Source organism: Callorhinus ursinus, unplaced genomic scaffold (genome assembly GCF_003265705.2).
Source record: "Callorhinus ursinus isolate GAN/ISIS: 27379988/994484 unplaced genomic scaffold, GSC_fseal_2.0 scaffold1, whole genome shotgun sequence".
NCBI lineage: Eukaryota > Metazoa > Chordata > Mammalia > Carnivora > Otariidae > Callorhinus > Callorhinus ursinus.
Genome location: NW_027397063.1, coordinates 7,643,055 through 7,787,233, shown reverse-complemented (window position 1 = coordinate 7,787,233; position 144,179 = coordinate 7,643,055). Strand labels below are relative to the sequence as shown.

Sequence of the window (144,179 nt, the reverse complement as noted above, 5' to 3'; positions counted from 1 at the left end):
AATGAAAGAATGCATGAGGGCCCTACTCCTGCTCCTTCAATGGCCCTTAAGGCACCGTGCTGGGCGTTTGGTGATGGAGCATCAGGAAGAGTGAGGTAGATGTGGGGGTGAGACAGAGCAATTGGACACTCTGCCTGGTCTCCGAGCGCCTGGTCACAGCTGTGACTCATGGTATGACACAAGACAAGTGAAATAATGCAATACTGTAGTACAAGACAGGAGGGCAGGAGGGCCAGATTTAGTCAATAAAAATACAGGGTGCCCAGTTAAATTTGAATTTCAGATAAACAACTAATAGTCCATATACATCCCATGGAATATTGGGGGCATACTAATGCTGATAGTTATGCCCTGTTTATTAAAATAACGGTTTGACTTGGCCTCCTATAATTTACCAACCTTAAAAGAGAGGAATATGGCCTATAAGAGATGATATTACCTCTGTCTTTTAGAGGCGATATAGAGATCTAAGAGAAAGATGATTCAGAAAAGATTTTCTAGGCAAAATGGGAACTGAGTTGAGTTGCAAAGGATGCAAGCCGAAACGTGGAAGAAGTGCAACTGAGGCAAGAGACATCTCAGGTGGAAAGTCAGCTTCAGAGACTGGCTGCCATCTGATTTGGCCAGTGTGAGAAGGTGTGAAATGGGTGGGGAGAAATCCATTTAGGTGGTTGGACCAGATCTGGTGACTCCGCATGTGTCAGAGCCTCAGCACCCCCAACACCTCTGCCCCTTCACCTTGGCTAGACTTCATGAACAGGCAGGGCAGGATCTTTCTGCCTGGGCCAACATTTCATCTTTACCCAGTTGAGCAGCACTGGACATTAGTCTTTCTAGTCAATAATGAAGAAGAAGCACCAGGGACATTTTGCAAGGGTCAAAAATTGCTCAATCATTTGTGTTTTTTTCAAACACTGGTGTCAAAACAGCATCTCCAGCCAAGTTGAGGAGAAAGTGAATATTAACAATGACTTACCAAAACAAGATGGGAAATACTAACAACTTTGAAGGCATTTATAATTTAGTCATTTCCACTTTTCTCTTGCAACATTTAATTTGCATTATATGGCAAATATCTAATGAAATTGATAAAATAGCTTACTTAACATCTAGATGAGAGGTGGAAATGTTTATATAACCTTTATTGAGCACCTACTATGCTCCAGGTGGCAAGATATACAATTTCCCGTAGTCTTTTTTTTTTTAAGATTTTATTTTTTTAAGTAATCTCTACACCCAGTGGGGGGCTCGAACTCACAACCTTGTGATCAAGAGTTGCATGTTCCATGGACCGAGCCAGCCAGGCGCCCTGACAATTTCCCCTAGTCTTAATCGCAACACTACTGTAGTGCTATATATTGTACATATATAAACATATGCAATAACATTATAACACTACTGTGTATATAAGCATATACAATAATACTATAATGGCCGTTATGTGCCTCTTGCTGAAGGTCATGTTTATTTGCTCATCTATGATCACTCAAGTAGCAATTTAGTTATTTTGGAATTCAAATCTGATTTCACTCTAACATCTATATTATTTCCATTATATTACACCTATAGATATAGACCCATGGATAAATAACAATTATTGAGCCTTATGGCATATACCCTGTGGGAGCAGAAACGAAAGAACATCTAATTCTGTCCTAGGGGCATCAAGAATGGCTTTGTAGGGGAGGTGATGCTTGAGTAGTGATTGACAAAATTTTCTCATCTTCTAATCAGATTAATAATAGACAATGTGTGGGGAATGCTCACAATAAAAGAAGTATTCTTAGTTTTAAAAACATATTGTATTAATTCTAAAAAGCTCTCATTAGGTTTTTGTAATCTTTTATTAAATGTTCCACATTGATGACACATACTTAAATTCTCATACTTGCTTCTTTTTTTATTATACACCCACTAATATAATTAGTCATATTCGTTAAATGGTCATTATTTATAATCTTCAGCTACTTATATGATTATAGTTTGATACCACTTTTGTTAGAAACACTACACATTCACATAGAAATATGTTTTAAATGTCTTTATAATTCTATAACCTACATGAATGGTTACATAGTTGGGTTGACTAAATTCCTCCCACATAATTATTTCAATTATATAAAACGTTACTTACATAAGTGGAATGGTATTAGAGTTGTAAAATATTCAATTCTGTAATTATGTAAGATTAAAGTAAGCAGAAAGCCCTGAAATTTTAGCAATGTACTTCCTAGAATCTAAATGGTTCTATTCCTATATTTTATTTTATTTTTAAAGTTTATTTATTTAAGTAATCTCTACACCCAGTATGGGACTTGAACTCATGACCCCAAGATCAAGGGTTGCATGCCCTTCCAACTGAGCCAGCCAGTGCCCCTCTATTCCTGTATTTTAAATAACTATAATGATAAAATAGGAAACAAAATGCTTTTCAATGCTTTGCTTTCTCATAAGACATTAACCAAATTTTAGTTTAAAACCTCAAAGAGTGTTAGCTTTGAATACATTCTTGTGAGCTGAATCCTCTTTGAGCCCAAATCTGGCTTCCAAATTTTCTTTCCAGGAAGCCCTCTAGAGGGATCTTACTTCCCTGGGGTTAATACTTACCTACTTTCCCTCAACAACTCATTGTACATTGCCTTAGAAATTTTGCAGGCTTTTCTTGTATAGAAAAAGCTATTTAAAAATGCCCAGGACACTATTCTTCACTTGTTAAGCTTCGATAGCCATCCTTGACCGACTGACTTTCTGACAGTGACTATCCAGCAGTGACAGGAAAAAGGGCTAATTCTGGCCTTGACTGGAACATTCGTGGGGAAGGTTCTGTGCTTGAATTTCAGATGTGTTCCTCAGGAAGTCATATATGCTTATGCTTATTGAAGGAGAGATTTTAAATGAAGATAAAATTATGACTTCCATACAATATAAAATAAACATGTATCAAAGATTTTAGTTAACTCAGGAATTAATGAGGGACCAACAGATGTTGTAGCTCCTTTAAAAGAGAACCACACATTTATAATATGACATGAATTCTCAAATACATGCAAAACTGGTAAAACTGGTCAATAGCCACAGGAATACAATTTACATTTTTATGGACAGGAATTGTTTGCATTACAATAAATTTTCCACAAGTTAATTTCTGTATCTAAAAGGTTGTGAAATGGCCTCATCGGAGGCAAACAAACGCATAGATGACCCAGATGGATGAGCTAGAGGATGCTTAGAAAATTTCAAACTCTGTCCCCTTTTTTCTCATGTAGTCTTTCTTTAAAGGGTACTTTTGGGGTGGCTCAGTCAGTTAAGTGGCTGCCTTAGGCTCAGGTCATGATTCTGGGGTCCTGGGTTTGAGTCCCATGTCAAGGTCCCTGCTCAGTGGGGAGTCTGCTTATTCTTCCCCCTCCCCAACCCTGTGTTTATGCTCTCTCTCTCAAATAAATAAATAAAATCTTTTTTTAAAAGGGTGCTTTTGGGGCATATGACATCTTTATAATGATAAACAACTCCAGATTTAGAAATTAACTAGTGAATAAATTAGTTGTTGGTGTCCAAGACTCACACACAGGAATTTGACGCTGAAATTCATTTTGAACAATAGCATAAAAATTAAGGATTCTTTCAAGAATCTGGCACTAACTAATTATATGTTGATGCAAAAACTGAAATATTATTCTATTTTCTGTACATGTCTGTGAAATACAATATAAGCACTCTGAATGATTTGGACCAGTTCTATAACTAGCAGCAACCTCCCTGTCACTCACAGATCGACCTCCATAATAATAGCCACGCTAATACCAGCAATAATAATAAAAACTATGGCAGCCAAGTCTTACTGATTCCTTCATATGTGCCAGACACTGTGTTATGTCTTTTACCTATAAATTTTTAGTTATTTTTCATACTACCACATACAGTGGGGTATAATTATACCTATCTTATGGAGTAACAGTTCATGCTTTCTTTTCTCTAAGTCTTTCTTTTTTAATAAGGAAAAGGAAATTTTAGCCAAACAAGTTTTATTGAATAATCTAAATTAGAGTATTTCAAAAGCAGCATGGTTCAGTGAACTAAATAGCAATCCTTTTTTGGCTCTGGTTTCCTCAACGATTTGGCTTCTTTCCCCCTCAGTTTTAAGTTATGAATAGCTTTACATAATTGCTGATGCTTAATCTCTGTGCAATGCTTCGAGAAATCTCTTAAGGTATAAAACCCTCAATTATTCCTCTTTTTATGAGTGAATTGGAAAGGACTTGAGTGCTTTGCTTTAACAGACAGATTTGGAGTCTGGAACTGTTGACTTCTAGCCATTCAGAGAGAAAACATCTGAAAGAGTAACGCAATGAAATTACAAAACAACAGCGTTTGGGGAACTGAGATACTATCTGGACTACACACGTTGGAAAATTATGTTCACACTTACCCCCCGCTTTGCACTCCTCCTCCTCTTCTTCTTCACCTCTGTTGTCTTTATTGACTTTATATGATTAAAGAGTCACTTAGTACCTGACTGTACAAACAAAGAAATATGCTGAGTTTGACTTTCTCGATAGCATACACTCAGGAATTCATTTTAATATATGTTGCATTTATTTTACGGATGACTCTCTCTTGTTGTCCTATAGTTACGGTTCTAAACTCTGTCTTGCTCTGCATTTTTATTTCCTCACTTTGCACTGTGGCAAAAGGAAAACAAAAAGCAATCACTACACCAAGGACACGCTTGCAGTAAAGATGGTTTCCCCCAGGACTGACTTGAGCTTTCTACACCCCACTCATAGAGAGGGTTAGAATAAGGAAGTAGCATGAGTCATTAGGATTGCCACACATTCAGGAAAACCCCTGCTCTGTCTTCCTCTCTACCCTGGGTGACAGGAGGTAAAATTTCAGAACATATGTTCAGGAGTTTTCTGTAGGAATGTAGCACTGATTTGATTAAAAACAACATTAGAAAGGACACACATAAAAAAAATCTTCGAAGAGCAGAAGAATGGGTCTGATCTAAATTTGTTTATAAGCTAGTTGTTTGGAAGTGGGAATGCAGTTGCTCCTAGATTAGCTCACCCAAGCATATCCCACCCCCACGTGGCTGACATACATATAGTATTGTTTCTGTGGGGAAGACACATTTGGCTTTCCAGTTTGATTACCAGGGACATGTTCAATGAAATGAAAAGACAGCTTGCAGAATGGGAGGTAATACTTGTAAACCATATAGTTAATTTTATATATGGTGTTAGGTAGGGGGTTCAATTTTATTCTTTTGCATAGGTTGTTCCAACACTATTTGTTGAAAAGATTATTGTTGTTATGTGTTTAAAGTTGGTTCTTCATTTTATTTTTTTTCTAACTAAAGAACAGTTTTTCTTTAGTCCTTAAGGACTTAGCTGCTTACATGGGCTTTGATGGAAGTTGTGGGGTAGCACCCTTGGGTCTAAATCAGAATGGGGGTGTTTGGTCCTTCCATGTTTCATGAAAGCAATTCCTGACTACTTTGTGTGAATGGCACAGTTCACACAGAGATGTAGTTTCACACACAGCTTGGGGAGCATATAGGCATCAAAGACACTTGCTATGGAAATGTCTCTGAAGGCAGTGGCCTCTACTGTGTTATAAATAATGAACTTCTTAATGGCCTTACCCTTGGGCACACAACAGGCAGAGTTGGTGCAGCAAACAGGCTGCACTTGGCCAGAGCCCTTTCTGGCATGACCATTATTCCTTCTTTTCTTGGTTATCTTGGAAGTGAGGACCCAAGAGAGTGAAAAGATTATTGTTTATCCATTGAATTATACCAGTACATAATTGTCTTTACTACTTTATCACTGTAGCTTTGTAATAAATAATTTTGAAACTGGGAAGTCTAAATCCTACAAGTTTGGGGATGCCTGGGTGGCTCAGTCAGTTAAGCATCTGACTCTTAATTTTGGCTCAGGCATGATCTCAAGGTTGTGAGATGGAGCCTTGTGTTGGGCTCTGCACTGGATCTGGAGTCTACTTAAGATTCTCTCTCTCCAGTTGTGGAGAAAGGGAAACCCTCTTACACTGTTGGTAGGAATGCAAGTTGGTACAGCCACATTGGAAAACAGTGTGGAGGTTCCTCAGAAAATTAAAAATAGAGCTACCCTATGACCCAGCAATTGCACTATTGGGCATTTGCCCCAAAGACAGAGATGCAGTGAAAAGAAGGGCCATATGCACCCCAATGTTCACAGCAGCAATGTCTGCAATAAGTAAACTGTGGAAAGAGCTGAGATGCCCTTCAACAGATGAATGGATAAAGAAGATGTGGTCCATCTATACAATGGAATATTACTCAGCCATCAGAAAGGATGAATACCCAACTTTTACATCAACACGGATGGGACTGGAGGAGATTATGCTAAGTGAAATAAGTCAAGCAGAGAAAGTCAATTATCATATGGTTTCACTTATTTGTGGAACATAAGGAATAGTATGGAGGACATTAGGAGAAGGAAGGGAAAAATGAAAGGGGGCAATCAGAGGGAGAGATGAACCATGAGAGACTATGGACCCTGAGAAACAAACTGAGGGTTTTAGAGGGGAGGGGGGTGGGGTGAGGGGTTAGCCCGGTGATGGGTATTAAGGAGGGCACGTACTGCCTGGAGCACTGGGTGTTATACACAAACAATGAATTGTGGATCACTACATCAAAAACTAATGATGTACTGTATGGTGACTAACATTAACATAATAATAATAATAAAAAAAGATTCTCTCTTTCCCTCGCCCTCTGTCCTTTCCCCCCACCTCCCCACCTCCTCTGGCCTGTGCATGCTTGCATTCTCTCGGGGGGGAAAATATCCTACAAGTTCCTTAATCTTTTTGAAGATTGCTTTGTGTTTCCATACAAATTTTAAGATCGACCTGTCAAATTCTGCAAAAAAAATAACAGCTGGCACTTTGAGAGGGATTGGGTTGAATGCATAGACCAATTTGTGGAATATTGCCATCTTAACAATAATAGTGCCTTCTGATCCATGAATATGGGATGTTTTTCCATTTATTTAGGTATTCTTTAATTTCTTTCACTGACATTTTGTAGATTTGCAGTATATAAATCTTGTGTTTTAAAAAATGTATTTCTAATTTTTTTCTTTTGTAAATGGAATTGTTTTCTTGATTGTGTTTTGAATTATTCTCATACTTTCCTTTAATTCTTTAAACATAGTTTCCTTTAGTTCATCAGGTTATTTAAAGTCTTTGTTTGGGAAGTCCAAAGTCTGGACTTTGTTAGGGAGAATTGACTGGTTGTTTTCTTTTGCCTGGGCTATACATTCCTGTTTCTTTGTGTGTCTCATATTTTTCTGCTCTAAACAATATATTGTGGCAACTCTGGAAAACAGATGCTTTCCCTAGGGTTTGTTGTTGTTGCTGTCTTCTGTTTTTGTTGTGTTGTTGCTGTTTGTTTATTCATTTGTTTAGTGACTTTCCAGCACTCTTTCTGTAAATCCTGTGTTATTTGTCGTATGTGACCATTGAAGTCTCTGGCTGATTAGCTTAGTGGTCAGCTAATGATTAGACAGCGATTTCCATAAATGCTTTGAACCAATAACTTTCCCAGCCTTTGTGTGTTGGCCTGTATCTTCAGTGATCTTGCTGGCCTTAGCTTGTGCAGATCCTCAAGTCAAGCTAGAGATGAGAGATTAGGACACTCTTAAGTCTTTTCTGTGTACAAATTCAAGAGGGTATTGAAAGAACACACATGAATACACAGGCACATAGCCCTGCACATGTTCTTCTAGATTTCCAAGAAAGCCTGTGAGTTTTTCAAAGTCCCTTACGGACCTTGCCTTCCCCTGTTCTTTTTAGGTGTTTTGATTAGCCCCATTTAGTAACATCATCTCAGGCAGCTGCAATGTTAAAACAATTGTCACTGGTTTTTTTTTTTTTCTTTCAAATTCCCTAGAATCAGGGATGTTGGTACAGAGTATGTTCTGAGTCAGGTCAAATAAAGACGTGTCTTGAGAATGGGGATTTTCAATAAACTTGCCATAAGCTGGTCAAATGTTGACAATTATGGGGATTTTGGGAAGTTCCAAACCCATCCTACCCTCTTCAGTTAGATTGCTGGTTGGCATGGCTATCACAGTTTTTGGTCCTTGAGACTACCATGAAGCTGGGGAGGGGAAGATGGTTCTTACCAAGATTCAGCCATTTTTCTTGATAAACATGATTTGGAATTTTGTAATTCTTTAGTTAATGTCCAGAATATGGAAAAATTGATTTTGACATTTGCCCGAGGTTTATTGCAGATTTTTGTAAGTCCTTATTCTGCCATTCAAAAAGCACTCTTTCCTTTTCTTTTTTTTAGGAGGTTAAAAGATAATTTTTTTTAAAAGGTAAAATCATGATACTCAAATCAATACAAATGTTAAATAAGCACATGCCAAAGATTTTATTTAACTGATTTATTTAACTCATAACTCATTTATTTAACTCATTTATTTAACTCAAATTCAAGAGGGTATTGAAAGAACACACATGCATACACAGGCAATTGAGAATTCTGTCTAGGCTTACGTATGATGTATATTTGGTTAGTACTGACAGCCCAACAACCAATTGTATTTCACAAATCCCAATTCACTTGCATTTCTTCAGAAAACAATCATTTGCATTATGATCAGTTTTCTACCACTTTCAGAGTTGTAAAATAGCTGAAAGACAGTGAAAGCAAAGATGCATTAGAAGGGTAGATGGACATACACTTTGGCTTGGAAAAAAAAAAGAAGGGTAGATGGACAGGACACGTGGTCATCTTTTTTGACCCCCATCAAAGTCTTTCACAGTTTTTCCTGATACAGGAGTGGAGAGCACAGGAATGGCACACAGACATGTGGTGAAGGGGGCTGTTTATGACCCCACCTTCGGGGATAATTTCTTTTATGTGCCCCAGACTCTTCATCTGTGAGGGAAAGGGAATGGCCCAAGTGATCACTAAGACTCCTTCCATTCCAGCAGTGTTCTTTAAAGTGTGAATCTTGGGCCGCCAGTGGCGGCATCACTTGAAAACTTGTTAGAAATGCAAATCCTCAGGCTCCATCCCAGCCCAACTGAATCAGAAACTCCAGGGTGGGTCCCAAGAATCTGTGTTTTAACAAGCTCTCCAGGTGATTCAGATATAATTACATTTTGAGAACCATTACATCCCAGGTTCATGAGAAGGGTCTTTGATATCAGGGTGATTCAGTTACCATAAGAGTATATTTGTTACTTCCTCCTGAAGTTGGGAAGCCTCCAATTCTACATTTGTGTAAAAGAGAAAGTCAGTTTGGCTGAAGCTTCTTTGCTCTAGGCAAAACTTCAGTCTACTATTTATTTCAACATAACCAGTTTAAAGAGAGGTCAGAGAAGTATTTCTTGAAGCCTTGGGTTTCACATATTTTATACAGTTAGATCTCTCCCAGTTGTTATGGCGGACAGGAGATGAGTCTTCACAGATCTTATGCTGGAAAACATTTCCTCTTGCTCCTTGCATGCAAAGGCAGTGATCACAAGGCACTGTATGGCATGATTGGAAGACTTTTCTTTAAACTGTGTTTCTGGGTGGGGCACTTCTGCTCTTACTTATGATGAGCCATTCTGTTTCTGTTCAGTACACAGAGGACTAGTCTGTCCTATTTGCCACTATCATTTCTCTAGAGGGTACAGCTATGCTGTGCCATACGAAAGGGTGGTTTTCAAACATGCTAATTCTATAACATGCCTTCTGTACATTCTCAGCATCGTGCTCTTTCCATTGTTTTCTACACTAGTATTCTCTGTTTAGCTCCATCTGATTGACTCGTATAGAGGTCACTATAATTTCTGACCTGTTGCCTTGACCATCTTTAAAAACTCTTTCTCTTAAGTATAGGTCACCAGTTACACTGACCAAAGTAGTATCTATGAACTTAAGAACCACTGAGACTTCAGAACTTGTCAATACATCATTATTCACCTTGTAGGCAAGTTTCTCCAGGAGGTATTAATAGTTTAGGAAGAAAGCATTATGTGTGGTCAATTGTCTCTCTTGAAGATTCATAATGTACAATGTGTTAAAGGCTCTGAGAGTCTTACAGTAGGGAAACTTATCTGTGTTTGACTCGATATTTTCCAAACTTCTTTGAGCCTGGAACATTTGTACTACTGGCATATCTAATGCTCTCCAGCTTGGGAGAGACAGGTGTAGAAGATTGAGTCGATGTACAAGACCAGATATTTCACCGAGTTCGATTTCATTCATTTATGATCAAATGAGGGAAACTATTTGAGGGCCAATCTTAGATAACAAAGCACCAGTGTAAATGTGAGTTACGTACTGATGTTAGTAGTTGAGTCTACCGTGGCTTTATTACTCAAAACCTGGGAGCCTTTTAGAAATGCAGAGTCTCAGGCCCTAATCTATATTTATTTCATCAAAAGCTTCATTTGGGTGAGATGTGATTCCCATGCATTTTAAAGTCTGAAAAGCACTGATTATAGCATATTTCCCTGTTATTTCCTTTTCTCACTGTCTACTCCATCTAGAATTCCTTGGGATGCTTCCCTTTCCGGAAATTCAAAATCTTTGCCATTATTTTTATGCAAACTTTTGTTTCTCTTTCCCTTCTCTGAATTCCAATATCCTATGTGGTTTGTTTTATACCAACATTATGGCTAGGTCTGAGAAAATTCTATGAGGATCATAGTAAGCTTTTTCTTTTTAAATTTTTTATTGTTATGTTAATCACCATACATCACATCATTGGTTTTTGATGTAGTGTTCCGTGATTCATTGTTTGTGCATAACATGCAGTGCTCCACGCAGAATGTGCCCTCTTTAATACCCATCACCAGGCTAACCCACCCCCCCACCCCCCTCCCCTCTAGAAGTAAGCTTTTGAAAATTAATGACATTCCCTAAATTGCTGAACACTATTAATTAGTTTTCTAAAGTCGGTCTCTCTAAGTCTTTCTTTAATTGTAGGAAAGGGTGGGGAGAGTATTAATGATCTCCTTCCATTTAAAAAAGTTCCTAAGAGTTAAAAATATAAATTCTGCATATATTAAAAATAACATTCTTTATCACAATAATTTATTTTCAGATGTCTGACTGTCAGAACCATGCAGTGGTAGCCACAATAAACATTATACAAGGGGCGCCTGGGTGGTTCAGTCAGTTAAGCGGCCGACTCTTGATTTCAGCTCAGGTCATGTTCTCAGGATCCTGGGATGAGCCCTGTGTCAGGCTCCCTGCTCAGTGCAGAGTCTGTTTGAGTTTCTTTCTCCCTCTTCTCTGCCCCTCCCGCTCTGGGCACACACACTCTCTCTTTCCCTCAAAAAAAAAAAAAATCACAATGAGAATCTAGAGGTTAAATATCAGTTTTTTTTCCACTGAAGGCAGATTAAATAACATATTTGGGCTGGACCTTAACTAAAATGTCTGAGATTTGACCACATTTTCATTAGACAATGAATGTAGATTTTGATGACCCCGTTCTCCAAGTATTTCCAGAGGAAGCAGTGAGAGGAAAATTTAAATTCTGATAACGATTTACTCATCTGTTCTTTTGTGGGGAAGAAGAGCTGTATAGTGAAATCTAAAACATTCAAAACTCATAATAGTCCTTGTTCTAAGCAAATACCAGGTCTCTAAGTTTATTAGCCTATAAGATCACAGAATTCCAAAAATGTTCCAGAAAGTTCTCTTTTCTTCAACCTTGCATGCATATCTGTTCATGTCAGTGAATAGAGTAGCCTTAATATTTTAAAACATATATTATGTAAAAAGGAAGTGAGAATTGCAAATATGGGAAAAGAATGTGATACAAAGAAGTTCATTCTGTGTTTAGCAGAGAAACCATGAAAGCCTCGGAGAACCAGCTAAACGTATGAGGTCACTAACTTAACATTTTAAATTCCCCAGTGCTGAATTTTTATGGTTTGCAAGAAATCTGAAAGGCATTAAGCTTCTAGGAAAAAGTGTTGCAACTCTGGATTTTTGCCTATCCTTTGACCCTAATAAGGCTGTTTTAAAATAAAGTTATCAAGGGAATTAGGTCTGTCTCTAAAATGAGGAATAATAATTTGTTCTTACAAGCCTCTGATATCACATACCTTCATACTTTACAAAAGCTCAAATTCACTAAGGATTAAAATATTAAGAATTTAGTCATGCAGAGAAAACAGGAGTTGTTTTGTCAGTGTCAAAAATGATTGGCTCTGAAACTCTAGAATAGTGTTGTCCAATATTGCTTTCTGTAATGATGACAGTGCTCCATATTTATGTAGTCCAAAATGGTAGCCACTAGCCACATGTAGCTCTTGAACACTTGAAACACGGCTAATATGACGGAGAAGCTGAATATTTATTTATTTTTAATTTGATTTAAATTTAAAGAGCTACAGTGGGGGGCACTTGGGTGGCTCAGTCGGTTAAACTTCAAATATGTTCAGACTCTTAATGTCAGCTCAGGTCATGATCTCAGGGTTGTGAGATCCAGCCCCGCATGGGGCTCTGTGCTCAGTGGGGAGTCTACTTGGATTCTCTCTCCTTCCTCTGCTGCCACCCCCCCATGCACACACACTCTCTCTTTCTCTCTCTAAAATAAATAAATTAATTAAAAAAATAAGTAGCTACAGTGGTCAGTGACTACTGTGTTAGACAATTCAGCTCTAGGAATATTTTCTTTCCATTGTGAATTTAAAATTTACAGCAATATTTTTATTTCTTAATGTTATTTCCTAGGTCACAGATTTAGAAAAAAAACATTTTGTACCTCAGATGAGAACAAATTTTATAATATTTTGCAATGCCATTGCTTAGAGATATTTTCTTGAAAATAATGACATTAAGTGCTCCACTAGACAATGTTGTCCAAGTGATAGAGATGCTTGACATAAAGTCCAAGATAACCCTCACATCTATAGTCTATGGGGAGGGCTTGACTGGTATACAAAAAAAGGACCAAGGAAAACCTGAGCACAGTGAAGAGAAATCACTGCTGGTGCTGTAGGTTTGCCATTTTCTCTTTTTATTTCTGTTATGTTTTTTTTTTTAAGATTTATTTATTTATTTTAGAGAGAGTGAGAGTGTGCTCATGTGTGTGCAAGTCCGAGAAGGGGCAGAGGGAGAGAGTCTTCAAGCAGTCTCCATGCTGAGGGTAGAGCCTGAGGCAGGGCTCAGTCTCATGACCCATGAGATCATGACCTGAGCTAAAACAAAGAGTTGGAGCGCTTAACTGCTGAGCCACCCAGGCGCCCCTATTTCTATTAATTCTGAGTGACTCTATCAAGTCCTTTGATTTATCCTTTTCTGACTGGCATCTGAAATTTGAGACTAAGCTAAATTAAGGACCCAATTTTTATTTTATTATTTATTTATCTATCTATTTATTTATTTTTTAAAGATTGTATTTATTTATCTGACAGAGAGAGAGACACAGCGAGAGAGGGAACACAAGCAGGGGGAGTGGGAGAGGGAGAAACAGGCTTCCTGCCAAGCAGGGAGCCAGATGCGGGGCTCGATCCCAGGACCCCGGGATCATGACCTGAGCCGAAGGCAGACGCTTAACGACTGAGCCACCCAGGCACCCCAAAGGACCCAATTTTTAGATGTACATGCTGCCTACCTGCCAGCACCACCAGGGAAGATTGGAGATCATGAATTAGCACGAGTGGTCTGCTAAGAAGCCCCCTCTGAGCTCTTTCCTTATTTTAAATGTAATACTAATTGTGTTTCTTAAAACATCATCTTTTCATTGGGTCTCTCGTTTAAGATTGGATTATAGACCACATAGGAAAACCAGTTTCATTATTTGATAATTATGCTTTAGACAAAGATTCAATTTTTGAACAGTCTGGAGATATTAGGGACCAAAGTGGAAAACAATCCTCTTTTAAGCCCTCTGTCAGCTCTCCTTTCCTGCATATTTGTCTCACAGATCTTGTTTGCAGGTACCCGAAAATTCAGCCCACAGGTGTGCCAGTCCCTATAGTGGTTCTTTTGAAGAACTATTTGGCATGTGCTATATACTAAATGTGCCTTCCCCCAGATTCATATGTTGAAGCCCCAAACCCCAGTGTGATGGTATTAGGAGATAGGACCTTTGGGAGGTGATTACGTCGTGGGGATGGAGCCCTTATAAGAACAGACAGGTGAGAACTTGCCTGTGATAACAAACCCAGGAAGAAAGCTCTCATCAGGAGCTGAACTGGCTGGCAACTTGATCTTGGACTTCACAGCCTCCAAAGCTGTGAGAAATCAATGTCTGTTGTTTAAACCACCCAGGCTATGTTATTTTTGTTACAACAGCCTGAGTTAAGACAGCTTGAGAAAAGGAGAGAAGCCCTCCTCCCACTCTCCGTTGGGAGGCAAGACTAACATATAAACGCATCCTTAATAATCTTCTTACTCCTACTGTATAGAAGCTGCAGGGAGGTGTTATAGGTAAGTTTTGAGTCACCCCTTAGAGAATCATGTACAGATGTTCTAATGCTTCCTTTTAGGGCTTGAGATAGAGTGTACCATGATAACCTCACTGAACTGAGAGAATTAATTGGTATCTGGTGGAAGCAATCTCAAAATTAGGAGGCACAAGATTTATAAAAAGCAAGGAATATAAATACACTAAAAAAGACCTTTTCTAACTCTCAGGGATGATGCTCAAAATGGAAAAATACCAATATTCATCTCCTGTTGACCACAAATCACCTCCAAATAGTTGACATTGTATATACTAATATGTGGAAAGACCTTCACCAGGTTTTGCATATTACACTTTACCTATAGAATTAAGATGATTTAAAAAAACGGTTAAGCAAAATTGGAATGTGGGAAAGTTTATCTCTGATAAACCTCTGCCCACCTCTCCTTTCCTCTTTTTTGTACTATCCCGACTTTCTTCCCTCTGAAACCCCGACCCCTGCCAGACATAGAAACACAAATACACGAACCAGACTCACATTCACAGATCCTACATATGGAAAAACAAGTCCTCAATCTTTATACTTCCTATTTGTTCTCTGGCCTTTTTTTTTTTTAAAGATTTATTTATTTGAGAGAGAGAGAGCACGTGTGTGTGTGTACGTGTGTGTGTGTGTGTGTGTGTGTATGCACGCATGCACACGGGGTGGAGGGTAGTGGGGGGTCGAGGGGCAGAGGGAGAGAATCTTGCAAATAGACTCCCTGCTGAGCACAGAGCCCCACACAGGATTCAATCCCTTGACCCTGAGATCATGACCTGAGCCAAAAATCAAGAGTCCAACACTTAACCGACTGAGCCACCCAGGCATCCCTCTGGCCCTCTCTTTTTTTAAACATACAATTCAATCTTCCAGTGCAGTGTCTTATGCTCAGGATCTTTCCTGCTCTCCTAAACCCTGACAGGATTTGTGGTCTTTTGTCCTAGGCCCTTAGGTTTTACTTTTTAGTAAGTAGTCAGAAAAAATAATTCCCACTAGTGTTCTCAGTAAAAGGAAAGATATTAATGTGTGATACCTTTCAGGTATCAGATGTACACTCCTAAAAAGTACATGGCCTTTGGAAATTAGTTGTGCTAACCTACAGGAGTGCCTCAAAGGGCTGCAATTGAAGGCAGGACGGGGGCTGGTGGAGAAGATACAGACCTTTTCTGTTCTCTTCAATTCACACCATCTAGACAAGTTTACAAAGAATTTTTTCTAGGGGGTTATTGAACTCTTTGAATTGGTTTTGGTACAGCCAAAAATGAGACCAAAAAAGCTTTATTTCATCACCTGTTGCATAGTGGCGATTCCCCAGATTTTTACATGTTAAAAAATATGTTTATATTTTTTGCAAGTAGAATTATTATTAATCAGTAAGTTCTAAGTGGCCTTAAAAAGCATACTAGAATTTCATGGAGACAAAAACTTCATTTGACACAGGTTTAACAGTAAAGCTTTTAATTGTTCCCTTCAATAGTCTTTAAATTGCAAGTCCTTGTGAAGTGAACTATGGGAACTCTGTAACGTTCCAGACACCCCTGTCTCCTGGACTGGTGTGTGCATTATCTCCACAAAGATTGTTACAGCAGAAATGCAAAAAGGAAGAGCCAAATGTTGGCTTTGGACAGCCAGCACAGGCTCTTAAGTCCTCCGGTTTCCTTTTAGCCCTTCCCATTGGCTAGCTGCTACTTGTTCTTTGTCACTTGGCTGCAGTCTGATGTCTCCCGAGCGCCTTCTCCAGTTTCCAGTAAGTTCTCCGATTTTGGCTTCAAGGTGTCAGAGCACACTTTTATCTCTGTATTGAACACACCTTGAAATTACTCATGTTACCCCTTGCTTGGCGGGAGTCTTGTCTTAATCATCTTTGTACTTGCCCCCTTCCCGCCCACTCCTAGCGTCTACTTTGGTGTCTACCAAATAGTATGTTGCTCAATAAATGTTTATTTGATAGAGGGAACTAGGGAGGATTGGGATGTATTCTGAATCACATTTTGCAGTAACAGAACTAAGACTAACCCGGAGCTGGCAAACTCTTGGTAGAGGGCCAAATATTCAATATTTTACACTTTGCATGCCATCCAGTCTCTTTCATAACTTCTCAAGTCTGCCATTATTGCAGGAAAGTCAATAATACACAAATGATTGGGTGTGGCTGTGTTCCAATGCAACTTTATTTACAAAAACAAGTGGCACACAGATTTGGCCTCAGGGATCTAGTTTGCCAGCTCTCGTACTCAACTAAGAATGGTTTACTGACCTCACTTAATTCTACACTTAGAGTTTATTTGTACATGGGTGTTCTTCCCCAGAACTCAAAGTATTTTTACCTATTTGAATGAGAGTATATTATGGTGGAATAATAGTCTTCTCAGTAGTTTGCTAGTGGCCTAAGGATTTAATGTCCAAGCAAAGATGTATAATTTACAACCAAGAGGAAGCTTCCTCACTAAGAGAAAGCAATTTAAATCCCACTAGGTTTAATGTACTTGTGAGTGGGAAGAAACAATTAATATTGGCTGTTCAAACAAATGGTACATTTTTAAGAACAATCTGTTCTCCTAGTGTCTCCCAGGTCATCAAGACAATGGACTTTTTAATGGGCAGGAATTATGTACTTAATAAAATTGTAATACTTGCTCTGCTTGTCAGAGGAAGCTCATTATTCACAGATTATGTTTCTCTGTGTCCTCCTGTTCTCCCACTGTTTCTTGACATTAATGATGTTCTCTGGTAGGTCTGTCTCTCACAGGGCTCCACATGGTCCAAGCTGGATCTTGGCTTATATGGCTCTCTGCCAAGATTAAGACATGGGGGTGGCAGGAGAACAGACTCCAAGATCTCTAGGATCCCATTCAGTTCTCAAATGCATAAACTTCTTTCTCCTCTCTAAATGCCTCTTTTCCATCCCAACCCAGCTCTGGCCTTGGCACATATCCTACATTTAAATTAGCTGTGCCTCCTCTGAACTCCAATTGCCTCTTTAGGCTATAGCACATATGGCAGAGTTAGCTTGACTATTAATCTGATTTCTGTGTATTTCCTCTTCTTTCTGTGTCTTACCTTCACTTGAACTCTGGGGAATCCCCAGAGTTTAATCAAACACTAACGCAAGCATTTTCAGATGCTTACTTATAAACACTTCATAATTTGGGGGCTGAGGCTGTGAGAAGGACAGAGGAGGGCAACGGGGCTATCAGAGGAAGGTGTGGAGGGACAGACTTGCCCAAATGGAGCCAGGGAAGTGAAGGAAGGACCAGGATGTAGAGGGAGTCAGCACCACAATGAGCTTGAGATCCGTTTGCCCTCAGGAACCACTTGCTCTCAGGAACAAATGGTTACTGCCCATGGACAACCCGCCATCTAAAAAGTACTGGGCCTTTATTTGTGCCCTGGACAAAGGTGGAGTACTTGCAGGGGAGAGAAAATATTTTTTCCTATTACTCTCCTAGGTTCTCTGGCTGAGGCCCTATAAACTGGGTAGATGAAAGACACATTAATAAGAGAAAAATAGCTTGGGGGCAGCCCTTGGTCCTGGTGGCAGTGGGGGTTGCAGGGCTTCTGGGGTAGGTTTCTCCCACTACTCCCCCAAGGAGGAGGTGGAGGGCACAGCTGCGGCCCTGGATGCTCTCACCTCTTACTGCACCGGGACAAAGGCACTAGCCACCCAAGCTCAAGAGGGGGCAGCCTGTGTGGCCCGTATGGGCCTGTGAGTGGAAGTGACCAGGGTCATATAGCAGAGAGGCAGCTGCATGATTGGCCTTAACTGGGGCCAGAGCTACTCCGCCAGGCTTTAAAATTTTAAATGAGAATACAGAGTATTATTTATGAGGAAATGAGAGTGAATAAGTCATCTCTAACCTCTTCCAGGCTTTTTTCATAAGAAAGACCATATTAAACTTATATATTCAAAGACTGCCTAATCCTGCCCCCAGAACTAGTGGTTTCTGTTTTGTGATCCACAAGACCTTCTTCAGTAACAAATGAAATGGTCCAGGGGCATGGAAAATATGACTTTTACATTAGTCTGGGATTGGCTGTGAGCTCCAGCATTTTAACTGAAGGGAGTTTCATTTTCGGGGAAAAAAAAAAAGGTCTTTTGTGCTTTGCCAGGAAAGGTTCCATGAGACCAGGTCAAGGTGGCCATGCATATCGTAAAGATTGGTTGTGGTGGGCTAGATTGCTATCAAGTATGTATATAGAACATTTGAAGAAATATTATAGTTGTATATTAAATATTTGCACATATAGTACAGCCTCATATTAGCACATTTTAAAACTTAAGTAAATCCTTGTTTTTTTTTTTTTTTTTGAGAGAGAGAGAGAGCATGGGGGGAGCAGAGGGAGAGAGAGAATCTTAGGCAGGCTCCAGGTCCAGCATGGAGCTGGAGGTGAGGTTCGATCTCACCACCCTGAGATCATGACCTTAGCCAAAATCAAGAGTCTGACACTTAACCTACTGAGACAGCCAGGTGCCCCTATAAATCCTTGTTTTTTTAATGAACAAAACACAAAATATGTAAAATTTAAGCCAGTAGAAGTCATCTAGCAGTTGAATAGTTTATTTAATTCAAATGAGAAGACTTTCTTTTACCTCTCTGATTAAAACATGTCTGATATAAAGAAAAGAAAAACAAACAGAATTTTATTAACATGTGTATCATGCTTATATATGGGAGCACTCAGAGGTGAGTAACTCAAAGGTTTGGTTAGAACTTGGGCTTATATAGCCTCTTAGCAAAGGAACAATATATTTTTAGAAAAGTGACAAGACAAAGAAAAAGGACTTTTGAATTTTCATGGCAGCAAATTGTGGGAATGCAGATAAATGGGAAACTAATGGTAGATAACGCTAGTTCTAGCAGGGTTCATGATGTAGTTTTCTCTGGTGCCATCTCCAGGCTAATAAGGGTCTAAAGTCGTCTCTGTGATAAACTCTTGTTCTTCTTGGAGGAGGCAGGTCCTTTGTAAGTTTATGTCCTGCTTATAGACAAATAGGAGAGGGCAGAGAGCTTTTCTTACATCTACTTCCTCTCATTTGCCTTTAACTCCAAATAATCTTTATGCCAGAGTGACATATTTGGGGGTGGAATATTCTGCCACCATACAGTCACCTTGTCAAAACAGGAAGTGGGAAAGAAAACCATGGTGTCCTAGCCTAGATGGATCAGAATAGTTGGGAATTTCCCTGTGAGATGGAACAAATGTGGACCCACTACCATCATTACACATTCTGCTTGGCTGCTAACATTTGTTATTTCTTGTGAATTAGTCCTGTTTTTAATTACTTTTCTATTAAAAAATTTCTTCATCTCAAAGTGGGTAGAATAAGACCAACCTTGCAGAGTTATTGTAGGGATAAGTGAATGTGTGTAAAGCTTGTGAAATTATTCCGTTATACCAAAATAAGGAATTATTATTAAATCAAAAGCTCTCTAAGGATCAAGTTTTATTCTTCACTTATACCACATGATGACTCATGTCAGAATATCATCAAGATATGAAGTATATGGAAAGTGGTTCCTGAATTTTCATCATATTGGCATTATATTCGTGAGTCATTGAGGTTACAAAATTCTTCCTGCATTGAATGTTCTCACTCTTCCTTCAGGCTTCAACTCAAATGTCCCTTTCTCTGTAATCCCTTTGTCAACACTCCTCTGCCCCAGCCTCCCCCGTTCTGTTCATTCCTCTCTTATATACATCACATCGTGTAATTATTTATTTACATGTCTGATTCTCCTGCTAGTTTATGAGAACTTGGAGGAGAGAAAAACAGAGCCCATGTTTTGTTCACCTTTGTATCCCCAAAATTTGCATCATCTGAGAGCATATATGCTCCATGCAGTCCTTAAGTTTCTGGAACTCTGCTGATGTTTGTAGGGCAATCAAAATTTGGAACTCTGATAAGAGCAGTTGAATGTTCCTTAGCCTATAAATGCAACTTGGAACTAAAGATATCTGGTCTACTGTAAAAAAAAAATCTCAAGTGGTCTCCATTTTCCAGTCTTGTCTCCTTTCACTCATTTTCCAAGTACTGCCAAAGAGAACATCTTAAAACAAATCTATTCATCACTTTCTTGATTAAAACTCTTTAATGTCTTCTCCTTGCTGAGGGATAAAGTTAAACTTTTTAGGATGACACAGGACCCTACATAACTTGATCCTGTCTACCTTCCAGGACTTATCTCTCTCTCTCTCTTTTAAAGATTCACTTATTTGAGAGAGAGACAGAGACAGAGACAGAGACAGAGAGATAGCAGGGTGGAGGGGTAGAGGGAGAGAGAGTTTTAAGCAGTCTCTGTGCTAAGCACAGAGCCTGATGTGGGGCTCCATCTCACAACCCTGAGATCACGACCTGAGCTGTAAAGTGTCCAATGCTTAACTGACTGTGCCACCCAGGTGTCCCAGGACTTATCTCTTGTTGTCTCTTCTCCATTCTCTCCCCATGTTTCTCCACCCCTTCGCCCCCCACCCCACCTGCCACTGCAGAGATTCTGAGCTCCAAGTAATATCTAAGTGGACCATGCTGCATTAACCTCTGCTCTTTGTCTTTTTTTCATCATCATCTTGTTCTTTCACTGCTGTCCCTATTCCCACTTTTATCTCCTTGATTATTTAAACTTCACTTATTTTATAGTCCTGTTCACATCTATTATATCTAGTTTTTGTAATGTGAATTTTCCATTTGTAATGTTTACTGACTCTCACGATGGTGGTTTGTTTCCAAGAGTCTGTGTGTGTGTGTGTGTGTGTGTGTGTATGTGTGTGTGTGATTTTTTAAATTTATTTCATTGTGAGATCATCTTCAGTAGGGGTTGATTTTTCCCCCATGGGAGTAGTGCCCTCTGTGGTGGAAATACCAGTTTTGCCAGTTTTCTAGTGGTTTCATGGGTCTCAGACCAGCTTTATGTTAATGTCTTAGCTTGGGATTTTGATGGGGAAAATATAAATTGGACCCTCATATGCAAATGTGCCTTAGGTGTGGGGTTTTCAATTTTTCCCTACCCTGAGTTCCAGGCAGTTGGCAAGTTTTCTTGCTACTTCTCCAGGCTGGTGGGGAGAATTTTTCTAGTTCCCTTTTCCTAGATGGGCCCAGCTAAGTGCAGAGATCTCAGCTCCAGCTCTCTACCTCACATGGGCTGTATTCTTTTCTTTTTCCTGCTGGGTAGTAACATTCAGCCTTCTCTCTAAGGAGAGCTAACAACCCCTGAGAGGTTGCTATATCAGTTTCATTTACTACTCTGCATTTGGTTGTCCCCTTCATTTCTTGAAACTATGGGCTGTTTTCCTTCTTTCAAGCTTGGCTATTGCGTCTTATGCTATTTTATCTAGCATGTGGAAAAATCTGTGTCAGTTTTTTCCACTAGGTTGCCGAAGGGCTCTGTTTACCCACTGAGGTTGTCCTCACGTCCTTCTTTACGTGTAATGTTCTGCCCTCTAACTCAGACCCAGATGAACTTTGCTCTTCTTTCAGTACCCAGCTCAGGCACCCCTTCCTCAATGGAGATTTTCCTAACCCTTCCTTCCCCAGGGTGAAATTTGTCTTTCCCTCACTCACACCTCCACTGTGCTCTTCATTCTTCTACCACAGACCGGAGACATTAATGTGCTTGGTAACATATATGACTCTCTCTTCTTCTCTGATGATTGTATTTTATTTATCTTTGTGTCCTCAGAGTCTTGCACTATACAAGATCCATAATATGTGTTCAATACATGCCAGATGAATAGATGAATAAATGAATGGATACATAAAGTGAGTGGGTAAGGAATAAAAACATTTAATAGCGTATCTGTATTTGCCTCTATGCCAGGTTTCCATAGTAGCCTATTTCTGTAAAGACTTTAAGAAAATCAAATTTAAACAAAGCATTTTATCCTGATAAGAAGTAAAATGTCAGATGTGCAATAAAACTAATAGCAGCCATCACAGTTAGTGCTCACCATATGGCAGGAGCATTAAATTCACACATCTAATTTTTACAACAATTTTTTGAGGCAGATACTTTTACAGATCAGGAAACTGAGTTACCAAAAGGTTAACTTGACCAAGCTCATAAATAACTTGACCAAGCTCATAAATAACTTGGCCAAGCTCATAAATGGCAGTCCTGGGATTTGCACTCAGGTACTCTGGCTCCAGAGGCCATGCTTGTAACTATAATATCAGACAGACTGTTAATACCAATGAAAGAGACATGTTGAAGTTTCTGGATCCAAGTTTTTTTTTAAAGCAATTATTTTTAAGTCCAAAGTAAATAGTTGTTTTCTAATGACAGCTCAGGATCTTAAAACCATACTATGTGGGAAGTTTACAACCTCACCCAGTAAATTATCTCTATATTTAACTGATCAGTCTAAAAATCCTTCTAGAATTGAATTTAGATCTCAGACGTTGCTATTTAAACACCTGCCTTCCTTATTTATAGGTGAGGAAAAAAAAAAAAGAACAAATATAGCAACCTTCTCCTTGTGTTCCTGGAATGAAAGTTGAGGCTTGATGAAAAATTATTTAGTAGTACAAACTTTTTTTTTTTTTGAATCTAGAAAGCACCTAAATATTTTGGATATACTGATACAAATACACCATGGCCCTTACTCACTTGTCTTTACCACTGACCACAATGTCAGAATCAAGACATCCTGCAGAACAACGTGCCTCACTGGCCCAGCCATTCCGACTCCCATATTGACTTTGGGTAGTTACCACCATGTTTATCCTGTGGCTGCTGACGGCAGCGATTTCTGCATCGCTAATATGATCTCGTTCTCTTATCTAAACTCCTTTAATGGAAATCCATGGAGAAATGATGACTTCCTCACTGGCTATAAGCAAAATGGGAATAAATTTTTAGAGTGGCAGAAGTTTCTTAGGGTTATGAAAGAATACGCTAAAGAGAGATAAGCAACTTGAGCGGTTACTAAAAATACCCAGTATGCATGGGACTGAGATATGTGAGGTTATGTGCAGCTGAACAAACAAAATGACTATTTCTGTAGGGACCCTAAGTGTTTGGTGCTTTGCTTCTGATGACGCACCTTACTATTTAAGGAGTGCAGGAGAATTATCCTATCTGAAGTCCAGAATAGATTTTTCTCTTCAAGAGAAATTTATTTTTAAATATTTGAATGACCCTTGAGTAAAATATATCTATCATAAAAATTATCCAACAAGTTACACTGCCACCAAGATGACACAGCCTAAGAGCCATGACGAGATCAGAAAAATAGATGTAATCAGTACAGTACAAGGAACTTCATTTTTCCTTTTCTTCAAGAAACTGCTTCTAAAATAGTGACAATAATTTCCAGGAAATGGATTGTTATTGAGATGGGATTACTCATGAGAGATAATGTGGATTATTCAGGTGAAAAGTTTTTCTTGTCTTCTTTTTAGGCCTGAACTACTATATTTAGATGAATGTTCAAATAGATGGTAAAAGTTATCACAAGTATTAAAATTTAAATAACTGGCATTTAATTAATGATTGGCAACCTTGTTTAAGGTGTTCTGGCCACACATAGAATTGTAGTATGATTTTTTAAGGATTAAGAAAGAAATCATACCAAAAGACAATATCTGATAAATGGTTCAGGTGGTTTGAGTTCATGTTTGAACAAGTTTCAGGCATAAGATTTATTGTTTTAGAAATAATCTCCCCGTAAAAGATATCTGAGTTGTTTATGAGTTACTGGCACTTTCTTATAAAGCTCCAGTTGTTGCTTTTCTCAGAGAACTGGGAAGTCCCTTTTGACTTTGGTTGTGTTCGATGGACAGCACTCCATCTACAGACACTGGGTGATCTCTTTTCTCGCTGAAGGACAAAAACTGGAGCGTACACAGTGATTGGACACAGAAGACTTCATGAAAGGATTTTCTCACCCCAGTGCTCTCCTGAAATTCCTTATAATTCTTTAGTTTGGGAACTGGATACCTGTCAAGATGACTCGGAAAGAAAAACACATTCTTTGATTTTGCAAGGATTTATTTTTAGGGTCAGATGATATGAGAGGGTATCACGCAGTATCAGGATAGTTGACCTGAGTTGACCAAAGAACGTAAGCTGAAGAAACAAAAACAGAGGCCTATTTTAAAGTGTAGCTGACACTATACAGAAAAATAGCAGGTAACTCAGGGAAAAAGCAGAGAAGTCCACTTGGTAGATCTGGAGAATATCGAACCTAACATGACAGATCATAATGGTAACACAGTCAGTTTCTACTCTGAAGTTTTTCAGTTCCGAGTGACATTGATGGGCAAGAGTATTTTTCAGTGACCATTTTAAAGAAATGCAGTCATACACATTTTTTGGGGTATGTGGTTATAAAAGGGTTAAAAAGCAACAGTGATGGAATATATTAATCCTATAACATGGAAAATAATTGAGTAATTTTTAAAGTAAAAAAATTTTTCCAAAAAATAAAGTAAAAAAATTTTTCAAGGTTGTTTGAATTGAACTGCTAGGGAAAATAAACAGGTGAAACAGAAAATAAATGAATTTTAGACTGATTTTCCTTTTTTATTTTTATTTTATTTTTTTAAATTTTTTTAAAAGATTTTATTTATTCATTTGAGAGAGAGAGAGAATGAGAGACAGAGAGCACGAAAGGGAAGAGGGTCAGAGGGAGAAGCAGACTCCCTGCTGAGCAGGGAGCCCGACGCGGGACTCGATCCCGGGACTCCAGGATCATGACCTGAGCCAAAGGCAGTCGCTCAACCAACTGAGCCACCCAGGTGCCCTGATTTTCCTTTTTATAAATTATATTTTTAAATGTAAATCAAGTTAGTTAACATACAGTGTACTATTAGTTTCAGGTGTACAATTTAGTGGTTCAACACTTCCATACATCCTCTGGTGCTCATTACAAGTGCCCTCCTTAATACCCATCACCTACTTAACCCATCCCGCCCAACCACCTCCCCTCTGATAACCACCAGTTTGTTCTTTATAATTAAGAGTCTTTTCTTGCTTTGCCTCCTTTCCCCCCACCTTTGCTCATTTGTTTTGTTTCTTAAATTCCACATATGAGTAAAATCATTTGTTTTCTCTGTCTTAGTTCACTTAGACTAATACTATCTAGTTCCATCCATGTCATTGCAAATGGCAAGATTTCATTCTTTTTTATGACTAATATTCCTAGACTGATTTCTTAATCCTCAAAGGTATTTTTCTGTAAAAACACCTCTTTAAAGGAATATATTAAACAAATTTAAAAAGGGAATTTTATGTGTTTTAAAAACAGTATATTTCAATTTTAGATAGTTTTAAAACACCCACTAAGAAGATGGGGATTTTATTATAATACATTTTTTTTCCCTCCCCTCTGTTATAGGGTTAGGAAACTACAACCAAATCTGGCCTGCTGCTTGTTTTTGTAGATAAAGTTTTATTGTAACTTGCTCAGTTGCCTGTGCTCATTTGTTTATGTATTATTTATTCTTGCTTTTGAGTTACAGCAGTGAAAGGAGTAGTCCTGATGGGAACAATATGGTCCTGTTTGTTTTGGTAAATAAAGTTTTCCTATTAACACAGCCACATCCTTTTGTTTATGTATGGTCTATTCCTGCTTTTGAACTACAGCAATGAAATTAAATCGTCTTGAAAGAGACGATGGGGCTGGCAAGTCTAAATTATTTACACTCTTGCTCTTTTTAGGAAAAACTTATTGATCCCTGTTATATTGTTACTTTTTATATTATCAAGATGTATAATATCTCCTTTGCAACCACAGTTCCACATTTTTGGTATATTTAAATGCATACAGAGCTCTTCATTAGTCCTCCTTACCACGACTTCTCCAGTTTTGATTTCTTTATTTTGATTCTTTTCTGGATTTCATCAAGTAGTTTCTTCAATAAAAGGTTTTAAGAGCTGAATTTCCCTTTTTACATTAAACAACATATACCTGCTACAAATTACTTTAAAATATCTTGGGTAGCTATTATATTCTTTCCTAAAGAACTGTGTAGATCTAAATAGTCTGATAGAATTGTGATCCTAGTAGCCACATTAAGAAATGGAACAGATAAAATTAATTTTAATAGTATATTTTATTTAACCCAATATGTTGAAATATCATTTTAACATATGATGATGTTAGTAGTCAACTTAAAACTTTATTAATGAGATTTAAAAATTATTATTATTATTAGAGAAAGAGAGAGAGTGTGAGTAGGGAGGGGCAGAGGAAGAGAGAGAATTTTAAGTAGACTCCATGCCCAGCATGGAGCCAAACATGGGGCTCGATCTGAGAAAATGACCTGAGCCGAAATCAAGAGTTGACACTTAACTAACTGAGCAACGCAGGCACCCCAAAATTATTTTTTTTATAGTAAATCATCAAAACCCAGAATGTATTTTATGCTTACAACACAACCCAGTTTCAGTTAGCCATGTTTCAAGTTTCAAAGTCCATATGTAGCTAGTGACTGTCATGTTAGACAGCACATTGCACACTACTCTCATTTATAGTTGAGCGTGGAATGTTGCTCTGCAGGTCTGAGATCTGTCTGATAATTGTTTTTCTCCTTGGAGGTGATTAGCTTTTCTTTTTTTAATTTAATTTTATTATGTTAATCATACATTACATCAATAGTTTTTGATGCAGTGTTCCATGATTGTTTGTGTAAAACACCCAGTGGTCTATTCAATACATGCCCTCTTTAATACCCATCACCAGACTAACCCATCCCCCCACCCCCTCCCCTCTAGAACCTTCAGTTTGTTTCTCAGAGACCATAGTCTCTCATGGTTCATCTGCCCCTCCTATCTGCCCCCCCTTCATTTTTCCCTTCCTGCTATCTTCTTTTTCTTAAACATATAATGTATTAGTTTCAGAGGTGTAGGGCTGTGATTCATCAGTCTTACACAATTCACAGTGCTCACCATAGCACATACCCTCCCCAATGTCCATCACCCAGCCACCCCATCCCTCCCACCCCCCACCACTCCAGTAACACTCAGTTTGTTTCCTGAGATTAAGAATTCCTCCTATCATCGACGTCATATGATACATGCCTTTCTCTGATTGACTTATTTCACTCAGCATAACACCCTCCAGTTCCATCCACGTCGTTGCAAATGGCAAGATCTCATTCCTTTTGATGGCTGCATAATATTCCATTGTGTATATATACCACTTCTTCTTTATCCATTCCTCTGTCGATGGACATCTTGGCTCTTTCCACAGTTTGGCTATTGTGGACATTGCTGCTATAAACATCGGGGTGCACGTACCCCTTCGGATCCCTACATTTGTATCTTTGGGGTAAATACCCAGTGGTGCAATTGCTGGGTCATAGGGTAGCTCTATTTTCAACTGTTTGAGGAACCTCCATACTGTTTTCCAGAGGGGTTGCACCAGCTTGCATTCCCACCAACAGTGTAGGAGGGTTCCCCTTTCTCCACATCCCCGCCAACATCTGTCGTTTCCTGACTTGTTAATTTTAGCCATTCTGACTAGTGTGAGGTGGGATCTCATTGAGGTTTTGATTTGGATTTCCCTGATGCCGAGCGATGTTGAGCACTTTTTCGTGTGTCTGTTGGCCATTTGGATGTCTTCTTTGGAAAAATGTTTGTTCATGTCTTCTGCCCATTTCTTGATTGGATTATTTGTTCTTTGGGTGTTGAGTTTGATAAATTCTTTATAGATTTTGGATACTAGCCCTTTATCTGATATGTCATTTGCAAATATCTTCTCCCATTCTGTTGGTTGTCTTTTGGTTTTGTGGACTGTTTCCTTTGCTGTGCAGAAGCTTTTTATCTTGATGAAGTCCCAATAGTTCATTTTTGCCCTTGCTTCCCTTGCCTTTGGCGATGTTTCTAGGAAGAAGTTGCTGCAGCTGAGGTCGAAAATGTTGCTGCCTGTGTTCTCCTCTAGGATTTTGATGGACTCCTGTCTCACGTTTAGGTCTTTCAACCATTTGTAGTCTATCTTTGTGTGTGGTGTAAGGAAATGGTCCAGTTTCATTCTTCTGCATGTGGTTGTCCAATTTTCCCAACACCATTTGTTGAAGAAACTGTCTTTTTTCCATTGGACATTCTTTCCTGCTTTGTCGAAGATTAGTTGACCACAGAGTTGAGGGTCCATTTCTGGGCTCTTTAGTCTGTCCCACTGATCTATGTCTCTATTTTTGTGTCAGTACCATACTGTCTTGATGATGACAGCTTTGTAATAGAGCTGGAAGTCCGGAATTGTGATGCCACCTGCTTTGCTTTTTTTTTTTTTTTCAACATTCCTCTGGCTATTCAGGCTCTTTTCTGGTTCCATACAAATTTTAGGATTATTCGTTCCATTTCTTTGAAGAAAGTGGATGGTATTTTGATAGGGATTGCATTAAATGTGTAGATTGCTCTAGGTAGCATTGACATCTTCACAATATTTGTTCTTCCAATCCATGAGCATGGAATGTTTTTCCATTTCTTTGTGTCTTCCTCAATTTCTTTCATGAGTATTCTATAGTTTTCTGAGTACAGATTCTTTGCCTCTTTGGTTAGATTTATTCCTAGGTATCTTATGGTTTTGGGTGTAATTGTAAATGGGATCGACTCCTTAATTTCTCTTTCTTCTGTCTTGTTGTTGGTGTATAGGAATGCCACTGATTTCTGTGCATTGATTTTATATCCTGCCACTTTACTGAATTCCTGTATGAGTTCTAGCAGTTTTGGGGTGGAGTCTTTTGGGTTTTCCACAAAAAGTATCATATCATCTGCAAACAGTGAGAGTTTGACTTCTTTGCTGATTCGGATGCCTTTTATTTCTTTTTGTTGTCTGATTGCTGTGGCTAGGACTTCTAATACTATATTGAATAGCACTGGTGAGAGTGGACATCCCTGCCACGTTCCTGACCTTAGGGGGAAAGCTTTCAGTTTTTCCCCATCGAGAATGATATTCCCTGTGGGTTTTTCATAGATGGCTTTTATGATATTGAAGTATGTACCCTCTATCTCTATTCTCTGAAGAATTTTGATCAAGAAAGGATGCTGTACTTTGTCAAATGCTTTTTCTGCATCTATTGAGAGGATCATATGGTTCTTGTTCTTTCTTTTATTAATGTATTGTATCACATTGATTGATTTGCAGATGTTGAACCAGCCTTGCAGCCCAGGGATAAATCCCACTTTGTCGTGGTGAATAATCCTTTTAATGTATTGTTGGATCCTATTGGCTAGTATTTTGGTGAGAATTTTTGAATCCATGTTCATCAGGGATATTGGTCTATAATTTTCCTTTTTGATGGGGTCTTTGTCTGAGTTTGGGATCAAGGTAATGCTGGCCTCATAAGATGAGTTTGGAAGTTTTCCTTCCATTTCTATTTTTTGGAACAGTTTCAGAAGAATAGGTATTAGTTCTTCTTTAAATGTTTGGTAGAATTCCCCTGCGAAGCCATCTGGCCCTGGGCTCTTGTTTGATGGGAGATTTTTGATGACTGCTTCAATTTCCTTAGTGGTTATAGGTCTGTTCAGGTTTTCTATCTCTCCCTGGTTCAGTTTTGGTAGTTGATACATCTCTAGGAATGCATCCATTTCTTCCAGATTATCTAATTTGGTGCCATATAGTTGCTCATAATATGTTCTTATAATTGTTTGTATTTCTTTGGTGTTGGTTGTGATCTCTCCTCTTTCATTCATGATTTTATTTATTTGGGTCCTTTCTCTTTTCTTATAAGTCTGGCCAGGGGTTTTTCAATCTTATTAATTCTTTCAAAGAACTAGCTCCTAGTTTCGTTGATCTGTTCTACTGTTCTTTTGGTTTCTATTTCATTGATTTCTGCTCTGATCTTTATTATTTCTCTTCTCCTGATGGGTTTGGGCTTTATTTGCTCTTCTTTCTCCAGTTCCTTTAGGTGTAGGGTTAGGTTGTGTATTTGAGACCTTTCTTGTTTCTTGAGAAAGGCTTGTATTGCTAAATACTTTCCTCCTAGGACTGCCTTTGCTGGATCCCAAAGATTTTGAACAGTTGTGTTTTCATTTTCATTTGTTTCCGTGAATTTTTTAAATTCTTCTTTAATTTCCTGGTTGACCCTTTCATTCTTTAGTAGGATGCTCTTTAGCCTCCATGTATTTTGAGTTCTTTCCGACCTTCCTCTTGTGATTGAGTTCTAGTTTCAAAGCATTGTGGTCCGAAAATACGCAGGGAATGATCCCAGTCTTTTGGTACCAGTTGAGACCTGATTTGTAAACTAAGATGTGATCAATTCTGGAGAATGTTCCATGGGCACTAAGGAAGAATGTGTATTCTGTTGCTTTGGGATGGTATGTTCTGAATATATCTGTGAAGTCCATTTGGTCCAGTGTGTTATTTAAAGTCTTTATTTCCTTGTTGATCTTTTGCTTAGATGATCTGTCCATTTCAGTGAGGGGGGTGTTAAAATCCCCTACTATTATTGTATTGTTGTTGATGTGTTTCTTTGATTTTGTTATTAATTGGCTTATATAATAGGCTGCTCCCACGTTAGGGGCATAGATATTTACAATTGTTACATCTTCTTGTTGGATAGACCCTTTAAGTAAGATACAGTGTCCTTCCTCATCTCTTATTACAGTCTTTGGTTTAAAATCTAATTTGTCTGATATAAGGATTGCCACTCCAGCTTTCTTTTGGTGTGCATTAGCATGGTAAATTGTTTTCCACCCCCTCACTTTCAATCTGGAGGTGTCTTTGGGTGTAAAATGAGTCTCTTGCAGACAGCGTATCGATGGATCTTATTTTTTTATCCAATCTGATACCCTGTGTCTTTTGATTGGGACATTTAGCCCATTTACATTTAGGTTAACTATTGAAAGATATGAATTTACTGCCATTGTATTGCCTATAAGGTGACTGTTACTGTACATTGTCTCTGTTCCTTTCTGGTCTATGTTCCTTTTAGGCTCTCTCTTTGCTTAGAGGACCCCTTTCAATATTTCTTGTAGGGCTGGTTTCATGTTTGTAAATTCTGTAAGTTTTTGTTTGTCCTGGAAACTTTTTATCTCTCCTTCTATTTTCAATGACAGCCTGGCTGGATATAGTATTCTTGGCTGCATATTTTTCTCGTTTAGTGCTCTGAGTATATCATGCCCGTTCTTTCTGGCCTGCTGGGTCTCTCTGGATAGGTCTGTTGCCAGTCTAATATTTTTACCATTGTAGGTTACAGAGCTCTTGTCCTGAGCTGCTTTCAGAATTTTATCTTTGTCTCTGAGACTTGTAAGTTTTACTATTAGATGTCGGGGTGTTGACCTATTTTTATTGATTTTGAGGGGGGTTCTCTGTGCCTCCTGGATTTTGATGCCTGTTTCCTTCCCCACATTAGGGAAGTTCTCTGTTATAATTTGCTCCAATATACCTTCTGCCCCTTTCTCTCTTTCTTCTTCTTCTGGGATCCCAATTATTCTAATATTGTTTCGTCTTATGGTATCGCTTATCTCTCGAATTCTGCCCTCATGATCCAGTAGTTGTTTATCTCTCTTTTTCTCAGCTTCTTTATTCTCCATCATTTGGTCTTCTATATCACTAATTCTCTCTTCTGCCTCATTTATCCTAGCAGTTAAGCTTCCATTTCTGATTGCACTTCATTAATAGCTTTTTTGATTTCGACTTGTTTAGATTTTAGGTCTTTTATTTCTCCAGACAGGCTTTCTCTAGTATCTTCCATGCTTTTTTCAAGCCCAGCTAGTATCTTTATAATTGTCATTCTGAACTCTAGTTCTGACATCTTATTAATGTCCGTATTGATTAGGTCCCTGGCAGTCGGTACTGCCTCTTGTTCTTTTTTTTGAGGTGAATTTTTCTGTCCTGTCATTTTGTCCAGAGGGGAACAGATGAATGAGAGAACAAAATGTTAACAGGGTAACAACGACCCGAGAAAAATATACACTAAACAAATCAGAAGAGACCTTTCAGAAAGTGGTTGCTTTTTGGTTCAGAGAGTTGCTGCCATTCTTCTCTTCGATCTCCTGTTGAATTCATAGGTGTTCAGAATGGTTTGATACCTATCTAGTTGAATTCCTGGGACCAGACCAAATTTAAGTCCCCTACTCCCCTGCCATCTTGCTCCTCCTCCTGATTAGCTTTCCTTGATGCTTGAATGATTGTTTCTTCATTATTTCTTGAAATGCACTAACTTCACATGGACATATATTAATGTAAAGAGTTCCATACCTAATCTTCATGTTCATTTTCTGTGCAGATTTAATGTTTTCATTTCAAGGATATTTTCTTGTAATATATCTTTGTAATACTTTTCTTATTTCATTTGTTATTTTTCTTCCAGACACCAATTATGCATTTGTTGGTGGCCTATTTTGGTAGTGTTTTCTCTATGATTCTTTAAGCACTCATGTTTATTTTCATTACTGTGATGTTCATAATCTTTTTCTAAATGTAAGTAAGTGGGTTTTGTCTTTTGCTCTTTCAGTCTTATTTGTTTCTTTTTGTTCTTAACTTGCTTATTTTTAATGACATTGTTTTGCTTCTCATTTTATTTTCTAAGAATTGTATTTTCCCTTTTCATATTATAGTGTTCTTTATATTCTGATTATTGTGTTCTTATTTTGTCAAAGTCGAATGGTTGTTGTTGACTCTTGTCCTATTACTCAGAGCTCTTCTGAAAAATTTCCTTCTGTTTCTTGTTCGCTTTGTTTGTCGTCTAAGTTAGTTTCTTTATTAATCACATATTATATTTTCTTTTTTTCTCCAATTTGTCCATAGATTCTTCTCACTGTTGTCACGCCATTTATTATTTTTAAAAATCTCATTCACTTTTATGGTTGGCCATGGTTCTTTACTCCTCTAACCAGCAGATTCTTTTCTTTCTTTAAGATACTGATACCCCTGGATGTTAGAAGACTCTGAGGAGCAAAGGGAGGCATTTGGGTATATTCCCACCCCCTTGAAATCTTGATTTTTGCACTTTTTGCTGATTTGATAGTGAAACAAGTGACAGTAACTTATACAGGATCTGAATAATGACTCTTACCAGTACCAAATCTGGAGTAGACTTTGTGTGTAGCCTAGCTTTAATTTGTTACCTCATTCATCACTACCACAAGCTAGCTTGCCAGAAGTATAGTGTAGCCTAAGGGTATGGTGTGTGTGTGTGTGTGTGTGTGTGTGTGTGTGTGTGTGTGTGTGCTTGGACTCTGCTTTCATTTTGGAGGCTCTCTCTAATGTTAGGCACCTGAATTCTCTCTACCCAGTCAGGATATATTCCATGTGTCGACCTTGGATTCACATTGGTGCTCAATTTACAAGCATCTCAGGGACTTTTTCTCTTTCAGAGAGAATCAGCTATGTTGCTTACATCTCTTGCTTTTCTTTACTGCCTCCCCAGTCAGAAGAGGAAGAAGATAAGCAATATGCTCTACTTCTTTTCAAATTGAGTGATGCTAGTGAGAATTCTCAGGATTTTGTTAATGGATATATGTGGCTTCTGGGGAAAGGGTAGGAGTGAAATTAGGAGCTATGCCATACTCTTCTCTGTGAGATATATCTGCATTTTAAAAATTTTATTTATCATAGTTAATGACACTGGGTCATATTGCTTAATTTGTTTTGAATCTGCTGGTAAACTTTTTCTTTGTAGCTTCATAAATAGTTAATATTTCTTACTAGAAATTAGGTGAAAGTTATTGTGAAACAGCTTCATTTTTCCCCTTAAACAATAATTTCTTTTTCTGAAAAAACAAAAAAACACCAAAAACCAAACAGCAAAAAACCCCAAAATGCTTATCTGTGTGTGTGTGTGTGTGTGTGTGTGTGAGAGAGAGAGAGAGAGAGAGAGAGAGAGAGAGAGAGAGGATGAACACAAGAATACTCTGAAATATTTTTGAGATAGTTTCCAGTTGAGAAGTTATTCTTCTTTCCAAAAGTCAGGGAGACTCAGCATGTCTCTAAGACTGTACTCACAAAAGGCAGTGGGAAGAGGAGAAAAGCAAATTTGTATGGCTTTTGTCAGATTTGTAATTTCTAAAGTTCAAGCATTGGTACATATTTGTGCAGTTGCTGCAACTATAGACAGAAGATATTACACATTCTATTTTAAGAGCTTAACTTTGGGCTATTTTAAAATAGATATTTTATAAAAAATTCTAAAATTGAGGTAAAATTGACAATGGGGAACAAATTGACTAATATTTTAGTGGAAAAAGACCCTCTAAAGTTTGTAAATCAGTGTATGATTGTCCATTGTGACTTGGATTTGACCCTGAAGGAATCAAAGGGTAAGGTGGAATCCAGATAAAAGCAGAAGAAAATCACCTGGTGTAGACCCAATAGGCATTTAGGAGTAAGATTCTGGTAGTCAGTCCAGGAAAGTGACTCCTTTTAAAGAAGGGGGTTCAATCAAAGCCAGTTCTCATGGGGGCCTTCATCTTTAATGAAATTCATAAAGATAAACACATGCCCTTCTTATCTCTGTTTCATACTTTATGCCTGAGGATGCTTGGCTACTCAATTTAGAAACCATATTGGTAAACATTTCTGTCAGTTATTTTATTGTGTCCTATAAAGTATGTTTAAAACTTCTATTTTACAGACAAGGAAGCAGAAATGAAGTGTCTTGGAGTGTGTCTTTTTATTTTAGCACCAAGACATTTTATTTTTTTAATTTAATTTAATTTTATTATATTATGTTAGTCACCATACAGTACATCATTAGTTTTTGATGTAGTGTTCCATGATTCATTGTTTTCTTTTAACACCCAGTGCTCCATGCAATACGTGCCCTCCCTTAAGACCCATCAGAACCAAGACATTTTAAATTAGGATATGGTAAAATTGATTTTTATCTCTTGGTGTACAGTTCTATGAGTTTTCATGCTGATCTAGATTCAGGAAACCACTACAGTAAGGATACGGAACAGTTCTCTTACCCCTTAACATTTCTTAGTGCTATGCTTTTGCAGCCACACCCTGCCCCCACTCTCCTAATCTCTGACAACCACGAATCTCTTCTCTGTGGTGATAGTATAATCTTTTTGATAAATAGAATCTTACACTATGTAACCTTTTTGGACCGGCTTCTTTTACTCGGTGTATACTGCATTTGACATTCATCCAAGTTGTTGCATGGATTGATTGCTCAGTGCTTTGTCTTTTTGTGTTTGTTCAACCATAGTTTGATTAACCATTCACCATTGAAGAACATTTGGGTTCTTTCTGGTTTGGGGTAAATAAGGATACAGAAGCTCAAAACATCCATGTAAGGATTTTTAAGTGAACATAACTTTTCATTTCTGTGGGGCAAATACCTAGAAATGGGATTGCCAGGTCATATGGTAAATGTATGTTTCATTTTAGAAAAAAACCTGTCAAACTCTTTTCCACAGTGTCTATATTTTGCATTCCACCAGAGATGTGAAAGTTTCAGGTGCTCTGCATCTGAGCCAAGACCTGGTATTGTCAGTATTTTTTATTTTAGCCATTCTAATTGGTGTGTTTTAAGCCTGGTTTTAATTTGCATTTCTCTAATGGAAAATAATTTTGAACATCTTTTCATGTGTTTACTTGACATCCTCTTTCTTCTTTGATGAAATGTGTAAGTCTTTTGCCTATTTTTAAATTGAGTTGTTTGATTTACTACCGTTGAATTTTGAGAGTCCAAGTACTATGTCCAATATATGATTTTCAAGTATTTTCTCTCAGTCAATAGCTTATCTTTTCATTCTTTTAATGATATCTTCCACAGAGTAAAAGGTTTTAATTTTGATGTAGTCCAACTTATTATTTTTTCTCTAACGATGTGCTTTTGTTGCCATGTCTAAGAACACTGTCTATTCTTGATACTGAAGATTTTCTCTTCTGTTTTCATATAAAGGTTTTATAGCTGTATGTTTTACATTTATTTTTATTTTTTATATCATAGTTGCTTTATTTTTTTTCATTCTTTAATTTAAACTCAGTTAATTAACATATAGTGTATTATTAGTTTCAGAGGTAGGGTTCCATGATTCATCAGTCTTAAATAATACCCCCGTGCTCATTACATCAAGTGCCTTCCTTAATGTCCATCACCCAGTTACCTCATTCCCTCTGCCCTCCTCCAGCAACCCTCAGTTTGTTTCCTATGATTTAGAGTCTCTTATGTTTTGTCTCCCTCTCTGATTTCATCTTGTTTTGTTTTTCCCTCTCTTTCCCTATGATCCTCTGTTTTGTTTCTTAAATTCCACATATGAGTGAGATCATATAATAATTGCCTTTCTCTGATTGACTTATTTTGCTTAGCATAATACCCTTCTAGTTCCATCCATGTTGTTGCAAGACGTTCATATTTTTGCATATGAATGTCCAATTATTCCAAAACCATTCTTTGAAAAGACTACCTTTTTTCATTTAATTTTCTTTGGAATGTTGTCAAAACTAATCAGTCATATTTGTGTAGGTCTGATTTTGGACCCTCTGTTCAAATCCACCCATCATTATGTCTAAACTTTCACTAGTACTACATTGTCTTGATTACTGTAACTTTATAGTAAATTCTTAAAAAAGATAGTGTGACTCCTCCAACTTTATTCTTCTTTTTCAAAATTGTGTTGACTATCCCAGTTCCTTTGGCATCCCATATCAATTTTAAAATCAGTTTGTGTGTATTTACAAAAATCTTGCTGGATTTTGAGATTTTATTGGACCTATTGATCAGTTAGGGAGAATTTACTTCCTCACAGTATTAAGTCTTTCAATCCACACATGTTGTCTGTCTTTCTATTTATTTAGGTCTTTGATTACTTTCATCAATATTTTGTAGTTTTCAGCATATAGATCCTGTATGTTTTGTTAGATCTATACCTAAGTGCTTTATATTTTTAGAGCTATTGTAAGTGGTATTATGATTTTAATTTTTTCTTTTTCTTTTTTTTTCCCCGAGAGAGTGTGAGTGGGGTGGGAGGGGCAGAGGGAGAGAAGGAATCTTAAGCAGGCTCCATGCTCAGAGCATGGAGCCTGACACAGGGTTGGATCCTTTGATCCCAAGATCATGACCTGAGCCAAAATCAAGAGTCATACACTCAACTGGCTGAGCCACCCAGGCGCCCTTAATTTTGGTTTTTAATTGTTTATTGTTAACAGGTAGACATACAATTGATTTTTGTGTGGTGACCTTGTATCATGTGACTAGGATACTGGGAGGTTTTTTATTTTTGTTTTTCTTTCTTTTTTTGTAGGAACCTTGGGATTTTCTATGTAGATAATCATACTGCAAATAGGGACACTTTTATTTATTTGTTTCTAATCTGTATGCCTTTTACTTCTGTTTCTTGTTTTATTGTACTGGGTAAGACTTCTGGTGTGATGGTGAATAGGAGTGGTGTGAGTGGATATCCTTGGTTTGTTTCTAATCTTAGGGGGAAAAAACTCAGTCTCTTGCCATTAAGTATGAAAGTTATCTGAAGGTTTTTGTTGATTCCCTTTATCAGGTTTAGGAAGTTTGTTTCTATTCTTAGTTTTCTGACAGTTTTGTTTTTGTTTTCAATCAGGAATGGATGTTGAATTTTGTCAAATGCCTTTCTGCATCAGTTGGTATGATCATGTGGTTTTTCTTCTGTTGACACTCAATCTGATGGATTGCACTGACTGGCCCAGATTTTCATTTCCAGGATAAACTCCACTAGGTCATATTGTATAATTATTTTTTATATTGCTGGATTTTAAAAGTTAATATTTTGTTATTTTTTTGGTTTACTTGCATATTTTCATTTGATTCTTATAGTAACCTTGTGAATTAAGAGGTATCTCCAATTTATAGAGGAACATAATGAGGATTGAGAGCATTGATAATTTGCCCAAAGTTACACAGTGAATAACTTTGATAAATAGATTTCTGAATCCAAAGTTGTTCTCTTTCCACTCTATCACCAAGCATGGGATTTGGAAAAAGAGAGTAAGAGAGCCTCAAGAGATCTTAAGTGTGGTCATGCCTTTAGGATTAGATAAATTACTTCTCAGAGTGTAAAAGTCTTCTAGATTTGTTGTCAGAGACATTAGAGAATTGGAGAGGTGAAGAATAGATTTAAGGAATATGTAAATATTTAAAAAATAGATTTACAAAATATTTAAATATTTAAAAAATAGATTTAAGAAATTCTAGAATCCTTTATTAGATAGATGGCTGATGAACACTTGGAACAGAAGATGGTAATCAATAGGGACTGACATACATTTACTAAGAAAAGGTCAAAATAAACTCTCGTTTTCTTTGATCATAGATTTCCTACATTGTGTGATCACCGTAGAATAGCAGACAAAGTATGTATCTTATTGGCTCTGGGACGCCCCAGTTGTCAACTTTGGACCAAAATCCACATGAGAGAAGATAAAGTAAGAAATAATTCCAAATTAAAACTAACTTGTATAACCAATAAGGACTAGCTTAATGTTACCTAGAAGAAGAATTACCAAATCTCAAGTCAAGTCCACAAAGATTTAATCTTCCATGACCCAGGCAGGGGTCCTCCCCGTCTGTGATCATTGTGTTGATTGTATCCCGTAATAAACTTCTACAGTGTGCTCTTTTCCCACATCCTAGATTATTCCACAGTATTCCTAGGGGAGTGAAGAGCCACATTTCCTAGAAATATGCGAGTTTTCTAAGGGGATAAGGATTTCTGCATTCTCATGACCATTGGCATATGATTTGGTAGTGTGCCCCCTCATTGGAGCCCTGTGGTTTCTTTCTAGACAGTTTCTGCTGTTGTTTTTGTGATTGGTTCCTCCTTTGGCTTTTTTAAAAAATCAGTTAGCTATTTGTGCAGTTCTTCTTTTTTTTCTATAGTAGTAACTATAGATAGCACAAATAACCACCCCCCTTCAATCTTTATTATTGTCTTGCCTTGGAAAAAGCCTAAATAATCTTTTGAACAAGATAGAGGCATGTGGGATGGCTGATACTACAAACAGAAGACTTTTCAGGTAGTCGGACAATCACGTGAAGGGGTATAAATCAAGGGAGGTCAACCTGGAAGGAAATTTCTCCAGGCACCCAAGCATGCCGCAGTTCTTTGTTCTTGGAGTTTTTTGTGAACTTGTTTTTTTTTTTTTTTTTAGTAAGGCACCATGGAGGCTTGCTTGAACTCATGACCCTGAGATCAAGACTTGAGTTGAGACCAAGAGTCGGACACTTAATTTATTGAGCCACCCAGGTACGCTTCCTGTGAAAATTTTTATCAGTGACTTGGGCATAAACATAAATCCATGTTTATCACACTTACCAGCTTATAGTTTATAAAGCTGAGGGTAAAAGATGAAAGGATGAAAGATCTCTCCAGGCTGGACCACTGGCTATGAAATGACATGAAATATGTGAGTCCCTATTATCAACTTCAAAAGGGTCAATTTTACAATGATAAGATATAACATACAAACCTTTCTGACAGCAGTCAGACACTTTCTGACACTTAACTGACCGAGCCACCCAGGTGCCCCAAAGACCTTTCCTTTTTAATGATTTAGCCAAGAAATGGGGTTTCCACTTCTTTTTTATTAGACTATAGTTTATTTTTTCAATTTGTTATGGGTTAGGTATCACTAGACATTTGCATTACTCATATCCATTATTTTGTCAAAATGTAGCTCTCTGTTGGTTTTTTAAGTCCTTAATTTTTCTGAATTTAAGAAGTCACTTTACAGGCATTTTTTTCCACATTCAGGTCATGGTAATTATTTGCAAAGCCAATAATAATATATCTTCAGTTTCATGTACTTTACATATTCCCCCATAGTTAAACAACGAACATTAAGATTTTTTAAATGTTAATATTTTCTGGGAGCCTGGGTAGCTCAGTTGGTTAAGCGACTGCCTTTGGCTCAGGTCATGATCCCGGAGTCCTGGGATCGAGTCCCACATCAGGCTCCCGGCTCAGGGGGGAGCCTAATTCTCCCTCTGACCCTCTCCCCTATCATGCTGTTTCTCTCTCTCTCTCTCTCTCAAATAAAGAAATAAATAAATAAAATCTTTAAAAAAATAAAATTTTTTAAATGCTAATTTTTATTATGCAGTGACCCAAATACCCCAATAATGAAAAGTTGAGTCAAACCAATTGCCTGCCCTCAAAATAGTTCAATGTAACACTAATTTCAATTTCCTAACAACACAAGTCAGCAGTGTACTTTTCAGTGGATTTCCCACCACATTCTTAACATTATTTTACCCTGGATCCTTGGAACACTGTGTTTTCTGGTTCCTCTCTGCTTCTCTGGCTTCTTCACAATGGCCTTTCCCTCATTCTCATCTTAACTGTGGTTCTACTTGAACAAAGTCCTTGTCATTGTCTTGTTTCCTTAGGATTTTCTACTTTAACGTTTCACCTACTTCCATGCCTCACAAGGTGGAGCCCCATTTTTCCTACTGCCTGCCATGCCCTGGATCTCCAGCTCCTACTTAGGGCTCTCTATAGGATTATAGATCTAAGATCCAACTCAGACAACTTTTGTTTTCACCTCAAAACAAAACTTTGGGATCTTTCTCTCAGCCATTAAAGCTCAGAATATATCACACTCTTTGCTCCTGATTGCAGAGGTAGTGTCTTGTGATTGGGAAGAGCACAATTTCTGACTCAGGATAACTAGGTTCAAACCCAAGCCCTTTCCACTTCCAGCTGCAAACCTGCACTAATTGTTTAGCCTTTTGAGGCCTCATTTTTCCCATATGTCAAATGGAAATGATAGGAACAAAAAGTGGATGTTGATGTCCACATAGCTGGAGCAACTATTATGGATTTGAGAGCCCAAACTTCTAGGTCGACCAGGTCATTATTTTGGTTATTCAGACATGTTTCCGATGCAATGTGGATATCAACAAAACATTAAACACTAAACATAAAACATTATGTTTAGTTTTTAAGTGACTCCCTAGTGGCAATTTTTTTAATATACTTAATATATTCACTGAGATATGTGAATATATTAAAGTGTGGAAAAATTAATATACTGTATTAGTTTGTCAGGGCAGCTATAACAAAAGTACAAAAGACTGGGTGGTTTTCACACAAAAATAGACTCCAAATGGTTGAAAGACCTAAACGTGAGACAGGAGTCCATCAAAATCCTAAAGGAGAAATAGGTAGCAACCTCTTCGACCTCAGCCGCAGCAACTTCTTCCTAGAAACATCGCCAAAGGCAAGGGAAGCAAGGGCAAAAATGAACTATTGGGATTTCATCAAGATAAAACGCTTTTGCACAGCAAAAGAAACAGTCCACAAAACCAAAAGACAACCGACAGAATGGGAGAAAATATTTGCAAATGACATATCAGATAAGGGGCTAGTATCCAAAATCTATAAAGAACTTATCAAACTCAACACCCAAAGAACGAATAATCCAATCAAGAAATGGGCAGAAGACATGAACAGACATTTTTCCAAAGAAGACATCCAAATGGCCAACAGACACACGAAAAAGTGCTCAACATCGCTCGGCATCAGGGAAATCCAAATCAAAACCTCAGTGAGATACCACCTCACACTAGTCAGAATGGCTAAAATTAACAAGTCAGGAAACGACAGATGTTGGTGGGGATGTGGAGAAAGGGGAACCCTCCTACACTGTTGGTGGGAATGCAAGCTGGTGCAACCCCTCTGGAAAACAGTATGGAGGTTCCTCAAACAGTTGAAAATAGAGCTACCCTATGACCCAGCAATTGCACCACTGGGTATTTACCCCAAAGATACAAATGTAGGGATCCGAAGGGGTACGTGCACCCCGATGTTTATAGCAGCAATGTCCACAATAGCCAAACTGTGGAAAGAGCCAAGATGTCCATCGACAGAGGAATGGATAAAGAAGAAGTGGTATATATACACAATGGAATATTATGCAGCCATCAAAAGGAATGAGATCTTGCCATTTGCAACGACGTGGATGGAACTGGAGGGTGTTATGCTGAGTGAAATAAGTCAATCAGAGAAAGGCATGTATCATATGACGTCGATGATAGGAGGAATTCTTAATCTCAGGAAACAAACTGAGTGTTACTGGAGTGGTGGGGGGTGGGAGGGATGGGGTGGCTGGGTGATGGACATTGGGGAGGGTATGTGCTACGGTGAGCGCTGTGAAGTGTGCAAGACTGTTGAATCAGATCTGTACTTCTGAAACAAATAATGCAACATATGTTAAGAAAAAAGAAAAAGAAGAAGATAGCAGGAGGGGAAGAATGAAGGGGAGTAAGTTCGGACGGGGAGACGAACCATGAGAGATGATGGACTCTGAAAAACAAACTGAGGGTTCTAGAGGGGAGGAGGGTAGGGGGATGGGTTAGCCTGGTGATGGGTATTAAAGAGGGCACATTCTGCGTGGAGCACTGGGTGTTATGCACAAACAATGAATCATGGATCACTACATCAAAAACTAATGATGTAATATATGGTGATTAACATAACAATAAAAAATTAAAAAAAAAGAAAAAAATTACATGGTCAATAAATAGTACATTAAACAAAACAAAACAATACAAAACAGACTGGGTGGTTTAAAAAATAGAAATTTATGTCCTCACAGTTCTGGGGACCAGAAGTTGAGATCAAGGTGTTGCAAGGGTTGGTTTTTTCTTCAGGCCTCTCTCTCTGGCTTGTAGATGGTTATCTCCCTGTGTTCTCACGTTGTCTTCTGTCTGAGTGTATCCGTGTCCTAATATTTTCTTATAAGGACACCAGTCATATTGGATTAGGACCTACTTAACGATCTCATTTTATCTTAATCACCTTTTTAAAAGCCTCATCTCCCAAAAACAATCACATTCTGAGGTACTGGGGATAAGGGCCTCAGCATATAAGTTTTGGGGATGGGGGTGGGGGGGACACAATTCAGCCCACAGCATATACCTACCTGAGGCCTTAATGGGTGAAAAAATGAGTAGAGTTTTAAATTTATCTGCTGTACTATTTCCCGTGAGGTAATCTAAAATAACCTGGGGAATCTAGGTGGTTTTTAAAGCAGTTACTTTTGTGGTGTTTCATCATTACTTCTGAGTGGAGGGAAATGAAACTCAAGCTGGCCTATTTGGTTTCTCTGACACCAGCTTTGCTCACCCTTCTTGGGGAAGGGTGATTTTGAAACTACAGACTAGAAAGCTTTTGGATTGTGTGAGTCATGCTCTTTCTGTGACCCTTACCATGCTGGGTGATCAAGAGATGGCTGTAAAGTTACTCCTCTGGGCAAAGACCAAATTTCCTTTCTGATAGCAATCTCTACACCAATATCACTCTGATACATCATGCATTATTGTGCGAAGCCTAAAAATCAATCCACTTAATATTTTCCCTTCTATAGTGGAGTTTAGCTCCTTTAGAGATCAGGTTCGTGGTCTTGGGTGGGGACCCAAAGTAGGGGGAGTAGGAGGCTGGAGGGAGTCACAAGGAGTTTGCTTCTCACATGAGTATGGGCTCAAGTGCCCTCTTGTGTCTGCTTTGGCTTACTTTGCAGAGGAAGAGCCCAAGTTACATGGAATCCCATTGCCCATCTAACTCCTATCTCTTGATTTTCAGACAGATTTTAATTCCTATTAATCCCTGGTGATAGAATCATTTTCTGTAGGGTTCAGTTCATCTCGATGATTCTTTGAAACCTTTAACTCGCATGGTTATTTGAGTTGTGTCGTAGCTCAGTCAGCCCTGAAAGCTATTCTGACGAGGTCATGGTTATTGTGTGGTTTATGCAAAGAGAAACTCTGGCCATAGTCTGCTCCAAGTGGCAAAAACAGGTGCTGTCAGAAGAGACAAAGTGAATATAGTAAGTGCTGAAGAAGCATTTCCTCCTGAGAAGTTCATCACTTTGTGAAGCCCAAGGGCAACGGAGTGATCATGGAAAGACTGTCTTCCACTGGAGCCTGATAATACTTGCAGAATGAAGTTAAGTTGCTCTTCTGATGGTTGAAACTATCTGTTGACGATGTCATGTATTCTATTTTGCTGAGTAGGTATTTAGGATCTTCTTTGGGAGGAAATGAAAGTATGACAACTGGCAAGGGGGAAGGAAATCTACAGAAATTTGCCTTTTCTGTGTATTTCTAACATCTTTATGTCAATGTAGTGTTTTGAAACGATGTCCAGTCTACCTACAAGCCTTTTTAAATGAGTCCTTTACTCGTTTTCTCATATAAAAACCTAAGTTAGCTGTACCCACCCGGCCAAGTTCTTTGTTTTCATCATTTGTTGGAAAGTGTTTTTGTTAAGCACTTCCCTCATCTTCCTTCCTCTTCTGATTCCCTTCCACTCCACCCACCTGCCTTCCTGATCCCCAGTCCCAAAGGGAGAGTGATGCATCTTACTCATGCTTTATGCAATTCTCATTAGGGAGGCTCCTTACCTCTGACAATAAGGTTGACTTGTGGAATTCTCAAAGATGAAGTTTTGATGGTTAGGGAGATCACGTGGTTTGATTTTTCCCCTCCCACATGCAGATAATATCTACAGAACAGTATCTTATACCTCTATTCTGTATGGAAACCTTGAGCAGAAATGTCCTGGGCTGATCACTCGCTAATTGTATCAAGATTCAGAAGGCCTTGCTCTTGTAGTCACACCTTCTTTCTGCTGACCTGGACTGGACATTAGGGGTTCCTGCCAGGCCCTTATATTTATTTTGGAACAGGCCAGTGTAGAGACTAAGGAAGGGCTCTCACCAGCAGATGGAAAATTCAGCCCCCAGCCCTGCCCTGCCTCTGCCATATGCTCACTGGCTCAGATGGGTCATTTAACCTCTCTGGACTTAGTTTCCTTATCTATAAAAGAAGGACACTGGCCTGATAGGGGAATCTGGTTCTAATATCCTTTCCAGCTATGGCTGCTCTGTGGTAACACATCCTTGGACAATCATTGTTTGGGTCCCATTGGCTTTGCCTTTCATGAGTTCCTTCTGCTCATCCTTTTTCCCAGACTCCTAAGTCCTAGAGGGTGACTCATCCCCTCCAGTTCGTCTAGCCAAAGAGTGAATCTTCTTTGCTGCTAATCTTCTGAAGAATAATTCATTCCAGGGACAGCAGACATCATCTGTGATTGCACCAGTCAGCTTGCTGCTGGCTGTCTTCATGAGGCCCGGGCCCCACCACCAAGCAAAGCTTGCCAAGGATTGGGGCGTAGCTCCCACAGCTATGCTTGAGGTCTGCTTCCCAGCCCTGTCTGTCCTTGCTGGATGAGGCCGCAGCATTCTAGGAACACATGCCCTCTGCTCAGCCTGCTTTCCTGCCATCCAACCCATTTTCTGAATCTCACCGTTCTTTCCTCCCTGCTAGTCCTGGCAAGACTGAGTTTGTCAGGCCCTGCAAGTCCCTGTGGGCCTGTCCAGGTTGTTAGGACTTTGGTTGCTCTTGGCTTCTTCCCTAAATATTTTTAAATACTTTTAATTGATTTGAAAAACATGCTAACGTTGAGTTTTAAAGTATTTGTAATTGCAGCCCAAGGCCACTGGCTGACCAGTGGAGTTGTCAAACAGTCCATAAATAAACAACTTAAAAGGGAGAGGTGGAACCATGAAGGCAGTTGCCGAACTGGGAGCCCAAAGAAGCAGTTTCTCTCTAACAGCCCTGCCTGTGTATCTTAATTCCATAGACTCCAAGAAGGAGGACAAGTTAACTTGCTTTGGATTTCAAGAAATAGGTTACAGTGAGACAGATATAAACCTATGCTTGCCCAACTCCTTAAAGGCTGAGCTATGTTATAGGCACTCCCAGAGTTGTAAAATGGTTAATTATGACTCCCTAGGATAATGATGGCTTGTAGCAGCCCAGCTCTTCCAGGATGGCACAACAATTGCTCTTTATCCCTGGTACATCTGATTACAGATAACATAGATCTTGAACCAATCCTAGCTAATCTCTGGCTCATGTTTAGATTAAAATCCAAACCCCTTAAACAATGGAATACCCTCAGAGGTGGGATGCTTATCCCAATGCAGTTGTGCTACTACTTTGTGGTATCAGATGTATTAGTCAGCTTAGCTGTAGTAACACACAGTCTCCAAATCTCAGGGGCTCACGCCAACAAATTTTCATTTCCCACTTGCATGGTATGGCAGTAACTATGAATTGGTTGCTATGATTCTGCTCCAAATGTCTCCTCTGTTCAGGGATCAGCAAAAGAGCAGTCCTCAGTTGAGATATGCTATTTTTGTGGCAGAGAGAAAACAGAGAATTGGCTAAAAACTGTGGTTCTTCTAAGTGTTTGCTTGGAACTGGGACACCATGGCCTCTGCTTGCATTTCATTTGCTCAGACAAAAGTCACAAGACCAAACCTGGTAATGTGGCAAAGCAGTGCGCTCCACCCATAGAGAAGCACTAGAGGTCCCCTAGAAATGGGCTGGGATGTGCAATCACCTTACGGGGAAGAGAGCCAACGTGGGGAACAATAACATAATCCATCATATTGGGTTGACATGCCAGACATGTAACTTCATGAGAAAGGCAAGGCTTTCAGCAGAAGTCTCAGACCCATAAATCTACCTTTCCTATCCTTGAATGCTCTCATATGAAGGAGACAGAGAAGATCTCTTTGATTTTCACACTTGGGAAGGCTTATACCAATGTTCCTTTTGTGAGATGAAGTATGGCTTTGACCTCACTCCTTCGAGGTTCACTGATTCCTACCTTAGACTGTATCTCCTTTCCTGTGAGTTACTTCCATTGGTTTGATTTCATCTTTTGATTTCATTTGGTGTCTTTGGTGTTAGTAAAAGTCCGCTTTGCTCTTCTTTGGGCTGACTCTGAAATAGAGCTCTTGCAGCTGCAAAATCACTGTGATTGGGAGCGAGGCCAGAAGATGCAGGAATCAGCAGAGGCAGAGACCAGAGCGTCTTAGCTCTGAGACGGATTCGAGAAGTAGAAGATGACGGAAGAGTGAGACATGGAAACAAATGCATCGATTCCTCTATTTTAACTGATTGATTGGTTGATTGGTTAAATTTTTAAAAGATTTTATTTATTTATTTGACAGAGAGAGAGAGAGAGTGAGCACAGGCAGAGGGAGAGGGAGAAGCAGGCTTCCTGTGGAGCGGGGAGCCCAACGTGGGGCTCGATCCCAGGACCCTGGGATCATGACCTGAGCTGAAAGCAGACACTTTAACTGACTCAGCCACCCACGCGCCCTGGTTGATTGGTTAATTATTAAAATACCAAGGGAAGGGATGCCTGGGTGGCTCAGTTGGTTAAGTGTCCAACTCTTGATCTCAGCTTGGGTCTTGATCTCAGGGTCTTGGTTTGGGGCTGCATTGGGCCCAGCGTTGGCCTCCATGAGCCTACTTAAAAAAAAAGAGAAGAAAAAAGAAAAGAAAAAAAGAGAAAAAATACCAAGGGAAAAAATAAAGGAAAATGAAAAACAATTTTCATATCCCTGCAAGCAAAATATGAAAAATAATAGCTGCCTTTTACTGATATTTTCCTGTATGCCAGCCCCTGTGCCAAGGCCTCAGCAGACACGAGAAGTGGAACTATGCTGTCCATGTTGCAGATGTGGGGCTGAGGCTTAGAGAGAGTTACTACTTGCCCAATGCCCCACAGTTGGCTTGTGGTGAAACTCACATGAGAACAATGGTTACCTGATTGTATAGCTCATGTTTGTAAAGAAGATATTGTTAAATAAAATGATTCTACTTAATGCACCAAAGAAATTGATTGAGCACAAAATTCCCTTTCTTAAGAGTCAGAGAGTTGCCTTGGGGACACTTGATGGGTTGGCATTTTGGCAGTCAAGGTGCTTGGGTTCCGTGCCCATGCCTCTAGCTCTAGCTCTTCCACCATCTACGCACTGTTTTGTTTCAAAATGAACACAGTTCTTTCACTTTTTTTTTTTTCTGGTGCCCCCGACCATATACCTCCCACCCCTCCTCAACCTAAGCTTTTCCAGAAAGTGTGACAGGCAGGTGGAATTTCCATCTCCAGCTGCAGAGCAGTGGTTATGGATAGCATTTAAACCTACAGCTTGATTGGTCTGTCTCCTCTGAATTCCCAGCGTTTTCCATTTTCTCAGTTTCTCTATGAATCATCATGTCCCTTAGTGCCTTTCTTCCACCTTACTAACCAAAGGAGTAGTCTCTTAGAATTAGGGTTATACAAAACAAATATATTGGTAATGACACACTTATAATGAGGAAGTTTTCCTCTAAAAATTATGCTAACACACTTTATATAATTATAATGTATTTGTTCTTCAGTGTTTATATCCTCTTTTTGAAACAAAAAATACTCTGTGTGTTAGAGTTTGGCAAGATCTAGCCAAAAGCAAGGAAAATTTATTTTAAGTGCTGCAATTATGTCAATTATATCATGAAATCATGAATTGTGGCTCTGTCAAAATGTGCTGTATTTCCTCAGATGTGCAAAAGACGATGAATCCCCAAGATAACTCACTGAGGTGTCTGTGTTAGGCTAACGTATTTGATATCATTCCCAGATAACTTACATGGTCAGAGAGATTCTCATTATGCAACCCATCCTTGAGCAAGAGACACTAGGGATTTTGTTCAACCACTCAATGTTCAGATGAGTGTAGATGAGGTAGCCAAATCAGGTTAATCCTCTATCCATCTGTGGCAGCATTTATTTAAAAAATATTTACCGATGCTTTCTATGTGCCAGACACCATTTCCAAGTGTTGGGGACTCCCAGGAATGAAACTGATGTGTACCCCTCCTCTTGGGGAGGTTACACTCCAGCATTAGGTGTTACAACAACACATTCTGAAAAATGTGCTTGGTGGTTTTTAAGGCTTAAATAGTTCAAAAGGATCAGAGTATAAAATTTCTATATTAAGCATCTTTTAAAAGAAATTTTTAGGCACTTGTCTGAGTTAGCTTACATTATTCATTTACTGCATTTCTTTCTTTTTTTTTTTAAAGATTTTATTTATTTATTTGAGAGAGAGCAAGAGAGCGAGCATGGGGAGGGGGGTAAAGGGCAGGGGCAGAGGGAGAAGTGGGCTCCTGGCTGAGCAGGGAGCCCAATGCAGGGCTCAGTCCCAGGACCCTGGGATCATGACCTGAGCTGAAGGTAGACACTTAACCAACTGAGCCACCCAGGCGTCCCCATCTACTGCATTTCTTGATAAATAATTTCTTTTGTTTATCTTTCAGTCTATAATGTATTTGCAAGGTTGGGAAGAACAGGATAAACTTCAATTAAAACAATATGTTAGCTACATTTTGAAGTAATAGGCTCAACATGCTTATTACGTGAGGTGGATTTGCTGTTGAAAGCAATGGGCCTAACTGCTAATTTGGAAAAAAAAAAAAAACAACAACTTAGGAAAACACTACTGACCAAAAATTCTGGAAGTGCAGGGAACGTAGTATAATTAATTATGATACTTTTAAAAGGATCTGAAGGTTGAAGAAATACAGACTGAGTATGTTTTGACATTATAAGTGATACATCGATGGAAATGAGTTTATCCTGTGTTTCCTGACTTGGTGGGACACTCTGTGTTTTACTTTTCTACCCACTGCAGTAAGGAAGGACCTCCTTCCTGATACTTCCTACATAGCTCTTGTTTGATCTCCCTTTTATTCTTCCTACCTTGTGAAACAGAAGCAAAGATTGGATGCATGCTAGTAACAAAAAGGTGGAATGGAATGCTGATTTTCTTCTAGAATACTATTAACTTACCTTGACTGAGGTGATGGAGGTCTGGTGGAAAGAGACAGGAAATCTATCTTCTGGTTCTACATCAGTTGCCAAGGGCTTTCTGATAGAGGCCAAACTGCTTTCCCTCGCGTCCTCCTCTATAAAATGAGGAGGAGGAGGGAGATATCTTCTAAGTCCCTTCTTGTTCTAACATGATGTGTTTCCACTCCATATGTGTGTCATTGTGACCTTGAGAGGGTGGGAGGGTACCATTTCTTCCCATTTTTTTGGATGTGTCTGCCCATAATCACCATCTCCTTAAGGGTTTGGATTAATCATTAATGATAATTCTTTCGTGCTTTGTTAATAAAAAAATTAGAATGTCAATTGACCCTTCTCTTAATCAATTAGAAATTGTATGAAAGAGTGAGAAATGCACGAATTGTGGGGAGACAAGGACAGTATCCCATCACTTGTTAGTCAGATTTTATGGCTTATTATTATTTTTGAATATTTTAAGTACACACACACAAAGGTAATTTTATCCATTCTGACAGGTGTGAGGTGGTATTTCATTGTAATTTTGATCTATATTTCCCTGATGATGAGGGATGTTGAGCATCTTCTCATGTCCCTGCTAGCCATCAGTATGTCTTCTTTGGAAAAATGTTCATTCATGTTTTCTGCCCATTTTTTAACTGGATTATTATTATTATTATTATTTTTTAAAGATTTGTTTTTTTGTTTGTTTATTTGACAGAGAGAGACACAGCAGGAGAGGGAACACAAGCAGGGGGAGTGGGAGAGGGAGAAGCAGGCTTCCTGCCGAGCAGGGAACCCGATGAGGAGCTCGATACCAGGGTCCTGGGATCATGACCTGAGCCGAAGGCAGACGCTTAATGACTAAGCCACCCAGGTGCCCCGATTATTTGTTTTTGAGTATTGAGTTTTATAAATCCTTAATGTATTTTGGATCCTAACTTTTTAACAGATATGTCATTTACAAATATCTTCTCCCATTCTGAAGGTTGCCTTTTAGTTTTGTGATTGTTTCTTTTGCTGTGCAGAAGCTTTTATCTTGAAGAAGTCCCAATCATTTATTTTTGCTTAATTGTTTCCCTTGCCTCTTTGTGGCAAGGGAATGTATCTAGATGTGTCTAGTAAGAAGTTGCTACAGCTAAGAGGTTTCTGCCTGTGTTCTCCTCTAGGATATTGATGGATTTCTGTCTCACATTTGGGTCTTTCATCCATTTTGAATTTATTTTTGTGTATGGTGCAAGAAAGTGGTCGAGGATGTGGAGAAAGGGGAATCCTCTTACACTCTTGGGGGGAATGTCCCCCCAAACTGGGGCAGCCACTCTGGAAAACAGTGTGGAGGTTCCTCACAAAGTTAAAAATACAACTACCCTACGACCCAGCAATTTTACAACTAGGTATTTACCCAAAGGATACAAAAATACTGATTTGAAGGGATACATGCTCCCCGATGTTTATAGCAGCACTATCAACAACAGCCACATTATGGAAAGAGCCCAAATGTCCATCGATTGATGAATGAATAAAGAAGATGTGGTATATTTGTACAATGGAATATTACCAGCCATCAAAAGGAATGAAATCTTGCCATTTGCAATGACATGGATGGAACTATAAGTCAGTCAGAGAAAGACAATTATATGATTTCACTCATATGTGGAGTTTAAGAATAAAACAGATGAACATATGGAGGAAAAAGAGAGAAAGAGGCAAACCATAAAAACAGACTCTTAACTATAGAGAATAAATTGAGGGTTGCTGGAGGGGTGGTGGGTGGGGGAATGGGGATTAAGGAGGGCACTTGTTGTGATGAACACTGGGTGTTGTATGTAAGTGAGGAATCACTAAATTCTCCACCTGAAACTAGTATTACACTGTTAACTAAATGGAATTTAAGTAAAAACTTGAGAAAAAGAAAGGACTTTCAGGAACGATGGTTTCCAGAACTCAACCACATTGAATTCTTATATTTTCATGTTTGAAAAACATAGATCAATTTTGTTGAAGATGATGAATTAAAGATTAGGAAGAGGAGGCCTAGGATATTTCAAATATTTTGACATACTCTTTCTCAGGAACCTTCACGTGGGTGTCCTGTAAATCAAAATAAGATAAATTAGTAGCCCCCTAAAGAAGTCTGTGACCAGTCTGTACGCAAACCAGAACATATGGCAAAGGGTGCTGTTTCCATGCATTCCTCTCCAGGAGGAAGGCTGAAATGTTATTTTCATAGTCAGATGATTCAAATAGTAATGGTTTATTTACTCTCCCCTAGCATGGTTGGGAAATACACTAGATTAAAACTCAGGCAACTGAGTTTGTTTCTGATCCGCCAAGTACCAGGGTAAGTTAGTCTCTCCATGTGAGCTTCTTGGCAAATGTCTCCTCAGGCCTTTACTGGAGAGACAGGAAACAATGACGACAGAGCCGGGCAAGCCCAGACCCCACACGAGCCTCCTCTGTAATTTTGGATAGTTCTGGAAACTGGACTATCAGCTCTAATTACCTATGTCGGGAAACCAATGAGCACTCGGCCGCGTTTCTCAACAGCTTGCCTGAGCCCTGTTCCTAAAAACAGCTCAGACCTGCTCCACGGGAGCATTAATCCTGGCAGGCGGAAGACGGTGAACTCATTTTGGGCATACGTTTCTGCCAACAACAGAAAGATCCACTTGTTCCAAGCATAGACCTGACCCAGCTATGTGGTAGCTGTAAATTGTTTCACTTTTGCAACTTGAGAAGTTACATACTTTCACCTTATAGCAGATCTTGGTCCGATAATTTTTAGTGAACTTCTAGCTCTCTGCAGCCACAACTACCGAAACCACAACTATCTCCACCACCATTAGAACAAAATGAATTTAGGTGGTTGAGTGCCATTCCTCAGCTCTTTCTCAGAGCCATCAAGCTAATTGGAACAAACGAACCAACTTCTTGTGTCATCAGCACCAACAGCTGAGTTGTTAAGTGGGAGTTGTGTGTGTGTTTTTCTACTCTCTGCACACCAAACTGTGAGGACCATTTTAAAATGGTGATCATTTTGTAGAAAGAAAGCCAGGGTAAAAATCAATAGTCCAAAGTTACAGCTCAGTGACGGGGCCATGAATTCTTTACTCTTTCATTCCATACAGGGGCGATCAAATATAAAACCAAGCACAAAAATATATTTCTGTAAATGTTTTCTTTTCAACCTGAGATTTTAAGCTTTTTTGTAGATATTAATTTCCTTAAGTTTTATGATAAGAATACTACTATGAATGGTTACATTGTGTTACTACATCTGAGTGATTGCATGTTATAAAGACATAATGATGTCTTGCAAATGATTTTGAGAAATGTTCCATGAATATGCCTACAATTTGTTATTTCTACCTGATTCAGAGTTTGTATTCATGAGAAATGGCTTCAGGATGAGAAAATGTACCACACAATTTTATTTGATGCTTTTAAATAATTATGAAGAGAAAAATGGAAGAGAAGAATGTGTAGACTATACTCTTTAATATATTTCAGCAAATATAAGAGCTGACTGCGCTGACCACTTTGTTAGCTAAAGGGTATCCATTCAATAGAATGCTTGTTTAGGAAAGAAGTAATTATCTTATAGGTTTATTAAAGGATATTATCTTGGATGAGCTAAAATGTTTAAATAAATGATCTTGACAGGAAAGATCTTGAAACAAAACACAGCTAGGGTATAAGGCAATCTTCACTTGAACTTGGACTTGTAAGAATAAGTATGCAATGTTGCCCGGTGAGACTCATAGGGTGTTAGCACCATCTGGGACCTGTTGATGTTTTACAGATGAAGCAATTGTCCAAGCTTCTAAGAGTGAGCAGAGTTTGAAACTCAGGTTTTCTTATTTCGAGCCATTTGCTGGTTCTCTTCCAAAGGAAAAAATTTCCTTCACCTGGCAGCTTTGCAAAATTTATGTAAGGATATTAACTTGAGGTTGGCTGCTCTCAAGGCTATGCTTCTCCAGAAATATTTTTTCCCATCAAGAAATAATGCTGAACACCTCACCAAAAAAGACATATAGATGGCAAATAAGATGAAAAGATACTTCACATCATATGTCATCAGGGAAATGCTAATTAAAACAGCAACGAAATACTACTACGTACTTACTAGAATGGCCAAAATCCAGAACACTGACAACATCAAATGCTGGTGAGGATGTGGAACAAAAGGAAGTCTTGTTCATGGCCAGTGGGAATGTAAAATGATAGAGTCACTTGGAAGACAGTTTGGTGATTTCTTATAAAACTAAACATACTCTTAGCACACAATCCAGCAGTTGTGGTCCTTGGTATTTACCCAAGGGAATTAAAAACTTGTCCCTTCCAAAACCTTCACATAAATGCTTATAGCAGCTTTATTCATAATTGCCAAAATCTGGAAGCAACAAAGATGTCCTTCAGTAGGTGAATGGATAAACTGTGGTACATACAGACTATGGAATATTATTCAACATTTAAAAAAGTTATCGAGCCATGAAAACACATGGAAGAAACTTAAATGCCTATTACTAAGTTAAAAAAAAAACCTGAAAGGTTATATATTATATCATTCCAATGGTGTGACATTCTGGAAAAGGCAAAACTATGGAGACAGTGAAAGTATCAGTAGTTGTCTGGGATTGGGGGAGATGAAAAGATGGAGCACAGAGGATGTTGAGGACAATGAAACTATTCTGTATGATACTCTAATGATGAATACATGTCATTATACATTTGTCCAAACCTATGAAATATGCAACACCAAGAGTGAACCCTATTGTGAACTATGGACTTTGAGTGATGATGTATCAATTATAGGTTCATTAATTGTAACAAATGTAGCACTCTGATGGGGGATGTTGATAATGGGGAAGACTGCATGAGCTGGGGCAGGGAGTATATGGGAAATCTCTGCACCTGTCTCTCAATGGCTATGAACCTAAAACTGTTCTTAAAAAAAGGAGGTCTGTTAAAAATAATTTAAAAAAAAAAGAAATAACACTGGAAATCATAGCCAAATTCATATTTTACATTTAAAATTTACCTTTTAAATTGGTTGTACAAGATGAAAAATGGGAAACCTTTTTTTCATCTGTCTCAAGAATGTACACGTGAAGATTCCTCATACTTTAAAATCCTAACAGGGGCACCTGGGTAGCTAAGCATCAGTCAGTTAAGTGTCTGACTTTTGATTTCAGCTCAGGTCATGATCTAGGGGTCGTGGGATTGAGCCCTGCATCGGGGTCTGTGCTCCGTGGGGAGTCTGCTTGAGATTCTCTCTCTGCCCCCCATCTCTCTCTCTCTCTCCCCCCCACTCTAAAATAAATAAATAAATCTTTAAAAAAATCCTAACATAAAGAAAGTGAGCATATGTAGGCAATGAACTTTGATTTAACCCCTAGTAAGAATATGGGTTTTACCATTTTCCAGTGGAAAAACTTGGGTTTATGCTCAACATCTCAATTCCTTATAATTCTACATTCTTGAGTTAATTAAATATAAAAATTATCCAGTGTTATTTTATGCAGCCATTTCCCTTTGCTATATAATGATTCTTGTTACATAGAGTAAATACTCAGCAAAAAGCAGGATGCATATTTTTGAATGGTTGCTTTTTGTCCAGTAGAAATTTTGTCTTTTGGTCACATGAACTTCTAATCTAAGTAGTCACCAAATTTTGTTTGACTTTTCTTTCTTATTTTAACAGATATTAAGATCTCTATTAAAATTTTCTATTTTCAGTTTATTTGCTATTAGATACAGTAACACTGAGTCTTTATTCACAAGAGGAAGGGCTTATTTCACCATTTCCTTCATAGTTCCCAAAGTGCTTTTTTTGGATGATTTCATTTCTTCTTCCAAGAAGAAAATTGGCTAAACTTCCCTTAAAAGTTATATTGTACAGAAGGTGTTCCAATATTTCATTTGGTCACAAATGAGAAACAGAATTTTTACAACATGACTTTCCTTCTGTGTGGTGAGCACAGTGGGTGGGAATCAGCATCACTAAAGAAAAAGACAAACGCTCCTTTGTCTTTCTCCTATTACAGATTCTAGAAATCCAGGGTTCTGTCCAAGCTCTTGAAATCATATAATTTATGTCTGTTTCTCCTCTTCTGATAAGGTTATATGGAGAGATTTTTGGAACTAAACTCCCTCTTCTGCTTGAGTTAGGACTAAAATTTCTATCTATTTTTAGGGTTAAAGTCAACATTTCCAACTTTCAAATTTTTCCTATAATCTGATTCTTTGTCCAAAGAAGAACAAAACCAAGGAATCAGAACTTGGTTTAAGACAGTGCTAATAATGTGTATGTACATTTAAAAAAAATTAGTAGGGGAGTCTGGGTGGCTCAACTGGTTGAACGTCGGACTCTTGATTTTGGTTCAGGTCACAATCTCAGGGTTGTGAGATCAAGCCCTGCGTTGGGCTCTGTGCTGGGCATGGAGCCTGCTTGGGATTCTCTCTCTCCCTCTCCTTCTGTCCCCCTCCCCCCCTTAAAAAAATCAGTGATGACTGACAACAATATCCACTTTTCTGTAGTTTTTATGTAATGAGATTGAAGATATTTTAATATCTTATTATATTTGGTATTCCCAACTATTTTTAACTTTAAACATTCAAAATTCATGCAGAAAATATTTAAACGTCTTCTTTATGATTGGGGTTCTGCATAAGAATTTATTTGAAAATGATTTCTACTTCTTTAAAAGTTTGGAGCCATCACTTCAGAATATTTCCTTTTTCCATTAAAAAAGTACCATACTCTCATTAAAAATATTTAGGAAATATAAAAGTGTTAAAACACGCCAATAATCCCACCTATACACAACCATTGATAATGTCTGGTGCTTCCTTTTTTTTTTTTTTTTTAGTTTTCTTCCTATATATATTTTCCAAGTATTTTTATAATCATATTTTTTATAATCATATTATATATGCAAGGGGCACCTGAGTGGCTCAGTGGTTAAGCGTCTACCTTTGGCTCAGGTCATAATCCCAGGGTCCTGGGATCGAGCCCAGAGTTGGGCTCCCTGCTCAGTGGGGAGCCTGCTTCTCCCTCTCCCTCTGCCTGCTATCTTCCCTGCTTGTGCTCTCTCTCTGTCAAATAAATAAATAAAATCTTTAAACAAATCATATTGTATATGCAAATTTTCCCTGTCTTAATGTTATATCATGTGTATTTTCCATGGTATTATTTATCTCCAGTAGAGAATGTTAAAAATAGTTTTTGCCAAAGTAACCTTTAAATTATTTTTATTTTGTTATAAGACTAATATAAAATGAACATATAAAGTCTCCTAACTGATCCTAAAGTTTCTTAACTGGTCCTTCTACTACCTGTCCTTCCCCTTTAGAGATAACCACTTTTAAAGAGTCTCAACTATCCTTCCAGAAATTTTCAGGCATATAAAAGTATATTCTTATTTAATGTAACATTTTCTACATTACATGTTATCTGAGACAATCATTCATACTTTAACCTAATAAAATGTCTTAGTGCTTTCTTTTTCACACCAGTCCCTATACATTTTCCTCATTTTTTATTTTTATTTTTTTTAAGATTTTATTTATTTATTTGACAGAGACACAGCGAGAGAAGGAACACAAGCAGGGGGAATGGGAGAGGGAGAAGCAGGCTTCCGCTGAGCAGGGAGCCCGACATGGGGCTCAGTGCCAGGACCCTGGGATCATGACCTGAGCCGAAGGCAGACACTTAACAACTGAGCCACTCAGGTGCCCCTTTCCTCATTTTTTTTTTTTTTTTTTTTAAAGCTCAAGGGGCGCCTGGGTGGCTCAGTTGGTTAAGCAACTGCCTTCGGCTCAGGTCATGATCCTGGAGTCCCTGGATCGAGTCCCTGGATCGAGTCCCACATCGGGCTCCCTGCTCAGCAGGGAGTCTGCTTCTCCCTCTGACCCTCCCCCCCATGTGCTTTCTCTCTCTCATTCTCTCTCTCTCTCTCAAATAAATAACATCTTTAAACAAAAAGCTCAATAACATTCTATTGCATCATGTACATTAATTTGGTACATGGTCCTCTAGTAATGAACATTTAGATTATTTTGTTTTTCCTGCAATGATAAAACGTGGTAGTGGGCAACTCCATGATGCCTTTGTATGGGTTAGAAAATGACACTCTTATATGAAGGATGTGTTCTACGAGTCCCTCCAGTTTCACTATCCACCATTTCCTGCCTTGCTCTGTTCCCTGGGAAGCTGATCTGCATATGGATCCTATCAGTACACTCTTCTCCTTTTGTGTGGGTTCAGCCAAAGGTAGCAGCTGCAAGAAATTGGAAGGGAAAAGTAAGGAGAGTTTGGGGTATTTCCTCCCTAGGTTCTTTCCTGCCTGCCTGCTGAGGGCTGGCTTCATCTCTTAAACTTTCTCTCTCAAGCTTCCACTTCCCTCCTCTGATAACTGCTCTTGTCTTTCTAGTCCTGGGACACTAGCTTCTCTACACTGCGCTCTACCTTTGTTAAGTAGGTAGAGCTCAAATTACCCAAATGGACTTCACCACCCACTTCCTACTAGGACGGTAACTGATACACTTCTTTCAACAGATACAGCCCCAAAACAGGATGTTTGGTTTGTTGATTGGAGTAGGTGGTTACTACCCACCACCCCCCACTCCCTGACTCCCTGCTACTTTGTCAGGGTGCCCAGTGTAGGGCACAACCTAGACAAGACTTGGCAGCCTTGACTGCAATCCAAATGATGGTTTTGTGTGTGTATTATCTTTGTGTGCTTTCATGAATTCCACAGGATAGATTATTAGCAGTAGAGTTGTTGGGTCAAAGGTCATACACACCTTTTAACTTTGAAAGAATTTGCTAAACGGTTATCCCGAAGACAGCCTGAATTTACATTCTCTCTGGACTTTTGCCAACTGTTGGTTGTAAAACTTTAAAATTTTTGCCATTTTTATAGGTAAAAATTGTATTTCATTTTTTCTTTGACATTAGATGTCTTTATGAGTTCAGGTGGGCATCTTTCCTACTGGGTTAATATTTTCGTTACTTAAGGGGTTCCTCGGTGGCTCAGTTGGTTGAGCGCCCATCTCTTGGTTTTGGCTCAGGTCATGATTTCAAGGTCGTGAGATTGAACCCCACATGGGGTTTTGCACTCAGCAGGGAGTCTGCTCTAGATTATCTCTCTCTCCCTCTCCCTCTGCCCCTTCCCATACTCGCTCATGCTCTCTCTCTCAAATAAATAAATTAAATATTTTCCTAACTTATTTAAAAGTACTATTTTTATATTAACGAAATAAGCTCTTTGTCTGATGTGTAGGAAATACTTTTTTTCCAATTTTTCATTCCATATTGATGTTTAAAAGTTTTTTTTTTTTGGGGCGCCTGGGTGGCTCAGTTGGTTAAAGCGACTGCCTTCGGCTCAGGTCATGATCCTGGAGTCCCGGGATCGAGTCCCACATCGGGCTCCCTGCTCGGCGGGGAGTCTGCTTCTCCCTCTGACCCCCTTCCCCCTCGTGCTTTCTGTCTCTCATTCTCTCTCTCTCTGAAATAAATAAATAAAATCTTTAAAAAAAAAAGTTTTGTTTTTTTTTTAAGATTTATTTGACAGAGAGATACAGCGAGGGAGGGAACACAGCAGGGGGAATGGGAGGGGGAGAAGCAGGCTTCCTGTGGAGCAGAGAGCCCGATCGGGGCTCGATCCCAGGACTCTGGGATCATGACCTGAGCCCAAGGCAGACACTTAACGACTGAGCCACCCAGGTGCCCCTAAAAGTTTTTATATAGGCAAATGATATCAGATTTTTTTTCATAGCTTCTGGATTTTGTGTCAGGTCAAGAAATGTTTTTCTTGCTCCAAGACAATAATTGTTAAAATCCTATGTCTACTTTTAGTACTTATTATTCTTTTTACATATACTATTTTGACCCATCAGGAGTTAACTTCTGTATGGAAGAGATAGATGTCCCGATTTTTTTTTCCAGGTGACTAGCTAGTTATTTGACAATTGATTTGGAGATGATTTGATTTGGCAAAGACATAATCAATAGAGCTCTTTACCATTTACCATTAATTTGGAATGCCATCTTTATGATATACTAAACTCTCAAAGGAATTTGGCCTATTTTTATATTCTTTATGTTTTTCCAATGGTTTGTCTTTTTAGTTATACTAAGAAGATTTGTAAGATGGCCCCCATTGATCCTGGTGTTCGTGCCTTTTTGTTATACCCTCCTCTTGAGTGTGGGCCAGACTTAGTGACTTCCTGCAAAAGTGAGGGGATGTCACGTCAACAATTAGATCACAAAGTCTATGACTTCTAGACTTACTTCTTATTAGGACTCTCTCTCTCTCTCTCTCACTGTCTTCCTCTCTCTTTCCGTCTTTCTCTCTTTTTCTCTCATTTGTTTGCTTTGTTGTGAGCTGCAATGTTTTCAGCTGTCCTATGAAGAGGGGCTGTGGCAAGGAAAGAGAGAGATCCTATATTTCAACCTGTGAGGAACTGAATCTTTCCAACAACCACATACTTGAGCTTGGAAGCAGGTCCTACCTGGTTGAAACTTGAGATGACTGTAGCCCTAGCTGGTACTTTGATTGTAGCCTTGGGAGACATCCAGAGTCAGAAAACCCAGCTAAGCCATACCCAGAGCCCTGACCCCAAAAAACTATGAGGTAAAAATGCCTGTGTTGTTTAAGCCAATGTTTTGGGAAAACTTGTTATACAAGTTTTAACTTGTATAAAATCAAGAGTCAGACACTCAGCTGACTGAGCCACCCAGGAGCCCCTATTAACTCACTTTTTTAAAACAATTACAACAACCTTATGAAATAGGTATTAATATTATTATAATACCCCTTTCACAGATGAGGGAGCTGAGGCCCAGGAAGGTTAAAAATAACCTGGCTAAGTAAGTGATGGAGCCTAGATGCAAAGCAGACCCACTGGGCCTATGCACAAACTAGGTAATGGCCACCACCACAGTCAGATACAGAACATTTCCATCATATCAACAAATGTCTTCCACATCCATAGTATCCAAGATCTATAAAGAACTTATGAAACTCAACCCCAAAAAATAATCCAGTCAAGAAATGGGCAGAAGACATGAACAGACATTTCTCTAAAGAAGACGTACAAATGGCCAACAGACACACGAAAAAACGTTCCACAACACTTGTCATCAGGGAAATACAAATCAAAACCACAACGAGATACCACCCCACACTGGTCAGAATGGCTAAAATTAACAAGACAGGAAACAACAAATGTTGGCAAGGATGTGGAGAAAGGAGAACCCTCTTACACTGTTGGTGGCAATGCAAGCTGGTGCAGCCCCTCTGGAAAACAGGTTGGAGGTTCCTCAAGAAGTTAAAAATAGAGCTACCCTATGACCCAGCAATTGCACTACTAGGTATTTACCCCAAAGATACAAATGTAGTGATTCAAAGGGGCATCTGCACCCCAATGTTTATAGCAGCAATGTCAATAGCCAAACTGGAAAGAGCCGAGATGTCCATCAACAGAGGAATGGATAAAGAAGATGTGGTATATATATACAATGGAATATTATGCAGCTTTTAGAAAGGATGAACACTTACCATTTACATCAATGTGGATGGAACTGGAGGGTATTATGCTGCGTGAGATAAGTCAATCAGAGAAAGACAATTATCATATGACTTTACTCATATGTGGAATCTAAGAAGCAGGGCAGAGGACCATAGGGGAAGGGAGGGAAAACAGAGTGGGAAGTCATCAGAGAGGGAGAAAAACCGGGAGAGACTCTTAACTCTAAGAGTCAAACTGCGGGTTGCTGGAGGGGAAGTGGATGGGAGGATGGGGTAACTGGGTGATGGGCATTAAGGAGGGCACGTGAGGTGATGAGCACTGGGTGTTATACAAAATTGATAAATTATTAAACACTACATCTGAAACTGATGACGTACTATAAGTTTGCTAATTGAATTTTAATAAAGAAGAAAAAGAAGTGTCTTCCAGCTTCTGTGCAATCATCCCCCATCCCACGTGGCCCCAGGCAACCACTGATACTCTCTTATTACTATAGATAAGTTTTCCTGTCCTAGAATTTCATATAAATAGAATCACCTCCTATGCATTTTTTTTTTTTATCTCTGGCTTCTCTTGCTCAGCATAATGTTTTCCAGATTAACTCACATTGTTGCATTTATTAGTTTGTTCCTTTTTATTATAAATAGCATCCCATTATATGGATTCATCATAATTTGTTTACTTGTTCACCTCTTCATGGACATTAGGTGGTTTCTAGTTTTGGGGTATTACAAATGAAGCTGCTATGAGCATTTGCATACATGTACTTTGTGGACATGTGTTTTTATTTCTCGTGGGTAAATAAGAAAGCATAAAATATGTCTTTCCTTGTATCAATACTACACTATCTTTTTTTTAAGATTTTATTTTATTTATTTGACAGAGAGAGACACAGCAAAAGAGGGAACACGAGCAGGGGCGGGGTGGGAGAGGGAGAGGCAGGCTTCCCGCAGAGCAGGGAGCCCGATGTGGGGCTCAATCCCAGGACCCTGGGACCATGAGCTGAGCCGAAGGCAGACCCTTAATGACTGAGCCACCCAGGCGCCCCGATACTACACTGTCTTGATTAAGCTACAGTAGAAGCTTGATGTTAATGAGATATATATATCCAAAGTGATTGATCAATTTCTAAATCCAACAAACCACCATTCTATCAAATTTCTCCTATAAAATTGTATGTTATTACTGAGAGCTCAATTTTTAGATTTTTTATTTATTTACTTGAGAGAGAGAGGGTGCACGCACAAGTTGGGGCCGGGGCAGGGGAGAGGGAGAAGCAGACTCCCCACTGAGCGGGGAGCCTGACATGGAGCTTGAAACAGGACCTTGAGATCATGACCTGAGCTGAAGGCAGATGCTTCAGCCACTGAGCCACCCAGGTGCCCCTGTGTCTAACTTCCCAATCCCTGATTGGGATTTGGATGTTTTAGGAGAATCTGTGTCTCTTTGTGTGTGGGTTGTAGTTCTTCCCACACACTCAGCTTTGGTTGGTGGCTTATTATTCTTTCTGCTCTGCGTTTTCTCATGTTCCCAATTCCCCTTTGTTGCATCACAGCACACCGTTTCTTGTTTTTTTTTTTAATATTTTATTTATTTATTTGTCAGAGAGAGAGAGAGTGAGCGCACAAGCAGGGGGAGTGGCAGGCAGAGGCAGAGGCATGCTCCCTGCTGAACAGGGAGCCTGATGCAGGACTCGATCTTAGGACCCCAGGATCATGACCTGAGCTGAAGGCAGACGCTTAACCGACTGAGCCACCCAGGCGTCCCAGCACACTGTTTTCTGCTACCACCATAGTTGAAAATCTTATCTTCTCATTTGTAGTGTTTGCTTTCTAGATAGTACACAGTTATGAAAACTGGCCTGATTTTGGATATATGGATCAGCTACTCTTTTCAAATGTGTAAACTCCTTTAAGTAAAGCCCAAAGACCGTCCGCCTTCTTTAAATATATACATACCAGCTGTCACGAGTTGGCTATCACGTTTGTAACCTGCTAGTCCTTGAATTAGCAGGTGTGGTTTATTTAAGAAGGTAGTCTACTACTCACCCGAGGTTGACGGGAAATAGGTGTTGGCTGCCAAAAAGCCCATCTGCTCCCAGGGTCTGTGGACTGTTCTCAGAGCAGGAGCTGATAGGATTCACAGTCATTATCTCTCTAGGAAAAAGAGTGCAGCAGATTGAGGCTACCAGCTGTAGGGGAGGGCATGCCATCACTTGATTTCCCTGTCTATTTTAGTTGTAAAGGTCTGTTCAAAGTGTATTTTAACAGGATATATTCTTTCAGGAAGTTTCCATTGCTCTCTAGGTAGCATCTGCCCTGGGAACGTTGGGCCATATGCTAAAATATGAGGCTTGCATTAAGTTCATTTTGTGATCTTGGGTGAGACATCTATCTCACTAGAGCTCATATTCAAACATTGTTGAGAAGGGGTAAATTATCCTCGTGCATTACAGTGCATTTGGCAAGATTATGTACTAACAAAATTTATAAAGCTATTTATAAATGAAAATTCTCACTAGATATATATTCCTTCTATTTTAATGTTTCAAAAGAAACTGAGTCTGAGGAAGGCAAGCGTGCGACAATAGGTTATGTTTAAATGATAGATTTCTGGGTGCCTGGGTGGCTCAGTTGGTTAAGTGTCTGCCTTTGGCTCAGATCATGATCCCAGAGTCCTGGGATCGAGTCCCAAGTCGGGCTCCCTGCTCAGCAGGGAGTCTGCTTCTCCCTCTGCCTCTGCCTGCCACTCTGCCTACTTGTGCTCTATCTCTCTGTCAAACAAATAAAATCTTAAAAAAAAATAAATGATAGATTTCTTTGTCTTGGCCTTCATGCAAGTATTCAGTTTCTGGGGTTTCTTCTTGCATATGGAGAATTGTTGTAAGTTGTTTATTGAGGATTTTCAATGTGATATGGCATAAACACAGAATTTTGGTTTCAGTAACTTCTTCCTCCCCAGCTGCACTATATTAACCAGCTCCTTTCCTGCTGGGTATCTTGTCTCTTTGCGGCATTTTGGCCAGAGTCTCTAACTTCCTGTCATGCTAGGTAGTAGGTCAGACCTATGTAGATATTTGAAAATGCTCTGAGACTCTTTTATCATTGAGAGTTGTGTTTTCTGTTCACTCTCCTTGAATCTGGGTGAACTTGGGACTGCTTTAATCATCAAAACCCCACAAAAGTCAAGCCATATATGATTTCTGAGGTGAGGTCATAAGATAGCAGGTGACATGGGTGGTCTGGGAGGTTGAATCAGTGGCCCAAAGCTATGTAGTTCATGAGTTGCCAAGTCAGGGTTGTAGGTGTTCTGTCTGTGGAGCCCTTTGCCACTTTTCTCTGCCACCACCTCTGTTCAAGAATAGCAACACTCTTGCACCTGGGTTATAGTTTTTTAAAAACCTGAATAAATTCATAATAAAATTAAAAAAAATACCTTTTTACTTAAATGGCCGCATGGACAAAAAGCAGAGTTCTTGGGATCTTCCAAAGGAGGTGACCTTCATAAAATATTTTCTATCTTGCCATTTTTCTTGGGGTTGGTTTCTTTTCAATTTCTCTTTCATCCTTGTAATGTCCTTAGGAAGGATGAAGGAAGAAAATATCATTCTTTTTTTTCCCAAGGATTTTAGACTAGAGGACTTTAGAATGTGATATAGTAGGAAGAGTGTAAACTTTGGTATCAGACCAAGGCTCTAAACCTGGCTTTGCAACTAAAGATCTGAGTACTTTTGGGAAGAGCGCCTAAACGGTAAAATGGAGGTAATACCACCTCTTTGGTGGGATTTGATGATAGAAACAGTAAGATAACATAGGAAGAACATCTGTCTTGGAGCCTAGCGTGTTGGAGACGTTCAGTACATGTTTGGCGTTTCCATTTTTTTGTAGCTATAATTATTTCACTGAGACACTCCAGCAAGGCTGAGCATGGATCACATAGGAAAGGGGCTAAGACATAGTCCTCTTTTGAGGGAATCTGACCATTTATACATAAAGTGATGTTGTGCAGTGGTATTCACAAACATGGGACTCCCCCCAATCAATATGATTTAGTTGGTTTTGAAAAGAACAATTCCAAAGATTAGGAGAAAAGGGGCATGAAGAGACATGGGTGGTAGAGGGTGGGATGAACCGACGACCTGTGACTGATCGCAGGAATCCTGCTTTCTGCTGGAATGAGCCGAGGGAAGGTGGAAGAAAATTCATGTAAAAAGAGGCAGTGGAATGTGGGTGCAGCCTCCTGGCATGTGTTTAGTCTGTATCTTCCAATTTCCAGAGGCTATGCCTACGTGATTTTGCCTGTTGCATACCTCAAATCAATCATCTCCCCTTTTTTTAAATTGTAGCAAATTGTGCAATCTTTTCTTGTTTATTTTTGTTCAGATTTCCTTCGCTTTATCACTGGCAGGAAAAACTTGTCCCTGGAGATTTCCTGTGGGACATGATTATTTACAATAACTACAATAACTCAAGGATTTCTTCCTGATTTATCCTCTTTTTTGTTCATTCTTAAATATAGTTCCTTGGTCTTTGGCTGTTTTTCTCTTGGGTGCTTTTGAATCATTATTTTTTAAAATATCAGCAGTGTGTGTGTGTGTGTGTGTGTGTGTGTGTGTGTAGTATGTATCATTCATCACACATCTAGCATTTGTACTTTATTATTTTGTGCATTGTGACTTTATATTATAAAATAATGATCTGCAACGTGTGGCTACTTCAGCCACTGTGAGCTTGGTTCAGACTATTAAAATCTCTTGCTCCAGCAACCAGATCAGCCTCTGGTCTGGTCTCCTGGGCCCTCAGTTTCTAGTCTTCTTACACACGGAAGCCCGAACCATCTTTTCCTAAAGAGAAAATTTGATCATGCCTGCTTCGCATCTTGCAAGGGCACCATGAGATCTGGGTGGCACGATCTGGCCCCTGCCTGTCCCTCCGGCCCCTCTCTTCTGCTTTACCCCCCGCACCCCCATGTCCCAGTCACACTGCTGAGTTAAGAGTTACCTAAAACTCTTTATCCAGCTCCTCCTTCCCTCCTTCCCCTCTCTGCCTTGGGAAGCTCATCCTCACCCCACAGCTTTTTGCCTGCTTCATCCCACTAGTTACTTAGGACCCAATTTAGACATCCTTTCTCACTGGGGGCCTGTAATGTCCTTGAGACTGGGTTGTATGCTCCTCTAGCATTCCTGTTTGTTTTACGTATCATGTTACTATACTCTTTTCTAATTACGTGACTGTCCATCAGAGCAGAGGCCCTGACTTCAGAGGTAATTATATTATATAATATAAATATAAATATATTATATAATACCTCTCAGTAATTATCTGTTTAATGAATGAGTGAAGGAAGGCACTGCCTTGAGGCAGTGTGGCCCAGTGGGGAAGGAAGCTGGAGTTTGATGGCCGGGGCCTGGCTCCACCCTGAGCTAGGTGTGTGACCTCCGGCAAGTTACTTCACTTCAATTTCTTAATCAGTGAAGGGGAGATAATAAATAGCAGACATCTGTTTAGATTATTGTAATGATTAAATGTTAATAGATGCGAACAGTTAGAATGGTATATGCACATGACACGGTTTCATTTCATGTTAGCTTTCATAATTATTATAAAGTTAAAATTATAATGAAAATTATTAAAAAATAATTATTTATATTCATTATGCCTCAAGTTTCATCCGGCCACTTAGTAGCCAAAGTAGAAGGCATAGCATTTGGTATGGTCTACTAGCAACTGTCTACTCTGTTCCTCAAGAAAATTCACAAGAATTGATTTATAAAATGCTGGATTTCTACAATAATGCTGCAAATGATTTTGGCTGTAACGTATGATATAGGTATTCTATATTAGAATTTAATATTATAATTACGGAGCACATAGCTCACATCTTTGCTTAAGGTTTACTGTGTCCTGAGTATATAGGTTTTAAGGAATTAGAATCTATTGTAGGCTGAATTTTCTGTCTTGGTGACAGAAAGGAATCTATATTAAAGGTCTTGCTCTGAGAATTATGTTTGAGACGTTGTTCAGAAATTGGATAGATAAAGGTACAGAATTTTTCCAATAGAAAACACTGATGAAGACTTCGAAGAAAGCTGTCAGGAAGCTCATAACTTGGAGGAAGATCGTGTTTCACTCAAGTCAACAGTGCTGGTGTTGATTAATATTTCTCATTTTACTGGGTCCAGAAATGATAGGCAAGTCAGAGAGGGGAGAGAGGGAGAAAGGGATGGAGAGGGAAAAGGGGAGGGAGCGGAAGGGAGGCTGAGAAACTTGAAACTTGGAAGGAATATTTTTCACCATAAATCATAGAGTCTGGCTATAAATCACACTTTTAAAGGAGATCAAAGGTAGTCAAAAGTGCTTGCCGGGTCTTCGGACACAAAGGTGCTGAGAAGCCAGAAAAGCTCTGGGAACCTTAACCTCCAAATTAGGAGTTTCAGCATGAATTCAAGTTACTTAGACCAGAGGGAAAACCGGGATTTGAATAAGCAGCAATTCAGAAATGCTGGAGGTTAGTTACTGAGAGAACTATACCCAGGTAAAAATGTAGACGATATTGGGTGTTTGCCTGTGATCTTAAAAATGTACCTTGTTATTTTAAGAAAAACATTAACGAAATGAAAATAATACTGTATTATATTTTCTTGGACTTAATTATTTCTGTCTGTAGGAAACAGCTTTTTGCATCAGGGAGCCAGTGTTTCCTGTAACAGCAGCCATGTGAATGGACAAGTAGGAGATCATGCCCTTGCTTGAGGCGGTATGGATAGTGGTTCGGTGCCCCTTGCCTGGGATTCCCTCCAAGGGCTGAGTGTCAATTGGTCAGAGAATTAGTACTGTTTGAAAACTCCCCAGCTGATTCTATTAGGGAGCCATGGCTGAGATTTTGGTCTAAAGGAAACACAGGAGCACCCAGTTGAACAGGACGATGAATACTTGCTGAAATGGATTAAGTACACAGGGCTTAAAAAAAAGGTCAATGCCCACATTTGTCCAGTTTCCACGAAAAGAATCTTGCTTTGAACTTGAACCCACTTAAGAGCCCAACTCCTTGCCTCAGAGCCACTTGTCTGAAAAGTAGAAGCTCTTTCCTCATTCTCCGTCTACTTGCAGTCAGCAGTCATGGTCTCCACCCTCCTGAAACTGGTCTTACTGAGCCTCACTCAGTAATTCATTTCATATATATTAATATATAATCGATACATAATACATTATATAATAATGTAGTAACATAATCTAATCAATGCATAATATATAAAAATCTTAATAGACTGAAGATTGACCTGAAGACCTCCCCAACAGTGCTGTGAGTTGTAAGCAGTGCTACTTAAGAATTGATATTTAGGAATTGATAAGATTATAGAGCTGAATAAAGATTTGGAGGTTCCCTTGTGCTGTGCTTCTCAAGTTAGTTTTTTAATTTTACTTTATTTTATTTTTTTAAAAGATTTTATTTATTTGTCTGAGAGAGAGAGATCACACACGAGTGGGGGGGGAGAAGCAGAGGGAAAGGGAGAAGCAGGCTCCCTGCTGAGCAAGGAGACAGATGTGGGACTCGATCCCAGGACCCCGCGATCATGACCTGAGCTGAAGGCAGATGCTTAACTGACTGAGCCACCCAGGCGTCCCTCAAGTTAGTTTTTTTTGTTTAAAGCAACACATCCCTTTATTTGGGAAGCCTATTTGAAATGTCAGTGTGTAATAAGAGAGGTTGGAGCTGCTTTGCTTAAGTGATGGTGGTGAGGGGGGATGCAGAACCCTGAGTGCTGGGTTCTATGTGCCTTTCAATCTACCCACCCCTCAGGGATAGCCTTTGGGGATTTATACAGACCCCTTGTCTCTCTGAGAAGCAGAAGACTGTTTCCCGCAGACTTTGAAAATCATCCATCCAGTCTTGATCTCTTTCAAATAGAACATAGGACATGCCGGCTGCCTTCCAGAAGCTCCTCGGTTTTGTAAATACAAATACCTATCCACGGTAAAACATTATAGCTCATGAGCTTATATTTATGTAATGTTTATTACATGCCAGGCAGTTTCCCCCAAAACTGTGCTGTAAGTGTGGCTATCATTACTCTTATTTTACGGATGATGACAGAGAAGCAGGAGTGTGACACTTGCCAGTGACACACAGCTAGGCAGGGCTCTTATGAGCCATGCTCTTCACCATCAATACCCTGCTTGATATATACGTGGTGTATCCAGTAATCAAAACCGCACATATACCTTGTCTTCAAGCAAATATGTTATTTAACCAATAGATCTTTAGAAGCAGTAGCTCATCATGTCCTAGACATTGGAGATACAGGACTGAGTAAGACAAAGGTGTTCCTGCCTTCATGGACTCCGGTTGAGAGACAGACAATACACCAAATAAAGAAATAGGGTGGGGCGCCTGGGTGGCTCAGTTGTAAAGCATCTGTCTTCGGCTCAGGTCATGATTCCAGGGTCCTGGGATCGAGCCCCACATCGGGCTCCCTGCTCTGCAGGAGGCCTGCTTCTGCCTCTCGCACTCCCCCTGCTTGTTGTGTTCCCTCTCTTGCTGTGTCTCTCTCTGTCAAATAAATAAGTAAAATAAGCAAAATCTTAAAAAAAAAATAGGATGATTCAGGTAGGGAATGATATTATTAAGACTGTCCCACAGGATGAGGTGCCTGGAAGGCTCAGTTGGTTAAGTGGCTGACTCTTGGCTTCAGCTCAGGTCTTGATATCAGGGTCCTGGGATCAAGCCCCACATGGGTCCGTGCTCAGTGGGGAGTCTGCTTGTGGAGTCTGCTTGTGGATTCTCTCTTTCTCCCTCTGCCCCCGCCCCTCCCCCTGCTCATGCTCTCTCTCTCTCTCTCTCACACACACACTGAGTATAGGAATATAAATGGAAAATATGGACTTTGAATTTTGAAATATCATAATATAAAAACATTCCCACTTTTATTTGCAACGTTTTCTCAGAAACTTCATCATTTAAAAACAGTATTTTCTCATAGGACCAATGATATAATTGGGGGTTATATTGCTGATTCACCATGAAATAGCTCTGACCAAAACATTATAAAAGAAAAGCTATAAGTAAAATTCTTGAATTTTAGGCAATTTAATACTTCAACTCCAATGAAACAAATAGAAATATACTGTAAAGGAACCTTCATTTGCTGCAAAAATATATGTAGTATATAAAAATGTAACTTCAATGTAAATTTGCTCTAAATTAGTATGGCAGTTACAAGTATTATTTAAATGTTTGATTAAATAATTGTCTTTGCATTTTGAAGGGAAGATTCATAATTGTCCAGGTAGTCACTTTAATAAACCATCCGATTTTATTTACGCTTGTACAACCTTTCTCTCTGAGGAAAGTTCCCCACTACAAGTAACATTCAGAATCATCCCAATTACCTTACAGCTTTAAGAAATTACTGTTCAGAATACTGAGGTATTATTTCAGTAAAAGGTTATGTCACGTTTCTTACTAAAATCATTAGAAAATGACATCTACCCAACATTTCCCTACTTTGCACTGCCTTTCTCAGTTTCCTGAGAGCCCTTGCACAGAGAAGCTCAAATGGAAGTCACTGGGCAAAGGAAGTACGAAAGTACTCAAGTCCTTTGAAAGCCAGCTAAACAGTCATCAGTGAAGGCAACCAGCTCTGCCCAGTTTGCCTGAAACTTTCCCTGGCTTAGCTCTGAAAGTCTCAAATGCCATGAACCCCCAGAGTCCCTAGAAAACTGAAAGGGCTGGTCACTCTAGGTCACTAAAGATGAACATGAAAAGATGAATTTCAGCATAATTATCACAAAATTGTGAGCACAATATTGCACTTTATTTTGCTACTTTCAATGAAAACTCCAAAAGATAGTTAAAACTAAATATTGAACAGCATCAGATGTTAATTCAATAGCATCAAATGAATGGGACAGATATTTGGTGAAAGGACAAATAGAAATTACCATACCCTTCTTGCCTTTCTCAATATTATTTTTTTTCAAAGATTGTATTTATTCATTTGAGAGAGAGACAGAGAGAGAGAGAGAGCAAGAGCAGGGGGGGAGAGGCAGAGGGAGAAGCAGACTCCCCATTGAGCCAGGAGCCCTATGTGGGGCTCGAAGCGGGGCTCGAAGTGGGGCTCGTCCTGGGGCTCTATCCGAGGACTGGGAGATCAGGACCTGAACCGAAGGCAGAAGCTTAACCATCTGAGCCACCCAGGGTCCCCAAGTGCTTATTGTTATTTTGAGCTGCTATTGCTTAAAGGAATTTTTTATATAGCAATAGATACTTAATTCAAAGTTAATTGGTTATTGTTCTTTAAAGCCATGCTTCCAGTGGCTATTTATTTTCTTCATACCAAGCACCTTAATGTTCACATGTTAATAATAAATTGTTTCAAAGTAACTCTTTGCTCTGTTATGTTTCACTGTTTGTATGATATAAACATGGTTCAAATATCTCAGTATGACAAAGAGTTTTGCAGTTTTTGTATGCCAGATAATGTAAATGACAGGGTTAGATTAAACATCGAACTAAACCACAAGTAGCTTTCCTTTAGGCATATTTAAACTGTTATTAAAAAAATAACAAAAGACTTGGGGCGCCTGCGTGGCTCAGATGGTTAAGCGTCTGCCTTCGGCTCAGGTCATGATCCCAGGGTCCTGGGATCGAGTCCCGCATCGGGCTCCTTGCTCAGCAGGGAGTCTGCTTCTCCCTCTCCCTCTGCCTCTCCCCCTGCTTGTTCTCTCTCTGTCTCTCTCGCAAATGAATAAATAAAATCTTAAAAAAAAACAACAAAAGACTTAAACTTAGGATAACTACAAATTATTGAATTTATATTTTTAGTGACTACTCCTAAAGGTTTTTTAAAAAAGATTTATTTTATTTATTTTAGAGAGAGAGAGCAGGGGAGAGGGGCAGAGAGAGAGGGAGAGAGAGTCTTAAGCAGACTCTCGCTTAGCCTAGAGCCAGACTTGGGGCTCAATCCCACCACCCTAAGACCACAACCTGAGCTGAAAGCAAGAGTCAGATGCTTAACTGACTGTACACCCAGGCACCCTACTTCCAAAGGTTTTTCTAATTCTCATTTTTATGAATTGATTGTTTTATTTAAAACCTCTAAATTATTCATGGCTGTATCTTACTGGAAGCCTTAATTTCTAGAAATTATTTATATAATGAATAATAGCTGCCATTTTTTGCGCACTTACCAGGGTAAAGATGGTGCTGAGAACTTTATATTCATCCCTTCATTTAAATTAGAAAAATAAGAGCTAGACCTACAGATCCTGTACAGGACAATCACCAGCAATATATTTTATCCAGAAAGCAGGACCTAAAACAAAAAGAAAAAGAGAGAAATATAAAATGACATTACTTATGTCTTCCTTCTTCTCGATGGTTCTTTGAAGAGCATTCATACTGCTTTGTTAAAATATTTCTTTTTATTTTATATTTCATTTTTCTTTTGGAAACACTTAAAACATTTTGTCACTTAGCTGGCAGCCCATTAAACTTAAAATATATTTCACCTTAATAAGAAGTAATTTGTAGTTTAAGTTTGAAAAATTATCTTTATAATGTTAATATTTTTAGATATACAGTGGAAGCTTAATATTTTTTAGCATAGGAGATAATAAAATTGGAGTTTGGTAATTAATGCTAGATTCATGAGTGAACAACTTTATCATGAAAATAAAAAGAAGAATATTAAAGAAAATTAAAAAAAGAATCATAAAAGATGAATCTACCTTCTAAAATTATCTAATTTTTTATATTAAAAATTTTAATATAAATTTTTTATATTAAAATCTTAATCATTTATATTTTCTCAATTGAATGCTTCTGTTTTTAAAAGAGCTATGACTTTACGTTGAATGTCATGATTGTCTAACAATCATTATATAATTTCTAAAGATTGAGACTGTTAACATCATTTTAACAAAAATCTCCTAATTTTTTAAAAATTTATTTTTCATGTTGGATGATCTCTGAAGCATGTAGCACAGAGCCATTTATTTTTCCTGGAAAGGCTGAGGAAAGTTCCAATCAGGAGATGATTTTCGAACTGAGTCTTAAAAGTAAGTAATCAGCAAAGAAGAGGTAAATAGATGCTTTTGGGCATGATGTTCTTGAGGGTAGGTAGGTAGCAGGTAGAAAAACAAGGAGTTGATTTTCTCTATACTAGTAACAGATAACTAAAAAATAAAATTTAAAAATGATAACATTTATAATAGCCATCAGCTATCATAATATAGTAAGAATAAATGTAACAAAATGTGAGCAAGACAGTTGATTTTTTGTATCCTCATCTTATATTCCGTGACCTCATTAAATTCATTTACTAATTCTTGTAAGTTAAATTTTTCCTACAATTTTCTGAATAAAAACATATCGACTGTTAGTATAAAGTTTTGGTTCTATCCATTTGTCATTCCTTTTATTTATTTTTCTTGTCCTATTGAACTATTACCTCCAGTATATTGTAAATTACAAAAACATTGCAGAGAAAAAGTGAAATACATCTAAGTAAATGATGAACTAGATCATGTTTGTGCACTGGAAGATTCAAGATTGTTAAGATATCCAATTCCTCAAACGATTGTAATTGGAATACATGTGTATGCATTTGTCACAACTCACAGAACTATACACTTAAAATCTGTGCAGTTAATTGTATATAAATTATATCACTAGAAAGTTGATTAAATGAAACCAAACCCAACTGAGAGATTGAAAAGGCAAGCCACAGGATGAGAGAAAACTGACAAGGACATGTGTCCTGAATATATATTTTAAAAAAATCTTCCTAGAACTCATTAAGGAAATACAGACAATCCAATAGAAAGTGGCAAAAGACTCAAAAAAGACCTCACATATCAGAATTTTGAAACAATTGATATATTTATGAAATGGGGTTTATCATCATAGAAATGCAAATTAAAACCACAAGGAAATATTACACATTACCAGAATGGAAAAACTTTAAAAATTCATGATGCCAAGTGCTTTGGTAGACATGAAACAATGGGAACTCTCATGTACCAATATCAGGAAGGTAAACTCAATAACCATTTTGGGAAGTTGTTGGGCAGTATCTACTAATGCTGAACCTCTGCATACCCTTTGACCTACCAATCTCACTCCTAGTTTTTTTATTTTTTATTATTTATTTATTTATTTTTTATTATGTTATATGCATCACCATACATTACATCATTAGTTTTTGATGTAGTGATCCATGATTCATTGTTTGCATATAATACCCAGTGCTCCATGCAGTACGTGCCCTCTTTAATACCCATCACCAGGCTAACCCATCCCCCCAACCCCCTCCCCTCTAGAACCCTCAGTTTGTTTCTCAGAGTCCAATCTCTCATGGTTCATCTCCCCCTCTGATTTCCCCCCTTCATTTTTCCCTTCCTGCTATCTTCTTCTTTTTATTTATTTTTTTAACATATAATGTATTATTTGTTTCAGAGGTACAGGTCTGTGATTCATCAGTCTTACACGATTCACAGCGCTCACCATGACACATACCCTCCCCAATGTCTATCACCCAGCCACCCCATCCCTCCCACCCATCCCCACTCCAGCAACCCTCAGTTTGTTTCCTGAGATTAAGAATTCCTCATATTAGTGAGGTCATATGAGACATGTCTTTCTCTGATTGACTTATTTCACTCAGCATAATACCCTCCAATTCCATCCATGTCGTTACAAATGGCAAGATTTCATTCCTTTTGATGGTTGCATAATATTCCATGATATATATATATATATATATATATATATATATATATATATATATATACCACATCTTCTTTATCCATTCATCTGTCGGTGGACATCTTGGCTCTTTCCATAGTTTGGCTATTGTGGACATTGTTGCTATAAATATTGGGGTGCATGTACCCCTTCAGATCCCTACATTTCTATCTTTGGGGTAAATACCCAGTAGAGCAATTGCTGGGTCGTAGGGTAGCTCTATTTTCAACTGTTTGAGGAACCTCCATACTGTTTTCCAGAGTGGTTGCACCAGCTTGCATTCCCACCAACAATGTAGGAGGGTTTCCCTTTCTCCACATCCCCACCAACATCTGTCTTTTCCTGACTTAATTTTAGCCATTCTGACTCGTGTGAGGTGGTATCTCATTGAGGTTTTGATTGGATTTCCCTGATGCTGAGCGAATTTTAGGTATTGTCTCATTATCTTGACAACGTTTATGGTTGTGCAATCAGTCCATTCTAAATTTGTTTGGGTTGTATAGTTAAAATGCCTTTTTCTGTGCTTGAGATATTTTGAGTTTCTTGGATGTGTATGTTTATGGTTTTCATCAAGTTTGGAAAAATTTCCAGCCATTATATCTTTAATTGTTTTTTCTTTCCCTTCCTTTGCTTTGGGATCTCCAATTACATGGATCTTAGGCTGCTGAGGTTGTCCCACAGTTAACTGATGTTCTGTTTATTTCTTTTCCCAGTCGTTTATTCCATTTCATTTTGGATTGCTTCTGTTGCTGTGTCCTCAAATAAACTACTTGTTTTTTTCTACAATTTCCAGTCTAATGTTAATCCCATCCCACTGATGGAATTTTCATTAAGACATCATGTTTTTTTTTCCTAGAAGTTGGATTTGGGTCGTATTAATAAGCCACATCTCTATTTAAAACGTCTGATTTTTCCTCTATCTACTTGGACATATGGAATATAGTTACAATATCAGTTTTAATGTCCTTGTATACTAATTCTATCATTTGTATCCCTATCAGTTCTGGATTCTTTTCTTTTGATTGGTTTCTCTTTCCATTGTGGGTTGTCATATTTTCCTCCTTCTTTGTATATCTGGTAATATTTGATTGAATGTAATTCACTATAAGTTTTACCTCTTGGAGTGCTGGATTTTTTTATTCTCATAAATATTCTTGAGTTTTATTGAGATGCAGCTATATAAACAGTCTGTTTCAAGGCTTGCTTTTAAGCGTTGTTAAGGGAGACCAGAGCAGCCTTTAGTTTAGGACTAATTTTGCTGCACTACTGAAGTAATAACCTTCTGAGTATTCCACCCAATACCCCATGGATGATGAGATTTTTTTCCTCTTCTGGCCTGAAATATTCCCAGCCTTCATAAGCTCCAGTATTTGTTCCCTCTTCTCCTTTTGGGTGGTTCTTTTCCCGTCCTCCAGCATTTTCCTCACAGATGTGCAATGATCATTAATAACCGAGGACCTAAGGGGGACCCCCTGCAGATTGCTAGAGTTCTCTCTTTATGTAGCTCCTTCTCTTCAGCATTCTGCTCTGTGAATTCCAGCTGCCTTGGTTTCTCTAGATGAACAGCGTCTGCTCTTTCTCCATCTCCTCAACTTGGGTTGACTACCAGGCTCCACCTGAGTTCCCTTGCTCCAGGCAGTAGTCTGGAGCACTCATAGGACACAGCTTGTGTATTTCCTCTCTTTCAGGGAGCACTACTGTCAGAATCCAATGTCTACAAGCCATTGTTTCACATTGTTTTCTGATTTTTTGGCTGTTTCTGGCGGGAGGGTAAATCTTGTCCCTCTTACTCCATCTTGGTCATAAGCAGAAGTCCAGATGTCTTTTCCTACAAACGTTTTCCCCCGCTTCCTGCTTTCTTCTAAAAAAATGTAGAGAGTAACTTGTCTCAAACTTTTCCCATTGGCAGTCTCATAAATATTACCTATTTCTATTTATGAACAAGCAGTAAACAGGCCACACCTGTGTGACTTTCTTCCCTAGGGAACCAAAGGAAGCATGGCTTACATTTCTAGTATCTCCTAGCATTGAATTCTATCTGTGTGACTGACACTGTTTCTTGAAGGAAAGTTTAGTTATAGCTGTCTTTTTTCTTTTTTTAAAAAAATGCCTTTTTGGCTGTTCCTAATGCTATCTGATCAAAACACTGAATTTACATGGATGACTGTTCGGCACCAGTGACCAAGAGTACAGATGTGAACATCGATCAGAGTTGGATGTGAGTCCTGGCTCAACTACTAAATAACAACATTCCTTGAGCTCTTCCTACCTGGCCAGATACTGTGTTAAGGGTCTTTACATGTACTGGCTCACTAAATTCTCAGGACAACCTTATCTAATACCAAAGTTCGTACTATTGTTATAATTTATAGTATGACGATCAGCACCAGAAGTCAGAATGCCTGAGTTGCATCTTGGCATTACCCCTAAATAACTTTGTATTAATGGGTAAGTTCTTCAACTTCTCCAAGCCTTGGATTCTTCATCTCTGGAGAGGAGTATTAGTATTTCCCTCATAGGGTTACTGTGAGGACTACAAGAGAAGAAATACATGAGGCATTCAGCATAGGGATTGCTGCACATAAGTGCTCAAAAAAAGGTGACGATTTGCATGATTTTTCTGAGAAACACTGAGAATAAAAAGGATGTAGCTTTATAGCATTCAGACACTTTTGGGAACTTGGTAAAGCAGTAATGAGAATGCATCTCCCAGACCTTCTACTGCAAGGTGTAATTGTAATTGACCGAGGGTCACAGCCACTAAATTTTGAAATTCAATGATATCTTGTTCAAGTCCATGCCTCACGTGGGTTGCTCCCTATCAGTGATGGAGTGCAGTGGGGGATACTAAGGCAGACCCATTCACATAGCCACAGGAATCCTACCAGTGTCAGAGTAGACTCAAGGACTTCCTGATGGTTTTGCTGACCCTTCATTAGCCTGCACCCCATTCCTAGGGCACTTCCATGCAACCTTCTCCCCTCTTGCCTTTGCTTGAGGTCAGACTCGTAATGGAGTCTTACTGGTTCTGCGAGTCTTTTCAGGCTCCCTCCCTCTTTCCTTTCATATAGGCACTCCTCCTAATCAAATGTTTAATCTCGTCTTGCTGTCTGCTTTCTGAAGTACCTGGACTAACACATTTGAGTTCTTATTTGGTTTTCACTGGTAATTATGCTAATCACAACTTGCAGAGAGTTCTTCCTGGCGCCAATCTTGGGGGAAATGATGATTACCACTGCTCTCAGAAGTCTCTGTTTCCATTTCTCCAGTGGTTCTTTTTTGACTTCATTTGATTTCCCACCATATTTTAACATTGAGAGCCCCCTGCCCTTCTCTGATTTCCTTCCTGCCAGGGATGTTTAGTAGGCCAGTCTTCATCTGCCCCCTTTTCTCTCCCTTCTCCTGGAAACCTCGAGTTGCCATCTCTCAACAATATTGTTCAGTAGGGTCTGTTTCACATATCTTTGCACTGTCTCAATATCTGTTGAAGTCTTACTATGGAGGATGTGCATGCAGATACCTTCTATAGTCCATAAAGGAGGGTATCTTTATATAACTAAGGACATTATGCCTAGTGGAATTTACCTTTTTGGGGGATTCCTTCTTATAATTGTACATTCTATATTAGCTTCCATGAATTTAAAGACTCATTTTGTGTAGTATTAGGCAAATAACTTCTCTGCCTCCAAAATTCCTCATCATGAAATAGGAATGGGCATACATGCCCCTTTTCGTCGTTGTAAAGATTACATGAGATAATATTGATGATATCTAGCCCTGTGCCCAGCATTCATCAAATGTTGGTTTGTTCCTGTACCTAGGCGACTCAGAATCTATGATAGCTCTTGGTTGTGTCAAGAAGAATTACATTAAAAACATTCACAGATGAGAAGGAGGCACAGAGAAGTTGGCACAGCTAAGTGGCAAGACAAGATTTGAAGTCAGATCTATCCCCAGAGCCTGCCCTAATTACCAATCCCTCATTATAAAATAAGACAAAAAGTATCCTTAGTTCTGTCTTAGGTCAGGCTCCCCAGAAGCAGACTTTGAGACAAGGTTTCATGTACACATGATTTACTTATTATTTACTATTTCTTCCTTGGAGAAGCCGGGAAGGAAATGGAGGAAGAAGGATAGGGAAGGGTGGGGGGAACCAAACAAGGCTCTATAGAAGGTAGGCTCAGCGTGATCCCACGGGGGAACTTGAAGAATAGCAAGGGAGTTGGCTTTTATACTTCTATGCCCATCAACTAACTACCACCTGGGGCAGGTCGATTCACAGACATTTCTGGATGAGTAGACCTAACGAAGCCTTCTAGAGGAGGGCTTCAGGCACTAGTCATGGGGAGCAAAAGCACATGAAAGCTAGAGAGGGGCACAGAAATTTTTGGTCAAAGGGGTCTGAAGGGCCAGAGTGGATCACTGACATTGTCCATTATACCCCAAGTTACTCCCTGTCAAGCTGTTCCCATGGTTTTCTTTCACTTTAGAAGATGCTCATCTCAAAGCACACATACATTCTCTCTTCTGAAACCTAGCATTATGCTAGTTAATAACTAAGATTTAAATTTAAATTTAAATTAGGGTAAAGAATTTTTGGGTAGTTTCACACTGATAAATGATTAGTATTCCCATGACATTAAGTGCAAAACTTCTTCTTCATGCTCTCTATTCCCTTCTCAGAATCAGCAAGTTGGGGCTGGGCAGGACCTGATCTCTGCTTTTCCATTGCTTTTAATCTAGCTACCTGTCTAAAATATTCTTGGTTTCCATAATAATAAAGCTAATACTTATATAACTTATACTATGTGTTGTTCTAAATATTGTCTGTATATTAACTCATGTAATGTTTACAACTATGCTAGTAATGCATATTACCATAACCCCCATTTATGGTTGAAGAAACAAGCCAAAATGGTAAAGTAGTAGAACTGGGATTCAAATAGTCTGGCTCTAGAGCCCATTCTTGTCCCCACTATGCTGAAATGCCTCTCCAAGAGGACAAAATTCCCTCCCAAAGCAGCCTATGTTAATTTGTGTTCCATCCACTGTCTTATCAATGACTCCCTGTCAACCTGAATTGGACTAATAAGTACTCAAGACTAATAGAAACACTTAGTCTCTGGACCTGGTGATTCAGATAGCAGCTTCTAATCTAGGCCATCCCTGGCTTGTCCCATAGTCCCTACCAGCAGGACTCCAGAGAGGTCAAGATTTTGCCATGTTTGACCATTACAGGTAAAAGTGATTAAAAAAAATCACCTACAAATCATACTGCAAGAGAGAGTTGACAGACCAATTTTGTAGCAATTTGTGATTAAGTATCAAAAATCATACTTAATAAAAAGTAAAGGGTATCACTGCACATTGTGTGATGTAAAGCCTTCAACATGCATATAATTCAATGTGATCAGACAATATTGAGATCCATGGATTCAGGTTTATTTATCTTTATTTGTGGGATCCTCAGGGAAACTGTTTCAGGTAGAGGAAAGGACTTTTGGTTAAGGAGCCCAAGGAGCCATGTGTGCAATCCTTGCCAGCTTTCGGACCCAAAATTCAGCTTCCTCATCTAAAAAATGGGATAATGTGTTTTATCTACCTTAGAGCGCAGTGCGTCAAATGAAACAAAATCTGTGAAAATGGTTCATAAATTATCAAGTATTAAATACACACATATGTTTAGCAAATTGACCATGGTTATGATAGTTGTGTCTGAATCTCTCCCGCTGCTTGTACTTTTATATTTGCTGTCTTTATTTTTCTACTAATACCGATGAGTTTATAATTTCTGAGGACCTTTTTTTTTAAATTTTATTTATTTGAGAGAGAGAGATAGAGAGTGTGCATGTGTGAGTAGGAGTGGAGAGGGGCAGGCATAGACTCCCTACTGAGTGCAGAGCCTCAGGTAGTGGTCCCCTGATCTCCCAGGACCGGGAGATCATGACCTGAGCCGCAGTCAGAGGCTTAACGGACTGAGCCACCCAGGCATTCCAGTGAGGATCTTATTTTCAATATCATACTTAAAGATGGGTTTTTAATAAAAATCTTAATGAATAGATAACACTTTCCAAAAGCTGTGCTAGCTCTTAGAATAATTCCAAATTAGTCTCTGTTGGTGTCCTACTGCTTAGCAGTCCCTGCCCTTCTATTGCCCTCCCCAGCCCCATCTTAAGACACTTAAAGTCTTAAAAGACTTCATTGTTCTCAGGTATAGCTTGCTATTCTAGATACTCTCTTCCATTTTCTCATCAAAACATATTTGGACCCTATCTGCCGTGAGTATTTTTATACACTTCTTCTCTCTAGAGTGATTGTGATTGTCCTTGAATATAGTTTAATGTATTTGCCCTTTGAAAGAACTTTAACAGAGAACTTATGAACATGCAAAACTTTCATCCCCCCAAATTAATCTTGAAGGGATTTCAGGCACCAAGTAGAGAAGAAAGGCAAAGCCTGATTTGTCTGGATCTTGTAACAGAAACATGGACTTTTGTCTATTAAATAGACAGACTGATGGAAATGTCTATGATTATTTTTGTTCCTTTCTATGGCACATCATGTGGTGCTTGTACAAATGGCTTTATGCTTGACTTCTCATTGCTAAGGACAAAGAATCAAATTGTGTTTGAGCTTGTTTTCAGAAACCCAAGGGGCACATGTAGCTAATTAGAGATATGCCCTCGGTTTCCTTTTCTTGTTTATCCTGAGGGATATTAAAAAAAAAAACAAAAAACAAAAAACAAACAAACATTCCTGATGGTATTTCTTCTGGAAATCTTATTTAGCCAGGAGGCAATTTTCTAGTGTTCCAATCAATTTAAATTGATGTTTTTAGAATTCTAAGCTTAATATTAATTCTAAAGCCACCTTTTATTTAGGCAAAATTTTCAAATTATTAGTACAAAGAGGATATTTCTTTTTACTAAATGGGATTCAACATCTCTTCATCCCTATTGCTTCACTGAGTAGACATGGATGTAACACATATTTCTTTATTTGGCTGCTTTAAGTGGATTTGCCTCTTTCAATTCATGTAATCTATTAATTATGATGCAGATTTTGGATTAGTTATTCAGTTATAAAATGCATAATAACAGAGGAAGAATTTAAATGATCAGAATAATTCCATGTAATTTCTTATGCCCTCCCAGTGTTTTTGCAGAGCTTAAATCCATGAAATTGTTTTGAAAGAGTTTAACTTCCTTCCCCCCCCCCCATTTGGCAGCTGTCCGATGTTTCAAAGAGCCATTTCCTGGAATTTTATCAGAGTATTTTTACTAGCTTCTCTGCATCTCTGTTTTCTTATTTGTGACCTAGTTATATCTAGGAGGAGATGGCAATCCTGAAGTCAATAATATTAGTCTTCATAATTTCATAAATAAGATCTATTTTTTTGCCCTTCTACTCTCAACACTATTATGCTGCTACTGATTGCCATTCATTTGCTAGCTTCCAAGGTCATGTGTGCAGGTTGCGTATGCTCATAACAATCCATTTATTCCCACATAACCTAGGATGCATGCCTGCAGAGGTTCTCAGCGCATGCGTTTAAAGAGAACGATATGGGGGGGGAACTGTCAAAGCCTTGAGATGAAGAAGGTGTATCAGTTGAGACTGCATTTGGCTTCATGTAATAGAAACTGAACTCCTGAAGCTTAACCAAATAGGGTTTTCTTTCTCTTGGACGATTAGAAAGTGAACCCCACAACCAGGGCTGGTCAGCTGCTCAGGGCAGCCATCAAGGATCGGAGCTTCCTTTTAGCTCCTTTTAGCTTCCTGCTCAGCTAGCCTTAGCCTGTGGTTTTCATCCTCAAGGTTGAAAGAAAAGAGCTCCACCTCCAGTCTTTTGATGGGGAGGGCAGAGGGTAAAAGTGCATTCCCGCTGATTTGCTCTTCTGTTATCAGGAAAGTAAGAGCTTTCCTGGAAGTTCCATAAAGTGCATGTTTGCTTATATCTGGTTGAACAGAGCTAGGTCACATGGCTAATGGAGTGGTGTTTTTAAGTGTTTTTGAGCACACTTAGAATCATGTTAGAAAGGAAGAAGGGGGATTGGGGAGACAACTAGCAACATCTGCCAAAAGGATTTAGGAAAAGGGAAGTGAATGGGACTAAAGTGTCCCTGGTCTAAAGGTCAGTCCCGAAGTCACCAATGATGAACATACAGAGTGTTCTGTGAAGTAACTAGCACCTGGACCAAGCCACGTTGGGCTTTGCCTTGTGAAACTTCCCACATTCTGAACTTGCAGATGCAGGAACCTGAGCTGCTGATAACTGGTGTCAGTCTGTCTTTCGGATGCACACTCACCCAAAGCTGTAGAGGCAGGAAGAAGATCACAAAGATAATTTATTAGTTCACGATGAAAATGTTGCCAGCAAGTGTACCAAATGTTCGCCAACCAAACAATCTCAGGCAAATGTATGTGAAGCTAAATCATTAGAAGGAAACCAAAGAGGGATGTGAGTAGGGTGACCTTGATGGCTAATCTAGTGGAACCAAACCACAGTAGCCTAAGGCTCCTCTCCTCCCGATGTACTCAGGAATAAAATAGTACTCAGGAAGAAAATACTGTATCCTTGGCCAATGCACCCTCCCTCCCTGGGCAGCACAAGGGATGTGTGCCTGTGTTTATGCCTCTGGTTCTCCCTTTTCTTGGCTTCACATTTTGAGGAATTCCCCTTTTTGACTCTCCTGATATGTTCATATATTCATTCTAGCTACCCCCAAGTTTTGGCCTGGTGAATCAGTCAGGAAACTGGCAAGAAATATATGGGACCACGTACAAGAGTGAGGACAGGTAACCTGCCAAGGGACAGGGGTGCACCCTGGGGCTCTCACCAAAGTGGGGAGGTATAACACTCACTCCTAGAATGATGCTGCTTTGGCTATAGCTCTGGGTGAAGGTTGCCTGACAAGAACTGAGGTCTTGGGTAGAGGAATATGGCTACAGCCAACCTATTGCCTGGCAGAGAAACAGCTATGTTCCTGTTGATGTCTCCCATTAACCAAATACAACCAGAAGCGAGGGAGCAGGGGAACCCATGGTTTTTGTGCCTAGAGATCTTCATCCTGCAGCACCCAGCAGGGTGGAGAAGGCTAGAGAGGGAGTCTGGAGTGGCCAATAGTGAAAATCCAGCGACCCCAAGTGACAGTTCTATCTCTTTGTGGCAATATGCCCATCTGTCCTCTGATCCAATAGGTCTCCTTTTATAGCTTTTAAATCTCAGAGTTCAGCCATCATTCTACCCCATTTCCAAAGTGCTTCCTACCTACAGCAGCCCAGTCTGGGGGAACAGGTTGTTGTGATGGGGGTAGTGGGGTGGTGTAGGGGGTGGGCAGGGTCCTCACAGCCTGGGTTCATTTTCTCTTCCCTAGGCCTTCAGTACTTCTTTCTCTCACTGTGGTCACTTCAGCCCAACCCCCATTTAGTTCAGTCCTGACTGATCAGGTTTCCTTTTTTGCCTGGCTGTTAGGAAGCTACAGAAAATTCAGTAGCTCATCGTTATCAAGGATATATACACATTTCTTGTATTGGAGCACGAGTACATCTAGCTCAGGGCTTCTGAACCTCAGCATTACTGACACTTGGGGCCAGAGAATTCTTTGTTGGGAATGGGGAATAAAGTGTGCTTATTCACAAAGTTTTTTAATCCATGGGGACTGTCTTGTGTACTATAGGATGTTTAACAGCATCTCTGACCTCTCTCCACTAGATACCGGTAGCATCCCCACCCCTCCTTATCAACATCGATATTTCCTGGGTGGCAAAATTGGCCTCTGTTGAGACCACTGCTCTAGGTGAATAAAATGGTATAGGCCAGAGGTGAGTTAAAATATAGCCCCTCTACCGACTGTATCACTTTTACTAAATATATATATAGTACATTTATATATATTATATATACATAATTTTGAGGACATTTTTATTAAAACAAATATATTATGGAGTAGAATTTAATACTTGCATGAATTTTAAAGACAAAAGATCAAGAGCTGCAGGCTATATAATCCTTGATGTCAACATCAACAAATACATATAACAAAGCCATCAGGCTGGATTTTTCTCTGTTCTTTGCAGACATGTGACCTTGGCTGAAGGCTCTGTATGTGCTGTTTCTGACTCAGCAACAAGCATAAATGTCACTGGCTCCACAGGAAGGCACTTGCATCAAACATTTAGTAACTTCAGTAATTTTATTTATTCATTCATTCATTTATTAATTACATAATAAGTACAATGTCCAGCATGACCTTCTGAGAGAATAACATTTTCTCTACTTCATTATATAAATATATCCCATGGAGTGAGGGAAATATGGGGCACCATCAGTTTGTAATTGTGGGAAATTTTAAGTGTCAGATCAGGGAGCTTGACACAGGCTTAAAATGAAAGTCTCTTCTATGTATTTTGCTTTATCGATCTGAACTTCCCTCTAAGCCCTAATCACTGGGGTTGTGATTATTCTTACAAATTTAGGGGATGAAAAAGAAACTCCCCTTCTTGACGAGGAGGGTGACACAAATTTCACAGCCATCGTTAGTCCACTCCGGCGTCCAATTGGTTTTTGGAGGCACAAGAGGTTTTCCATGCTGGGCTTCTCCATTGAACCACTTCAGTTGTCATTAAATCTGGTGTCTGGGCAGCACCACTTTCACCAGTTTGGCCCTTGTCTCATTGAGCTCTTCTCCAATACTGTCTTCTTTTTTCTCCTTTATCTGTCTTTTTTTGTTGTTTTGATCTCAGACTCTGTGCACATCTCAAGCTGGAGGTTAAATCCCCTTCCCCTTTGTTTCAAATGTCAGTTAAACACTAGGGCATGTTCATCCATGCTGCTCCAGGATGTCCTCATTGTTTTCTAATAAAATATGTTCATTTTCCACGAAAATCTCCCAACCAGGGTCAGGGGAGGTATGGTTTCAATCACAATCCCTTTGGAGGGAAGAAGTGTCAACTGGCAGTTTTTCAAGTTGGTGAGACCGATGTTTATTTATCTTGGTAATCACACACAGATTAAAGCCGATTTTTTGACCCCCCCCCCCAAATTTTGTTGACTGGATAGCACATGAATTTTTAAAGACAAAAGGAGCTAAAGCAACAGAAATCGAGTGAATGAGGTTCTCTGGAATTAGCTTCTAAAAAGAAGCATATGACTTAGAGACCTCTACATACTCCCTTCAGCCCATGGCATAAAGGCCAAACTCTAGGAACAGTGTATGAGGCCCATTCTGACTTGGTTTTATTTTTTAATTTTTACCCTGTCCCTACTACACACCATAAGTTCTAACTCAGTACTTCTCAAGTGTGGTTTGAAGACCACCTGTGTCACTATTAAAAATGCAGATCCTTGGGTACTAATTAGACCTATGAAATCAGAATCTTTGGGGCAGGGCCCAGGAATTTGTATTTTTAACAAGCACCCCGGAGATTCTCACACTAAAACTGGAGAGTCATTCTTAGCTGTCTTGGTCTCCTCAACACATCTGTAACTTTCCAAATAATGAAGCATATCAGAGGTTGTGCTAGAAAATATCACCACCATCATCTAAAGAAGAGTTCCTCCCAAAGGGGAGGATCTGTTCTTCATCTAGAAGAAACTGTAAAAGTGTGGGAGGAAAGATGAATATAATTTCATTGGCTTAGGGTGGAAGGAGAGTCAAGCCTTAAAAACTCTCGCATGTGGAATAACCCAAATCCTTTCATGCCTCGTGTTCTTTTCTCATTTCTCAGCGTATGTTTGTACCCCAAATACATGTGAACTCTGGCAGTCTGGAGTGCCCTCTGCCTCCTACCTGTGGACTAAGAGCATGTTGTATACTGCAGAGCCCTATTCTTCCCAGTTAAGACCCAATGCAATGTTGCCTTCCTGCCCTGATTTGAAGTCATAGTGAATCGCTTCACTTGTCACTTTCTCATGTATTCTGGATAAAACTCAACTGTCCCTAACCTGTAAGTACACATGCAGTCATGTTAGTGATAATACCTGACCTTATTATCTTTCTTTAACGACTTATTTATCGTTTTTTTGCCCTGGGAGCTCCAGGGCTGTCTTCCTGTGTTCAAGAATGAGTCCACACACCCTGGTGCTGCGGCTGTCCAGCCACCAATTTCTCTCCATCGCCTCTCTCTCTCCACTTGAACTCAAAGCCGACAGCAAAATCCCTTCACACAGACCATCCGAACTCGAACCAGGTTGGCTGGCACAGTCTCAGTTTTCTCTCTAGATTGATAAGCTTGGGCTTTGCCACGTGTGTATCTTTTCGCAGAGACAGTGCTTTGCACTCCAGAGGTGCTAAATGGCTTGGGAACATAATTTTAAAACTGACAACTGGAATAAGCATCGGAGGAGGAAAGCCCGACCAGGGCTCGAGCTGAGCCGGCTGACACCACTGGGCGCTGAACCTGGCTCCAAGTTTCCTGGCAGCCACAGCCTAAAGGGGAACACCTGTTAGCCGGACACCCTTATTTTCTTTGTCAGACAGAAGAAGTAGGGCTGCCAGATGCTTTCCACAAAATCCTGCATGCACTCGATACATCTTACCATCAAGCTCAAATACCACCTTGCGAACCTGGGCGCCCAGCCACCCTTAAGGGATGGCAGGGGAGGGATCTGGAAAGGGACCTCCTGTTGTCCGCGGACTCTGGGCTCTGGGCAGTTTCGCTCAATTCCGAGCGCCCTGGCAACACTTGGGGCCAGGAGGCTGTCAGCCTTTTCCTTTCTGCCCACACTTGGGAAGGAGGAGGAGGTGGTCCTCGGTGGCCTTTCCATTCAGGCGGCCGGCTGTGCTCGAAAAGGGGAGCTGTGCGCGGACCCTGCCGCCGCCGCCCCCCGGAGGTCTGCTCTGGGCCCGCGCGGTCCCCGCTCACGACCTCTCCCGTGGGCCTCGGGCGAGGGCAGCCCCTGCAGCCGCTACGGCCACCGGGATCCAGGCCGGCCCCAGCCCGCCGTCTGAGGCCTCGAGTGAGGGCGGGGTCTCCGGTGGGGGCGGGGCTTAGGGCCGCGGGGCAGGCGGGGCCTTGCGGGGCGGCTCAAGGGGCGGTGCCTCCGGCAGGCGGGGTTTCGGCGCGGGGAGCTGGTGGCAACCGCCGCGGCGGCGGAGGGGAGGGGGAGAGGGAGGGGAAGAGCGGGGAGGGAGGGGAGGGAAGGGGGCGGCCGGCCGCGGGGAGGGAGTGAGTCACCTGACCGCTGCCCGCGCCGCCCGCCGGGCTCGCTCGCTGCCGTCAGTCGGGCCGCGCCGCGCCTCGGCTCTGGTGAGTGGCTCGGCGTTCCTCGCGTCCTTCCCGGGAGGGTCCGCGCGGCGGCGCGCGGTCCGGGCTGCCCGCCTGTGAGGGGCCGCCCGCGGGCAGGTCCGGGTAGGCGGGGAGGCGGGCGGCGGCCTTCTGGGCTGGGGGCGGCGGCGGCCCCTCTTCCTGGAAGTGGCCTCGGCCGCCGGAAGGGGCGACCTGCCTGCGCCCCGTGCTGCTAGTGCGCGGCCGGCGCTGTTGTTTACCGGCCCGCGCTGCGCTTTCCCCCGGGGCGGGCGCGGTGGGCGCGTTGGGGCGGGGGGCGGGGAAGCGTCCGGGGCCGCTGGGCGCCCACTCCGCCCACCTCCGCCTCTCAGTCGCCCGGGTCCGAGCCCGGCCCTCCCAGCCGCGGCCCGCCCGGACTGTGACACATCAGCACCGCCCGCGCGGCCGGCCCGGGCTCCGTATTGTCCTCCCACCACTCTCGACAGCCGCCGCGTCCCGCGAGCTGCTTGCCTCCGGTCAGCCTGGCCTGGGTGTCTGCGGCGCGTGGAGTCACGTTAAGAATGGCCGAGGTCGTGGCTGGAGCAGAAATGCCACCTTGCGGGGCTGGGTTGAGCCAAGATTGGTTTGGAGGACCGGACATCCCAGAGCTCCCTTTGTTGGAGTTTTGCCCACACGTTGTAACTAAGACTCCCACAGTGTGGTGAGGGTGGGTGCTGATTACCGAGACACCAGCTTTGTGCTTGTCTAATGGAACACGAGTGCCATTGCTTTCTCATTCTTGCGCGGCGGTTTTATGTCACTGAGTAGCATTGTGCGGAATGCCTTTGTGCAGTGAGCCTTCTGCGTTAAACTTGGGCTGATTAAGGTATAGTGTAGTAGTAATTGTGGAAGACGTGTGTGGGAAAAACAAGCTACTATGCGATGCTTGAAGGAACAAAGGCTGTTTTGTAGGGATGCTTATCTATTTGGAGAACTGTATCAGTGTTGGGACTGTTACCCATGGTGGATGCCACTACTGGGGCTTTGTTCGTATACTTTAACGCTCTTTATATCCGGAGGCTTTGCATTTAGAGCAGTCCAGAAAGATTGTGGGGCGGGGGTGGGACACTGGACGTGTTGGTGACAGAGCACTTGAGCTCTTCACATGGTCAAGCAGAGAAATGGGAAGAGGTAGGCTGGCTTCTTCCTGGTCTTGGGTAGTGGTGCAAGGGCTGGGCTGGGTTGGGCTTGAAGGCACTTGCCACTTCTGTCTTTGGCTAAAGAAGTTGGGGAGAAAAGGACTCTTGGTGAGTCAGCTTGGAGTGGGACGGCTTTGGTTTAGTGACTGCATCGCATGGTGTGTTATTGTTGTTTAACACGGCTGGGTCTAGTGGTTTACCATTGTTCAATATGTTGATTGGATAACAAGGTAGGATGACTCCTTAAAAAAGTTGGGTTGCTGAGTCATTCAGCCAGCCTGAGAGGTAATTAAGAACAGCTGGTGCAGATATGCTTATCACATGCCTCCACCATAAAAGGCCAAGGAGCGCTCAAGAGGGCTGAAGGGTTGTCTGTTTTGATACAGGTAATGAGTGGATGAAGTCCAAGAGCAGTCTTAGGAAGTGGCCAAGTGGTGCTGAGGTTGTGTTTAAACACAGAGTGGCCTCATGACCCACTGCCTGAGAATAAATTTGTGCTGGAGAGAGCTAAAACTGAGGAAGAAATTTACAGCTAGTTGTAATAACAGGATTGTCATAAAAATATTTACTACCTTTACTGTACTTAGTTTTCTGTTTCCCTCTTGTGGTTTTGTTGTTATGTGGTTTATACATTTCAAAAAGTGAACTTAATTTGTCCTTCATAAAAACTTCTTTATGAGAACACGGGAGACTTCCTCTTGGTTTTCATGGCCTTTGGCTTTTCTTGCATACAGTAGTAGTTTCTGATGGCAGAGAAAAGGGTAAGGAGAATTGGCAGGTCACATTGGGTCAAGTCTAGAAAGAGCTGATGAAAGGTAAACCATATGTGTATATATATGTTTCATTCTCTTAATTATGGTGCTAGAGTGTATTTACATCTTAGATCACTACTTCTTGCTTTAAAAATGACCCAAGCTCACCAGCCAGCCCCTATTGTTAACAAAGTTAGGAATGGAAAATGTGGAAGTGGGGGGGTGGGGACTGGCCCTTACCTGTGGTCAAAGAATGACTAATTCTTACTGATGGTAATTCACTTAAAACAATTTATAAATGGAAAAGGGTTAATTTTGTTCCTCTAAGTTTGGGACTATAGGAGATTAAAAATCATGAATTTTTTTATAGGTATTAGTGTCTCTGAGGTGGGGTGCCAGATGATTCATTTGGAAGAAAATATTAAAACTTTGGTTTTAAAATTTTAATTTTATGTAAAATAAGAAAGCTTCAAGATACAGATGAATAGTAGTACATACATGTTATATAATGTGGGTACCTGCTCCTCTTTTCCTGTTGGGGAACATAAAGAATTTGTAAACCACAGCCAGTAACATTTTTTCAGCAACTGGAGTATTTTTTTAAACTTCTGATTTCCTCTTAAGAGCTAGCATTCTTTCAAAATGTTCTTAATATTCATTTAATTTTTATTGCATATGTAGTTCTATTCTTTTTATGCCGTACTTTAAAGATTCGAAGCTTGAATGTAAATTTTTTACAGTGTTGATATCAGGAATGGAAATTAAAAAATAGAGCTGCTCTTTACATATGATACCATATATTTTGAATTTGGAGACAAGCCAGGTGGTTGGTTTGTTTAATGTATATGATCTGAAGTGTAGTAATATGGAAAAGGGTGCACTGGGAGCACCTGAAGATAATTTACACATTGGAGTATGACTTGTATATAACAAATTCTTTTAAAAGTTATTTTGTTCTGTTACTCCTTGAAGTCTTTTTTTTGTGGGGGGGGGCAAGTTTACATCTGCTTTAGTAAGGATTAATAAAGACTACATATTCAGCCAATCACTTGAGAAGTGGAATTTCCCCCCTTAGAAGAATGTGTGTATGTAGAAAATCAACTTCTAAGTATGCTAAGATTCAGTTAAATCTCATAGGCCATATGCCTTCTACACTCCTGTATTGTGAGAAATGATGTTTAGAATAATGATTGCAAAGTTCTGTAAAGTGACTAGTTGTCAGAAATTCTCTTCACAGTATAGATGTCTCCAAGACTTATGTTTTAGGAATCAGCTTCTTCCAATTTTCTGACTAATGCTCTGTTAATGGGAACATTGCTTTTACCTGAAAACTTGCATTTCATGAGGGTTCTGTTAAATGGAGGGTGTACTTTATGTGGTGGAATACATGACTTAAGAAATTTTCGATTTAAAAAAATATCCCCAATAATCTACCAAAGCCCAGGGTATGGGTAAATTGAGCACTCTTTACCAGAATCCAGGCCCCTTGAAGAGAGCAAGCATTTCAGAATTGCAGATAAAATATAGACTTATACCACCATGAAACCTGGACTTCTGGCTTACTCTGTGGATAGCATTAACAGAACTGAAGTTGGAGGTTTAGTCAATGTGCAGCTGACAGAGAAGCACTCAGCAGAGTGGTTCAGAGTGGGAGATCTGGAGCCAGACTGCCTCTGGTCAAGTTGTGGCTCTGTTACCCACTTTAAAGCCTTGGGCAAGTTGCTTCACCTAGGTGTGCCTCCTTTTCTCATCTGCAAAATGGGGATGATGATGATAGAATGTATATCCTAGAGACTATTTGGACATTAAATGCATTAGTATGTGTTAAGTGTTGGCTCCATCTTAAACATTAACACATGTTAGATGTTACTCTGTTTACAGTCAGGGAAGTGCTCAGTTACACAGCCACATTTTGCAGCTTCTTTGAACTGAATTGCAACCATTGATCACAAAGAAGACTGAAGAGAGCATGTGGGTGTGCAACACGTTGCTGCTACTGGAAAAACAACTCCAGTGAACATTCTCAAACACCCAACTTCTGAGGGCAAGGAACACAGAATATGGCTTTTTACTAAAAGGATCTAACCATCTCAGCAAATGCCTGGAGGTGCTCATCACCAGTTAATTGGAATTGGCTTTTGAAGAAATAAAAACACTTTCCATTCTGCATCTAGTCTATTCTGTATGTGATAGTTGAGGACTCTGGTCTGGCAGGTTTAGTAACCTGTTCACTCCATCCTTGCTTATTAATATCAGGGCAGACTCATTTCTTAGTTCTCACCCCCAGGCAGTTTTGGGGGAACATTTGGAAGGTAAATATACCTGCCAGTTACTTTTAAGTATTATATTTTCTTTAAATGACATGCCTATGCCAAGATAGAAAAATTAGCCATAGTAAACAATGGATATGTTTATCATATAGCTTCTTGTACCTGTAGGTCATTCAGAAAGGTTGTGTCAAACATTCTGACCATCCTTTAGGCTGGAGTGTGAGTTTCTTTTAATTTATTTATGTATTTATGTATGTATGTAATCTCAACACCCAACGTGGGGCTCGAACTCACAACGTGAAATCAAGAGTCACGTGCTCTTCCGACTGAGCCAGCCAGGCTCTCCAGAGTGTGAGTTTCTTGATGATGAAGATACATATCTTCTGTTTTATCTCCCATGGAACATTGAATGTGCCTTGGCTGTGTGTGTTCTGCAAACTTTTGGTTGCTGCACTGGTGGTATGGTATGGATTCATTTTGGTTCTGTGGTTTTCAAACTTGGGAATTTTTGAAAGAGTGAAGGGGAGAACATTATTTGCTGTACCTCTTAAGTTATATTAAATGTGTAAGTTGAAACTTTTGATCATTTAAAATTCTGCGGTTTCATTATTGGTATGAGTATTGGGGAAGCAGCTAGATTTAAGTCATTCTTTTAGTTCATCTCCTGAGATAGAAAGAAAATTTGTCTTGTGACTTCTTTTTCACCTTGTAATTGACTTAAAATTGAATTGAGCAAAATGTAATTTGGATTGTCCAGATGTTAGACCTCCTATGTACCTAATACTTTTCCTTCATATCCTCACTCCTCTAGAACAGATCCTTTGTTCTGTTTAGGATCAGGGACAGTTTAGAGAATATTAATAGGGTAATAAAAATTGCCCCAAAGCAAACATAAGAAATAGGAGTTGCCAGGATCTTGGTTGTTAATGACTGTTGTAGGAGCACAGTGGGCATGCTGTGAAGTTGGCAGGCTGCCGGTTCCTTTCTCAGTGCTGGCACAGTTTAGAAAATGTTACCTTAATGCAGTTGAACCTGTATGTAAATCATGTTCTTTTAAAAAATACTTTTCTTAATGTCTTAGGAAACTCATTCAAAAGAATATTTTTGTAATAAAGTTATTATTCCCAGCTTCTATCTGATGAAGGTATTTCCACTTTTTTTGTTATTTCTTAGATTGGGTCAGAGTTGTAGTGGACAGTTATACTCCATTTCCCCATCCCCCTTTGGAGCCTAGACATCCACAATATACTACCTGCATGGTAATAGACTAAATAGTTTGGTGAGGGCAATGTTTTGCCCCTCTCTGTTGCCTTTTTTCCCCATTGATCTTTTTACTGACTTGTCTGCTTTCAGGATTCCAAGGGGGAAGTGTTTTTGGCCTAAGAGGTGAACTCTTAGGGTCCTGTTGAAGAAATGGGGATATGCACCCCACTCAACTTCCCATTTACTGGTATCTTCATATGCCTAATGCCTTATTCCTCCTTTAAAGTGTGCCAGCATCTTTTGGAAGTCAGCTAAATCAGTGAAGGAAATTATCCATCAGAGAGTTTGTTATAAAACATGTCTATAAAAGATTTATTAGTCTTTGAATAAATTTATGAAGTTATAATTATTAGGTTGTCATTTTGGAGTAACTAGTTTTCAGTAGGATCAGTAATTTTATTAGTGTATATTTTGCACTTAAATATTATTTTTCAACAATGTAAAGTGGTTATCAAGTCTTGGCCCAAGACACTTTTCATTTTCAAAGAACCTAACGTTTCCTTATTGACTCTATTTTTCTGAGGAGTATTTCCAGCATGGCTCAGGGTTCTCCTACGGATAGGATTTATCCCTTAATTAGAAGGAGAAGAAAAATATCCATTGACTTCTTAAATCATTTTTTCCATGTTAGTAAAAGACTTTTGAAGTAGAAAAGCATTTTGCCCAGCCACATAGGGTTACATGCTTTCATTCCCAGCCTTTATCCAGAGAAATCAAAGGAAATGATAGATAGGGGTGAGTCTGTAGCTACTATAACTTGGCCTATTTAATGGTCTCTTTGTGGTAAGGGACTGTCACACTTCCTGTTCAAACTCTAGATACATTTCTTTGGGTTTTTAAAAAATGTGTTTGGCCTCTCCTGGCATGTCTGTTGTCATTGGCCTTGTTTGTTGTCTCTTCCCCACCCCAGGAGAGCTGGGACATCTTTTCCTCCCTGGAGCAGGTTGGTGGCAGTGCACACCGTGGCAGAAGAACTCAGACTAGCATTCCCTGCCTTTGCTTCTCAGGCCCTTGCCCTGTCCCTCCACTGAGTTAAATTTGAGCAGCTGTCTTATCTCCGGAGAGTAAAGCATAATTGTGTTTTTAAGTTTCAAGGTGCTTTGGTCTCTTATCTTCCTGTGCCTTCTGCTCCTCTCCCCAAACTTAAACACGAACACATAATCAGCTTTCGGTGTGTATAGATAGTAGGGTTGGTAAATTCATTTCAACATTTGTGGTATGCCTTTGTGTTAGGTATTGGGTTTACATTTGATTTATGAAACAAATATTTATGCCTTTATATGCCAGGAACTTCTGTAGATATTGGCAGTATAGAACTTTTTACAAAGTACTGTCTAATAGACAAACCATTGCTATAGCGTATGTTACTTGCTGTAATAGCAACATGTAAAATGTGCCTGGGAACCACAGAATGTAAGAAACTGAAGTTTTAGGAAATCAGGAAGGCCTTAGGAATGTCAGTGATGAATGCATAGTTGAGCAGAGGAAACAACTTGTTTTGACATCTCTTCTGAGAAGCTTAGCATTGAAGAAGAGTAGAGAAGAGGGACTTTAGTAGGGTGAAGCTGGGTCAGGAAGGGTGTGTGTTTGTGTATATATGTATTTAAAAAAATGTCAGTGGGAAAAGGTTGAAGATGCGGGATGTGTCCTTTGTTATTGGCTTGTTCCTTTTATGGTTGCAAGATGGCTGCTACAAGTTCAAGTGTCATAAGTCAGTGACTAAGTTCCTTGGAAGAGGACTTTTTTTTTTTTTTTTTTTTTCCTGGGATGTCTCTTAAGTAAAACCTTTCTCAAAAGCCTCATGATACATGCCATCCTGACCCTCTCCTCTCTGTTCATGGGCTTACCATACCTAAATGAGTCAATATCAAGGAAAATGAGAAGACCATTGTGATTAGCTTAAATGGGTCATCATTCATCTTAATTGGGACTGGGATCTGCTTCCCCAGAAACACAGGACCTCAGGTAGAAAGTAGATTTGTGAATGCAGTCAGGGTTTGGTTAGAAAAGGAGGTGGTGAATGGTGTTGGGTGATCAGTAGTATCATCCTTGCCTACTACTTAAACCATCTCTACACACAGACACTTCTGAGTAGAAAAAGAAAATGTGGTTGTCTTTGGATTTGGAATTTTAGGTGACTTCCCCCCCCCCTTATCTTATTATATTTCCTACCATGAGCAAGTCTTAACCTTTACAGTCAGATTAAGTAAATATTTTATGTTGAAAAATATTTAAAAATTTTAAAATGCCCATTTTGCACAAAAAAAAACCTATGAAGGAATATATTTCTTTCAGTACTCTAACAGTTCTAAAGTTCTCTGTCATTTCATAATATTTTCAGGAAAAGATAATAAATTATACCAAGAGAATCCCTCTCTCTCTCAGTCTGCAGGGCATGTCCACCTTTGATATCTGTGGCTCTCCTGAGTGGTGAGGCTAGCTTGAATAGAATGGTTGATTCAATAGAATGCCTGCTTGGATGGGCAGGATTCTTTGGAAACCAAACTCTTGAATTACAGGAGCATCTCGCTCTCTCTACACACACACATTCCCCTAGTAGGAAGGAAAGTGGTCCTGTGGTCAGTTTATTTGTTTTTATTTTCGGACTTCAAGAATAAGGCCACTTTAAGTTTAAATAGCGTTCTTCATGCTATGTGAAAGGCAAATAAATAGTTGCACAGAACTAAAGCATTTCTAATTAAAAGAACATATTCATCCAGTATGACCCGCTCCCCCATTTCTGTTACAGATGCAGAAACTGAAACCCTGAGGGGGTCAGTAACTTAAAGGTTGGAGAGGTCTTCTGCCCCCTAATCCAAATAGTACACTTCAAATCACATGCATGACCTTAGTGGCACATGTGTGCAGGTTTTCTTGACGGCGGGGCTGGGGGGCTTCTGTGCAACTAGCAATGATCTTGGGCAAACTTTCCAGTTTTAATGTTTTCTTTTTACCTTGTTGAGATCTTAGGTTTACTAAATTTTTATTTTTCCAAGATTTAGGAGTCTCTGCATTTTGTAACTTAATTCTTTTATTTTTAAGATTTTTTTATTTATTTTTTAACAGAGAGAGACAGTGAGAGAGGGAACACAAGCAGGGAGAGTGGGAGAGGGAGAAGCAGGCTTCCTGCCGAGCAGGGAGCCCGATGTGGGACTCGATCCCAGGACCCTGGGATCATGACCTGAGCCGAAGGCAGACGCTTAACGACTGAGCCACCCAGGTGCCCTTGTAACTTAGTTCTTGGGTGTGTAGAACCTTTTAAAATACAGTTTTCTATTGGTCATTTGCATACTGATGGCAATAATAATGATAAAATATTAATGATCTTTTGCCAAACACTGTGTTATTAAATGCACCAAACCATTTGCTCCTTAGAGTAAGTGTTGCTGTTTTTCTTGTGGGAAACCTGAAGCATGAAGTCAGGTAGCTTACAGATCACACACCTGGTAATACTGGCAAAGTTCTAATTGTATCCTAGTACTGCTGTTCTTTCCAATATTATTCTGCTGGTAATGTTAAAATAACCTAAACTGGCTTTTCTTTTGCATTTCATAATTCTGTGTGTTTGTTTAGCTCTTTATCCCCTTTAAAGTCCTTTGTGAGACAAAATAGGTTTAGGTTAGGAGCTACCTACTTAAGTCTAATGGATGCACATTTGCCCTTGTTTAAATAGCTAGACCTGACTTGATGGACCCTTCGCCCTTATTTTCCAGTAACAGAGTTCTCTTTTTCCACATTAAACCATCCTTTATTTTAGAGTCCTGTACAGTTTTCTTTATTCTTTCGTGATTACTGTGAAGATATCAGTTTCATTCATAGTTGTCTATTTTAACATTTTTCTTTTTTAAATTTAAATTCAGTTAGCCAACGTATGGTACATCATTAGTTTTTGATATCATGTTCAGTGATTTATTAGTTGCGTATAACACCTACTGCTCATCACATCACGTGCCCTCCTTATTGCCCCATCCCCCCCCACCTCCCTTTCCACAATGCTGTTTGTTTCCTGGAGTCAAAAGTCTCATATAGTTTGTCTCCCTCCCTTATTTCTTCCCCTTCAGTTTTCCCTCCCTTCCTCTATTGTCCTCTGCACTATTCCTTATGTTCCACATATGAGTGAAACCATATGATAACTGTCTTTCTCTGATTGTCTTAATTCACTTAGCATAGTACCCTCCAGTTCTAGCTTTGTCAGTGTAAATGATAGATATTCATCTTTTCTGATGGCTGAGTAATATTCCATTGTATATATGAACCACATCTTCTTTATCCATTCATTTTTTGATTATAAAGTAATATGTATTTATAGTTAAGAATTTGAATGCAGAAACAAATTACCTGGATGTAACCATTGTTAATATTTTGACATACATTCTAACTGGAGATGGGGGAGCCAAGATTTCTTTTGGATGTGTTAAATGTGAGATGCCTGTTAGATATACAAGTAGTAATTTGAGTATGCATTTGGGTACATGATGAGTATGAGGTTCAAGGGAGTTGTTGAGATTAGACTAAATATAATTAAGAGAGTGTAGAGTAAGTCCATGAGTGATCCTATCCTTGCTTTGGGTCTGAATGAGTTCATCTAGGAAATGTGTGCAGAGAAGAGGAAAGATCTGAGGACTAAGCCCTGGGCTTCCCAGCATTTAGAGATTTAGAAGAGAAGGATAATCCATCAAAGAAAATTGACAAATGGCTGCCAGTAAGGTGGGAAATCAGGATTATGGTCTCCTGGAAGCCAAGTGAAGAAAGGATTTCAGGGAGAGAATGATCAACCTGTTGAATGTTGCTGAGATGCTGTATAAGAAGACTGAAAATTTGCCAGTTAGCAGTGGTTTCCGTAGAATGGAGGGGGAAAGGCCTGGTTTTAGTGGGCCCAAGTGAAATTGGGAAGAGAGGGAAGTGAAAATAGTGTGGATGTAAATCGCTCTTTAGGGGAGTTCTATGAAGGGGAGCAGAGAATTTTATTGTAGATGGAAGGGTATTGGGAGAAGAGCCATTAGAGTATGTTTTGTGTGATAATGCAAATGCTGTGTATTCATTTCTTTTTTTCTTGGTGAGACTGCAGAAATTTGTCAATTTTACTGGTCTTCTCACAGCATCGGCTCATGGTTTCATTTATCAATTTACCAAAAGCAAATGCAAAATTTTATTATGTGAGTAGTTTTCCTGGTGGAAATAAAATAAATTTCATCAGATTTTGTAAGGTTCTAGGGGTTTGGCAGTTCAACAGTTCGTTTCTTTAAAAGATACCCTCAATTTTTTTTGAAGAATCTCTATCAATTGATATCGCTGTCAGTATAAAATATTAAACCGTATGTATAACATTGATCCCAAATAAGAAATCTTACTATATTTCTTTACCCTCCCATCTCTTAGTTTTGTCAAAATAATGTAAAATGTTAGTTAAAGGTTGATTTTCCTCTTTATCAGATTTCTTTTCTGTTTGGAAAATCTTCAAAAAATAAAAGGCTCGCAACCAAGTTATCAACAATTTAGACTTAACTAAGTTAAGTTTATGTACTTAGTCAAAGTAATATTTGTTTTTGATTTAAAAAATACAGAAAGATTTATCATGAAGCCATCCCATCTGTTGTACCCCATCCCACCCCTAATTCTGCTTCATAGATAATATTCATCTTTATCCATTTCTGCTATTTAATTTTTTTGGTAGTTACCTGTGTATCTCTAAGATGTTTAGACTTCAGTTTATTTATGAACCTAAGACATTGTTGACTTCCTTTTACTATGGATATTGATTTTGTTGCTTCTGTCATCACCTGTATTTATACCCACCTGTATTTATAATCTCTTATTTCCTTTCTGTTCTTGGATCACCTCCACAACCCCAAAGTTTGTTTTATTTTTTTAATTTGGTCTCATTAATCTAAGGAAGTACTTTTTTTTTTAAAGTATCTTTTGATTCAACATTATAAGTCATATAGAAATACCAGTTTTCCTTTCAGTTCTCTCTGATTCCATCTCCCAGACTGTTCATTTTACTTTCATTTTGTCGAGATTAATAATGTCTACATCCCTTTTTATAACTAATTAAGTCTTCCATTATTTGTCTATTCTGTGAAAGTTGAAACCAATTAACATTGTCCACATTATTATACCTGTGTCAATATTGGACCTTGGGAAAGCTAAGTAGTGCGCTATTGCGCTTCTTTAACTAGAGTTTCAGTGTCGCCTTATGCCACTCAAAAAAACCTTTCTAGCATCAGATTCAAATAATAGCTAACAATTAATTATTGAGCCTTCATTATGTGCCAGGCACTGTTCTGAAAACATTATGTATTATTTCATTTGATCCTCCTAACAGAAAGTAGTATTCTTGTCCCCACTTTACCAAAAAATAAAGGCAATGTCAGAAAGATACAAAGTACCTTGCTCAGCTGGCAGGGTTTGTCATCAAACTATAAAATGCTCTTCTATGCTGTCCACTCTAGTGATCTCTAGAGCACATAGGTGCTATGTTTGTGTGGTTCTGAGAGTGCTCTCTGTTAACCACTCTATGCCCTTCTTATCTACAGCCCTGGTTTTGGGATCCTAGAATGTCTTGGGTGAATACTTAGAAAGTGGTGTAGGAATGAAGCGTGCCCTTGGAGGAGGCTGAGTGAGTTTGGGAGTTTCACTCTTTGAGGAATTTTGGGGAATTTTCACTCTTTGCTTTTTCTCCCTTTGAATTTCTTATGTGAGCCCTCAGTTAACTGGGGTAGTAACTACTACACCTCCTTTTCTGCCCATCAGTTGCTCATCTTAGAAAACCTACAGTTAACATAATATTTAGTTGGTCAAATATCAAAAACTTACCTTATAAGGGAATAAGGCAAGAATGCCGGCTGTCACCACTGTCACTATTCAGTTATTGCAATAAGGGAAGAAAGAGAAGTGAGTGTAAAGATGAGAAAGAAGTAAAACTGTCTGTTTGCAGATGACATGATTATGTACCTGGAGAATCCTAAGGAATCTGCAAAGCAACTATAAGACCTAATAAGTGAATTAATAAGTAAGATTGCAGAATTCAAGGTTAATATTTCAATATTTAAAAAAACTGATTTTATGTTTACATTGTAGGAGCAGAAAACCAGAAAATGAAGTGTAACAAACAGACTCATTTATAGTAACTACAAAAATGCCACATAAACTAGTTAGGAATAAAGTTAACAAAAGATACGCAAGACCTCTTTACTAAAAATACCGGAATAATGCTGAAAGAAGATCTAAGTAAATGGGGAGATTTGCCATGTTGGTGCATGAGAAGACTCAATTTAGATTTTGATTCTCCCCAGATGGGTATATAGAGTCACTGCAATCCTAATAAAAATTCTACTGTCTTTTACAACTCAATAAGAAAACAGCCCAGTAAACATGAGCAGAAAAATTGAACAGATATTTCACAAGAGAAGATATACAAATGGCCAATAAGCACATAAAAAGATGCTCAACATCAGTGGCCATCAGGAAATGCAAATTAAAACCACAGTGGGATTCCACGGTACATTTCTTAGGGTAGCTAAGATTAAAAAGACTGAATACCAAGGATTGCTGAGAATGTGGAGCATCTGGGCTTGTTATACACTGCTGGTAGCAGTCCAAAATGATACAATCGCTTTGGAAAACTCTTCAGCAATTTCTGAAAAGTTTAAACATAAACCTACCATATCACTCAGCTCTTCTACCCCTAGGTGTTTATTTACCCAAGAGAAATGAAGTATATGTCCATCTGGATGTTCACAGAAGCTTTATGACAGTAATCCCAAACTGGAAGCAATGCAGTTGTGTCCATCTTTGTTAGAATAGTCCATCAATAGTTAAATGGATACACAAATAGTCATACAGCCATACGAGGGAATATTATTCAGCAATAGAGAACATCTGCTGTATGCAGTATGAATGTCATTAAGCTGAATGAAAGAAGCCTGAAGCTAGAGGACATAATGTGTGATTCCATTTATATAAAAATCATAGAAAATGCACGCTAATCTACAGTGACTTCAAACAAAGCATTGGTTACCCGGAGCTAGGGGAACAGGGAAGGAGAGACCAAAAAGGAGATGTGGAATTTTGAGTCATGAAATTTCTACATCTTTTTTAAAAATTTCTATGTCTTGGTCTTGGCTTCATGCACAGTATGCAAGTGTCAAAACTCATTGAAATGTGTACTTTAAATAGTGCAGTTCTGTGTAAATCATACCTCAGTGTTGATACAGAAAGTAGTGACTGACAAGTGCATGATAAAAAATATGTATTCAGTAAATTAGTTTTATTCGTGTGGGCCAATTCTAGTTGCTAGTTCATATTTTATAACATGATCTAATTCAGTTGAGATATAACAATCCTATTAAGGATCAAGTAGCTGCCAAATATGTTAAGCAAATAAAAGACTCCGTTGTTTCTTAAATACTTTTCAGTTAAGAAGGTATAATAGTGGAATCCGTTATTCTTGTTTTGGTTCTTGAACTCAGGTTTCCTATGTTCCTTATTTTTTTTCTTCCTTTATTCCCTTCCAGGCTGTCTTAAACGTAGTACCCAGAATTATCAAAGTTGGATTTGTTGACTTGGGAAGTAAAAAACCTTTTGTTTCTGACCTCTTAGTTGGTGAGTTTGTAAATAAGGTCTTCAAACTTCTCTAACCATTCAGACTTCTCCCCTCTATGTTTAGCTTTATCATTTCAGATATGGAATTAGACCAAGTAAATATAATAAAAGATCCATGATTAAATGCATAATTTTTAATATGAGGAAGAGTAAGTGGAAAAAAGTCCAACTTTCCCTGTATGGAAGCAGGGAATGAACCATGAGCTGCAAAAATTGTAATGATTTGCTCACCTTCTCCATTCTCCACATCTCGTTTTAAAAAAGATGTGGCATTTTTCGTCACATAGTTTTAACATAGATTTCCAGGTCATATTCCCATATGTTGTTGTAAAAGTCATCTAAAAACGATGTTCTTGTTTTTGGTGCTTTTGTAAGGTCTTTTGCTACTTAATTTATATTCTTGTTTTGTTTTCTATTTTCACTCAGTTTTTTTGATCTATACATTTATATGTACCTCATCTAGTCATACTTAGGACTTTTTCATAAGAGGAATGGATTTAGAAAATGTGATTCTCAGATTTTTTTTTTTAATATTTATTTATTTGACAGAGAGACCGTGAGAGAGGGAACACAAGCAGGGGGAGTGGGAGAGGGAGAAGCAGGCTTCCTGCTGAGCAGGGAGCCTGATGTGGGGTTTGACCCCAGGACTCTGGGATCATGACCTGAGCCGAAGGCAGACACTTAACGACTGAGCCAACCAGGCGCCCTCAGATATGATGCTTAAAGAAGTATGATATTTAAGATATGCAAAAACTTAAAGAAAATAGCAAATCTTGGTCACTGAGTTATTCTTCCTGGCTCTTCCTGGCAGGTGATTCTGGTCTGAGAATATAGGGAAGAATGTAGACTTAAATTATTGTCTCTGATTTAAATTCCCACAGACTTTTTGATGTTAAGGTTCTTTCAAGATTGGGAATAGTAACAAGAAAAGCCCTTCTTTTTATTTAATTTAATTAATTAATTTATTTAGTTAATCACCATACATTACATCATTAGTTTTTGACGTAGTGTTCTGTGATTCATTGTTTGCGTATAACACCCAGTGCTCCATGCAGAACATGCCCTCCTTAATACCCATCACCAGGCTAACCTATCCCCCCCACCCTCCTCCCCTCCAGAAACCTCAGTTTGTTTCTCAGAGTCCATAGTCTCTCATGGTTCATCTCCCCCTCCGGTTTCCTCCCCTTCATTCTTCCCTTCCTGCTATCATCATCTTCTTTTTTTTTTTTTTTTTTTTTTTTTACCATAACGTATTATTTGTTTCAGAAGTACAGGTCTGTGATTCAACAGTCTTGCACAATTCACAGCGCTCACCATAGCACATACCCTCCCCAGTGTCTGTCATCCAGCCACCCCATCCCTCCCACCCCCCACCACTCCAGCAACCCTCAGTTTGTTTCCTGAGATTAAGAATTCCTCATATCAGTGAGATCAGATGATACATGTCTTTCTCTGATTGACTTTTTCGCTCAGCATAATACACTCCAGTTCCATCCACGTTGTTGCAAATAAGCCCTTCTCTTTAAAAAGACACTTTTCCGTGAGCATCTCTACCTTATATTAAAAACAAACTTATTTATGCTTTTATATAAATATATATACAGGCTCTGAGAGGAAAGACAAAGGTGTATACACACGATATTGTTGGGTCTTTGCCATCTATTTGAACAGTAGAAGATAAGGTGCACTTCAGGAGAATACTCAAACTCTGGGTATCTTGGGTAAATTTGTAACAGAAACTGGCTTAGGGGAGCTTGAAGCTTAGGAGGGAGCCGAGAAGGATGGTGTGCTAAGAGGAATTTTCCTGTCTTCTGAGCCATTGAAGACCCTGACCTGGAACTGAGTGAGGCAAAGTAATTGACAGGGTGATGGAGTTGGTGGGCAGAAGCAATAAGGAGGAAAAGGTAGACATACCGACTGGCCGCTAGAAAGAAGGGGAAGGCAGTTCTAAGGAATTCTTTCAGGCTGCAGATGGAGAGTATTGCTTTTATATGAAGGCCAACTCAGTTGCCCATTGTGCCGTATTGGATGGCCAGCTTATGCCCATCTACACACAGACACACGCGCGTGGACATGCGCGCACACACACACACACCCTTGGCTAACAACTATTTTGGAAATCATTGTTTTCATTAATTGAATATTACGGTTAAATGAGAATTGACAGGAAGTAGTTTTTGTTTGAAGACTTAATGCAAATAAATACATTTAGGAATGTTCACATTCCTTTGTAAATTGATTATAATGATCATTGTCATCTCTTTTGTCCCAAGGCATCATTTTCATTTTGAACATCTATAGGTTATGTTCTTGAATGTAGGGACTGTCTTTTCTGTTTTCATGCCCTAAATCTGTTGGGTAGCTCAGGTATACACTTGTAGAAAGGACATTTGTCATTGTTTGGTGAAGATAAAGGATGTTTGGATGATAGTTTTTTTTTCTTTTAAGTGATTCCTTGGTGTTAGATTATTTCGTGTGCCCTTCTATATTGATAATTAAAAGAAAAAAACCAAAGTTCTGTGAGACTTGAGGGAAACAAAATTCTAGCTCTTGTATGTGTGGAACTTCATCCTCATAGTTACTTTCTGAATTTTTATTATGAAGCATTGTACTTGGCCCATGATCAGATATTCATCTCAGGCTCTTAAAAGTTCTCTTTTTTTAAAGTAAATTATCCTTTAAGTTATGAAAATGTGATGAAGCCATAGCATCTTGTTTCTTTATTGTTTTGAAAGCAAAAACATCAAATGGTAACTATGAAAATTAAATTGTCTATGTTGAGTAGAGAGCAGAAGTTATTTCCAAATCGAAGTACAGGAAGCTTTAAAATGCTTGTTCATCCTTCATCAGCATTACTGAATGAATCAGCAAGTTACAAAGGTCAGCAAACCTTTATTTTGAATTACAACAATATATTTCCAAGAATATAGAAAAATTCAGGTGTAATGTAGGAATCTAAATTTGGTGTTGATAAATTAAGAGAATTTTAAATCTGGAAGGTTCCTTGAGTGGTGGTGTATTTTACCTTTTAGGTTTGAGAAATGTTAGGTCACTGACAGATGTTAGAAGGATGTGTGCCAGTCTTTAGTCATTATGTTATTGGGTGAAAATGGATAAGTGACCACTTAGATGGTTTTCAGAATTAGGAAAATTGATTTTCACATTAACTTTCGGTAGTACTCCATGCTGATGAGGCGAAGGTCATGGTGTCTTTGTTCATGCAAGTCAGTTGTACTGGCTTTGTTTGTAGTTGCCAAGTCTTGTTCTTCTTTGGCCAGTTGTCTTGCAGATATGTTTTTGGCTCTCAAAGGTGGGCTCCCTTTTGCTGCTCCTGACTCTGGGAAAGCTATCCAAGGACTTTTCTCTGAGTGCTTGGCTTAGTGTCATTGTTCCTATATATACCAGAATAGCTGATTGCACTGTTTGGAAGAAAATGTAGATGATCTACATTTTGGATTTGTAGTAAATATGTGAAGTCATTCATTCAGAAGCAAGTTCCTGCATTGAGTCAGGTACGGTTATTGTTATGTGCTTGAGTTATGGTAGAAAACAAGTCAGATGAGATTTTGACATTTAAGCTGAGACCTAAAAGGTGAGGAGTTAGTCAGCTGAGTAGTAGAAATACAGTTAGCAGGCACAGTGTGTTCAAAGTCCCAAGGTCGAGAGGAGCTTGGTTCCCTGGGGCAGGAAGAAAGGATGGTGAGGCTAGAGAACAGCAAGAGAGGGAGACAAAAGCTTGAGATAAGGCTGGATTAGTGCAGGTCTGGAGGATAGGCCAAAGATTTAGAATTGATCATAAGAAATTTGGAAGACTGGGTGCCTGGGTGGCTCAGTTGGTTAAGCGACTGCCTTCAGCTCAGGTCATGATCCTGGAGTCCCGGGATCGAGTCCTGCATTGGGCTCCCTGCTCAGCAGGGAGTCTGCTTCTCCCTTTGACCCTCCCCTCCTCATGTGCTCTCTCTCTCTCTCTCATTCTTGCTCTCTCAAATAAATAAAATCTTTAAAAAAAAAATTTGGAAGACAACGTTGGGTTTCGGCAAGGGAGAAATCACTTTGATGTGGGAAAATAAATTGGAGGGGATCTAGAGGGCCTTGAGGGGGATGAAGCTTTTGTTATTATCATTATTAAGAGCAGCTGATATTTCCTGTTTGTTTGCTAGAGGCCAGGCACTATTCTAACCCATTTACCCTCATTGTCCATGTATACCTCATGACAATCCAGTGAGGTGCTGTTGTTACCCTTATTTTACAGGTGAGGACACCAAGACCTGGCAAGGTTAAGCAGCTTGCCCAAAGGTCATATAGCTAGGTAATGGCAGAGCTGGGATTTGAACCTAGAATAGTGTGTGATTCTAGACCCTGTGTGTTAGCCACTGGGCTGTGTTTTCCATGCGTGAGGTGATGGTCCATTAGTGGCTCTTGAAATTGAGTGGATCACAACTGGAATTTTTTTTTTTAATAGAACAGAGTAGAAATTAGAATACTTCGCACTAGTAAGGATAGAATATTGATATGTGAAACCTAGTTTCACTTTTTATTTAATATATTTGTACATGGGTATGCTTAGAAACCATTACAAAAGGCTGAGCAGCATTTGCCTAGACAAGAGCCAGTGACGTCTTAGACCAGAATTGTGGCAGGGCAGATGGAGAGAAGTGGGTCACAGTGTGTAGAGGCAGAGGTAGCAGGTCTCAATAAGAGATTGCATACAGGGGCTGACGGAGGTGTTGCGAGGAGTCCCAGCGTTCCGGTGGGGGGACCAAGATGAGTCATGGCATCCATATGCTCAGTCCACTTGAGTGAGACACTTCTCACGTCCTCTTGAGTGGCTGTTTGTTGTACTACCTGGGTCTCTGGCTTCTCTCAGCTGCAGCTGGGGCTTGAGTTTGGCATGTCACCCAAATCTGTATCTCACAGCAAATCTGTAAGCTGGCTGTGAACTTATGGTCTGTCACCCCAAATGCCTAAACTGGAGGGCTGAGCCAAAAATAAATTCTGGAATTCGAGGTGAGTAGTGAGGATATACACATGTGGACTGACGGCAGCTCTAAAGTGAAGGTATGGGAACTGTTTTTGCTGTAGTTTCTTTGAGAATCAGAGTACTTTTAGGTTGCAGTGTTGAAGAGTCCAGAGTCCTCTTTTTGAAGTTCAGGTCCAGTTCATTTGCTCCTGGCGCCCTGGGAGGCCCATTTCCCTATTTTCATGCACAACCTTTTAGTAGTACCTGGCTCCCCACAGTACTGCAGTGACTTTCTATACTGTGTGTTCAGCAGCTACTAACTGGAGACATATGGAGTAGTCCGGTGCTTGGTACAAATCCTCATTCTTCGTCTTACTGGTTTTTTGACCATGGCCAAGATACTTCTTACTCAGTTTCCTTATCTGTAAGGTTGGGATGATATAAGAGCATCCATGTCATGGGGCTATGGTGAAGAGTAGGTAAGATAAGCAGTATCAGCACCTCAGGCCAGTGCCTCGTACAGAATAATAGCTTAATGAATATTTGCTGTTAGTTGTTAGTGTTTTTTAGGATAGTTTCTCGAGAGTTAAGCATATTTATGAGCAAAGTCTAATGGGAAGAAGCTAGCATAGAGAGTTTGGACATACGTGAGAAGAGAGTGTTAAAGAGAAGGTACTGGATTCCAGAGAAGCAAGGATGGTATGATCAAGAGCAGACACTGAGGACTGTTTTCAATAGGAGAGGGAACCTCTGGAGGTGGTGTGGGGGGGTAATATTTTCTGAGATTGGATTCTAGTTATGGTTGTCTACTGGGAGAGACACTAAGTTTGAGAAAAGTGGCTACTTGGAAGGCTGTTGTGGAGAACAGGATATCAGGGCACACAAAAGAATTGATGAACAGTGCTGAGACCATGAATTTATAGTGACACCAGCCTATGTGTTTTTATAATTTTGCCTGGCTGTGCAGTGTTCGGCAGAGTGAAGAGATGTTAAAGTAAGATTGGTCTAGTTTTAAGGGTTTGCAAGGCAGATGCCAGAAAAGAATAAAGAGACTGAGGACTTGGGTGCGGGGACAGAGAAAGGTAAGCTGTTGAGTCTGGCTTGGCTGGGGAAGGTGTACATAGTCTTAGAGAAAAGTGGAGGGCAGAGTGGTGTGTGGTACCACATAGACAGGGTACATGAGCTCTTTGAATGATAGTTTCTTACTATTCCTAACATTAATTCCTTGTGTTGGTAACTGAAGTATTAAGACTAATTGCTAAAGGGAATTTACTACTCTTTCGAATGGTCACAACCCAAAAGTTAAGTTAGTTCTAGTACCTAATTTTGAAGTTGCCGTGATTTTATGTGGTGTGCTGAATCAGTGAATGATAGGTTGTGAGCCTTGACCTAGGGTAGAGTTTAGCCACATAACGAGACATTTTATTTTCTTTGACTCCTTCTGAGGAACTTAACATTTTAGCTATATTGAGCACTTCAAAGATAAACACGTAAGTAGGATAGAATTTATAAATGCATTTCATGTGTTTGTGACTAAAACAGCCTGTCTTTGAGGCAGAAGTCACCCGTGATCTGGGTCTAGTGTGCCTGAACTTTAGCAGTCCTCTTGTCTCCTTTCATTTTTGTTTGGAGTGTAACCAATCTGGAAACAATAACATTTATTTAGTCACTGAACTTTTGAGGACCTTCTTGTTTTAGGCAGTGAGTTAGTTCAGAAGAACAAAAGTGAATGACAGGGATGATACCTGTGAGGAGTTTCTCAGCCTGATCATCATACCATAGAGGGGTATGCACACGCTCCTTGGGGGTGCTCACCACTGGCCATTGCACTCTGAAAGAAAATACTAGAACTTCTCTTTTAATTTCCTAGTCTCTGTGTGTTTTATAATATGTAATATGTAAGAATAGTACATGATTGAAATATGTAGACATACATATATTGTGGCAATCCTTTTTGCTAGTCGTTTATATATGATCAAAAATGGCATTTATTACATGTCAATATTTAAAACAATATTTAAAATATGGTATATTTTAAAATATATACACTTTTTTTTTTCCACTCGTTGTCAAATGATCCTTTATTGAAACATTTTCCTTTGTAGTTAACTAGCCAGGCATTCCAGCGCACCACTGTGGATGTCATCTATGATGTCATGAGGGTGGCGGCCATCTACATTGCAGCCCACAGATTGGGCAGTCCCCAGGATCTCTTTAATGGTTCCAGAGAGTTCTCTGGCTAAAGATCGGTGTCACATCTGTCGGGCAATATTGACAATCTCATCAAAAGTGATATTTCCACTGTGCTTAATGTTTTTCTGCTTCTTTCTGTCTCTTGGTGGTTCCTTGAGGGCTTTGGTAATCAGGGCCGAGGCAGAAGGTACCACTTCAATCTGGGCCTGTCTCTTCTGAATGGCCAGTTTCACTGTAATCCTTAGACCCTTCCAATCACCGGTTGCCTTGGTGATGTCATCACCAACCTTTTTTGGAGACAGACGCAGCGGGCCTATCTTCGGGGCCAGGGCAGACGTGGCACCGACTTCGCCACCGATGCACCTCAAGTACACAACTTTGATCTCGTTGGGGTCGAACTTAGGCGGCATGGCGGAGGTGGCTGGTGTCGGATGAACCCGGATTCGGGACGACCGAAGAAAGTTGCACCTTTGTCTCCCCGACCCGAAAGCCAAAAGCTCCCCAAGCCGAAAGCCAAAAGTATACACATTTCTGATAACTTATATATGAACATTTCGAGAAAACTAAGAGTTTCTGTGTATGGTAAAGCATGTTCTTAATGATGAAATAGTTGTACTTGTTGCCTCTGTTTTGTGGTGTAAAGCAAGACTTGTTCTATAAAAAGACTCGTTAAGATCTGGCTTGACAGATTTGAGTCTTTTTCTTAAGTCATTTTCTTCCTTATGTTGGAAGACCTTTACCTTATGTAGAATGTGTCCCTTGCTACAAAGCACCAAAGCCGCCTACCAGCTGTCAGATGTTGGGGAAGGGGGCATGGAGAATGGTGGAATGCCATCTGCCTGTTCTTTTGTCAGTCCCTGCCGAAGGGTGACCTTTGGGGAACTAGGCACGCATGCCTTTTAAAGTCATGAGGCACCAGGGCTAGGATGCCACCCAGAAACTTCCCTGACCCAGTCTGTTTGCTCCCCGGAGGTGTTTTCTCAGGGTGAAATGCCTTACTTTCAGAGAGCTATGAAATCCTTGGTTCAAAAAGTTCTTGACTCCCTCATCCCGAGATCCTTTTTCCTAAAATTAGGAAACCTAACTAAAAATGGCTGTGAAGAACCTATTTTATTTTTTTTTTAAAGATTTTATTTATTTGACAGAGACACAGCGAGAGAGGGAACACAAGCAGGGGGAGTGGCAGAGGGAGAAGCAGGCCTCCCGCCGAGCAGGGAGCCCGAGGCGGGGCTTGATCCCAGGACCCTGGGACCCTGGCCTGAGCCACCCAGGCACCCCAAGAACCTATTTTAAATGAAATAAATGAATAAGTGTGTCTAGGTTCTCTAGAGACTTTTGTTTTCATTTTTGTTTTTGTGATGAGTATTTTAAGTTATATTTGACACTGTCATTTTAAAAAATACTTTTAACAAGACTTAATCCAAGTGAAATCTTGCATGTGTTTTTGCAGGTTTGATGACGACTAGAAGCATGCTTTCACTGAACTTCCCAACACCATTTGTTACGCAGAATGTCTCTGAGTGAGAACGCAGTTTTTGCCTATGAATCTTCCGTGCACAGCACCAATGTCTTGCTCAGCCTCAACGACCAGCGGAAGAAGGACGTGCTGTGTGACGTCACAGTCCTCGTGGAGGGCCAGCGCTTCCGCGCCCACCGGTCTGTGTTGGCGGCATGCAGCAGTTACCTCCACTCGAGAATCGTAGGCCAGGCCGATGCAGAGCTTAACATTACTCTACCAGAAGAGGTGGGAGAGAGGTCCATGGTTCTGGAAGTCACCCTGCTTTTAATTTAATTGAACCTAATTAAGTCTCTTTATGGTTTATGAAGTTAAAAATAAAACCGTGTCCTTCTTGTCATGAGGCTGAGGAGCAGTTCCCAGGTTCTGCAGCAACTCATTTCTTTAACTTTTTTCATGCAAATTATGACATTTTACATGTAGAATTGTTAGTTTGGGATGTTAGTTAACAATAGTTATTGAGCAGTTGAATAACTTGACCCACTGTTATAGTACCCCCCCCTTTTTTTTTTTAAGAGAGAGAGCATGTGCATAGGGGAGGAGCAAAGGGAGAGGGAGAAAGAGAATCTTAAGCAGGCTCCATGCTCAGAGTGGAGCCCAAGGTGGGGATGGATCTCAGGATCCTGAGATCATGACCTGAGCTGAAATGAAGAGTCGGTTGCTTAACTGATTGAGCCACCCAGGCAGCCCTCTGTTACTTTCTGATAAATGACCAAAGCAGGGCACAGCCGGTGGATTGTAGACAATTCGGAGAAGTCATGCTCAGAGTCATGGCTATAGTATGTCGCATTCTCTCCCTTTGGACCTTTTCCTGTGATGGGAAACTGAGTGGGTTTAGGGTTCTAGAAATCATCCATTTTTCTAAGACACCGGCTCTCCGTAAGTGTTCTATTGCCCCTTTCTTCTTTCTTGATATTGTTTCTATGCATTGGTAAACGATTTTGTGTCATAATTATAGAGCTTGGTTTTACACATGTCTTTCCCACCAGCCTGTTGTGGAGCTCAAGCACCTAAATGTTTCTGTCCTTGTTATGTCCTGCCTCCAAGAGACCTCTCAGGTCTCAGGGAAGTGCTGGTTACACTTACTCTTAATAGAATAGCTTGCTTTTATTTAGTGAGTAACTGTAACTAGAAGAGTGTTGAGCCTTGTGGCATTGGGACACAAAATAGTGGTTGTTGAGAGGAGTTTGGAGAAAGTATGTAGAACTTTTTTGTTTAGGGCAGGCCCGCGTGGGCTACTCTGTGATGGATACTAAGCCTACAGTTTACCTTATGTTGGTCACCCATGCTTCCATGAAACTGTACAGTTTGGGGAATCAACAGATTTTCACTTCCGTGGCAGAGGTCAGTGAATAAGGCAATACCAAGAAAATGATAAAGGCCAACTATAGGTTAGCCATTGTTTTTAAAAAGTAACAACACATATCTTAATGGCAGTGTTTAATGTCTTTACCTCATGTGAGTAAAACCGTAATTCATGTGTCTTTAAAAGTGGAATCTATAAAGTGGATGGTATGGTTCTAATGAATGGGGTGTGTTAAGCATGCTTTTCCAGACTCCCAAATAGCTTTACATTTTCTAGAAGGATATTTTTACTTACCAAGTTAAAAGAGCTGTTTTTATAATGATCACAAATAAGTTATTCATCTCCCTATTCCCCTTCTACTTTTATTTACCTACTAGACCACTTTAAGTGATGCATTTGTTTTTATTTTGTATATTAACAGGTGACAGTTAAAGGATTTGAACCTTTAATTCAGTTTGCCTACACTGCCAAACTGATTTTAAATAAGGACAATGTGGATGAAGTGTGCAAGTGTGTGGAATTTTTAGGTGTACGTGACATTGAGGAATCCTGCTTTCAGTTTCTCAAATTTAAGTTTTTGGACTCCACTGCTGACCAGCAAGAGTGCTTAAGAAAAAAATGCATCCCATCACACTGTCAAAAAGCAGACCTTAAATTTTCACTTTTGGACCAGAGGGATTTAGAAATTGATGAAGTGGAGGAATTTTTGGAAAATAAAAATGTCCAGACTCCTCAGTGGAAACTGCATAGGTATCAAGCAAATGCAAAAGTATCATCACCTCTGCAAGACAGTGCCAGTCAAACCTGTGAATCCATGTGCTTAGAAAAGGATGCTGCTCTGGCTTTGCCATCTTTATGCCCCAAATACAGAAAATTCCAAAAAGCTTTTGGAACTGACAGAGTCCGTACTGTGGAATCCAGTGTCAAAGACGTTCATGCTGCTTCTGTTCAGCCAAATGAGACATCTGAAAATGAGTGCCTGGGAAGAATCCAGGACTGTGCAGATCTGCAGGTGATTTTAAAATGTGAAGAAAGTAAATTAACAACAGAACATGAAGAAAGCAGGAAGAAAGATCCTGCTTCTCATTGCCCATCAGAAAAATCAGAAGTGACTCCTTTCCCCCACAATTCTTCTGCAGACCCTCACGGGCTCTATTCTCTGTCTCTTTTACACACATATGACCAATATGGTGACTTGAATTTTGCTGGAATGCAAAACACGGCAGTGTTAACAGAAAAGCCTTTGTCAGGTACAGAGGTTCCAGAGGAGAAGACATTTGGTGAAAGTCAGGATTTACATTTGAAATCTGACTCTGGCCCCAGGGAAGACAGTAGCCTTGCCTCCAGCGATCGGAGTAGTGTGGAACGAGAAGTGGCAGAACACCTAGCAAAAGGCTTCTGGAGTGACATTTGCAGCACAGACTCTTCTTGCCAAATGCAGTTATCACCTGCTGTGGCCAAAGATGGTTCAGAACAGATCTACTCACAGAAACGGTCTGAGTGTCCCTGGTTAGGTATCAGGATTAGCGAGAGCCCAGAGCCGGGTCAGAGGACTTTTACAACGTTGAGTTCTGTCAACTGCCCTTTTATAAGTACTCTGAGTACCGAAGGCTGTTCAAGCAATTTGGAAATTGGAAACGATGAGTATGTTTCAGAACCCCAGCAGGAACCTTGCCCTTATGCTTGTGTGATTAGCTTGGGAGATGACTCTGAGACTGATACTGAAGGTGACAGTGAACCCTGTTCAGCCAGAGAACAAGAATGTGAGGTAAGGGGAAAATGTGTGTGTTGCTAAGTCCTTGTTTTACCACTGTTAATGGGGATTCACTCTGTGTCAGCTCCCGTTGCACCACTAGGGACATAGGAGCAGGCTCAGGGAGGGAGGATGAAATCCACAGACAGTTGTAAAACTGTGTGAACAGTACCCAAAGAGTGTGACGAAGTTTGAAGGACTTCTGTGTTCATATATTTCAAGCAAGTATATTTATGTTTGCCGTGGAGTGGATTCACACATTGGCTGTTTAACTGTTTAAATCAAATACCATGTCCCAAGAGGAAAAATAATAATGATTCTGTGATTGTTACATGGTAACTCCTGGAAAAATGCAACACATATTCCGATCTTATTCATTGCCACAGGATCTCTGGACTAGTCACTTAGCAGTGATTTAGCAGTGACTAGGCGTAGGAATGTGCCTTCTAATGCAGAGTTTTCTTTGCCTTAGTTTTTCAGAGCTATTAATTTTTTTCTTATTTTCCCTTAGCCATTTCAGCCATTAATTTAACATCTTAATAATTTGGTATGAGTTACATGTAGCTGGTATGGTATTAACCTTACCAAGCATGATCTGTGTATTTTGTGTACAAATGTTCATATTTGATAGCTGCTTTTTTTGTAAAACATTACCATAATTCTGGTAATAATAAAGGCTTGTTGGTTCTTTTAGCATTTTCTTTAGTTTTCTAGCTGTTGGATGACATGTGTTTAAGAGAGGGACAGAGGTTCTTTTTTTTTTTTTTTTTTTAACCCCCCCTTGGCTTTGGGAGGGGGTTATTGGTGATTTAATTTAAGAAGTAATATGTATTCATGAGTTATAGCTGTAGATTTGTTTATGGCATTTATAAATCCAGTGTTTGGAACTATGAAAAGAATGTTAAAAAATAAGACATTTAAGAAATTGTAAAACATTTTGTATAACTAGTTTCTCTAGTTTGAAAGACAAATTAAGTAGGTTGCCAGAGAAACTTGATCAATGTTTTATAAGCATTTTTGATAATTAATATAGTTAAATTGTCACACAGTGACAATTTAAAAAAATTATCTTCTCCTTTTTCTAAATTTAAGTATGTTGAAAATGACTTTAAAATATTCATAAGGCTTTTCTAACCATTTCTATATTGGAAAGTGAAATGTGTTGATTTTTAAGTTGAGTTATGTGAAACTATTCTCTTGACAGAAAACTTAATTTTCTGAAATGCTTTAGAAATCACTAGTGTATTACACCAGTGTTAAATCAGTGCTTCACAGTAAAATAAAAGTACAAAATAGATTTTTTTTTTGTTTGGTTAAACACATTAGAAACACTTTAGAAAGAGGCTTAAAGATCTCTGTGGGGTATTAACATACCCTAGTAAAAAGAACTTAAGTTCTCTTTTTTTATTTTAAATGCATGAATATTTGTGTTAATATTTTTGATTTGCTCTAAAAAAGTGTGCTCTCAATTTTCTTGTCTTCTGAACTCTCTAAAATAGTCTAGAAATATCAAATTATTCTTTATTATAAGGGGTTATATAGAAATCCGAAATAGAGGTCTATTTTTTAAGTCTAAATGAAGTTCTCTGGAAAATATAGGTGTGTATCTTCCTCTTCCTAGATTTAAGTATAATTCCATAGTACGGCAACAGTTACTAATGTTTATTTTACATTGTAGGTAAAACTGCCATTTAATGCCCAACGAATAATTTCACTCTCTCGAAATGATTTTCAATCCTTGTTGAAAATGCACAAGCTGACTCCAGAACAACTGGATTGTATCCACGATATTCGAAGAAGAAGTAAAAACAGAATTGCTGCACAGCGCTGTCGCAAGAGAAAACTTGACTGCATACAGAATCTTGAGTCAGAAATTGAGAAGCTTGTAAGTATACAAGTTTCTTACTTAGATTCCACCACATTCATTCATTCTTTCTTTTTTATAGCGGAAATCGCTATTTCAATTCCGGAGTCAGATATAATGCTCAGAATTTACCAATTACTGTTTTAAGAAAATATATGACATTTTTAGAAAGCTTAAGAAATAAGAAAATGAGAGTTTTCATAGACTATTTTACTTATGTGAGTATTCTACGTGTTTGGTGTGATACGCTATAATATGTAAATTAGGAACTATTTGTGGGTGCTATTTTTTAATGATATACAAATTAAGGATAATTTTACTGTTTACCTAATTCTTTTTTTTTTTTTTTAAGATTTTTATTTATTTATTTATTTTAGAGAGAGTGCATGAATGAGCACAAGATAGCATGAGGGGGGGCCCACAGAGGGAAAGGGGGAAACAGGCTCCCCCCTGATCAGGGAGCCCGACAATGTGGGGCTTGATCCCAGGACCCCGGGATCACGACCTGAGCCGAAGGCAGATGCTTAACCAATTGAGCCACCCAGGCGCCCCACTGTCTACCTAATTCTTAGTGGTTGAGTAAAGATTAAAGAAATGGTGAAACACTTTAATCTCTTTGTGCGGTGTTTGGTGTCTATAAAAGCTAATGTTTTAGTCGTTGGTTTAAATGAACTGTAGACTTGAATAACTTGTTTTGGTTGATACCAGAACAAATAAAACAACTTGGATCTTTCATCTCAGGGAAAAAACTCATGATGCTGGTATAAATAGAAAATTTAAGGTCTAATGAGACTCTAAGTGAGAAGAATGCTTACTTTATTGAATCTTGTTATTTATTCCAGCATCAAAACAAATTAATTGAAAAATGGATACTTTGCACCCAAGTTTCTCTGTTCCCTAGTGGTTGGTGGAAGGAAGCATTGTCTGAAACAAGGCAGCTGTGGTTAGAGACAGCAGGGAACCAGGACCTAGAAATAGTAAAAACATTCTTTGAATATTTGGTTTTGAGTCTTTGTTAATTATTGGTGAAAGTTTAAAATTATGATTGTAGCAAGTCTTCAAGCACAAACATTCTAGCTATGAATAGCAAGCGTACAGCAACATTTCAGTAAAAAGAAACAGCCTGTCCAGGAGATGCATCCTTATTTTATGCTGTACCTGGTTGTTATGATAATGTTGTGATTTCCTCTATTGAATCCATCTTTGCCCTCATCACAGAAAAACAAAAGCAAAAATAAAAAACCAGTCTGTGCCTTTATATGCCTTCAGAAAAGTGGAAAAATAAAAACTTGCTCATATATTGTGGTCAGTACCCTCTTTACCTGTTATATTAATTTGGACAGTGGATGGAAGAAACAAACCATTTGAAGCATGAATGAATGACTTAATGCATTTGTTGTAAGGGTACAGGTGTGTCTCATAGAAGCCAAAGAATGGAGCAGGCCTCGTCAGTAGCATAGAACAAGGAAGTGGAAAACTGCCAGGAACCCAGAGAATCTTCTCTGTCAGCCCGTCTCTCTGTACCTGCTCCCGTGGAACTCCACACAGTGGCTCTGTGTGCCACCAAGTGCGCATGGGAAGAGTGGCTGTAGTATGGCTCCTAAATAGTTTCGCTCTCCTCCAGGGTCTAGTGCAGACGGAGACGACAGTTTTAGTTCTAAATTCCCAAGGAGGTGAGCATCTAATTGGCTTATTTTGGCTCAGGTGCCTCTTCTGTGACGAGAGAGCAGGGACCAACAGCAATGTGGCTGCCGAGAGCCCACCTCTGGGCACACAGAGCCGGTAGCCTGCCAGGGATCTGCTCACCCGGATGTGCACCAGTCCGAGCTCAGCCCAGTCCCCGTCCTCTCCCCAGGATCACCTGAGAAGACATGCTAACTTTTTTTTTTTTTTTTTTTTTTAAAGCAGAGTGACTTGCCTTGTGTTTTAGCTTCCTTGAACCCTGCCTAGTCCTTCATACTGCTCGCAGTTCTAGTGATGTATACGGGTTCACTCCAGTTGCAAAGGGTAAGGGGCACTTGTAAAGTTCAGTCTTGCCACAGATGTCTCTCTTAGGTGAAAATAAGCAGAGGATCTGCTACTTATTAGCTTATAGGAATAAGAAAGCTGGCCCTTTTCCTAGAAGTAAAAGAATTTGAGCCTTAAGGTATTTTATTAAGAAGTTTACTTGAAATTTAGACCCTGGTTATTGGGTGATGTTATGGGTCTTGTTGTCTTTTGTAAAGAGAGAAGGACCAACAGTAGTTAAGCTACACTTCTGTCACAGGTTTGCATTCAGTAGTGTGGGGAATTGAGACTATGGAGGACTGTGACAGGTTTGTTTTTGTTTTTTTTTAATTAAGAGGACGCTCTGGAAACATGGCCAGTAGACAAGCAGTATTTCCCAGTATTTATACTCTGGGTGGTATTTTAGCAAACCTATTTAAGGGAAATTACTTGTTTCATAACCAAACAGCCCATGTTAATATAGCCAGTAACTGATTAGGTTAACATATAAATAAATGCACAGTAAATATTGCCCTGGTCTGATAATATTCAGGTGAAGGGTCCCATATTTTGGTAAGTTTTAGTCTTTGGCTATTGGCTATAAACTTTTTGCAGTTTGTCCTAAGAGTAATAGCATAATAGACTGGATGGATCAACACATGAAAAAAAGTGTTTTGATTACAGTAAGAGTAGTGATTCTAAAATGTCCTCAAGGTGGGTTCATAGAATAATGATCACATATAAAAAACACTTTAATAGTCTTAATGTGCTGGGAAAGCCAAAGGGTGATATTAGTTTGAATTCAATAAATCAGTGAGTTGTATTTCTCAAAAAGAAGTCCCGTCAGAATCTAACTAGAACCTTTGAAGAAAAAGCTGTGTATGTATTTGGTAATAATTTATTTGATAAATTGGTAGTAATTACTTCTAACATTTATTTAAAGTTTGATAGTATATTAAAGGTTAGGTATTGATTTGGCATTGCATTTACTATAAGGATTTTGAATATAATCTACAAACCAATAACCTGGCTTTTTTTTTTTTTAACCAATAAACAAAGTTCAGGAATCATTCAACTTCTGTTATGTGTTTGGCTTACAAAGCTCTTATCTTTATAGGATTCTTTACAAGGTCCATATTTCTTTTTTCCTGGAACATTAATTCAGAAGTTAGGAAATAGTATGCTTCTATACCATTTTGGCCTCAAGGAAAGGTAACCCTGAAATGAAAGGAACTTTGCCTTTAAAGAAAAAGTTACCAAAATGTATTTCTCTTAGATGGCATCAAATATTGATTGACAGCAACTTACAGGTGATCAGAAATCAGAGTCTTGACAAAAGCACTTGAATTCAGCGTTGAGGTGTTCAGACATCACTTCGTTTCATTGCCCTTGTCTATTGTGCTATATGGTATAGGAGTACAGAGACCTCATCTGTCCTTAGTGTTTTGCATCTTGTGGGGAGGATTGCATTATTTTATTAAAAACAAACCTGTTCTAACCCAGGTTAATAATAAACCACATGCTACTCGCTGCTGTACCCTCATGCACACTGCCGTCTCCAGACACACTCACTGGGCCCTTCTGGAATTTGCTCATTTGCCCTTCTGTGATACCTTTGAGCAGCACACCTTGAAACGTGGTCTGTGGACCATTGGCATCAGAGTTATCTGGAGATGTCCCTTTTAAAAATGCACTTCCCTAAAAAAATAATAGGAAAATAAAACACACGTTACTCAGTCCCACCCCAGACCTGTGGGAGGGTACCAGAAACATGCATTTTGAATGGGGAGTATATACAATATTGAGGATTTATTAATTTTCTCAGGGAAATTAATGTTTCCAGGGAAAATCTTCACATTGAAAATTTGAGAGCCTTCTGCACTGGGACACAGAGTTCAGACGGAGGCTGTGGGGTCAAACAGCTAGGCATTCTGCCTGGCTACTTGGTAGCTTTGTGGCCTGGGGAAGTTATTTTTACCTCTGAAACCTACGTTCCCTCACTGGTGATATGGGCATAAGGATAGCATCTCCCTCAGGGTTGGTGCAAAGATCACATGCCATCAGGAATGGGAAGCTTTTTGTATTGCTCAGTACATGTTTGGGGCTCAGTAAATCTTAGTAGTTGTATTTTTAAATAAAAGTAGTCCTCTCATCTTTCTCTGAGCATCTGTCAAGCATATTAAATGTTTTGCTGGGTACCAGGAAATCAAAGATAAATGAGAGAGAGTCCTTGCCAATAAAATGCTTATATTTCTCACAGGGAGCCAGGTTTATGTGTGCTCATGTTTTCTTGAGATTTGTCTTCTTCCCTTGCATTCTGAAAATTTCAAGCTTTCAGAAAAGTGAAATGAATAGTGTAATAAACAACCTCATGTCGATTCAATAATTACTGACATTTTGTCACATTTGCTTCTCTGGGCAGATGTGTGTCCCTGCTCTGGTTGGTTGGTCTGTCTTTGTCTCTCTCTCCCTGTCAGTCTGTTTTGGTCTCTAACCACAGTTGGTTGATCTTGGTCTCATTGTCTTTTCTCTCATGGTCTCTATTGCTCTTCTTTTATTTTTGGAATCATTTAAAAGCTAACACATTATGACATTTCACCCCTAAATGCTGAAACATGTATCTCTTAAAAAATAGACATTCTTACATATCTTTGCCAATATATTTATCACACCTGAGAAAATTAATAAATCCTCAGTATCGTATATACTCCCTATTCAAATCACTCATTGTTCCCCAAATATATTTCATATATACACTTTTTTCCCCAAACTAGGGTCCAGTCATCACAGAACACATTTGGTTATACCTTTTTCATTTCTGAATCTGGAACCCCCACCCACCCCCTTTTTAAAATCACAATAACTTTTTAAGAAGTCCAGGTCAGATTTCTCTAAAATGTCCCACTTTTAGTAATTGTCTCATTGTTTCCCTTGGTTTTAACTCATTCCTCCATTTCACACAAACTGCGAAAGTTTAAGTCGTTGCGTTGAAATGAAACGTGAATTGGCACTGTGTCCTTCCTATTGCATTGCATGGTGGGTCACGCGCTGTCAGGGTGTCCCACCTGAGCAGATGGGAATTGACCGATCATTTTCCAGGTTATATTGTTTGCTGCTGTAATTGTTCAGTAATCTGTGGAGTGTTACTTGGGCCCTTTAGGACCATCCTGTTCCCCACTACTCCTACATTTTTTTGTTTTCTAGTGTATGTTGGGGGCCTTTATAGTGGATGTTACAAAATAGTGACTTCTCTCATTCTGTCTATTGTCCCACGTACACTCATGCTTAATTATTTTTATTTATTTTTTTGGTATTCCTCTTTTATTTTTTTAAATTTTTAAATTAAATTTAATTTTTTTAAAGATTTTTTATTTATTTGAGAGAGAGCAAGCAAGAGAGAGAGCACAGAGGCAGAAAGCAGGCTCCCTGTGGAGAAGGGAGCCCGATGTGGGGCTCCATCCCAGGACCCTGGGATCATGACCTGAGCCGAAGGCAGACGCTTAACCAACTGAGCCACCCAGGCGCCCCGGTATTCTTCTTTTAAAAAAAAGAACTTTTCTTTCCTCCTGTTTTCCCTCCCTCCTATCACACTCCCTTTAGTATCACTATGGGCTCAGGGATTTTTTCCTAATTTAATTTCTTCCAATCCATCATAGTCATTAGTCTTTTTGATGTTGATATTTTTCAAACTTGGCCAGAGCCCCCTCAAGCCAGCTGCTATGTCCTTTTGACATGACCCCATTAGTGGTTCTGTGCCACCTGTCACCTTGGACCTCCCATGTCCCAAGATTTGGAATCATTTCTTTCTCCAAAATTCCCTGAGTTCTTTTAACAGGTATTCAACTTAAAAAAGCATGCTTGCTGCTGGAGTGTTGTTCCTTCGCAGCTCCTTCAGGGGACAGAGCTGGGAAATTGTGTGTGTGTGTGTGTGTGTGTGTGTGTGTGTGTGTGTGTGTGTGTGTGTAAAATCATGAGTACATTCAGTATGTATATCATGCTTTGATAAATAAAAGTAAAAAGTATAATAGAAATCACAAGTTCATGTAGATATTTTCAATAAAAATTTAGCAGTATAGAGCTTTTCTCTTTGCCTCTATGTTTCTATTTTATTCTCTTTCCATTACAAGGAAAATCTTGGCTCCCAGTTATATTAATATATTTTCTGTTTGCTTTGTGCGAACATATATTTATAATCTAATGACTACATTTATATAAGTATAAAGCAAACAGTAAATCTGTTGTTAAAGTAATAGTAAATATATGTATTAGTATAAAGCAAATAGTAAATATATAATAGTCACAAAATTACAGCATCATTATTACTATTAACAGTAAGCAGATGGAGTAAAACATAAGATTTGTTTGCCCTTTTTTGTCCTTAAATATATTCCATAGTATTGAAGTTTAAAGTTTAAAAGTTGTTTGAAGTAATTTTTTGTCTATGCTAGCAATTTGATATACGATGAAATTAATGTTTGTATTTATTACTACCATTTACTCTTCACATCTTTTGTGTAATTTTTGCATATACAAAACATTGATATGATTCAGAAGTTAAAACTATGTTTAAAAAAAGCTATACTCCAAAGTCTTGATCCCATTCTCTCCCTATACCCTATCTATAGCTGTTTCCTATGGGTGACTTTTTATTAGTCTCTGAATTTTTTCCTTGTGTTTCTTTTCTAAAAACAGGTATTTTATATTTATTCTTAGTAACCTTTCTGCTACATGAACATTCTATATATTCTTTTCTGTATTTCACTCTTTTCACTTAAGAAATGATTTCGAGGAAATATTTTCCCTAGTTCAAAAAGGTTCTCATTCATTCATTCATTTATAGAGTGTGATGGGGCGGGGGTGGAGGGAGAGGGAGAGAATCTCAAGCAGACTCTGTACTGAGCTCAGACAGAGCCTGCTGTGGGGCTTGATCCCATGACCCTGAGATCACGGCCTGAGCCAAAGTCCAGAGTCAGACACCCAACCAGCTGAGCCCCCCAGGCACCCCGAGGTTGTCATTCCTTTTACAGCTCCATATTTTCAACTGTGACTGTAGCACAGTATCCATACCGGTTTCTTATTGGTGGACATTTGGGACACTGCAATGAATAACTTTGTACGTTTTTTTTTTTTCTTGTTTAAGGAGATGTGTCTTTAGGATAGATACCTAGAAGTGGGATTGTTGGATCATGGGTAAATGCATATGTAATTTTGTTAGATATGAATAAGTGCTGCTCAGTAGAGGTTGTAGCATTTTGCCTTCCCACAGCTGCATCTGTGTATCTGTCTGCCCACAGCCTCAGCGAGGAGTTTGTTGTCAGCTTTGGGTTTTTTCCCAGTCTGATAGTGACAGTTGGTATCTCATGGTGACTTTTATCTTTGATTCTCTTATGAGTGAAATTGAGCATTTGTATTTATGCTTTTAAAGGCCACTTTATATTCTCCGAACTGTCTGTTTAGACGTGTTACATCACAAGGAACCATTAATCACCATTTCCTAGTAGTGAGTACTCTTTAACCTAAAAAATTGTCACTGTCAGCTAACCCTTTTGGTGCCAGATTCTTTCATTCCTTCATTCATTGGATGAGTTATATTTAAATTGTGGATCACTACATCAAAAACTAATGATGTATGGTGACCAACATAATAAAATTAAAACAATAAAATGTATTTTTTAAACTTCTTATGTTTGAGTGAATATTACATACTAGCTATTGAAAATGTGGATTTGGATGTAAATTTGTTGTCATAAAATGCAGAATGGCACCAGAACACCAGTTTTATTTTTCTTACACATCTGTAGTTAAAGCCACAGTAGCTCAAATTTGTGCTTTATACGATTATATTATAGGAAAATTAAAATATATAATAGAAATAGGTACAAAAATTAAAATATATAGTAGAATTAGGGAAAATATATTTTAGAAATAGGTATATTGTACAAATAGAAACATATTGTAGAACAGGTGTATACAGGAAAATTAAAATACATTGTAGAAATAGGTAGAATTGGCAAAAAATATTATAGATGCTGGCAGTGAGTATGTTTAGGAGGTATCTTTAATAAGATATCATGAAGTGATTAAGTTGAATTACTTTTATTTAATGAATATTACCAAAGTATATTTGTGTTTTAAAATTAGAGTGAAATGGAAAAATCAGCTAACTGCCTGGAAACTTATTCATGTAGGAGTTCAAGTTCAGAGGAACAGCTGGGAGCATTTAATTTATAGAACTAATCATGTGTAGAGTTCCAGGGTTGTACCTGTTGGTATTAGTTGTAAGGAAGCACACATCCTGTTGGGGACACACAGAGAGTATAGTCATGTCACCCTTTATTTAGTGGGATAGTGGTAGGGAGAATATTTAAGGTCATATCAGTGTTTGTCTAAAGATAGAGAAGTTATAAAATATTTGTCATCTTTGTAGTATCTGTAGGTTTAGTAGCAATTCTGATTTCTGGGAGAAAGCTTGAACATTCATTAACTTACTTAGCCATGTTTCATTTAAAAGACCAATCAGCAGTTAACATTTCATCTCTTGGGGGCGCCTGGGTGCCTCAGCCAGTTAAGCATCTGGCTTCTGCTCAGGTCGTGATTCCGGGATCCTGGGATTAAGCCCCACATCAGGCTCCCTGCTCAGTGGGGAGTCTGCTTCTCCCTTTCCCTCTGCCTGCCACTCCCCTTGCTTGTAATCTCTCTCTGTCAAATAAATAAGTAAAATCTTAAAAAAACCCAAAAACAAAAACCATTTCATCTGTTTCTGCTTAGAATGGAGACTCATCCAACTTTGATAGAGGAGTCCATGGCTGAGTATTGTGACTCAGGAAAAATACTTTTCTTCTGGAAGCTTTGTTTCCATCCTCATTTGGATTGGCTTCTGGGAGGCCATAAAAAGAAGTGGGTGCTGATTGCACTGTATGTGTTCCTTTTTGGGCTCCTGGGTGGCTCAGTCGGCTAAGCGTCTGCCTTTGGCTCAGGTCATGATCCTGGAGTCCCAGGATCGAGTCCCACATTGGGCTCCCTGCTCAGCAGAGAGTCTGCTTCTCCCTCTGCCCCTCACCCCACTTGTGCATTCTGTCTCTCTCAAGTAAATAAATAAAATCTAAAAAAAATGTGTTCCTTTTTGGGCAGGTAGTGGTAGGCTCTGTTCTTGCCCTCTAGGCACCTGTGGACTCATTTTATCAGAAGCCTACAACTGACAAACTTTCTGTAACCAAAAATATACTGTTGAACATTGATCTTGGTTTTATTTATTTATTCATTTATATATATAAAAATATATTCTTAACCTATACCTATCTTTTCAAAACAGAACAATTGTATAAAAATCTGAACAAATTGGAGAATAGTTGACAATATAAAATTCAGTACCTTTGGGCACCAGGTGGCTTAGTTGGTTAAGCATCTGACTTTGGCTTAGGTCGTGATCTCAGGGTCCAGGGATCAAGCCCTACGTTGGGCTCTCTGCTCAGCGGGGAGTCGGCTTGTCTCTCTCCCTCTGCCTCTGCTCATGCTGTCTAATAAGTAAATAAAATAAATTAAAAATTTAGTACTTTATAGTCACTGCACATTTTCTCAAAATATTAGATGGCCTTGAAATATTTAAAAACTATCAGTAATTGGGATTCACGTGTAATTTTTTTAGAAAAACTTTTATGTAAAACAGTAGCAGTACTTTTGTATAAAGTAAATATCTTTTTACCCTTCTAGCTTTTTTTATTCCAGAAAAGAATCTGTTTAAAGGATGGTCATTGTGGATTATCACTCTGAAATAAACCGTCTAAACGTTAGCTTGCAACCTCTTCTGCTCTCCAGAGCCTGCCAGTGAGCAGAAAGCCAAGAGAGTTGTCATAAATTGCACAGGAGAAACCTTTGACCTTCTATCAACTTTCTTTACTCTTAATTTATAAATAACTTTTTTATCTGGTTTCCTAGCTCACACCAGGGAGGAAGCAGTACAGTGGTAGAATAGGGAGGACAAGGTGGGACAGTGACGGAAAGAGACGTAGCAGCCACAAGTGATGGTGGGCAGGAAGGCAGAAGCCGGGAAAACTTTTGAAAACATTCTGTGGTCGACTTTCCTGTAGGGATAAAAAAGTTAAATAGTAATAATAACAGCACCAAAAATAATAATTAAGAAACACAAAATTCCTCCCCAAATTCTTCACACTTTAGTAACTCACTTACTAGCTTTTTCTGACTCCGGTCCCGTTACACTCCGAGTCCCATCTATGAAATGGGTTCATTAGTACTTAAATCAACGGAGTCATTGTGTGAATGACATAGTTGAGACTGCACATCTGAAAGCATTTAGCTCAATACCGGGCATGAAGTAAATGTTCAACAAATGGTCCTGCAACGATTTGAGTTGCAGTAGTTATGATGAGTGTACTTGTATTTTTTTTGGTTGTATTCCATCTCAAATGTCAGGTCCACATTGGTGTACAATCTGCAAATCCAAAAAGGTCTGAAAACTTGACAAGTTTGTCATAAACTATTTTGACCAGAAAACTGATGTAGACCGACATCAGTTCTCCCACTTTGTGCATAATTTGATAATGTGTTTTATTTAGAAATGTGAAGATGTTTGACAGTGGGGTACTGCCCCAGACCCTGCTAGAGGGATTATGTGTGCATCCGCATTGTCTTCCTAAAATCTGAAAAATTCTGAATCCCGAGATACATCTAGGCTTCAGAGTTTTGGATGAGGGATCATAGGCCTCTGAGGTACTTAAAGATTTTTGAATGGAGTTGAAAGTAAAAATTCCATGTGCTCTTATTTAATGAGAAGACAACAGTAGATACAAATGTTTGATCACCTCAGAAATGTTGATTGAGCTACTAAACACAAGTCGTTGCATTCTCTTTCCCACCTCCCAGCAAAATGAAAAGGAGAGCTTGTTGAAAGAGAGAGATCACATTTTGTCAACTCTGGGTGAGACGAAGCAGAACCTCACCGGACTGTGCCAGCAGGTCTGTAAAGAGGCAGCTCTAAGTCAAGAACAGATCCAGATACTCGCCAAGTACTCAGCTTCAGATTGCCCGCTCTCATTTTTAATTTCTGAAAAAGAAAGAAGTACTCCTGATGGTGAACGTGCGTTACCATCCCTTTTGAGTTTACCTGAGGGGCCCCCAGCAGGGCCGCCCACCTGCCGCGAGCCAAGCCCTTGCCATCCCAGTGCGCAGAGCGGCGGGTCGGGAGGCTGTGCGCCCAGCCAGGAGGCCCGGCCGGCTGTCAGTGCTGCACCTGAGCAAGCTGGGCTCGGGGAACCTGGCCGGCAAGGGGGAGGCATCTCTGATTTCTGCCAGCAGATGACCGATAAATGTACTACTGATGAGTAAACTTGCATTCTCGTCCTTCACACCATTCATTTTCTACTGCAGTTGCGACGTCTTAAAAGCATATTATAGCTTCTGTCTCTTAACGATACTGTTTTTTGCCCCTGGTAGTTTGCTGTTAAGGGAATTCCTCTGCAGTCAATCCTGATTTTTCCTTGATTTCCATGAGATGCAGAAATTACATGCCTCCTGGATCCCGAAAAACCACCTGTGAAAATGCAGTAAGGCTTTCAAAGCTCATGTTTTAAGGAATAATAACTGTGAGTAGTAACTCTTCCCAGTATGCAAAATAAATGTGAGAATGCAAGCAGCGTATCAAACAACAGTGTAAGAGCCTGAAACATCTGCAGAGTTCCTACTGAAGAAGTAGCCCGCAAAAGTTCCGTCGTCAGACCTTACTGCACTGCACTGCACTGGTTTAAATGAAGATGCCTCCCCAAGTAATGCTGGTGGGGCTCAGTTCTGCCTTGAAGTCAACGAAGGGAGAAAAACGGGTAGAATGGCAGTGTGAGAAAGACAGTGTCTTGCCTGAATCCTGGAGCTTTGCCCTTCTCCCACTAAAACCAAGGATTGGTTGGCCTGCAGTGCGACTCCTAAGCTCCGCTGGGAGTAGGCAGGAGACAGCCTATGGTAGAGGTTCCTGCTCCTCTTCAGTGTCGACTTCAGAAGTTCCGGCTGTGTAAACAATAGATAAGTGTCGTTTTTCCCTCCTTTCTTTTTTCTCTGCAGTCTCTACCACATCTGGGTCCATCGTGATCTGTTTCCTGACATTCTTGTCCTTTTGGAAGAAATAGGACTGGGGATACAGTGGCTGAAGGGGAGGCATTGGCAGCCTTGTTGCAGCCTCCCTAGACTCCTGGAGAGCTTACCAAAATCCAAAGCTGTTGGCCTTCCCACTGCGGGTCACCCATGCAAGAAAACCAGACGTCTTTCCACCATGGGGAAAGAAAATTGCTTATGTTTATCAGGAGTGGCAGTTCATTTTTCAACCTATTTTTGATGTCCTGTGGTTTACTTGTAAAAAGCGTTATTGTAGATAAAAATGTATCTACAAACAACCATACAGGTTTGTGAAATAGGATGAAATTCAATCTTGTTCCATTGTAGGTTTGAATTTGGAAACCAGATTTAATCTTTCTCTCTTCCCCAAATCTGGTATATAAGGGCACACCAATCATTTTGACTTGGGCATTTTGTAATCGGTCTTTGTGTTCATTCAGTCCTGTTTTAAAATAAAGCTTTTATAATCTCAGCACCTACCCATAATGTTTTGCAGTGGTTCTTAGCCATTCTGATGTTACAGGCTTGTTTGAAAGTCAAATAAACCTATAGATTATGAACCTTCTCAACAATTTTTTCTAAAAATTGCATATATTCACATTGGCAGACACATTTGCAGAGCCTAGTTTTAAAGGGTACACAGGAATAATTTATCATGTTGGATTGGAAAGTACTGAATTTCACCAAGATCAGATACCTGAGAGACTTTTATCGCTTACATCCTGAGTCTAGTGAAGGACATGGGTAGCTAACATGGGAGACAAGCGTCCATCCTGCAGGAGTGAGTTTGAAGCAAGTAGACCTTTGCCCTGACAGCATATGGGGACCAGACTTAATATTTCAGAGTAATTTTGTCAAATGTTACCCTTTCCAATGGGGAGGCGGGTGGTTGGGGGAGATACTGCTAGTATATTTTCCATGGTTGTATGTTATCTCTGTTATTGACTTAGTTGTAAAAGAAAACTAGTTTGGCTTGCTTATTTTCTAGAGGCGTTTATAAGTACACTTAAGAACTTGTCAGGGAGAGTAATTCTATGATAATGCATCCCATACTACAAAAGACTTGTGTGTGTATACCCTATCTATATAATATCCCCATGTAGCTATTTCTTTGATACTTGTAATTTTAAATTTTAACTTCAAAGTATAATATAAAAACTTTTCTGGTTTACAAAATGTAAAATCTTATACAAACCAATGGAATCCTGGATTTCCTACCTCAGTATACACTCAGCTGTTTGTCATATCAGTTTGTGTATGTGCAAATGTCACATAACCTTTTGATTTAATTGCTACTGTAAATAACTGCTTTGAAAGTTACTTAATATTTTATGATACAACCTAGTTGTCTCCAGAATTTAAATATGATTTTTAAGACACTTGGTTTAAGTTTCTCTCTACATATAAACAGTTTAGCTTTAAGGGTTTATTTTAATGATATTCTGATTATTGGCCAAGTGTAATATTTTGTAAAACATAGCATTACTTTTAATAGCCAGCATGTAATACAAGTAACTACACTACCTCATACCTACATGATTTTCAAATTGTAATACAGAGGGACAGAGAGAGAAAAGATTTTATCTTTGTTTTTCGGCCATAAGGTGGGGAAGTTTTCTATATATTGCATAGCATTACACAATTATGCCTATTTTAACATTAACTTCTAAAGAAGTTTTTTCTAAGAAGGTTTGTTTTGATTTTTTTTTTTTTTTAAGGCTGCCGAAGAGGACAAATGACAGGATTATGTATATACAGTGTATATCTTTTCCTTCATGCAGAATTTTGGAAAAGTTGTTTTCAGTTTGTATATGGCATATTTACGTGATCATTGTTCCTTATTTTATTAATTGTCCTTCTCAGTGCTTGATGATTTTTGAAAGACAGTTATTTCTAACTCAGTAAAGTAACATTACCTTAAAATTGCTTTCATTGTTTGAATTCTACAGCTATAGCAAATAATCTTTTGTTAAATTGTTACATCCAGAACAAATATGGTTATAAATTAAATCTTGGTTCTCCATCTGTAAATTTAATAACATAATTTCCTATACCTTAATGCTTAACCAATTTTAAATAAGGAGTTAAATATATTTGATGCAGTAGACGATACAGGTTGCATGTGGACACTTAGCCACATTAACAACTTGGGAAAAAAAAATCAAATGGCAATGCTATAACGAATTCTCAGGTGAACTTTTTTCAGTTTTGGAACATCTATTTTGAATCTGTAAATATTTTAAGTGTTTTATTAGGCATGTAATAAACTATTCCTTGAAATCTATTGGGCAGTTTGAAAATTTAAAGCCATAATGGTAAAAGTTGGCATACTGATGGTGAAATAAACAGAAATAATAATATCTATTGATTTTTTGTATCTTTTATATAATTTTTTAATGCAATAAAACCACTAAAATTATATATCCATATCCTGTTAAGATCATGACTCATTAAAAGGCAACTTTCATGGTATTTAATTTACATTCTTTCTCGTGTGCTTATCCAAATGTAGCAAAACCATTAATGTTAGATATTGGTGATAAATTGACAAATAAAATTATCTAAAATTGCCTCTAATTGAATAGAGTTGTACATTCCATTTCCATTTTCTCACCTTTCATGTGAATTTACTAATTTTAGGCTTTCCCCTGGAATTTGTATATGAGAGAATCTTTCATTGTTTATATATGCCTGAAAAAAAATATTCCTAGCACTCAGATAGTTAAGGAAGCAGAGATTTTAGCCTAACTACTGTTTTACTTGATCTCTGTCTTCAGATAGAGATGTAGGGCTTTTTTAAGGAGGTGTTAGGGCTTCTAACACCTAACACAGTTAGGATACTATATTAGTCCTTTTTATTTTATTTTATTTTTATTTTATTTTATTTATTTTATTTTATTTATTTTATTTTATTTTTTATTTTTATTTAATTTTATATTTTATTTAATTTTATTTTTTATTTTATTTAATTTTATTTTATATTTATTTTATTTTATTTTTTTATTTTTTTATTTTTTTATTTTATTTTATTTTATTTTATTTATTTTATTTTTTTATTTTAATAGGAAGCCCAGCATGGATCCCAATGCAGGGCTTGAACTCATGACCCTGAGCTCAAAGCCTGAGCTGAGACCAAGAGTCAGATGGTTAACCAACCGAGGCACCCAGGTGCCCCATCCTCTTGATTTTTAAAGATTTATCTGCTGAGTCACCTTGACTAGGTTCCATTCAACTTCTCATCAGGCTTTGTAATCGAGCTTTGAGCAGTTGCTCAGAGCTATTGGCAGTCCTGAGCATGGTCTGGACCATTTGCGAAATAAAAAGATGGTAGGTGATGTCCACATTGCTGATGGAGGCCGGGCTGTAAGACATAGCTGATTTGCCCAATGAATTTGCTAAAAGCAAACTCTGGAACTAGGCAGATTTGCAATGTTGAGGCCTGAGAAAGCTGCCTCTGAGGGATGGTTTCTCCTTTACGTGGACTTAAGCTATGCAGCGCCGACTGTAGACAAGCCTCTGTACCCAACACTAGTCCCTCCACCATTCCCTCCTTGGGCCTGAACACCGAATGGCATTTGGGGCAGTGGGTGTAGTGCTGGTGACACTGGCCTGCCAGTACTGGTTAAGAGCCAGAACCTTGCTAGCACTCTGGTGCGTTGGAATCTAGCTGCTTTGAAACACCTGGAAAGCAGCACATATTCTTCCCAGGTTTGCCTAAAAGCCCCGTGAAGAGTATTTTCCCCCTGGAAACTGCAGCAGTGGTGCCTGGAGGCTGCCTGCTCGTGTCAGGGCATCCACAGGCCTGCTGCTTGCAACTTCATTTAATGCCACATTGCACTCACTTTTTAAGGCTTCTTGCAGTCCACCAAAGGGGGCTTTATTGGGGATATTCCTGCCAATTGAATTTAAGTTCACAGGTAGATTTTAGAAAGGGGGCATTGACAGAGCGGCATTGGGGGGAAACTGATAGAAGGAATCTCTCCATCTGCTTTCCATACCTCAGAAACTACTGAGTGTGGACCACAGCCTTTGGGCATGCTACGTACTGTGTTCTGGGAATAGAACTTTCCCTGGGGAAACTGCTCTAATGGCTGGAGATTGGCTGACTTTCAAAACAGGTGGTGCAAATGCTGTGGTAATCTTGTGTGTCTCTATTAACTCTGAGTCACTTTAGACTCTTGGCATTGGGCCAGTACAACTTCTGAGTCCCTGAAGGAATGACACTTTCTGTGAGGCATGACCCACACCTCTTCTTTTTTTTTTTTGCTTAAAGTCTCACTCAGCCTTTTCAAAGGCTTTTGCTTAAAAGGCCTTTTGCTTAAAGGCTCACTCAGTCTTTTGCTTAAAGGCTCACTCAGTCTTTTGCTTAAAGGCTCACTCAGCCTTTTCAAAGGCCCAAGAAGGGCAGTTGGGTCTCCACAGAAAATCACATTTGGTGAATAAGGCACCATAAGCTCCATGACCCTCTGGATCCAAAATGCTCATGCGCTGGTCTAAAACCTCTCACCCAGGCTACGTGGTCTACTGTGAACATCCACCTGGCCAATATAAGCCTCCACCTGCCACCAAAGTTAGAATTCCCTGGCCTTCATGCTACACCAGGGGTCCTCATGATTTCGGATCACTTACTCTATTCTGATGTTGATTTCTCCATGTGTCTAGTGCCATGGCCCACAGGCTTCCAGAGGAGCATTTCTTACTCTCTTCCTGAATTATGAACAATTAGGGAAATAAAATGAAGGGATGTGGATGGAACACCAAAATAAAACCTCAGTGTAATGATTAAGAATAGTTGAAGGAGCACCTTAGAGTGAGAGCCTAATGGGAAGTCCAGAATGAGGCCAGTTTGTCTCCCGTTATTAGCAAGAATTAACCTTTCCCCCCTCCCGGTTCCCAGGAACAGATTTTCCTCTGAGCCGCACCCCACCACCCAGATAGACTTCCTCACTTATCAGTATAGGGGTGTGGGGCGGCAGAGGGCAACCACTGTGGTTTTGAGAAGAAGAATGAGCATGCCAAGCAGAGGACAACCCGTTATTCTTCCCATATTTATAAACCAGCTTAGGTCACCACCTCTCCAGGGAGGGGATGCGTAACAAGGTTAAGGGCCGATCTCCCAGAAATCAGTGATTAAGGGAAGGAAGGGGGTGGGGGAGGGGAATCATGTGGCAGCATGAGGCTGGGGACTTTGAAAGGTTTACAAGCAGAGAAGTGGCAAGACCCCCAGACCGAGAAGCCAGCCCCACTGAACGTCTGGCACCTGCCATCGGCCCTCCCACCCTCCCAGTCGGCCCCTGTGGGGACCTAGGTTCAGGTTTACAAACAAAGTGTGACCTGGTGCTTAAGCCCAAACACTTCTTTTTCCTCTCCCTCACCTCTGTTTTCTACCCTGCTCTTAAAGTATAAATGAAAAGATAATGGAAAAGATGTTTAAAAATTGAGCACAGCACATTCCTTTATCCTTTAAACATAGCTGTCTTTTCAGCAGACATGGTCTTCCTCCTCCTCTCTGGGTTCACACTTCATCACTGTCCTGAGAGCTAGCTGTTTCCTAAAGAGCCAATTTTCTTCTTTCAGGACGCTGCACCTAAATGATTTTCTAGATACCATCTCAATATGCAGGTTTCTGATGTGATATTAATCTCTTGCAAGGAGATCCCATTAATACCCAGAGCACTAGTAAATATGGAAATATCCACGGTAATGTAATCTTTCTAAAGTAATACCTCTTTGGTCCACTTTGGAAACTTACTGTCTTTTTGCTTTGGACTGTTAATCACCAAGAACTGTCTTTTGTAAAATAACTATACATATGTTTGGTTGCTTTGATTTAAGTGATGACCTTAATGAACAGGACCACTACCAGTACCTTTAAAATAAATTTTTTCTGAAGAAAATATTTTTAAATGCTCTGTTTGGGCTTTGTTTGAGCTTCTTATCTGGTTTTTAGAAGACCTTACCTACAGCGTTCTGCATCTGACATTTGAGGGGTCCATTGTGGAAAATCTAATCTTCCAAAAAGTCTCCCATACCATTCCTAGAACTTTGGGTATCTGCTCAAACAGCTCTGTTTCAGCTGGACAGATAAATGAGTTAGCATCTGGGAGGGGAGCTTAATGTGGAATCAAGTATGGGGTTTGGAATTTATAAGAATGAGGAGTGGAGCACATATAAATTAAGGAGATCAAGTTGCTAAGATAAGGTAGGAGAATTTGGCTCATATAAGCACTTAATAGATTGACCTCGTGTTCACTAGGGTCTGGGAGAGCAGACAGCTGCCAACATACTTTAAATAGGGTAAAGATGAAGTATGTACTTAAGGACTAAAGGAATTGCACAAATGTAGGCAATGACTCAGGGCACAAATCCAGGTCCTTTCACAAAGTGCTGTGGGGACGAATAGAAAGAGCACGGACCTGGAGTTAGGACAGACCTAATTTGGAAGCCTGGCTTTGACGCTTAATCACCGTAGAACCGTGGAAACTGACTTCTCCTCGACATAGTTTCTTATCTGTACGTCTTCCATATTGGGTCTTCTGGCCCTTGAGATCAAAGTAAGATTGACCCGAACTTCCATTCACACTCCGTGGAAATCCAAATCAACTCTCCAACACACGTTTATTAAATGCTGTCCTTAGGTTGGAGAGGGAGCTGGATTTCTGGAGTGTGAGTGTGGGGATTAGTGGTAGGACTGGCTTACTCTGAGGCTTACTTCCATCAAATTAGTTCAGATTATCAGTTGTGTGCTGCGTTTGATACCTTGTTGATGGAGCCATTAAACTCAATGACTTCCTTTAGTTACACCAAAGTGAATAATTAATTAATATACCTACAGCTCTAGGCTTTTATGAATAGAGTTGGCTTTAATTAAAATTTGGGAAATATTGTATTTATATAACATCAGTGCAAATGGCTGCAAAGAAAACACGATTAGCCCTGTCTTAACACCTTCCCCTCCACCGGGGAATTTTCATAGGCTGCCTAAACGCATGTTGTGTCTCAGCCTCATGCCATCCCACTGGCTCCTTTCTTCCCCTCTACTCCTTGGTTGTCTGAGGGACACACATTCTTCTCTCTCGAACTTGTGGAGCAGTTCAGTTGACCCCGGTCTCAGCCTCTGAGGATGGCTTTTGACCGTCTTCGCTTATAAACCCATGCAAGGGCTCAGCGGAACAGAGGGCATTCATGGAGAAGGACCTGGCCCATCTAGAAGGCCACTCATCCTTTCGTTCAACAAAACTAAGCTCTAGGAGTAACCACTAAACACTGTTCTGGGTTCCAGGGACCCATTAGAGAAAGAGAGGGACCAAAATCTCTGCCCTCACTGAGTTTATGTTCTAGTTAGGGTAAATGGACAACAAAATTATAAAGCATCCAGTATATTCGATGGTGAAAAAAGACACACGAGAAATAAGCATGGGAGGAAAGGGGGATAGAAGTGTTCAGTAGGATGACAATGGAAAGCCATCTGAGGAAAAGGACATTTGAATAAAGAACCAAAGGAGGTGAAGCAAGTTGTGAATTATTCCTGGCTTAAGCTATAAGCAGAAATGGAGAAAGTACCAATCTTGTATGGTTGAAGGATCAAATGAAAGAATGTATGGAAAATTTGCTATCAGAAGACCAGTTAGTATATAGCTAGCGTGTAGTTAAGTTTTAGTCTTCTCATTATATAGAATGGTGCCATTCAATATAGTGCCTTCTAGCCACAGGAGGTGATTTTAACTTACAGTAGTTAAAATAATGGGGGGTGGGAGGGATGGGGCGCCTGGGTGACAGACACTGGGGAGGGTATGTGCTATGGTGAGCGCTGTGAATTGTGCAAGACTGTTGAATCACAGACCTGTACTTCTGAAACAACTAATACATTATATGTTTAAAAAAAAAGAAGAAGAAGCAGATAGCAGGGAGGGAAGAATGAAGGGGAGTAAATCGGAGGGGGAGATGAACCATGAGAGACGATGGACTCTGAAAAACGAACCGAGGGCTCTGGGAGGGGGATGGGAGGATGGGTTAGCCTGGTGATGGGTATTAAAGAGGGCACGTTCTGCATGGAGCACTGGGTGTTATACGTAAACAGTGAATCATGGGACCCTACATCAAAAACTAATGATGTAATGTATGGTGATTAACATAACATAATAATAATAAAATGAAATAAAATAATATTAAAAATTCAGTTTCTCTGTCTCACTAGCCACATTTCAAGTTCTCAGTAGCCACATGTGGCTAGTGGCTGCCATTTTGCACAGTGCAGACAGAACATTTCCATCATTGTAGAAAGTTCTATTGGATAGTGTTAAATAGAATGTCTAACATTGATAAATCAAAGAAAATATAACAGGAGTGTAATGGGACTTTGTTGTCTTAGAATTTCAGCTCAAGCCTCTAGACTGAGGACAACAGGAGACAAATGCACCCACATACTAGAGACATCAGCATGGACACATCTGTGCAGGATTTACTAAAGGTTGCCAAATCTGCCCTTTAACCAGACCACCTCTGGCTTCCAGCTTAGATAAGAGAAAGTGTATGATTCATTGAGAGATTAGATTCTTTCAAGTGAATACACGAGAGTAGAGAGTGCTGTGGGGAGCAAGGGGGAGCTTCTATTCTAAAGTCAAGAGAAGGGGCACCAAGAGCACCTCACATAGAGATGGGGTTGTCTGCTGGAAGGGGAGGCTGACTTCTCACTCCTGGCTGGATGCATCTAGTCTGCAGAAACTTGTATGTTCCCTCTCTGCTGCTCTCAGAAGCAAGCTAAGAGAGAGTTCTTGGGTGAATCTGAGGTGTGTTCTTAGGAATGTGAGAGGGGATCTGTGTGAAGGTAGGAGAGCACCTGCTCCTTTCAATGCAGAAGTCTGCTGGTGGGACGTCTGGCTGAGCTGCCTGTGGGAACAGGCTAAGGAGAGACAGCAGCTGGGGAATAGCCCGTCCTGTTACCTGTGGCCACCTCACAGGAGCCCACAGTGGGGCCAGGTGTGTGTCACAGGGGGTGGGAGGCTACAGCCATATAAGAGACAGCCTTTATGACAAGGGACAGAGTCCACATACGGTGCAGGGCAAGTGACTGGGCAGAGCGGTCGCTGTCAGACGACAGTTGGAAGGAGCCTAACCCATGTCCCTGTGGAGGATTATGAGGAGCCCACGGATAGGTCTGCTGGTTGGTTATCTGCCTTGACGAAAGGGTCAACAGCAAAGCAAGAACTCTAAACAGGAGCAGCTGAGGAGGGGGAATGCAGAGCCTGGCAGTGAAGGAAGAGGCTATGTGCCGTCCGCCTGGGGCGGGTCCCAGAGCCTGAGACCAGCCAGTGCATGGACGAGGAGGAGCCGGGCTGTGGGACCCAGGCTGTTCACCTTTTCACCTTTTCCACCCGTGACATTGCTCCTGGATGTGCAGGTCCAGGGTTCCCAGATCTGCGACTTTTCAAAAGAAGCCACCTTGCTGGGTTTTTGTGTGATACGACTCGATTTTCACAAATAATATACATTTCAAACAGATTCTGTCCCGGGGTTTTGGAATACCTGAAAATAAAACTGTTCTTAAGAGTTCAAAACAATGGTAACGTTCTGAGATTTGCGCTGGCCACCACCAGGGGGTAGGGAAGAGACATCGACAGAGTATCAGAAATGGTGGAAGAAAAATCAAACCCTTACCGTTACCGGATCGTGTCTTCAGAGTTGGGCCCATTTCACACGGCGGCGACAGCTCTAACTACAAGGCTTAGTTTTCTATCAGGCTCCAGGATCTACTACTGTGGCTCTGAGGCATTTGCTAGGAAAACATGCACATTTTCTTCTCTGGTTCCTATTTAAGGTCTTGTGGTCTGACTTTTCTCTCCCTGTCTTTCATGAAGCTGGTTTCTAAAATTCACTTTGCAGTCAAGTGCCCTTCTATGCTCTTCTTCGAGGTGCTTACCATCGAGCAGGGCATCTGGGCATATCCTAGGTATGGCTGCAGACTCTTTTGGCACTCCTTCCACTGAAAGGTGGGATCTCTCTCTCCTCTCTTTGAATCTGGTTGCGACTGCTTTGACCAATAGATACAACACCACGGAAGTGGTTTTACGGGACTTTTGGGCCTAGGTCACAAAAGGCCTTGCAGTTTCCACTTAAAAAAAAAAAAAGAAAAAGGAAAATTTCCAGAACACCTGCTCTTGGACCCCTCAGTCACCATGAACAAGCCCAACCACTCCAAGGCCATCAGGCAGTGAGAAAGCCCAAGTCACAAGGAAAGGCCATGTGTGGGCGCTCCCATTGACAGGACCAGCTGAGCCCAGTCCTCAAGTCATGTCAGGCTCAGTGCCAGATATGTGAGTAAAGAAGCCTCCACATGATTCTAGCCCCTGGTCATGCAAGCCACGCCCAGCTGTTTGAGTCTCTCCAGCTGAGGTCTCCGATATCATGGAACAGAGATAAACCATCCTTGTCCCTGATTCACGGAATCCATGAGTGTAAAGAAAAATTATAGTTATGCCACTGAATTTTGAGGATGGTTTGTTACATAGTAATCAATAACCGGGATCCTAGAACATCTGGACTCCAGACGCCCCCTGCCTTCTCTTCAATTGCATGTCTAATCATCACCACAAACTTAATATAGCCCAAGGCGACTTTCGAATATTCTTTCCTGACCCAAACCCTGCTCTCCTTCTGGTCATTTCCACCTCGGTACATTATACCTTTGGTTAAGGCAAAGTCCTTGGAACCATCCCTCATTTCTCCCTTAACTTTATTTTTTACATCCAATCCACCAGCAATGCCTGTTGGTTTGACCGCAAAACGCAGCTTTAATGCCATTGAGCGGTCTCCTTGCCTGATAGCCAAGATCTCATCTCTCCACTCAGCCACTAAGATGCCTTCTAACTCTTCTGGTTTTCCTCTTGTCCCTTTGTATTTCATTCTACACAAAGGAAAGAGAGTGACTTTTATGACATGGGAGCAGGTCATGTCTCTCTTCTGCTTAAAACCCTTCAGTGGTTTCCCTTTTTTTAAAAAAAAAATACAATAGAAACTCATTTTGATGGCTTTCTATCCTTTCTACCGCACCCATTACATTTCATATTACTCCCCTCTCTTGTTATTCTCTTTCAGTCAGAGGTCCTCCCCCTTCTTCCGATGTGCCAAAGTTTTCCTTCGTCCCCTATGCAGCACTTGAAAAGGAGCTGGCCAAGAACTTGGTTTGGAATCCTTTGGTGACCACTCACCTCCAGCCTGCAAAAGTGGCTGACAAGGCTGAGAGGTGCTTTTTAGAAAAGATAGAGAATCACTTTAGGAAGAAGTGGTCATGGGGCTGAGACTCTAACCTGAAGCTTAGGGAGAGGTGCTACGGGAAGCTCGCCAGAGAAGCCTTGGACATGAGCCACCTAGAGTTTGGGGGACACAAAAGACGGGTGCCAAACTCATGAAAATAGAAAACAAGACAAAAGGTGGTTGGAACACCTTTGTCAGCAGGATAGGGAGCCGCATTTGAAAGGAAGTGGAATTGAGACTGGTGTGGGTCAGAGCTGTAGGAGTCCAGCCACTAGGTATGGAACCCAAAGGAAGATGATTTGCCTGGGCTTATTTCCAAATGGATCCTCTACAAGAGGGGTTCTGCCGGGCAGTGAGGCAGCTTTGAAAAGAAGCTGAGATTGACTCTCAGGTACAGAAGCTGAGGAGGAATTGCAAGTAGCCAACCTGTGGAGATTGAAATGATGAGCAGGAAGCAGGGAAAGAGGCTTGGGGAAGAGTGTTCTGTGCCTTCTCGTGTGAGGAGGCAATTGCATGTGCAAAAGCTGAGGGACAAGACGGGGGCTGATTTGCTGACTTATTTGTATAACTGCAAGGTGTTTAGTAAGGTTGAATGCTAGGTGTGTGTGTGTTGGGGGGGCAGGGTGATGACAGCTCCAGGTTGGAGGAGTGGCGTGAGATGAGCTGGGAGAAGTGACAGAAGGGCCCAGATTTTCTTAAGTATACTGTGAAGTTTGGAATGCATTTTAAGGACAGTGGGAAACTTTGAAAGATGCAGTCTGATCTGTCTTGTGTTTTAGGAAGTTGGCTTTGGCTCTAGTGAGGAGAATGGCTTATGGCATGAAAGAGTGGCATTGGGGAGGTCGGTGATAGACTGTGGTGACAGACCAGAGGCTGGACTTGGTGGCAGTGCCAGCAGGAATGTAAAAGAGTGGCCAGATTCACAAAACATTTAGGAAAGATGTGATGGATTTGAGGTGGGGAGACGGACTGGTAAAAGAAGAAGAATCATGGACAATGAGTCCCAGATTTCTTTCTTGAATAAAGGAGTAGAAGATGATGGTATTCCATGAGGTGGTGAGTACAAGATCAAAGCAGGTTTGAGGAACAGGTGCACATTCATGATGAATGCACAGCACGTGAAGGAGAGTGTGCTTGTGCATGATGTCTATTTGCTAGTTGACATATAGGAGTTGAGCTCAGTAAGAGCTGTGTCAAAGCTTCACACTTAATGCCATTAACGTATGGTCCACGTTTGAAGCCGTGTGTGTGGAGTGTGTTAAGCGAGCAGAGAAGATGGTCTAGGGCAGACCCCAAAGGAGTACTGCTGGCTAGGAAAGAAGAACCTACAAAGGAACACCAGAGGGGAGAGAATATCAGTAGACAAGAATAACATGGAAGAGGGGTGTTAGGAAGAAAAGTGGTATTAGGAAGGACTGAACATTTCCAATGGTGATGAGGTGTTCAGGCTGAGCTTGACCATGACCAAGTCTAGGGGGACTGGGGAACTTGTTAAGTGGGAGGCAGAAAAGCAAAAACAGCATCTATAGGGAATACTTGTTTTGCTGTACAACAAATGCGTGAGAAGATCTTCAAGTACAAGTACAATAACAAGAAGCTGAAATAAAACTAAGATTTTACAGTCAAAGATTTAAAAGATGATCAAAACTTAATGTCAACAAGTATGTGAAGAATGAGTACTATCATTTGAGAGGTAAATTGGTGCAAACGAACTAATGGTGGTTTGAGAACATCCAAAGATTTGTTCACAAGATTGTTCCAGATCTTACGGTTTAGTTGGAGAAATGTGGCTAGAACTGAATGGTAGGGTGCCAAATGCTTGTGGTAGGGGACTCCCTGTATAATATAATGGGTTTGTTTTTCTCAATTTATTTTTTTATTATGGTAAAATATATATAACATAAAATTTACAATTTTAACCATTTTCAGGTGTACAGTTTGGTGGCATTAAGTGCATTTAATGTTATGCAACCATCACCATTGTCTATTTCCAGAACTTTTTCATTATCCAAACTGAAACTTTCCAACCCACTAAATAATAATAACAATTCTCCCATCCTCCCAGCCACCACAGTCACTATTTTACTTTCTGTCTCTGATTTAAGCACTCTTAAGTACCTCATATAAGGGGTATCATATAATATTTATCCATTTGTGTGTAGTTTATTTCACTTAGCATAATGTTTTTACAGGACATCCACATTGTAGCATGTCTCAGAACTTCATCTTCAAGGCTGAATAATATTCCACTGTATCTATATAATACATTTTGTTTATCCATTCATCTGTTTCAGTGTATTTTGTTTATTTGCTTTGAGTATAGCTGACACACAATGTTACATTAGTTTTAGGTGTACAATTTAGGATTTGACAAGTTTATACATTATGCTGTGTTCATCACAGTATAGCTACCATATGTCCCATTATGTGGCTATTACAGTATCAGTGACTATATTCTCAATGGGGTTTTAAAATAATGGTGGTTCTAGTATTAATTACTTTAAAAATTAGAGTATTGTATTAACCATTACAAGAGAACAAACAAAAAGATTTGTATGTCTTTAACAGGGAATTATACATAAAATAAAAATTAATTTGGTTTTATGAAGTGGAATGTGGGATACAGATGAATGTAATTAAATGAATATATATTAAATATATAATATAAATATTATTTTATAATATAATATGTATTAAATTTAATGACTATATAAGGTGAGTAACTGAGTTAAAATAAGGAGAAAAAGTTATGCATGTTTCTCATCACTGTGTATTCTTATCTGTTAACTCCTGCATACTTTCAGGAGAGGGATTAATGTCTACTTTTGGGCACTACAACTGATGAAAACCTAGAGAAGTTTCTGTAGGGAGACTGCTGCACTGATGGGCTTCCCCATCTCCATGGAAACACCTTCTCATCATGAGATCATGACATTGGAAAGACGAAGACTGCTGAATGGCTCCAGGCAATGACCATGATGTACAAAGGATTGGACTTTCCATTTTTGGGGATTGAGGGAACGTGGGTGTGGTTTGGGGGAGTTGATGGAATGACCACCAATTGCACCATCTCTGGAGAAAGAACTGAAAAATGAACTATTTGGTCTGGTTTAGTAATTAGCTGAAATTTCTAGAAGCTTCCCTACGTAGGAGCTGAGTAAGTTGAATATTTGTGAGCCCAAGTCACAGAAAAACCAGTTATTGCAGAAAAACTGGGTGGTGTGTGCATATACTGGGAATTTCTTTTGAAATAAGATTCGGAATCTAGCTTTTTGCCTGGAACTCCAATATAAGTAGAAATTTAAAAAATACTGCAGTCCTTTCTTTTGAGAGGTTAACCTGTTTAAAGCATAGCCTGTTAAAAAACACAGTGGTTTCTTTTATGGGGAAGCCGTGTCCTTTTTTATGAGGCTTTATGAAAAAAAAATTGCTTTTCAGTAGTAGGGGAAACTTTAAAATTAGGAAAAGTGAATAATATCTAGTTATAGTAACTTAGAACCAATTGTGTCTCTTCTTTTGCTTCTTTTTTTGCTTGGAAGACAGAAAATTTGAAGCCCACTTCTGACCACACAGAACTTTATAGAAGCAATGTGTTTTTAACATGATTTCTGTTAAATTATTTATTTATTTTCCAATTCCTCTGTAACTTTTATGTGAATTTATCTTATATAATAGTTCAATAACGTTGATAGATATAAGATACATGAAATGAACAGCTTTTCTATTTATCAGCAACAATTAGCTAGAAATAATTAGCCCGGATAAAAGGTTTACCTTATGTAACGATAAAAACAAAATAGCCATTTCTAGAAATAATTCTGGTGAGAAATTGCTGAAACTTACTTAAAATAAATCGAAAAGCTATTTTTGAGAGATGTCATGGAAAATTTAAATAAATGGAGAACTATAGTACAATTCTGAGCAGGGAGAAGGGTGTATTAGTCAGGTTGGGCTTCCATAACAAAACACCACAGACCGGATGGCTTAAACAACAGAAATTTATTTTCTCGAAGTTCTAGGGGCTGGACCAAGGTGCCAATAGGGCTGGTTTCTGGGGAAGCCTCTCTCCTTGGCTTGTGGACAGCCTCCTTCCAGCTGTGCCTTCACATGGACTTCCCTCTGTATGTTCACAGGGAGAGATTTCTCTTGTCTTTTCTTCTTATATGACACCAACAGCAGCCCTATGGGATTAGAGCCCCACTCTTAGGACCTCATTTAACCCTAATTACCTCCTTAAAGGCCAGATGTCCAAATACAGCCCCACTGGGGGTTAGGGTTTCAATATATGAATTTTGAGAGGACACAGTTCAGTCTAAGCAGAAGGAAAACGTGAAGATGTCGACTCTGGCCAAATCCAAGGATTTCCAATTAAAATACTAATAAGATTTTTGTGTGTTTGGCAGGGTTGGAGAACTTCAAAAAATTACTCTTCCCTTCAACTGAACGGATAAATACTTCAACACAAATGAATAAAAAAGGTAAATGAGGGTAGGGTGAGTTTGGGAAGATTATTCACACCATGCATTGAAAATATTATAGTTTCATGAATTAAAAATGTAGAAATGGGCTGTGGTCAGAATCTTGGTAGAACAGAATAGCTATCCCTGAATATCCACTTTTAAAGATGTATAAATATATT

At 39.5% G+C, this 144,179-nt stretch overlaps 2 protein-coding genes, 1 long non-coding RNA gene and 1 pseudogene across 5 annotated transcripts; 2 read left to right on the top strand and 2 right to left on the bottom strand.

Annotated features, from left to right (window-relative positions):
* Positions 1–5,394: 5,394 nt before the first annotated feature.
* LOC112833896 (small ribosomal subunit protein eS26-like) lies at positions 5,395–6,800 on the bottom strand (annotated as a pseudogene).
* A 61,011-nt stretch (positions 6,801–67,811) lies between these two features.
* Positions 67,812–85,118, top strand: LOC141372564 (uncharacterized). The gene is made up of 3 exons (XR_012377826.1): positions 67,812–68,303; positions 84,013–84,092; positions 85,009–85,118. It is a non-coding gene; the product is annotated as an uncharacterized lncRNA (long non-coding RNA).
* Positions 85,119–88,425: 3,307 nt separating this feature from the next.
* Positions 88,426–130,647, top strand: BACH1 (BTB domain and CNC homolog 1). Of its 3 annotated transcripts, none has more exons than XM_025872307.2 (5): positions 88,426–88,544; positions 111,194–111,487; positions 112,987–114,333; positions 115,997–116,203; positions 127,049–130,647. In XM_025872307.2, the coding sequence occupies exons 2-5, from the start codon at positions 111,254–111,256 to the stop codon at positions 127,508–127,510; spliced, it is 2,250 nt and encodes a 749-aa protein (XP_025728092.1). In that variant the 5' UTR covers positions 88,426–88,544; positions 111,194–111,253; the 3' UTR covers positions 127,511–130,647. The 3 variants fall into 3 exon arrangements, with proteins under 3 accessions (XP_025728092.1, XP_073747429.1, XP_025728099.1); XM_073891328.1 differs by lacking the exon at positions 88,426–88,544 and adding an exon at positions 102,331–102,590; XM_025872314.2 differs by lacking the exon at positions 88,426–88,544 and adding an exon at positions 110,136–110,262.
* On the bottom strand, positions 109,625–110,153 carry LOC141372563 (large ribosomal subunit protein uL11-like). The gene has a single exon (XM_073891357.1). The coding sequence runs from the start codon at positions 110,151–110,153 to the stop codon at positions 109,803–109,805; it is 351 nt and encodes a 116-aa protein (XP_073747458.1). The 3' UTR covers positions 109,625–109,802.
* Positions 130,648–144,179: the final 13,532 nt, after the last annotated feature.

What these genes read in the sequence shown, in the direction of transcription:
- LOC141372563 (XM_073891357.1), bottom strand. Translation starts at nt 110,153, where the DNA reads ATGCCGCCTAAGTTCGACCCCAACGAGATCAAAGTTGTGTACTTGAGG.
- BACH1 (XM_025872307.2), top strand. Translation starts at nt 111,254, where the DNA reads ATGTCTCTGAGTGAGAACGCAGTTTTTGCCTATGAATCTTCCGTGCAC. An exon ending in CCAGAGAACAAGAATGTGAG is followed by an intron (nt 114,334 to 115,996) that starts GTAAGGGGAAAA and finishes TTTACATTGTAG; the next exon opens with GTAAAACTGCCATTTAATGC. An exon ending in AGTCAGAAATTGAGAAGCTT is followed by an intron (nt 116,204 to 127,048) that starts GTAAGTATACAA and finishes CCCACCTCCCAG; the next exon opens with CAAAATGAAAAGGAGAGCTT.